The sequence below is a fragment of the Frieseomelitta varia genome, unplaced genomic scaffold, assembly GCF_011392965.1.
Source record: "Frieseomelitta varia isolate USP_RPSP 00005682 unplaced genomic scaffold, Fvar_1.2 scaffold_203, whole genome shotgun sequence".
Taxonomy (NCBI): domain Eukaryota; kingdom Metazoa; phylum Arthropoda; class Insecta; order Hymenoptera; family Apidae; genus Frieseomelitta; species Frieseomelitta varia.
In genome coordinates this window covers 637,169-781,347 of record NW_025109784.1, presented here as the reverse complement: position 1 = coordinate 781,347, position 144,179 = coordinate 637,169, and the positions used below count along the sequence as shown (strand labels likewise).

The 144,179-nt window shown below is 33.4% G+C and overlaps 10 protein-coding genes and 1 long non-coding RNA gene across 37 annotated transcripts in view; 3 read left to right on the top strand and 8 right to left on the bottom strand.

Annotated features, from left to right (window-relative positions):
- The window catches only part of LOC122526919 (metallo-beta-lactamase domain-containing protein 1), a 2,414-nt gene extending 2,257 nt beyond the window's left edge, over positions 1–157 (top strand). For all 3 annotated transcript variants that reach the window (XM_043650589.1, XM_043650588.1, XM_043650587.1), the window contains exon 6: positions 1–157. This exon is cut by the window's left edge and continues 434 nt beyond it. The gene's annotated coding sequence lies outside the window, so the exon portion shown is untranslated.
- Positions 158–1,534: 1,377 nt separating this feature from the next.
- Positions 1,535–11,561, bottom strand: LOC122526916 (sodium/hydrogen exchanger 7). Of its 11 annotated transcripts, none has more exons than XR_006306243.1 (15): positions 11,318–11,561; positions 10,033–10,259; positions 9,870–9,947; positions 9,729–9,805; positions 9,270–9,479; positions 8,947–9,197; positions 8,660–8,862; positions 8,313–8,578; positions 8,199–8,250; positions 6,881–6,937; positions 5,557–5,760; positions 5,376–5,462; positions 2,534–2,639; positions 2,156–2,414; positions 1,535–1,781 (listed from the first exon to the last, which is right to left on the bottom strand). XR_006306243.1 is itself a non-coding variant. In XM_043650573.1 (14 exons), the coding sequence occupies exons 1-14, from the start codon at positions 11,559–11,561 to the stop codon at positions 1,692–1,694; spliced, it is 2,052 nt and encodes a 683-aa protein (XP_043506508.1). In that variant the 3' UTR covers positions 1,535–1,691. The 11 variants fall into 11 exon arrangements, 8 of the variants coding, with proteins under 8 accessions (XP_043506508.1, XP_043506506.1, XP_043506507.1 ...); XR_006306244.1 differs by having other exon boundaries at positions 2,634–2,639; XR_006306242.1 differs by having other exon boundaries at positions 2,156–2,639.
- Positions 11,562–11,803: 242 nt separating this feature from the next.
- On the top strand, positions 11,804–15,399 carry LOC122526922 (protein Mpv17). The gene is made up of 6 exons (XM_043650607.1): positions 11,804–12,178; positions 12,281–12,396; positions 12,553–12,774; positions 12,857–12,988; positions 14,661–14,734; positions 14,863–15,399. Exons 1-4 carry the CDS (start codon positions 12,088–12,090, stop codon positions 12,980–12,982), a joined length of 555 nt encoding a protein of 184 aa, XP_043506542.1. The 5' UTR covers positions 11,804–12,087; the 3' UTR covers positions 12,983–12,988; positions 14,661–14,734; positions 14,863–15,399.
- Positions 13,247–17,546, bottom strand: LOC122526918 (glutamate--cysteine ligase catalytic subunit). 4 transcript variants are annotated; one of them, XM_043650584.1, is made up of 10 exons: positions 17,154–17,546; positions 16,751–17,049; positions 16,014–16,123; positions 15,652–15,837; positions 15,401–15,573; positions 15,093–15,307; positions 14,614–14,982; positions 14,172–14,522; positions 13,914–14,095; positions 13,247–13,836 (listed from the first exon to the last, which is right to left on the bottom strand). In XM_043650584.1, the coding sequence occupies exons 2-10, from the start codon at positions 16,898–16,900 to the stop codon at positions 13,668–13,670; spliced, it is 1,905 nt and encodes a 634-aa protein (XP_043506519.1). In that variant the 5' UTR covers positions 16,901–17,049; positions 17,154–17,546; the 3' UTR covers positions 13,247–13,667. The 4 variants fall into 4 exon arrangements, with proteins under 4 accessions (XP_043506519.1, XP_043506520.1, XP_043506517.1 ...); XM_043650585.1 differs by having other exon boundaries at positions 17,162–17,546; XM_043650582.1 differs by lacking the exon at positions 17,154–17,546 and having other exon boundaries at positions 16,751–17,134.
- Positions 17,547–18,145: 599 nt separating this feature from the next.
- LOC122526911 (60S acidic ribosomal protein P0) lies at positions 18,146–20,186 on the bottom strand. Its single transcript, XM_043650562.1, has 5 exons — positions 20,122–20,186; positions 19,550–19,633; positions 19,059–19,469; positions 18,632–18,976; positions 18,146–18,390 (listed from the first exon to the last, which is right to left on the bottom strand). The coding sequence occupies exons 2-5, from the start codon at positions 19,601–19,603 to the stop codon at positions 18,241–18,243; spliced, it is 960 nt and encodes a 319-aa protein (XP_043506497.1). The 5' UTR covers positions 19,604–19,633; positions 20,122–20,186; the 3' UTR covers positions 18,146–18,240.
- Positions 20,187–20,570: 384 nt separating this feature from the next.
- LOC122526931 (serine palmitoyltransferase 1) lies at positions 20,571–22,666 on the bottom strand. Its single transcript, XM_043650616.1, has 2 exons — positions 21,443–22,666; positions 20,571–21,368 (listed from the first exon to the last, which is right to left on the bottom strand). Exons 1-2 carry the CDS (start codon positions 22,338–22,340, stop codon positions 20,857–20,859), a joined length of 1,410 nt encoding a protein of 469 aa, XP_043506551.1. The 5' UTR covers positions 22,341–22,666; the 3' UTR covers positions 20,571–20,856.
- Positions 22,667–23,047: 381 nt separating this feature from the next.
- On the top strand, positions 23,048–42,293 carry LOC122526930 (adenylyl cyclase-associated protein 1). Of its 5 annotated transcripts, XM_043650610.1 has the most exons (9): positions 26,779–27,593; positions 28,919–29,131; positions 30,874–31,228; positions 31,308–31,592; positions 31,743–31,984; positions 32,053–32,231; positions 32,291–32,497; positions 39,639–39,782; positions 40,029–42,293. In XM_043650610.1, the coding sequence occupies exons 1-9, from the start codon at positions 26,909–26,911 to the stop codon at positions 40,110–40,112; spliced, it is 2,394 nt and encodes a 797-aa protein (XP_043506545.1). In that variant the 5' UTR covers positions 26,779–26,908; the 3' UTR covers positions 40,113–42,293. The 5 variants fall into 5 exon arrangements, with proteins under 5 accessions (XP_043506549.1, XP_043506548.1, XP_043506545.1 ...); XM_043650614.1 differs by lacking the exons at positions 26,779–27,593; positions 28,919–29,131 and adding an exon at positions 23,048–23,209; XM_043650613.1 differs by lacking the exons at positions 26,779–27,593; positions 28,919–29,131 and adding an exon at positions 23,808–24,139.
- On the bottom strand, positions 24,410–25,911 carry LOC122526932. The gene is made up of 2 exons (XR_006306250.1): positions 25,759–25,911; positions 24,410–25,171 (listed from the first exon to the last, which is right to left on the bottom strand). It is a non-coding gene; the product is annotated as an uncharacterized LOC122526932 (long non-coding RNA).
- On the bottom strand, positions 41,650–52,846 carry LOC122526927. Its single transcript, XM_043650609.1, has 13 exons — positions 52,829–52,846; positions 52,566–52,737; positions 52,456–52,479; positions 52,122–52,237; positions 51,745–51,982; positions 48,247–51,321; positions 47,321–47,518; positions 46,441–47,155; positions 45,916–46,116; positions 45,026–45,160; positions 44,385–44,662; positions 44,103–44,300; positions 41,650–43,594 (listed from the first exon to the last, which is right to left on the bottom strand). The coding sequence occupies exons 1-13, from the start codon at positions 52,844–52,846 to the stop codon at positions 43,353–43,355; spliced, it is 5,610 nt and encodes a 1,869-aa protein (XP_043506544.1). The 3' UTR covers positions 41,650–43,352.
- Positions 52,847–63,443: 10,597 nt separating this feature from the next.
- LOC122526901 (tropomodulin) lies at positions 63,444–143,044 on the bottom strand. Of its 6 annotated transcripts, none has more exons than XM_043650546.1 (10): positions 142,331–143,044; positions 67,741–67,893; positions 67,488–67,655; positions 67,282–67,408; positions 66,971–67,191; positions 66,721–66,875; positions 66,548–66,644; positions 66,295–66,442; positions 64,807–64,911; positions 64,664–64,737 (listed from the first exon to the last, which is right to left on the bottom strand). In XM_043650546.1, exons 1-9 carry the CDS (start codon positions 142,508–142,510, stop codon positions 64,826–64,828), a joined length of 1,335 nt encoding a protein of 444 aa, XP_043506481.1. In that variant the 5' UTR covers positions 142,511–143,044; the 3' UTR covers positions 64,664–64,737; positions 64,807–64,825. The 6 variants fall into 6 exon arrangements, with proteins under 6 accessions (XP_043506482.1, XP_043506481.1, XP_043506483.1 ...); XM_043650548.1 differs by lacking the exon at positions 142,331–143,044 and adding an exon at positions 111,243–112,007; XM_043650549.1 differs by lacking the exon at positions 142,331–143,044 and adding an exon at positions 81,986–82,189.
- Positions 143,045–143,702: 658 nt separating this feature from the next.
- The window catches only part of LOC122526900 (methylthioribose-1-phosphate isomerase), a 2,371-nt gene continuing 1,894 nt past the window's right edge, over positions 143,703–144,179 (bottom strand). For all 3 annotated transcript variants that reach the window (XM_043650543.1, XM_043650544.1, XM_043650545.1), the window contains one exon: positions 143,703–144,179. This exon is cut by the window's right edge and continues 150 nt beyond it. In XM_043650543.1, coding sequence (XP_043506478.1) covers positions 144,045–144,179 — 135 coding nt within the window. In that variant the 3' untranslated portion in view covers positions 143,703–144,044.

Sequence of the window (144,179 nt, the reverse complement as noted above, 5' to 3'; positions counted from 1 at the left end):
CAATGATTATTACATATTTTTCAATTCACAACTGTATAGAAAAAGAGCATTTTAAGAGCTATGGGCTAATCCTGCTTGTTATGCAATATCGTAGTAAGTTAATTAGTTTTATGTATGATTAAAATAATTTACTAATTTAAATACAGGTAATTGTAAAGTAACATATATGTAGATATAATTTCTGAATATTCATTTCTAATATGTAAACTACATATCCAAATGTTTTTGTTATGTTCACAGCCAACATCTAAAGTAAGACTTCATATATTTTTATCTATCACTTTTGTATTTCATGTTTTATGAATAATTCAAATTATTGGTAATAAACTATAATTGAATGCATTATGTACAATTTAATATTAATACATAAGAAATTATAAATAGATACTTAACAATATAATATACGTATCAAATATGCAATTATCAATAGTATATGATTCTAAAAAATGATTAAAGTACATTTTGCAAATAATATTTTATTTAATTCTTGTATTTCTATAATTTGTAATATGTACTTTTTATTTTTCTGAGAACAGTATTATATTATTTGTCATTTAAAATTTCAAAATATGTTAAAGTTTTTATTTATGATCATTTTCACAGAAGATTTTCCTAATTTATCTTGTAGTTTTGTGAACTTTGGCACAGGTTATAGTTTTTGTATGTAATAATCTTTTTTCAATAAATTGTTTTATCTTCATTAATTTAATTTTTGCCTTCGTCTCTTTAAAATTCACATATAATTACAAATTATAACATAAATGTAATGTATTTATATATTTTTATCACGTGTTAAGTGTCCTGCACCTTGAATGTAAATATAATTGTACATGACAGCAAAATCAATTTGCCGAACAAAATTGTTCTTCGTTCAAACAAAATTATCTTATTACAAGATACATCCAAATATAATAATTTAAATTTATGTAACAGATATTCCTATTTAAAAATTAATTTTTAACAAGAATATTAAAAATTAATTAGATATTTATTTATTACTATTATACTTTTAGTTATATATTATTTCTCTATTTAATTTCACTTTACAAATTTAAAATCTTCGATAAAATATATTAATTGTATTATATTGTATTATAAATTATTATATTTGAATGCATGATGCAAATATCAGTTGGTGTTACATTACTATATTTAATTCAATAACGTTGCAAGATAAATTTTTCTGTGATAATATTACAAACCAGGACTTGCACTAAACTGTAAATCATATGCCATATGAAAACTACAAGTTATGTTTATTAATTTTCATATAACCAATTGATTGGTATTGCATACAACAAAACTTTGTTAAATTTAGTACAACCAATAAATGTAATATACATGTTGCTATAATATCTATAATTCATGTATACATGCGTATAAATTATTGAAGAAGTTTTATCTATGACAATTAAAAGACAGTATTATAAAGTGGAAATAATATAAATTACGTTTATTACAAATACATACATTTGTATTTACTTGACAACTTATACAATTTAATTTTATAATATTTAAATAAAAACAAGTAATAGAAACATCTTCCAAATTCTATTTATAATGGATAGTATTAGATATAATACTAATAGTTTACATAGATTTTTTAAGCTTTTCGAATAAATACATTTATCAGTTGCACATTTAATATTACACATAAAAAGATAAATTTATTTACCAATATCAATTAGTCTCTATAAATGTTTGCCGACCAAACCTGGCAAGGCGACGCGTGTGTGCAATGGTAGTGGTCCCGGACTAACTTCTCCCATCACAGTTCCCAGCTGCCCCACAAAGTATTAAATACATCAAGAACCCATCTTTAGATTCTTACACTTAATTCTTATTTAACATACCAAATAAAATTGTTATTAATTTTGCGTCAAAATTATTATTCATATGTAAAAGTTGTTCATAAAAATTATAACAAAATTAGTAGTAATTAACAGGATTAAGTCAATATTTAAAATAGAGTCTATTTTTATGCAAGTACCATAATTAGAATAAATAGATTATTAAATAAGGAGAAGGTTTATTGTTTATTAATGATGTCTTTTTATAATTTAGTATTATAGCAAATAATTTTTGTAAAATTTAACATGTCTAACATGTAATTTTTTACCTTCTCCTTATTATTTATTCTTTGTATAATACTTACATTTAATTTTTTGTTGTCAATGTCTTTTGTTATCCGAAATATTGGATAATACTTTCCAAAGAAAATAAATATCAGGAAAATATAATCAACATTTATAGAAACTATAGTACAACAATAATAGGTAATACTTGACACCAACATTGCATACGCACATACCTATGTCATACTTTCCTCACTAAATACTATCTGAGATGTTGATTACAATGTATCAGAAAGCATATACATATGTTTTGTATCATTTGAAGAAATTAAAATTTATCTGGTAACAAAATTAGAGAATGTTAAAAATTAAACATACTGAATTAGAATCTGTATGAAATAACATATTAATGTTAAATATTATATTTCTGGCATATTTGACAAGAAAGAAAATATTACTTAAATCAATTGCAGCCAAATGCCCCCAAAAATGTACACAACTCAATAAATCATATTAGATTTATTCTTATAAATGTGTTCTGTTTGGAGAGCTCCTTACATGTGTCTGTGGAGAAACCAAATATAAATAAGCAATATATGCTGTAATAAACTGAAAAAAGTAAAAATAAATATAAAAGGAAAAAATAATTTACACAGAACTGAAAATCTTCCTAGGAAGATAAAAACATAATTGCAGGACACTTATCATTATCAGAATATGTTACTTGCCGATTGCACATTAATATAATCTTCTCAAAAAATTTTGAACAAAATATTAATAATACTCTATCATAATTTATTAAAATCTCTTGTTAAATATAAAATATGTAAAATTTCAAAACACTTATACAATTTATCTTTTCTTGGCCACATCAATAAAATTAAGTACATGTGCACTAAATTATATGCAGTGCTATTTAAAACTTACATCAATATTTGTAAAAAAAAATATAGTGTGATTATATAGTGATAGATATTGGTAAACAATATAGGAAGCAGATGTAAAAGATTATCTTTCCTGCAGAAATTATTTGTTACTAATAGCATAAGTAGTGTGCAAGCGGCAACTTTTAGATAGCATTTCTGATATAAAAATTGATGCCTGAAAAATAATTTGGTTTCTCAGGCTACATGCAATTAATAACATTCATTAAGTGATAGATGTAAACCAGATCCTTTTCCAACATAGCTATGAATAAATAAAATATAGCCAATATAAAAAAAATAAATTGAAAAATTGATAGAATATAATATTTACCTCATAAATCTTGTAACAATATTAATGATTTAGTGTTACTGAAGTATAATGAGATTTAGAAAGATTTAAGAATTTGAGAATAATTAATTGAACACTTGAAAATTATGTTTAATGTTCAATTACAATATATTTAAAAACTTTAGTAACTCTATATGATCTTTTAATATAGGTCAAAGTTCTATCGCACTTTTTACTATAATTATTTTACTTATGTTAATACTTTCAAAAAAATCACAATATGTACATTTTCAAAATTTGTTGTTTGTGTGGTGTGTCTTTTGATTTTTATAAATTGCATTTACATTAAGATGCATTACATTTTGATGTCAAGAAAATAAAAGATGTAGCATAGACATTTTGTTGTGTGATATTATTTCGATCTAAAATTTTAGTACTTAAAAAAAAGCACATGTTAAACATAACAATTTTAAATAACATTTCATAATTAATAACATAAATAGAAAATATAAATATATGTGATGACTGATCTTTAAATAATAAATAAACAGTATCAGATTTTTTAAACAGAAAAATAATTCTTTTTAGATTTGCAGAAATTCAGAAATGTTAATTAGTAATGTAAAACTTATTTAACATCATTGCAAAAAATTAAAAGTATCATTAAAAATATCATGTCAATATGTATAAACCCTACCCTCAAGTATAATACAAAGTATTTAAAAATAATCTTCTCAAAACATTATATTCAATGGCTTCTGTCTCGTTACAATGTTCTTAATGGAATAAATCCTTCCATTCCAATGATTCTTAGGTCCTCATCATCATCATCATCATCATCATTTCTTTTTCTCTAAAAAAATTGGTAAGAGCGCGATCAAATGTAAACTAAAGAAGTTGCTCTAAATTGATGAAAAAAAAAAAATATATATATATATATACACACACATATGTATATATGTATATATATATATGTTATATATATGCTAATATATGCTATATATATAGCACAGGTTCTTCACACTTAAGTTACAGTAACAAAAATATTTTGCATATTTAGAAATATTATTTTAATAATAGACATTAAACATAATTTTCGAAGAAAAAAAATTATTCATAAAAAGAAGAAATGAAATGATTCCTTTGATATTTAATTTGATATGTGGATAAGGAAGTGTCAAATTATAGCATTACATACATTTTGATTTTGAATAAATTTTTTCAAATGAATTCATTAATTCTTCACGTGTGTCTTACAATTAATGACTAAAATAGTTGCATACATTTACTGCATCTGTAAAATACCTTTAGTAAGAAGGCTATATATAGATTCATGCCTATACAGTAGCATTTCAACTTCAATATATTTTATGACTGATTTTTTGTTATCGTAAAAATATTGTTAGTATTGTTAATAACCCACAAACCTAAATATATAACAGTGATACACAATATTTTCTTCTTATATTAATAAGATTTTAACAATTAAGTAATTAATATGTACACTTGTACATTTCATAAATGAATACATATTTAATACATATGTTATTTAATGATTCAGATGTGTATCATTGTATATCTACAGTAAAGAAAAATAAGTTTTTCATGCATATTCTATACATTTTATATGAAAGATTTTGGTACAAGCCATTATTTACTAAGTTAAAGATATAATTAATAAGTGAAATTTATACAATTGTTAATATTCACAGAAAACTTTAAACATTAAATAGGAACATATATTACAGGTAATACTAAAATATTACTTTCATATAAAATGGAAAGGTTATATTGTACAAGTGTTTTTATGTAAATGATATAACGAAGAGATAATTTGGAACAATATTTAAAATATGATTATACGAAAATTAGGCATAAATGATATAATCATTCATACCAATGTAAGAAATATTTTCACACATAATTTTTTATACAAAATTTGAATATTTTAATTCAAATCCAGTATTTCTACCTTCTGTGTAAATTAAGAATTACATAAGGTTCATCTGGATTAGAGGCATCTGTGCTGTTAGGCTGATAGCACGGATTAATAGTGTAATTGAGATTAGGTTGATGAAAACTCACCGGTTGAATACTAGTCCTTCGTCGCTCCAGTTCGCGATCTTCAAGACAAAAGTCTGAATCTGAATCTGCTTTTCTAACAGCTTCATCCTAAAAAAGAAGGAATTTGGAGTAAAATATCTACTTGTAACTATTTTATTAACAGCTTTCATAAAATAAAAATTTTTACAATCATATATTGTACCTGTGTCATTTGTTGTGTTGTTGTAAGGATCCTGGCTAGAGGTGTGCAACAAACTGGTAATGTTTCCAGCAATGTAGGCCTGGAGTGAGTTAAGAATGGTTTCATGTAGCGAGTATCAAAATCACCCCAGATTCTAGCAAGTAATGCTTTTTCATTAGGTTTTATGCCACTGCCTGGTAATGATCCATCCTGCATAGAATTATACTGTGAAATGTGAAGGATATTTTGATTATCCATCCTGTATGATTTTATTTCAAACGTAAGTAAAAACTTATATTTATTAAAAATATTTAAAAGATGATAATTTATATAATTTATTAAATAAGTTTTAAATAAATAACTTTAAATTAACTTTATATAATTATATAAATAATTGAATGGAGCACATATATGTTTTATATCAAAGTTTAATATTATTATTAGGTATTAAAAAACATGCTTAATTGTTCATCTTTATATTGGTATACATTGTTAATTATGTTTGCATATGTTTTGTTAATATAAATGGATATATATATATCTATATTTATATATATATATATTTTATACACTACCAATCATCAACATACAGAATGGATAACAAAAATGATACAAAAAGAAATATTTAAGCACATGCAATTAACAATCAAATTGATGTTTAATGAAAATAAAATTATAATTTTATATATAAAGCCAAACATTATAGCAATATTAGAATTAATTTTTCTTTTTTATACATATAAATAAATAGAAAATTAGGTAACTAAACTATAAAAGCTAATTTACAGGATATAAATCATAAGCATCTATAAATTTGTTAGTAAAATCATTTTCAAAATTTTAAATCCTAAATAAATTATTATGTGTAAATCTTTAAAATAAAATTATAATTTTTATACCACTTGAAACTAAATCCTATCTTTAAAAATAGTATATGTTAATAGATATTAAGATATTTATATTTTTATTAACTCAATATTTAAAGTATTTAAATAACAATATTTTGATATATATTTAATTAATAAAACAATTAGTGGTCATTGCAAATATTTTAATAAGATAATTTTTATTCAATCCCTTACTAAGTATTATAATTTGATTATTTTGTACATCTGTACTAATGACAGAAAGCAACTCATATGATATTACTTATAATGTACAAAACTAATAATTCATATGTTGCATAATTGTGTAAGGAAAGATTAAATATAAACTACAAAAGATTATAGGACCAAATTAATCTCAATGTAATAAACATAGGAATTTGTATATAATTTAAATGCATGAATTATTTGTGACCACATAAACAACATAACTCAATTTTTGAATTAATGTGAAAACATACCGGCGGACTTCGCTCCCTACGTATGTCCAGATCTCCAAAGCCACCTTCGCCACCAGACTATTAACATTAGTACGTTAAATTCTAATCTTTTTATGATAATTATTAAGCGAAATTACTTAGAATTAACCAAGCATTTTTACCAAATTTGTTATAATGTAATAACATGCTGGATTTTTTAAAAAGTTAAGTTCTAGTGCAAGCTATTTATGATTTTAGTAATTTTTGTGCAATAGTCTTGTCCAAGGTTACTTAAGTGGAATTAGAAAACAAACATTTGCAAATACGATCTTTTCGTACATTTTTTAAAAATAGAAACAAAAGTTTTTAGACTTTTTAATAATAGTATGTAATATTGAAAATGTACATCACAATTTTGAATATAACAATTGGGGCAAAAGATAGAAAATGTAGCAGTATAAGAACAATCTTGCAGCATTCATGCGCAAATATATTTGTATTTTAACTTTTCTAAAGAAACACTATATTGCTGAGCAATTTAAATTTAATGGTTTTATATATATTATGAATGAATAGTCCAAAAAGTTAACAATTAAAAAAACTTTTGTTTCTATTTACTTATATTAGATATTCTTTAATTAAAATTCGAATAAGTTAAAAATGTGCAAATAAACATGTGTTAAAATAAGTAAATTTTAATGAATAAATATCATTTTGAGAATCTTATCGTCTTTTAACATTTAAAATGCTTCAAATTTTGATTTTAAAAATTGACTTGATGAACCGACATATTCTTTAATTTATAAATAATACAGATTATTAATAAAATTGACTATTCACTAAAAATCTTCATATTTTCATAGAGAGATGCTTTCTGAATATTAAAAGTACTTAATTAAGATCTTAAGATCAATATCTAATAAAATCTAATCTTATTAAAATTTTGCTTTTGACAACTTTTGATGTATTTAACAAAAATTTATACCTTTTATTTGAATATGTATTAAATAATTAGATATCACTGCTTCATTATTTGTAATATATATACATAAACTTATTACTTACAAAAATAAAAATAACAAATCCAAGTTAACAAGCAACACAATTAAAAAAATAATTAAAAAAGTCTGAAAAGATTGCAAAATAATAAAAAATTACATTCTTTTAAAACAAATATTGGATAAGTTAAACTACATATTATTAATACATATTACTATATTCTTTATATCAAAAATATACAAAAAAATCTACCATATACTATGTATGTTAGTGCAAATTCCGTTTCATATTACTTATATTAATTTCTGTAAAATAAAAACTAGTAACTTTAAGTAATTAAAAATGAAAATATAATACTTACACTACGCATTCCATTGTGTGATAGTCCTTCTATTTCTTCATCTACTCCAACTCTGAAAGAAAATAATTTATTTGAATAAGTGAATTATAGAAAAAAAAAATCTTTTACACTCACGGTATATTAAACCAGCTTAAAAACTGAGTTGTTGCACCACCCTGGAAAATGACCGTCAGAATTACAATTAAACTCGTCGTTGTTAACATAGCCTGCCGAGCATCAGATACAGTATTTCTGATGGCTAGAGCAAAACTCATAGCTCCGCGTAACCCAGCAAAAAATAACATGTGCTGATAATTTAACGATATCTTTGGTTTTCGCGCTAAATTCAATATAAAGGATAATGGATATACATTGGCTGCGCGACCTAATAACGCACAGAGCTATAATAAAGTAGTTAAGGATTTAACAGTTAACCGAAGTTATACGTTCTAAAGTTGAAAATTATTATATAATAAGGATACAAATCCTGCAAAAATAAATCCTGGATCAAAATGGTGCTTCGGAAAAGTAAACATTGAAACACCAATATAGCTGAATATGAAGTTTTCAGCTAAAAAATTTAAAAGTTCAAACAATTGTTTTGTTCGTTGACGCGAATCCGGACTTAAATTATTATATGTGTAATGTGCTTGACAAATACCACAGAATAAAACAGCGACTACACCTATATGTAAATAATTATTTAAAATATTAACTATTTATCAAAAAAAAAAAAAGATGATGAATGTAAGTTTTTCATGAATATTACCTGTAAGATCAGATGCTTCAGCAATTAAAAATGTACTATAAGACATTAAAACAAACAATGCTGATTCCAAAAGGGGAAAATCTCGAACTCTAGTAAATTTAGTTAACAAAGCAGTGATACATCCCATAGTAGCACCAATAAATAAAGATAAACTAAATATTCCAACAAAATCACCAAATGCTTGGAAAAATGCTACAGTTTCAAATCCACCTGAACCTGATTGATAACGTTCTCCATAATTTTGTATAGAACTGCAACAAAATGTATAATTTATATATATATTTGATTGAAACTCTCTATTTTCAATGTTTTTATATACATACCCACTAAGTACAATTGCAACTGCATCATTTAATACACTTTCTCCAAATACTAAAGCATATAAATTTACATCTACATGTAAATCATTAAAAATAGAAATTATTGTCAGTGGATCCGTAGGAGATATTAATGCACCAAAATACAAAGTATCCAAAAATGTAAATGAAGCAGAAAGATGTGGTATTAACTGTACAAAGGCATACATCAAAGCTCTGAAAAGAAAACAAATAATGTACATGTCAGAGAACTGTGTAATTAGAAAAAAATTATTTTACAAAGAATTTTTGTTTTTATCTATAGTCTATAGGGGAAACAACAGATATATTCAATCTAAATGACCTATGGACACAAAATTATCACAAGAAACATTCCATACAAATCTCTAAATAAATTTGTTATTGTAACATAAAAGTTACTGCCTACTTATTAATCTTTGATATTCCTCATTAATGTGGACATACCCAATAACGAAAGCTGATATAGATGTTCCAATTAAAGCATACATAAGAATTGCTCCTAAGTTTCTAAAAAAGTATTTCTGAAATATGAAAAAATATGAAATTAATAGTATAATATAAAAGAATTAATCTATTGTTACTTACACGTTTTAAACTATATCCAGCATGGAAAATGATCGGTGGTAAAATAATATTAAAAAATATTTCTGGATCAAAGGTTGCCTGTTAAAATTATATATTTTTATATTAATTAGATTTTACTTCATTTAATTTGGAACTAAAAAAGCTTTTATTGTTACTTTGTTACCTTCAAATCTATCTCATTATCTTGCTTATAAATTTCTCCTCTAAATGAATAGGCAAATGTCTTATTTTTAATAACACCACCTCCTTTGTCTTCTGGAAAACGCAACCATAATGTATCTGGAGGAACTGATTGATTATATTTACTGCTGGCATCTGGCACAACGGGCATATGAAGAATGGTACTACTTGTTGTAAAGCCATAACGAATTATTGCTCCTATAATTAATCCTGAAGAAATACATACATTAACAATAATTTCCAATTTTTCGGGTCATTAAAAAAACTGATTTAATACTTGACAATAAATTTATGTTTTTATGAAATTTTCTTTTATGTAACTAGGATGTTTATTATATTTTAAATTTTTATAAAATAATTACGTTTTATATATAATTTAAACTTAAAATCAAGGATAATTGTTTTTTACAATATATTTTTCATATTGATAAAAATAATATAAGATAATGAATAAAATAATGATAAAATAAATATTTTAACAATGAAACATATTACTCATATCTTTTATCAAAGAATTGTTATTGTAAACAAAATCATGTATATAAAGTATCTTATTTCTATAATCATAAGATTAGTCATGCACTTTTAATTCACAGATATAATTGAATCAGAATTTAAAAGCACAAGAAAAACATTACATTATACACATACAGGGTGAATAGAAAAAAGTATTCACTTCTAGGATAGATAATACTCACCGGAACATGAAAAAAAGTCCTAAGAAATGTGGGTCCAAAAAATTAATAGTTTTAAAGTTATAAACGATTTTTTGTTTCAACTTGTGAAAAAGTTAAAACACATCCAGGAATCTTTGAAAGAGTACGTAATTCTTTAATACAAAAGTATCAAGCATGCATAGAAATGGTAGGAGGACACGTAGAAAACCTTCTGTAATTAGGAAAAGAAGAAATTAAAATGGTAAACCATTATATACATTATGATAGCTCTCAAACCGAGGGATTTCGTTTTTCGAAACAAAAAATTGTTTATAACTTTGAAACTATTAATTTTTCAACCCATGTTTATTAGGATTTTTTTTCGTATTTCGGTGTATTGTCTATTATAATTCCTAGAAATTACGAATCTTTTTCTTATTGACCTTGTATATAAAAAAAATATATATATAGATTTCAAATAATAAAGTATTTAATACATATTGCATACGTGTAATAATGCAATAACGAGAATTCCTTTACTTAAACTTAGAAGACGTGCGCGTTACATTTACATTTTTAATACGTGAACGTTAACAACAGCAGACGACTTACCATAAATGACAGCTAGCCCAGTTTCATGGAGGAACCTAAGTCGACGATGCTTAAAAGTCCATATTGTTAAAACAGTTAATATCAATAAAAATGTGTATAGTAAAAGGTTCAAACTATCGAGCCTGTGCAATAGCTGTGCCTTCGCGTCTAATTCAATATCTGTCGCGGCCCCATTACACGATTTTAACAAGAAAATACATAAAATTACGAGAAGGAGAATTCGTGTATCACCTCTCACTGCCATCTTTACTTTGCAACCGTTTCCTAATAGTACTGTCAGTTTAGCAGTATGACCAACTGTGCGATATGTCAAACTTTCGTTAAAGGAATACCAAATAAATTTTGATGAAATCTATATATTTATCTACAGGTATATTAAAATGTTTACTTTGAGTATGGTTTTATAATACAAAAACTGTATGATTAACAATTAACATAGAAGATGCAACATATATATAATATGTATGCACATATGTATGTATGTATGTATGTATTGCGTCGTATGATTTAATAGATTAAAATCTATTGCAAGTTTAACTACCCACGTGCTGCGCATTGCTAAGCGTGTTATTAAGCGTATATAGCTATTAAACGTCATATAACGTAATTGAACCGTATTAATCAAACGTATTTTGAATAAAATAATTCCATAATATGACGATCATATCATACAGTTGTAGTATGTACATATGTATATAGATTGAAAGTACACGATGTGTTATATGAAGTTAAAAAATAACCAATAACATTGCGATAATTATTATACGATAATGACACATTCTATAAGTATGCTGAATATTATCAAAATATACCGAAGATTATTAACGAAATATCCATTACTTACACAAGCGACACAAGCGGGTAAAAAACATGCGCAACATTTTTGAAATATCTGAAATTTTTTTATCTATTACATGTATATTTCTTATATACATAAAATTATTTATATCGTTAAACGAACAGGCACGTTAATGGCACTCGGAGATCAAATTGCACAAAATTTAATCGAACGAAGAAAAATTAAGGATTTAGATTTTGTAAGAACAGCTCAGTTTGGGTGCATAGGATTTTTTCTTACTGTAAGTAAATTTAATACAAACATACTGAAGAATTTAACATTAATTTATAACACGTGTGAAATTGGTTTGTCAAAGCTTGTCTATGTAATATAATTAATTGAAATAATCTGTTACATAAGTTTTTGTATGATATATCCCATTAAATTTATGTGACAGGGACCTGTTACACGAACTTGGTATGGAATATTAGATAAACATATCGGCTCAAAGGGAGGAATTGTGGTATTAAAGAAAGTGTCTTGCGATCAATTGCTTTTTGCACCTGTATTTCTAATAGTTTTACTATCAGCAATTGGTATTTTACAAGGAAATGATTTAGAACAATTAAAAAAGAAATTGTACAATGAATATCCAGATATTTTAAAGAATAATTACAAGGTGAAACAATAACACTAATGACACGTTTGAAAATATTAGAATATAAATTTTCATAAGAAACTTCATTTGAAAATTTTTTCAGCTGTGGCCTATGGTGCAACTATTCAATTTTTATTTTGTACCTTTACAATATCAAGTTTTAGTAGTACAGTCAGTAGCAGTACTATGGAATACTTATATTTCTTATAGGACAAGTTTAGGAAAATAAAAATAGGCATATAAAATAAATAAAAATTTATAAACATATATTTTTTTAAATACAAATGTTAATACTATTCAATTTTATGCTTTAAGTTATTTTGTTCAATAATAAAATTTAATTTTTGGGAAGAGCTACATAGTATTTATCATTAAATAAACAATATAGTATTGTAACATAAAACAACAATAGTATCATAGATAATGTAGATCCCAAAAATTTTTTGTTATAAGTTATCAAACGTTTTTACAATATTATAAAGTACATTTGACCTCAAAGGAAACTTTCTTATTTGTATATTTCCTAAAATTGATGTACATAGCACGCGTTTTATTGTAATTTAGTAGTTGTTATTTATATTTAACGGTATGAACATCATAATTTACATTGTATATTTATATTAAAATTGTTCCTCTTATAATCAAACTGCTATTGCAAAAATTTTTACAAATGCGCATATTTTTAATATGCCGGAGAACAATATTATTTTATGGAATGTTATTATTTTTAGAAAACATGTAATCATTGGGCACATGAATACATAAGATTCTAAATTTTAAATATGTACAAGATCTGAAGTATTAAAATAAACAAAAATTAAATCTAAATTAATTGTGATCTACTTAAGTCATTGTGTATCTATATTATATCTATATCTATTTAAGCATATTAAGTCATTGCCATTAACAATAATTCACATGGGGACCTTTTCTGCTTTTGCAACCGCTGCAGGTATAGTTTCATTAGTTTTGGATGATATACACGTTCCAAGTAATTCTGGACATGATATTTCATTAGATACAATCTTTTGTACTTTTTTTAGTAAGTCATAGTTGATACGTTGTGTTATTACAGAATCGTTTCTATATTAATGTAATGTAGAATTAAAAATATAATAAACATTTTCATATATGTGTATATATATATAAACGATACATACTTGTACTCTGAGTGTGAAACAACTTCCTTCCTTAACCATGCAGCAGTAGTTAATAATTCTCCAGAAGCTCTTTTTTGTATTAGTTTCATATATGCTTGTACAGTACAATGTGTATCCGCATCTACATCCATGCTAGCTAAGTACGAATTTACTAAGGGTATTAAACCCGGAAAGACGCCATCCTAGTACAAAATAATATATTATAGAACATATCTGAAATTTGTTAATCAATTTCATTCAAAAATAAAATATCAATACCTTTCCATTGATAATTTCATTAACAGTAAATTCTGTACACTCTGGTTGTCCATCATCTTGTTTTTTTACGTCTGATGTAATATCTCGACGAAACCAAAATTTTTCTGCTATAACTGCATTTCTTCTTTGTGCTCGAGCCATATTTTTATCAACTTTGCTAATTGGTATCAGAAGATTTAGTTTATAGCTTAAAATAACTCTTGTAAGAAGAACAATAAAGCAAACTATTGCAGCATTTTCAAAATCTGTTATTTGAACTTCACATGGACGAAATTCAACGCGCCATCCTATAGATGAATTTGGTGGTGGTGGTTTAAATCGCATGGTTTGCCAGTTAGTTGATTGTATGTTCTGAAATTTTATAATCATATATATTTATATTTTTATCATATAGACTTATATTTTATAGTTAAATTCAATTAATAATAATAACGTTAATTACTTCAAAGTGATCAGTATCCTCCAAATCATTCTGATGTATTTTTTCAGAAAATAAAGAAACAGTATCTCTAATAAATAAATGAGCTATATGTTGTGCAAGTAATTTATCAATTCCATTATCTGTAAGTTGTTTATATACTTCGTCATCATATGTTAATGGGACATCGTTGTATTTTTCTCCTTGTTCACTAAGATATGAATCAATAGAATCATATCTAGATTTACTAATTCTGAATTTGTTTTCATTTAAAGGCTTTAAGCCACGTTCCTCTTGCGTTCTGCAGTCTACAGAACAAGAAATCACGTTCCATCGACAATCAACGTCACTTATATATCCTCGGTAAAATGGACTAGCAGCAGTTAGAGCCAACTGTCGAATGTTAAATAAATGTTCTGTAACGTATGCGCGAAAGAATATGCTAACAACTCCATGCCTTCAGAACTTATAAAAATACAATTACATTTTTACATATTACTGACCATTATTGGACATAAAGGTGTTAACTGGTCATATAATGTCCTTGCTTCTTCTATGTTACAAGCTTGAAAAGTAAGTTGTAAACAACAACAACCCATTCCAAAACCCATAGCATCCATGTAAATGTGATCTTCTTTTGCTGCACAACTAGATTCATTTTTAATTAAAGGACCAAAATCCTCCTTAAAAGGATTTGGCACATTTTTATCTTTATAAACTGCAAAGAAATACTTTATGTTAAGATCTAACTGAATCTTTTTATTTATAAAAAAATATACATATGTAATTAATAAATGCAGTAAATACATACTAGGAATGTTTATAGCAACTTTTTCTCCCCGTCGTTGTCTTATATTTCTTGTCAATGTTTTAAATCGTGGATGTCCTGGATATATAGCTTCATCTGGGAAAAATAAACTTTTCGAAGACCCAGAGTTTGGAGTGGGGTGTGTAGGAGGATCTGTGAAATCATGCGCTCCTGTTCTGTAAGAGAATATTTAAATTAATAATATTCGTCACACATATTGAATGTAAAAAATTATGATAAAAGTACTAACATACCTAGGAAAATTAGTTAAAGACATTAAAACTTCATTGGGTTCCAGTAATTTTGAAGCTTCTTGTCTCCTGTACTTCATATTAGCTTCAACAACATTAAAATGAACTAATAAGCCACCATATGGTTTTCCTGGTGTTCCTTCTAACATATAAGCACCATATTCAGGTCTCCATAATGATTTAATATTGCTGTGAAACAAAGTATTTGAATGTATCATACTGTTTCATTAAAAATATAATTAAATTATTGCTAAAATATTAGTCATTGTATTGTTTCAATATAGTGGACTTCAAATATATTTCTTTGGTATGTGTAATTTGTATAAACATAAATTTAAAAAAAAAACAAAAAATAAGATACTTACTCTGGATCATTATATTCTTTTTCATTTAAAGTTTTTAATATTTCTGCAGCTCTTAAACTAAGTTTTGCAGTTTTTGCTTCATCATCAAATTTAACAAGCATATATTCAACCTATTTAGAACATTAATATCATTTATATATAAAAATAGCCAGTGATAAGAATAAGCTTAAGAAATATGTTAGTTTTGTAATACATAGTTGAGTGGCATATCAATAAAATGTTAGAGCAAAAAGTGTTGACTCATAGATTTGAACTGGAATGCAATAGAGAAAACTCAAGGTCATACCTTGCAATTGCTACAACTTCAATAACTACAACTGTGACATTTATTCATTATTTTCCCAATAATTGATTTTATAAGAATGTTATAAAAATTCGAACAAACAAAAATAATACACAAGTAACAATTAGATAATAGATTAAGATTGCAATACAATTTTTTCATTTAACTACAGTTTTATAATTGCATATGAAATGATTATAATTATCCCACTTTATTAAAAACTGAAAGTAATAATTTATCAGTAAAACTGAAATTTTTCTTCTTTGGAAGTTAACGTGTGTTCATAATAGGAAATATTACACAATTTCTTGTTTCTATTATTGAAACGTGAAATATGTGAAAAGAAGACAATGTACTTTCTAATTTTTTAACATGTATATTATTCCATGGCATTGCGATGTATGTCTGTCGATGAATGTCACATAATTTAGAAAAGTTAAAAAATAAATATTACCTCATCACCCCATTTGAGTATATCACCCTGGCGATCCCTGAGCCTTTTGTATAGGTTAATAAATTGAATAATCCCATGCTTTCGTACATGATCAGCGAGATTTTTCGTTTCTTCCCAGCTTAAAGGGCTTCCTTCGGACAATAATCCCATAATTGTGCAGGTTAATTAATATAGGCTTTTTTTCTATTTAAATTTGACACTCGAAACAAAATTTTGCGCAAAATTGAGTGAATCCGATTTCTTCCGACTTGTATCGAGATATAATCTTTAACTTCCACGTTCAAGAAAACGCAGAGGTTCTGCAATAAAATAAGATATACCACGCTGACGCTTTGAGAATTAACTACAGTCTTTTACGACTATCCCGTCACTTTAATGATATATAACTACAAGGTGATCATACCCTCCTACCACAACGTTGTGACCAGAAACACTTGGAGATATCAGTTTAAAATATTGTCAATTCATCTTTGTGTTGATAAAACTTAGGTAATCGTAGTGTAATGATTGTTTTCTTCATGCAACAATATATCATACATTTGACAGATCTAATATAACATTTCCCTGGTTAGTCTAGATGATTCACTTACATAATTAAAACAGATTAACCCTTGGAATACAGAACATGGAATCCGGTAGCCGGGTCAATTGTAGTTCGTATGTACTTACAAAGAATTTACTAATATACGCTCTATGTGGTCATACTTATAGATAGATTATAGTTCTGTATGTATCTTATGCCTTATGTTATATCACGTAACTTTTCTCTACAAACGCGGACCACACTAATGCGAAATAAAATAATATAACTGTTGATAAACGATACTCTAAGTAAATAAACTTGAAATGTTATTTATTACATAAGATTGCTTTTTTTATGTACGGCATAAATAAAAATAAACTTGAATCCAAATATAATTTGTTTGCATTTTTTATGCATCTTTTTCTTACGTTTTCAATGTTATACTTTTTTCCTTAATGTGCCGGTAAAACTGATGTTTTTACTGTATATAGCTTTGTTATCGCATCAAAACTTGCGAGCCTTAGTGACCTACCCATAGGAATGTCAGGGTTAAATATTAATTGCTTCTACATATATATATATAGATAAAAAATCCGATAAACAGACATTGATTATTTCTTTGTATATAAATTTATACAATTTTAACCGTTTTATTAATTTTAATCAAGTGTAAACGATATATAAATAAATATTAAGTAATTATTTTAGTAAAATATATTTTTTAAATTATCACGTACATCATGCTACTTTAACTGATTAATTTTTTAAATTTCTAATTATTTAGAGATCTAAATGATGCAATATTCATTTTTATTGTCGACATAAATGTGAAGATAAGCAAATAAAAGGATTGATTAAATTAATATACTATGTTTGTTATGAATCTTTCTTGAAGTTTTAATTTATTAAAATACATGATTAGTTATGTATAATAATACATACATATATATGTATGTACACCTGTATTTTAGTCAAATAAACCGAATCCCATATCTTCATCTTCTGATTCAGATTCTTGTTTCTTTTCTTCTTTCTTCTCTGCAGCTGGTGCTTCTGCAGCAGCAGCAGTAGCAGTTGGTGCAGAAACAGTAACAGCAGCGGCAAATTTACTTGGATCCTATAAAAAATATTAAACAATATCAAATAAGCTTTAATAATTATGTATATATATATATTAAAAACTAGAGTATGTTGTCAAATTGCTTTTAACGCATTTTTTAACAAGAATCATCAAGTGTGAATGAGTTACACTATTTTTGGCTCTGACACCAATTATACAAAATTCTTGGAAAAATCCTTCAATATTTATATAAGTTTTGTATCAATGAGCAATAAGGAAACACATGAATATAACATACTTTGATATATTCCTTAATTGTAGCTGCTTCTGCGAATTCAACATCCGTCACAGCAGCAATTGCCAACAGATTTTTGAATCCATTAGCAATACTATGAGGTGCACTAGCTATTGTAGGATAGCCAATAGCTAAACATACTGCAGCCAAATTTGCCACTCCAGCCATAAATTTTTCACGTAGATCTTCTGGTTTGATATCTAAAATTTCAGGTGCAAAAATAGTACCTGAATCATAGACTTGTTCAACAAGTAAACCATATGAAAATGGAGAGATGTTCAACATATTTAAAAGAGTGGCTTCAGATGCACCTACTTTATCCCCTGGTTTTAAAATATGTACATCATTCTAAAATATAATAGAATAAATATTAATCTTTTCCTCAGATGAAAAGATATTCATTTAAATTGTATTGTAATTATATGCTTACAATAATTTCAATAGTACCCTTAGAAATCTTGGTAGGAATGCTCAAAGCTTGGAAGAATGATGTTTTTTCAGGACCAAGACCAGTGTTTTGTGCAGGGATAATTACACTTAATGGTGCAATAGCACCTGCTCTAGCTGGTGCTCTGACTTTGTTTTCCAATAGTTTATCTCTTACTTCAATTAAGTCTCCACGTGTAAAAACAAAACCAACGTTTCCACGAATATGTGGAAGAAGTTTTTCAAGGGCAGCATTACGTTCAATATGACCGCGAATAGCTTTCCTCATCATAGTGTTTTTTCCCATTAATACAACAGCATTTCCACGAAGAGACATACGGATTTGTTGCATTTGTTTAGAGCCAACATTGTCAGCACCCACAATAAAACATTTTGGATAATCATCCAATAGTTGCTATATAAAGATATATAGAGTATAGAAATGACCTAAATATTTTAATTAAAATACCTCAATAAAATATCTCGAATACTTACAACAAGTTTTGTAAAATAATTGGACTTCCACGTTGCCTTGTCCTCCCTACCCATCTTGAAGTGTGTATAGGGAACGTTTAAGGACTAAAAATAAAAGAAACTTACTTAAATATATACTTTACTATTATTGTTGCAAGACATTTTTATAAAGATTCAAATCAGACGACACATTCGTGTAATGTATAATCTTATAATCCGTACACAGATGGGTTCTGCTATTTCTAGCTTCTGTGTAGTTCTCAGATTATCAGACGTTTTGTTTTATCATCATATTATTTTTTTTATTTCTTCATTTGTTTTATATATTTTATTAATTTCATAAATATTTATAAAAGATAAATATTATTTGTGTAAAAATTCAACATAATTAATCATATATTGTTAAAAAAAATTATGGTTATGTGACCACATGGCACGTACACATTTTAACTTAAATAATCATAAATATTTTATATTTTTTGCATTTTATTAGTGTGATACGAGGTAATTAGTACTATACACTGATTTCTATAAATAAAAAATAAATAAGCAGTTATTTTCTTACAAAAATAGCAAGAAACAATTTCTCTTACCTCGGCAAAGTTTACAGCTGCTGCATAGAAGGAGGAGGAAGTTCTCTGACGCAAACTATATCTTAACGGATACGTCTTCTTATTAAGCGCGAAAATTTAAAAAATTTGAAAAAAATGCCCAAAGAAACAAAATTATACAAAAATAATAAATTTAATGTTGTTTTCGAGATTTATATAAAAATAGTTAAAACTAGATAAAAATACATTAAAATTTGTTATACATATTGCATTAAAATTTATTACGTAGAGATACGAATAAAATTGAAAACTATTATTATTTAAACTTGAAACATAAGTTATTAGTTTAATTAAAATTTTTAAGTTTTAATTAAATATTTTAAATCTTAAGTATAACTATTGTCTTAATATTTTTATAAATTATATATTTCAATATATTTGTTGAATTATTATAGTATGAAACGATTAATAAAAAGATCATATTGTATTTCATATTTATTTATTTATTTAAAATTACAAATATAATCTCTACTTAATCCAAAATTGATTTTAAGTTAATCTTTATAATATATTTAATTAATCTTATAAAATGTTTATCACAATATGAAGATGGCACAATATTAAGTAAAACATGAAGTTTGTAGGAAAGAAAAATACTTTGCAATATAATCAATAAGAAATCTTTTTTTAATTGCATACTATATAACTAAATAACTATAGAGTGGAAAATAAAAATATATATTAATTTTAAAACATTGATTTGGAATTTATTTCACTCTAATTTATACTCATAAGGACTTCTTCAGCACATTTTTTCAATACATTCATTGCAAAATCGATATCACTTTTGTTGAGAAGTGTAGAAATACAAAGCCTAAGACTAGGCCTAGGCAAATTTTTCTCCGCTTCTAAATAGACAGGAGTTATAATTGCTAAATTGTTTTCAATACATCTATTAGAAATCTTAGAAAGCAATTGTTCTTCTGCAGCACGATCTTTTTTATTCTTTAAATATACATGTTTTACTGGGGATTCTGGGAAACTTGAACATTCCAGGCAATGAATGTTTTGAAGTCCCTGATTTATAGCTATGCAATTATCCCTTAATGATTTAAATATTTGCGGATTATTTTTCATAATGTCTAAAGAAGTAATAGCTGCAGTTGTTAAAAGAGGTGGTAAAGATGCAGAAAAGCAATATCCAAGCCCAGATAAGCGTTGGTGTTCAATAATAAATGATGTACCTACGCAGAAACCTCCAATAGATCCTATTGCCCAATCCAGAGAACCTGAACGTAATGCAAATACAATATAAATACCAAAGATTAAGATTCATTAATCATAATTCAATAACATTATTTACCCATAATCATATCAATTTCCTGTCTAGGAACACCAAAGTGTTCAGTGATGCCTTTCCCATGTTCACCAAGAGTTCCAAATGATATTGACTCATCAATAAATATTCTTAATTTATATTGTCTACAAAGTGCAACCAATTCTGGTAATGGACAGATATTTCCAGTATTCATATAAATACCTTCAATTATTAGGAAGCGTTTGATTTTAGCTGCTTTTTTAGGATTCTGTTCATCAATTTTTGCTTGTTTCATTAATAAATTCTGAAGATCATTTGCGTCATTATGTTTAAAATAAATAATATTAGTTTTAGATGCATCTAATCCTTTTTGTATAGCAAAATTTACTTGTTCATCGACAAATACAAGATCCCTGCGCTTGCAATAAGCTGCAATTGCAGAGGAAATTGTACTAAATCCATATGAATATACAACTGCTTCTTCTGTATCTGTGTAATTTGCTAAACGTTCTTCCAATTCAAGATGAACATCAACAGTACCATAAAATCCACGTGGCCCACAAGAGCCTACTCCGTATTTTCTTATTGCTGCTATTGCATTTTTTTCTATTTCATTATTTTCAGTTAATCCTAGATAATTGTGCGTGCCTAAATTCAAACAATCTTTTCCATCTACCACTATTTTTTTACCAGCTCTGGACGTTATACGTCTTGGATTTAAAGATATATGATTCATTTGCGGATTATTTATTAAAGGTTCAGGATTCCACTCAGCAAGTTTTTTTTCTACTTCATCTTCAGCTAGCATTCTGTCTTGGCTGTAATATTTTTTACTAATAAACCAAGTGAGCCACATTATTAAGAATGCTTCGAGCAATATATGATACTGAGGTATTATACTTAAAATATTCATTGGTTCAATAAATAGAAATTTTGTGGTCATATTTTTGGTTGTATGATATTTTTGTATACCCTGTTTTTATTTTCTGTATAACTTTTAACGCAACTCAATCACTTTAATAAATGATACTTTATATCACTTTTCATTAAAATATTTATGCAAAATGATTATAATAAAATGTAGACCTTAAATCCTTATCACTTTCATTAAATAATTACAAGAAAGAATAACATCAATAATTGAATTTTGAAAGTAAATTGGTATTGCAAAGTATTACGAAATCTTTAATTATAAATCTTTAATTTAATTTTTTTAATAATAAATATTGTTAATAAAATATTAGATAAAACTAATTATGACTGAATAGCAATAACTGCAGTTACTTCTTTCGAAGAACTAAGTAAAAACCAGGTGGCAGCACTGATATATGCGCACATACATACATGCCAATGCGGAATGTTATTTTAAAATAATTATTTGATGCACAAGTTTTAAAATTTACATCATAGGAAGCTTCATTTGCATTTTGTTACAATTTTAATTTCGATGAGTTAGAATGTACAGAAATAAATTTAAAATTACTTTGACAATGTGCCAAATCTATCGAACGTGTAACGTATAACGAAATTTCTGTTTCTTTGTCTTGTTAGTATATAGTTTCAAATTAATAATGCGGCATTAGAATAAATTTCCTTTGCAGATAATATTTGAACGTGGGCGCATGTGTGATTCCAAAGCTCGCGCAATAGTAAGAGTAGCACTTCCGGTATCCGGCAAACGCCCCAGTGTATGTAGTAATGTTGTCAGATTGAATTCTCGCTACTTGTGTATCGTGTTTGTTGTGTTGTTATCAAGTCAATTGTCAAAAGTATAGTATGCGTATTGCTGGATTTCACTGAGACTCTGTATTGGTAAGTAAATTTGCATTATTTTATTTATATTTACTCTGGAACATTTCACTGCCACTAGATATGTATTAACTGCGCTGAAAACATTTTACTATTTACGAGAGGCTCTGCAGTTTACGTTATTTGTACTTAAATTTAATTTACATATAAATGTAAATATATATGTGTACTTGAAAAACGTGATATATCATACGTCTAATGAGTCGAATTGGAATTATTTCTTCGATGAAAGAAACGAAAGTACGTCTGGTTTGGTTATGAACATGGTTAGACTTGTGTGTATATTTCCCCTGCTGTGTTTCGATTGTGAGTCATACTATGCTGCTGCACCTGACACTTTACACCTGGTAACGTATTTTAAAGCTACACAATTGGGAAGCTATAATCTTATTAAATGGTACGCTTTAATTCAATTGTTTCGCTTCCGCTGCAGAAATTGAGACGTGCAATTTAAAAATTGCCAATAATATTTGAAACTTGATGCCCAAATAAGGATTTATTTGTTGTATTTAAGGTATGAAATTATTCAATTTAATGCTAGATAGAAGTATATAAATTTATATAAAAAAATGTTTTTTATTATATTTATTTAAAGGTATTTTTCGGGTTTTTTTGATAATTATTAAAATATTCATTATTAAGATTTTGTACTATTAGGTTGGTTACACGATACGGTCCTGTGATTCTAACGCAAGATTAAAATTCCATCGTGAAAGCTGACGAACTGAGTCCGTTATCGTCATTCATTATTTAGTCATCGAATGCATGAGGTTTTTACGTTTTGTCTATTAATATCTCTCTCTTTTAAACAATCATTTGCGTGCTTATTGAAAACGATTTATTTCGAAATGCCCAATCTTGACGAAGTAGTAGAAGATAATTCCCGAATGGTTCCAGGCGCTTATAAAAAAGTTTTAAATATGTGGCAAAATCGTGAGTATAAGTTAAAATTCTTCCATAAATTCTATTCATTATACTTCTGTATATAATATTCAATATCTGATTTTATGAAAATTTAACAAATTATCAACGTTATATTGTTTTACATTATAATAATCAACATTAACTAATTATAATTTTGTAGCTTGTTGCAAGTAAATTGTATGTAGATGCAAAAGATGATTATAAAGCTGTTGTTACAATTATAATACAATCGAATACTGCAGAAATTTTAAGTATGTATTCATTTATAGAGAATAATGATTAATATTTTATCATTTATTCTTACATTGATTGTCACATAATATTCTCGCAAACCTGTGATGATTCACAATATATGATAGTCGAATTCACATTGAATATGAATCACGTAGAACATAATTTATAAAATAATATTTCAGCTTTTATCTAGATAAGATTTATCGCTATCAGCGCGAGTTATTTATAATAAAACAAAGTACGATAAACTACGTTCGTAGATGTGCCGGAAATATAATGTATGTGATTGTGAGTCATTCTCAATTATTTGCTTGGTCTATTTGATCATCCTTTCCGACTTATTCGTGAGAAACATTCTACGGGTTATTATATCTGGCACACGTATGCTTTTAATACATTTTTATGTTATTAGTAAAATTTTATACATGAATATTATGTTGTATCATACTTTCAAATCGAATTAGTAATCCGTTGCCTTTTTAGTTGCTGCGAAGTACAGTTACGGCTAAAGTTTGACTCTGGTCCTGTTAGAAATGAAATTGACTCTCGAAAGTCCTGCACTGCACGTGGCTCTTTATCTAAGGAACTTGTAACAATTTCGGGTCTCGTCCACCCTGCGGCAGCACCGCAGAGTGCCGGTCGAAACCTAAAGCAGTGGAGCATTGCGCCGGCTGCTTCCAAAGTAGACTGTTTTTCGAGAGGGTAGACACTCCACCCTTACAGATTTTGTGAATTAATTCGACATTTTCACTCGTAATGTGCAACTCGGGCTCATCTTTTGTTCAAGTGTCAATAACTCTGGAATATCTGGAAGTGATTTAGAGCAGTCATCACTTTTTAAATACCTGGGCGGTGTTCCGAAGGCTGAAGCAATTTTGTTTTTATTATTAATAAACGCATCTAATGTTAACTCGATGGGTTAAAAGAGTTGGTAATCTGAAAGACGTACTGCACAAATTTTTAAGTGAAGATTCGCCCTGTATCGGTGTATTAATGCCATAATCTCGTGCATACATTAATTTACGTCTTTAATTACATTCTATATAGCTCAATTTGTAACCGTGATTCATTGCAGATAAATGTATGCAAATTTCTTCGGGCGACCGAGCGTGCATTGAAAAGACATGTGCTTGTGACGATATACGTGTCTGTTCAACCTTTTACCGCTGCTTATCGGATTTTTCGAGTCTTTTTCATCCTCTTTCATTACGAAAAACACAAATACAGGTCACACTTAGAAGAATAACTACTGCCAGATAAATTATATATGTCCTTGTTCTAAAGGGAAATTTCTTTCTTTCTCGTATTTCTCGCGACCGGAAATCGCATCTAAAGGTACCATTTAGTCTTCCAAAATATTTGAAAATTTTACAATCGTCTTTTTACATATTTACATTAGATGGACGTGCAACGTCCATTTTTACATCTGTTACACTGATCTCGAAAACGTAAACCTGGGCGTTGTTGGGATCGATCATCGCGCCATCAAGGGAAATTCGCGGGGAAAATATACGCTATAGATCTCGTTCACGTACGAATCCTCAAGTGTTGTAATTTCGTTGCAAGTGTCTTTATATACTTCTTGCAAAAGCGTTACGAAAGTGTTCCTAGAAGCTGTTGTTTGCAAACGATAAAATGGAGATTTTTGAGTCGTTGAAACGTTAGATTAGGTTTGATAAAACTTAAATAAATATATTATCTTTGTTACATTGACGATATACGTTGATTGTTAATCAGACTATCTATTGCCTAGTAATTTCTGTAAAGAGAGGAAATAATGTGTTAATTATTGATCTTATTACGCATCTTCGTACTTAAAGATTTCGGTACTTAATTGCGTACGATATTGACGGATCTACATTCCGTAAACGCATAAACCGGCTGTGAAGATATGTAATTTATACCGGGTTATACACGCCTAACAATTTGTAGTGTATGATTCCCGTGGGAAATCCGGTTGAAACGACATATTCGGTTGCTTGGTTTGAAAGAGCCAGCAGAACTAAAATATTCAAGCACCAGTTTTATACTGTACGGCTGTGAGGGGTCAGCGTTGAACTTGAGCGCCTAAATATTGAAATATTCTTCTATTCGTTGTTATTATCTTCTGATCTGACTATTCCAATCGTTACATTTTAAGAACCGTTTACGCTGTTTTCTATCTATAACTGTTACATATTCTAATTGACACTAAAACTAAAATTAAAAAAAAAAGAGAGAGAGAGAAACACGAAATTCCGAATTAACAGTCAATATTTTACATTGTTACGAAGTTGCCCGAGCTTCTTGTATATTCTCTTGTATATTCTCTCGTTGACACGTACGAAACACGTATCGATCAATTTTATCGAGCCTTTCGAATCAGTTGGTTCCGAACTACTATTGGATCAATAGTATCGATGCAAGACGATACCGGCTCGGCGATAAAGGCCGCGTGACACACCGGAGAGGCCTATCAGTTTTGAAAGCGTTTGAAAGTTTCGGTTGAAAGCCGCCGAAAGCGTTTATTGCTGACAAAACGGAAATCCATAATCGATATCGACGATGTTTAAATGCTGTGTGTGCAACAAAAGCTCAAAGAAGGAGAAGCCGAACGGCGAGGTGGCGAAGTTGACGCCAAAGCAGCAGAATCAGAAGGCTGCCGACTCGCAGTTAGTTGGCATCGATTGCACGAAGCTCGAGGAGAACGGGCCGATCGGACGGGAGGAGAAGTTGAACGGCGACGTGCAGAGATTTGAGAAAGTTTCTTCCCCGTCGATGGAGAAAGACGGTGGTACGGAAGTGGTCGACGACCTGACCGTTAAGAGTCCGTTGCCTGCTGGAAAGCGCGACGAGGTGAACGACAATTCTCGATCGCAGGCCGCCGAATTGACAGCGGGATCGAACGACGACAAGGGGGGTGACAATGAGAACGATATCGGAAGTGGGAGCGGTCGAGCGAAACTGGAGAAGAGTAGCGGCGAGGTGAACGGAAGTGAGGATGCTAATGGGAACAGGACGGCGGAGGAAAGTGACAATGTAAGCGGAAACGATAACGGGGGTGGCAAAGGTGGAGGAGGAGTGGTGGAGGCAATGCTGAATTCCGGGGTTCCCAGCGCCGTTAAAATTAATCTTTACGACTCTTCCGCGTATATCGAGAGAACGATCGATGACGGACCCGAGGAGGAAGGCGATGATTCCGTTTTCGAAGCCTGTCCGAACGATACCAACGCGACCGAAAAGCCGCCAGGTATATCTTTATTGCGGAGTTTTTTCTTTGGCAAAAGGAAAATGGTAAAAAAGAAAAAAGAAACGGACATTTTTAGTTTCGTTTAATAGATAATAGCGAATTTAATAATATTAACATTTCGTTTAATAATAATAATAACGAAATGTTATAAAGATTTGCTCGAGATATGAAAAACGTAGAAAGCAATTTGCAAAAAATGTGATGATGATCGAATTCACTTCAATAAGGCAAAAATTGCCAAACTTCTTTCTCATTGAAAAGAGAGATTGAAATAGTAATTGTATCTCATATTTCGTCATTGATTGAAAATTAGCTAATAGATGAATTGAAAGCGAAGCTAAAAATTTTTACCAATATCTTCAAACATGCGATTTGCTCATTTTATGATTCATTTCGTTGTCAAATTTTTGAAATATAATTTACATTGTTAATAACAGCATCAAATAGCAAATTCATAGAAGCAATTTTTCATTAATTAGGATAAAGTCGCTTAATATGGGATTTATTTTTTAAAAACAGCTTGATCAGAAGCATTTTTTTAAAAAATTTTTTTTCATGTTTTAAGACTACAATATCTCTTCTTTTACAATCTACCGGAAAACAGAGTAAAAAGAGTCAGTATCCATACTAAATTGAAAACAAAAATTATGCAAATTCGTAGATAAGGAGAACTTATGATATTTTTTCAATTCTTTTTTTTAGCACATTGGAGATACAAAATCTATCTCGTCTCAGCCCTGAAATCTTCGTGCATTGAATCTATTGTTCACCGTGTACATCAGAAGAATATAAATTTGTGCAAAACGAGTATTCCATGTCATAATTTTCTTCATATTAGGCGACTTTATAAACGACTTGGAGACAACGAATGTCATTATGAAAATGAAAAGTATTAAATTGTTCTGAATTATGAATGAGGAAATTGCATATATTGAATGATAGATATTTACAGTGACTCACGAAATTATTATAAGTATATTATCTGTGTTATATGAAGAACATTCAAAACTTGAAACCAAATCCGGGGATGTATATAGAAGTTACAAAACATTTAATACAAGCATATACTTTTTCAAAAATTAATATACACAGTATGAACAGCGACATACACTTAAACTTCTCTGGCTTTATACTTAATGCCAGAGATGATATTTTTAATTCACTTCAAATTTTATCGGAGTGTTCCATTATGCTGTTAATGAAATTTCAAGGTGTGTCATATAATACACATATTACATTCGTAAAAAGTTTCTTTGAGTGTTCAAATACTTTCGTGAGCCACTATAGATAGATGAGATGTCTATATTGGGATGTACGATGCGCAGTTCCGTCAATTCCTCGGTGGCTTTCGGAGGAAGAAGATGGCGAGCACGATTCAGAAGAATGTAGCGGAATGCAGGAACCACCGGCGACGCCGGTTGCTCGCGATGAACTAGCTTTAAGACGTCACAGATTCTTCTCCGATTTATTACACGCCGCGCAAAACGCGACAGAACACAGAGTGAGGTTCGACCCCCTAGGACCGATGGTGCATACCGGTTAGGGCTCATCCTAAATTCATTTCTTACCTTTCTAAAAACCTTCTGTTCGGTTTCATTTACTGATTTAAAAATACCACGTATGATTGAACCGATTTATTTTACTTGATCAATTAATTTCGTTGTATAAGTTAACTTTGTTGTATGAATGAGCGTATGAGTGGCAAATATTTTGCAAAATATATTTGAGATCATAGAAAAATATTTCATGTGATCTTTTTAACTTTAATTTGCCAAAGTTTAGTAATCTAAAATCCACGTTATTTTTTTTTTTTTTTTAATATTGTGATATTTCTTATGCTTTGAAATCTATTTATTGAAGTAATATATTTCATAGAATGAATTTTTCTGAATATTGAATTAACGAAATGTTTTTATATTTCTGTCAAAATTAGAATACCATAGGTAGTAATTTATCAAGTGTGTTATCTCGAAAAATATTTTTCAATAAAACCATTTGTTTTCGAGTTGTGGCAAAGAACGCGGCAACCTCAGAACTTTATTCTCTTTCTTACTGTATAGTGTAGTGTTTCGTCATTAGTCGCTCTATTTTTACATTCCGACCTGTTTACCTTTCAACTTTTGGTGTATTATTTGACGAATTGTTTTCATTATGAAGAGAAAAAGAATTATATGAAACAATTAGAACGACACTCGTGAAAAATTTATTTTCTTCTAATTGCAAACATAAAATACGAATAAAATGTATACTTCTTAATTTCACTAATTAATAAATAAGCTGTAAATTATAAAGTATTTTGTATTTAAGCGTGTTTACACGATGTGTACATAGATATGCAGAATATTTTTAATTGTTAAATAGTTGGAAACTCGTGAGATTCCATATAGAATGGTATCTACCCACGCGTGATTCAATTTTCGCAGATTTCCTAAGAATAGGTCGCGACGAACACACCCGCGTTGAATATCATTAAGACTGCGGTTTAGTTCTTCAAGCGTTTCTGAAAAGGCTAGAGGATCTCGTCCGTGAAAGTTTCTCTTTGTAAAAGAATAATTTTTAATCAAGCAAAGGAATAATTAAGCCAAGTACGTCTTTATAATCTTTATAATTTAGAATGGTATTTAGTTACGAAAACAATGATAACAAATTGATTCATCTCCTCATTATGTCACGTTTTACTATATGAATTTAAAAATTGTGTAATCCAAAGCAAGTTACTTAATCTCACATTTATACAGTTTATGAATTTTCATAGCAATTGGAATGATACGAATTTACTTCAAATTAAAATTTACAGTGTGATTACCGTTCCCTGTTTGATGTAATTTATTGTGATAGATTCTTCAAACATAATTATTAGGTGTAACATTATAGTTATCGTAAATTTGTTTTATATGAACATTTTTAAGTACCCATAGATTTATATCTGGCATTACATGTTGCTCGCAGCATAATAATCTAGTGGCTGTGGATGTTAATGCAACTATTTATATATTCATTCTATATTTAATTTAGTCAGTATAAATGCGAACGTTCTGGAGTATATATTCTACAATTACTGAAAATTTTGTTTCATTTCAATTTTATTTGCAAATATTCGACGATGTATAATTACAATGAAAAATATCTATTTTGTTATTAAATTTTGGCGAAATTTGAGTTTTTTGCATGTCTTTTAAAGTCACTTTATGCAGAACGAGAAAAATAAGTTTTATGATTTTCTTTTATCAACATCAAAGCATTTCTGTTTCACACACATAAAAATGTATTATAATTAAAGGTTGTGAAGCTAATGATAAGGAGGAACATTTGGAAGAGTTGGTAAATAGATTGGAAAAAGTTACAAGAAGATTGGAAAAAGTAAAAGGTCAGTCTGTAACTGAAACTCAAGATTCTGCTGTTCAAACAAACACACCATCGCCAAAGAGATCTCAAGCAGTGAAAGACAGTGACTCAGTACTCTCTGCCTCACCTTCTCATTCAACAGAGAAAAAAGTAGAAGATAAATTTATCAGCATGTCAGTCGCAGGATATGAAGATCTTTTGGCTGGTCCTGTGAAAGAATATTTACAACTGAGTGAAAAAATTGGCGGTGATGTAGTTACTCACAGCAAGCTTGTAGAAAAGGCATTCAGGTAAGTATTTTATTAATAATGTCTGTATTTTAAATTCTACACGTATGTTATTAAGTATTAAATTAAACTTTTTTAATAGGATCCAACTGGAATTTATTCGGACTGCAGCAAGTCGCCCAATCCCGGCGAACCAGTCAGAACAAATTTCTCTTCTTGCACCTACATCTACACAAATTCAACAGATTCAGGAGTTTCGTGAGAAAAATAGAGGATCTCAATTTTTCAATCATTTATCAGCAATTAGTGAAAGTATTCCAGCTTTAGGATGGGTTGCAGTGTCACCTACTCCAGCACCTTATGTAAAGGAAATGAATGATGCTGGGCAATTCTATACAAATCGTGTATTAAAGGAATGGAAAGAGAAGTAGGTTTTCATTATAGATTGTTAATCGATGTTTTATAGATGTTTTTCTATTGTTCCTTTATATATAATAATTTGTTTTCTAGAAATTAATTACTGCAGAATTCATGCAGAAATTAATGCAGAATTCATTTAGTTTTTTTATATCTACAGAGATAAAGTACATGCTGAGTGGTGCAAGGCTTGGGTACAGACACTAAGTGATTTGCAGCAATATGTGCGTCAGCATCATACAACAGGACTTGTATGGGCAAAAACTGGCTCTGCGCCAGCAGGCATACCACCACCTCCACCACCATGCATGCCTCCTATGGGAGACGTAGCACCGGCAAATATTAGCGATGACAGAAGTGCTCTTTTCGCCGAAATTAATCAAGGAGAAGCTATTACAAAGAGTAAATATAATGTAGTTACCAAATAGTGAGATTATTAAATAATAAAATTTTAAAAATTGATTTTACAGACCTAAAGAAAGTTACATCAGACATGCAAACACACAAAAATCCTTCGTTGAGAACTGGGCCAGCACCATTTAAAGCACCTGTTGTTGATAATGCTGTACCAACGAAAACAATTCCGCCTGCAAATGCGCCAATTGATAAACCTCCTGTATTCACTAGAGATGGGAAGAAATGGCTCGTGGTAAGTACATGATATTGTTAGAAATTCATTCTGTATTCACAAAACATCTTTTGTTGTAGGAATATCATAAAGGTAATAAAGATTTAGTTATTGATAACGTGGAGATGAACAACGTAATCTACATGTTCCGATGTCAAGACAGTACTCTAGTTATCAAAGGCAAAGTTAACTCCATCGTTATGGACTCGTGTCGCAAATCATCCGTTGTCTTCGATTCTGTTGTATCAAGTATCGAATTCGTTAATTGTCAGAGTGTACAAATGCAGGTACGTTATTTATTCTCATTATAAATTAAAATTGCAATAGCATAAAATTTAATGCTTTCTCACATCATGTAAAAAATACATTTATTTCCAAATGGGTATATATTTATATACACACACACACACACATACACACAATATAATTACATGATATTCATGTTCGATATTAAGATATAAAAGCGTAATGTTACAAAAATATAATTGTCATTATCAATGATGAATTTTATAAATATAGATAAACGATACTATTTGTGATTTAATTTTATTTAGATTTTTTTTAATGTTTCGATACAAGCTTCTTACAAACATTTTGCAATTCTCGTAGATGTATAAAATTCTGTTCTTGCTGAAGAATTTCTAATAACATTATGTATTCTTCGTTATTTAATTCTTTAGGCGTTCCACATATTTGAAATTTGTTTATTGCATTTTTTGTTTTTGAAACATTATCTAGATCTGATATAGACGTGCTTGTATCGATAACAGAAGGTTTAGCAGTTACATCGACCTCTTTTTGTTCGACGAATAAAAAACATAAATTTTTTAATTTACCATTTAATAAGATACTCGACAACGAGTCATTTTGTGTTTTTGATGCTGACAAATTAGTTGACGTAGTCTGATCTAGCTCATTACAATTTATAATGGAAGAAATGACTGTAACAATTTTATGCACCGTATCCTTCTCATTTTTTGAACAGAATCCTCGAAATTCATTATGTTTTTTGTTAGTTTGATTTTCTTCTAGCTGTTGCACACTTAATTTTCTATTTTTAATATATTCCAGAAATTTATTTGGATCCACTATTTTTGTCATATTGTTGTCTTGTTTTGTGAATATGTTAACATATATTACCATTTGTTCTTGAGAAGTAATGTTACTGTCGGGATTTTCACTTATACCTTGTGCAATGTGCGATACTTTTGTCGAATCTTGTTTATGATTACCAGCATCGTTTGCTTTTTCTATACAGGAATCTATTTCTTCTGCACATGGGTCTTTATTTCTTGATTTACCTTCTACCTGAATTTCGTCCATCTCATTTTGACTTTTGTCACACAGATTATCCCTCCAGAACATAGTCATCGTTAGCGGCCCTCTCATCGGACTCTTAGGTCGTGATTCATTTTCAGTCTTCCGAGCTGCTTCTAATCTACTTTTCAAGATCGGTATGCAAGATTTTGAAGACGTTTTTGGCGTTGGCGATGAAGATTTCAGGGGAGCTTTTGATTTTGACTTAGTTTCCAACGATTGAGTATAATTTATAGAATTTGTATTGCTTGGGCATTCATGTGATCGCGGTGTAATTTCTCTCGGCGACTCGTTCGTTCGAAAACTTATTTGCGATCGGGATCGTTTTCTATCTAACTTAATACTATCTCCTGTATTGCGTCTAGGTTCTGCAGATAAGTCTCTTAATTTTCGATATTTTATACTTGCATTATCTTTTGCTTTGATTTGAGCAGTGTTCAACAAATCGGACCTTAAATCTTTTAAGTTTTCTGAAGCTCTAGTACTTTTCAGTTTTTCGGATTTTGAAGTGTAGTTTTCGTGACTTCTCGATTTTGTTGTCGTGTTCGTTGTTTTCATCGTTTTAGCTTCTTTCGTTTCCCCTGGAAAAATTTGACGTGGAGATAAATTTGACGAGATAGTAGTTTCTTCTATTTGTAACGTTTGCATGTCGTTTGTAGTCAAATTAGACAATATTTCATCAATCAAATTCTTTTCTTCTTTTAAAGCCTTTGTTTCTTTAATTGTATCAATATTTTCTCCGTAGGTTTTAGAAGAAAATGAATGACTATTGTTGTATATTTTATTCTTGGGTTCTGACGAATTTTCATTTGAAATTGTGACAAAAGATTTATTAGTGGTCATGACTTTCAGTTTGTTAGTATCGTTCGAAGTATCTTTCAAATTTTCATGCTTGCTGTATAATTTATTTTCCTTGTTTTGTGTATGAAGATTAGAGTGTGCGTGGCCTTTAAGATTTTTTGAGTATGTATTATTTAATTTTGTAATAGAACTTGAAGCTTCATCTGTAAAATACATACTGCTATGTGGAGTAACGAGATTGGAATAAGATTTATAAAAGTCCATCTCGTTTATCAATTCCTTTTTATTCAGGTTTGTAAATGAATTTTGTGTAATCGAATCAATCTCCTTATCCTGAAATTGATCATGTTCACTGTAATTAACATCAATTTTATTATAGTTAATCGCATTTGCAGTATCATATTTTTGAAGAGTAATTGTGTTTGTTGAACAGGTTTTTACATCTTTTTCATTAAATTCTTCATTATCGCTGAAATCATTATTGACGTTCAGCCAGTCTAATTCTAATTTTTCTTCATCTAATGACTTATTGATTAATACTGTTATAGATGGTGGTTCCGGGATGTTTGAATCATTGGACTGATTTATGCTGGATGTTAATGAATCCTGTATTAAATTCGTTCCAATTGAAGTCTCTTTGCTCTCACTCGATGTTAATTCGTATATCGGATCCCCATTTTCAATAATACCATGCATTTCTAGTGTTTTATTTATGTTTTCGTGTAACAACGTTTGTTCGATTAGCGAACACGCACCAGGATTTCTTTTCAAAGTTAAATTTGAATTGCACGATAAAGTTTCTTGATTTTCATATCTTTCATCGTATTTTTCATCATTTAATATATTCAGTTTTACATTTGACATATCAGTTTCTGTACTTTTAGTAACGTTGGTACATTGTTCTAAAAATTCAATATCCTCGTTCGAATTTTCAACTTTCTTCGCTGAGGGACCTTCGTCCAAGTCCTGCGAAAACAATTCCACGCTATCTATAAATTTATTTATATTATTCTTATGTGTGAAATGCTTCTTGAAGCTCTCCTTTCCATGTATATAGTCATAACATGTTTCTTGCTTGTTCACATTTACTTCTGTTGTGTTTAAAATATTCACAAATTTTTCGTCAGACTTGTCTAATGTGTCATTTAAATATTTTATCTGCGAATTATTTGAAACTATTTTTCCCTCGTTTTCCTGAAAACGTTTTGGCAAAGATAGCCGGTTATTTTTAATTTCACTTTCTTCCTGAACTATATTGTTAAAGCTAAAATACTCAGAAGGTGCACCGAGATTGTCCTTCGAGTCTAAATATTTTTTGTGTGTATCCAAGTCTATAATTTCATTTCTTTGAGCGAGCTTTAATACATCATCGTTGAATTGTTTGTCTTGTTTCAGATTGAGAAACATATAAGTTCTACTATTTTTTTCAGTGGAACTACTAACAGATTGTTCCTCTGATATAATGTCCAAAAACTTTGATTGCAGATTATTGTTAACATAAGGATATTTATCCTGACATGACACAGATTCGTTATTTGTTTCTTCCTTTTTGTCATCTATATAGCATATCTTTTCTAGTTCAACGCGTGTTAACAACGCTCTTTTGAATTGCAATGCTTCCTGAAGCAATAATGCTGTCGATTTGTCATCCAGTTCACTGTCCTTTGATATTTCTGTACGACTGGAGTTTAGCGATATTATTGCATCCTCATCGGTTTCCATTGGAACTGGATATTGATCGGGGAGATTGAATGGCTTTGCTTGATTACTGTTGATGTATACATCTGGTGTGAGATTTTCTGCTACCACTGTTTCCTTTACAACTTTCTGTTTCTCGGATGAGTCAGATGATATAGCGTAATATACTCTCTCAGGTATTTTCTCATACTTAATACTAGAAAAATAATGCACCTGATTATTTGGAATTATCTGATCATTTGTAGGTGACATCTTTGACTGAGGGTTCTCTGCAAGCAAATGATAAGGATCATTTATATTATTTACATGATATGCGTTAAACATATTTGAATAATTTTGAATGGACACTATGGAATTTCTGGCTGTTTCATCACTCTCATGTTGTTCAGAACTGTTGGAGGTTGTTCGTTGAATTTCCTTGCCGTTGTTTCCAGTGTTGGATTCCATTTTGATATTTTTGTTATTGTTCCAATTATCAGTGGCTTTTGTAACTGGGACAAGCGTGCCCGTCACATTTTGGCAAACGCTGTCTATCTTGCTGCTATTTTCTCGTTGTTTTTCCGATGCTTTTATTTCAACGTTTTGCAACTCGTACATACGCAGAACATTATGCAAGCTTTCTAATTTTTTTTTCACTTGGTACAAGGCCTCCTGAGACATTTTCAAGTTTCTCTTTCGTTCACACGATCTTGGAACCAACATTTTTGCTGAGGTCAATTGTTGAGGAAACATATCAGTGCAAAACGATATATTCATTTTTGGCGGCAGTAAACTTTTGTCAATCAATTGTAGAACTGGATAAATCACATTCGATAATTTCAAACATTGTTCGCTGTTGCGTTGCTTTTCATCAATTTTTTCAAGCTTCTCCTCTTCTTTATTTTCCTCTTTTTCACATTCGTTCACTTTACTTTTTTCCAGACTTTTACTTAGATCAATTGAATCTTTTACTGGAACACATTTCTGTTGCTGTAATTTATAATATAAAGTAATCGAATCATTAAGTCTTAATTCTAAAATGATTTTAGATTATTTAAATATCATATTATCATATTTACAGATTATTCGTAATGTCATACAATTTTTTCAACTTCATTTCTTGTTCGCTTACTTGTGTATCTGACCAAAAATTTTTAGTCGAGGATTCATTGCTAATCTCAGACGTGCTGTAAACCAGTCCAAGAGTTTTATTGCTATCGTGCAATTGTTTCAAATACATTTTACAATCGTCCATAGTTTTCGTGAATTTCTTACAAGCTGCGGTCATTTTTACAGTTTCAGTGTTCTTCGTGTTTCTCCTTGATTTTTTCCTAGACTTGGTGTACCCTCTTTTCGAAAATAGTGGAACCGATATCGCGTTTCGATATTGCACTTGGAAATTTTTATTTCTGAATGCTTCGTGATGCTTTCGGTTGATCACATTTTTGAACATGGAATCTAGTCTAAAAATAAAATTTATTTGATTGAATATATTTTAGTTGTTCCTAGATTTTTAGATTAAAATTTTCACATTATTATTAATCTCCAATTAATCTAAATTGATAACAATAGATTTTTAATAAGTACAAATATTACTGAATCAACTTAATTAGATTTAAATGGAAAATTCATGCGAGCAGATTGGTTAAATTCTACATCAATAATATGTTTGGAATAATAATTTGGACATATGACTGTACTTTAGAGATATGTCGCTGCTACTTTTTGAGGATTTACTGCTGTATTCGACTGGCAAGCTTTCTTGACGGAGATAAGGGTACATGCTTTTTTTCTTTGCATCGAACAATTCGGTCAGATGATGTTCCGAAGGATAATACTTTGAATATGAAAAGTACGATTCCTTGTGCCTAGGACTGAAATAATAAATAATGGATTTTAATAAGAAAACTTCACAGATTAAAAAAATAAATATTCACTGAAATCGAAATTTCCGTCCAAAAGGAAATAATTAAAAGGAAAAAACTGAAGATGGGGAAAATTGTTTAATTTTTCCAAATATAAATAACTTATTCATATGATTTTCATTTTAAATGAACTAATTTAATTTAATACTGACTTAATGTTAATTTAATGTCGATTCATTATTAATGTAACATTAATTTGATTCAATTTTAATGGGAATTATTTCAATATTATAATCACTTTAATACCTTAGCAATACATGTTTTATCCAGTTATTGCGATCATTTGGATTCGAAAGAGTTAGCCTGAGGTTCCTCAGGTTCTTCCTAAAATTTGACTTTTGAACTTGATGGGGCAAAGGCCAAGCACCATACTGCAGTTTATACGTTAATATATTAACTTTCAGTTCAAGATCTTCCACTTTGTACCCGACTTTATTAAGGATCTCTTTATCAATATTTGTATCGTTGCTACGTTTCCCTTTCAAACATATTATACGTAGTAGTATGACGCATACAGATATTACGGCCAGTACCTTCAAATGTTAACACTATTAACAAACTGTATTTATTAGTTAAATTCTTTTTTTTAATTTCTTTTTGTTTTAAATTCCTTTTGAACATAGCGTTCAGGTATAAAAAGTTTTACCAGCAGACTGCGGATTTTTATGCGGATTTATATTTGTTAAGAGTATGGTAACTAAAAAAAAAGTAGAAGCTTAATAAAAAATTATTTCTCCACGAAATTCGTATACTTCGTATATTGCTTTTTTATTTTTTATAAATGTATAAAAGTCCGTAGTCTATTTGTCAGTTTCAAGAACTTACCTGACCGCTATGTTCATACACTTCTAACTCGTTATTCATTGCAAGTCAAAAATAATAACTCTCTGTACCCGCCAGACTATGCTTTCATTCTTCAAGCTGTCGAGCACGTCGGTCACGATCTCTCTCCAAATGTAATTTGCTATTGCTTTCGGACATTCCTTCCAGTCAACTTCGCAGATCATTTGCACAGGTTCGAGATTTCCGCCTGTGTACATTGATAAGGATTAGGTTCGACGATTTGCATTTCCTGCGTTTCACCAACGAAACAGCTTCGTTCGATTGGAATATTAAATTTTTAATTGCGACGATCGGTCAGATAGGAAAATCTAAGAGAAGAACATTACCGAATTGCCAATGCATTTTGACGAGAGGGGAGTAAGCTGTGTTTAAGTGTGAGGTGAAAATTCAACTACACGCTTCGAAATGTCATCGGTTTCGATTACCTATTATTATTTCTACCTACGCTACATGAAATGCGAAAGAAACCGCGATCGTCAATTGTTGCTTCTTGGTTTTGTAAATATCGATAGTTTATATTCAACGTGTGTACATAATTAAATCATTCATTGAATTTTCCTTTAATTGAATATATATTATTTTAATTCTTTGATTTACTTTGTGATTAAAAAGTAAATTGTTTCAATGTAAAATATTTAAAAGTAAAAATAGAATAGTAACAGATTGTCATAAGAATGTCAAATAAAAATATTAAATATTTTAATATTTTTTAGCAAAGAACACGTTTAAAATTATGACTATTATTATGTTATACAAATTACACAGGTATTGTGTAATTTATATAAAATATTGTATACATAAGTACTAAATTTTCCAGTTAATGAATTATAGTAATCAACTAACTTTCTTTCATTTCTGATTGCAGGTACTAGGAAAAGTTCCCACAATCTCAATTGACAAAACGGATGGTTGTCAGATGTATTTGAACCTAGAATCACTAAATGTGGAATTCATTAGCAGCAAGTCTAGCGAGATGAACGTTATGATACCTCGAGCAAATGGAGATTATGTAAGATTATTTCAATCAAATTTTATCAGCCAGAATATCGAGCCGTTCTATAAGCAATCTTAAGCAATAATATTGTTATTATGAGAATTCTATAAAATTGGAATAGAAAACTCAACACAGAAGAATAATAAAATATATGCATCTTCTGCAAATTTAATATCTATATACATATGTGGATAATATTGAATATCATATTGTGTTTTGCTAGTTTTGTCATTAAATAAACTTTATTTATAATTTTTACAGGTGGAGTATCCCATACCGGAGCAATTCAAAACGATCATCTGTCCCAAAGGTCTCAATACCATTGCGGTGGATTCGCTGGGCTAAAGTCTCGACGGCTCGATTACCCATAGCCTAACTAAATGTTTGTTAAGAGTACAGCTCGTTAGAGATATCATCTTCAGAGGATTCGTCGATTTATAATTTATTGCTTCTTTATAACTAATTTAAGAATTTAGAAGAAGAAGAGCGAGGAAGAAAAAACGGGAGCATATGTACTTGCTCGAAAGTATAGAATTGAATTAGATAAATCGATTGAACTGTTTGAAATATTTGCAACCCTATCTCCTTGTTTCGAACATATTTACACATTTCGTGGAGATCATCGATCCCGTGTTTCAGACAAAATTATGGAATCACGTTGAAACTCAATGCTCAATCGAACGAGTCTTATTATATTTATGTATAAAACACGCGAACGTTTTCTATCGATCGCGGCACGATATTTTGTAATATAGTCTTAATTAGATCCCTAGTAATTGTGATTCGTCTGATAGGTGATAACGGATGAAAATGGAGTCGACATTCTTCACGAGTGTGTTATTAACGCACGATGGTGCTGATGTAAGGAGACTGTAGGTTGGATTAAAACTGTACAGGTATGGGCAAAAGTTTTTCTAATCTTCGAATCTTCGACCTTTTATACATTTACACCATTTTTTATCGTGATCAAACTTTTGTCCACACCGATGAGAAACCGCTTCTCGAGATTTCTCAGTCCGACTCGCTATGGAATTGCCATTCGACGTTTCTCGGTGGGAAAAAGAGCGAGCGCCCCGGCACATGCGAACAATTTCCGAGGAAGTAGAATCAGAAAGTATTCACGAGTCATTTACAAAGCATTAGTGATGTCATATCAATATAGCTTAATTGTACAGAGTATCTGGTTGTGTGTACAAAGTACAGCAAGCGATAGATTCAGCACGCAAAAGTAAGAAAAAGATTTATTGTAAATGTAGGTCCAATATGATGTTGTTCTCGAGTTACTTTTTGTTGTATGTTATGTTTTACATTTTGTTTTACGTCGTCATTATTGAGCTATTCCAAACAAAGCAGACATTGCATAGATTGAATAATATTAGATCTGATTGAGGAAGTGTTTGCAGATTTTAAATATCTCCATGATAATACATGAGCAAATTTAAGTCTGGAGAGCGATTGAAAAATACAGTCTGTGTGAAGTATTTCTTTAACAACTGTTGCAACATAAAGTAAGTTGTAACTTGAAAACAAAGTCATATTGAATGATATTATTGTTTAAACCGTTTAAACGATATTATTGTTTTTTTTTTGTTTTAATATGCTGAATTCATCTCTACTGCACTTCTTACATTTAACGAGGTACCCAATATTAACTTGAGACTTTTGCAGCATTCTTACTTTACATATCGTATTATGTATTAATTCAATGATGTAGAACCGCGTTGATTGGAAAGAAATGATTTCATGCCAGTATAACATTATATATATATATATAATTTTCATTGAATTTTCAAGTTTGTGCTTTCAGTTTTGCGAGTCTTCCGTGTTCATAAATGTTCGTGATGTGTAAATAGAATGGGATGCTGAATTTATTTTATGAGAGAACAAATCGATCGTTTACGCGCGTGCGTTGAAGAACTTTCGCACTCGTAAGAGGATGATGGTATCCTTCGAGACGAAGCGAGACGAAAATGATCAAAAATAACGGTTGTGCAAAAGTCTTAATGGTCAAGCCGTAAGGAGGAACACTCCACGAAACGATAAATCAATTAATAAACTCGATACTGAATTTTAAAAGCGTGCTGTTTGAACGTGACGTAAATTACATTGTGATTTTTACCACTTGGTATATTGTGCTAATCGTAGGTATAATCTAATATTAGAACTACTTAAAGGCACGATCTAGAATGACATGATCATAATAGAATAACAATGAATCCAGCAGTTCGATCCTTTTTTATCAGAGAGACAGAAAGAGAGGGAGAGAAAAATTCAAAAGAGACACGACTTTTTCATTTATATCAAATATACGGTACTAAACCTGTTTGAATCTAGAACGCTGATCATTTGAACTGAGTGATTATTTATCATTAAGGATCGTACTGCCTGTAATGCCGTAATTTCTAACAGCCTTCGTTTTAATATCGATAGAGTATTACATTGAGAATAATTAATATTTATTTCTGAATATGATTTTCAGTGCTATTTCTAATTGTCCTAATAAAACAAATTAATATACCATTTAAACCTTGTGTTCGTAATTGTTTCCATTTTTCAAAAATAATTAGCGTTCAGTCATTATGTTTCAGATGACGCAAAGAATTACGTCTGAACGATGCTTCTCCTTCGTTTTCTAAAAATTCTCGTTTATTAGCATTAAAAAGGATCTTTTTACATAATTAGATACGATGTATATACATACACACGTTATGTCAAAAATCTTACAAAGAGACCGAAGTAATGAGCACGGCGTAACATGGCCTTGAGATTCGTTTTGTACTTGCAAGCAAATGAATCAAAATGCCAGGTTCGATTGTATATTTCTATGCTAGCAAGTATCCCTGAGTCGACCACGAATGACTCAAAGATACTATTCTTTCTTCTCGCTATTCGTGCCATGTTCGTGCCACGAATCGAGTCACGAAGAATCTTCAAATGCATAGTCATTAAGTAGATTTATTCATGTATAATTCAAACGTATTAATGCTAACTATCAAACGCAAAGATAACTGTGTAGAAGAGCACAGATCAGTGCTAACAGCGTCGTTAATTACCACTAATAATCGAAACTCGTTAAAAATATTTTACACCGATGTTCGGATACACTCTCTAACATTTATCTTCAACTTTTGATTTCTAGCTATGTATTGCACATCTATGTAAATCAATGAATATTTAATATTTCACAGCAACACTTCCAACGGTGGAAAACTTCACTCTTCACTAATCACGAGACGTTCTCTTAATACTCACATTTCTATTAATCATTTTTTAATTTACTTGAACATTCATTTTTTTTTTTCCTTTAATTTCTATGTTTTACTTTTTCGTTGTAATTGACGGTGTTCTTTTCATTGTTCGTTTACGACGAACGAATTACTTTTTGTTATTTACGTCTAGAATTAAATTTGTCATTTACAAATTTATAATGTTTTAATATAATATTATAATCGCATTATACTGTTGGAAATATAAATTTTAACATTATATTACAAATGTATAAATTTATAAATTCTTTCATTGATTAAATTCGTTCAATACCTCTGATTGAACAAATAAATATGAATAACATCAGTCTTCGTTTCATTATAAACTAACAGGGCAATTACGTTCGTCGCTACCGTCCGAACATTCTAAGAACCCGTTGCATATTCGAGATTTTGGCAGACATTCGCCTAGGGGACATCGATGACCTTTGCAAGAAGCTATCGACGATCGAATATCTTCTCTGGAAATCACGTACTCGATCCATGGAAGATAATGATGCACTTTCGTGTAGACTCCAGGTCTTCCAGGCCTGGCGCAACCATATCCATTCGAAGTGATACCTGAAAATCGTGTGATTTTATGTAATACAATTTATTGTTGCATTACATATAAGTAATTGTTAAATATTTAAATAACTTACAAGCATTTTGTTTTCAAATTTAAAACAATTTTAGATTCTCTGTTAAGTTCAAACGAATCAAAATTCAAAAATAAAAAATAAACTGAAGAATTAACAGATTAATAAAAGTTACAGTTTTATTTAATTTTTAATCTTGTTCATAAATTGTTTAATTTATGAATTAGTTTTATTAATTTTAAATAACTTGGATGTTTTGTTTCTTCCCTGTGATCCTTAATTAATTATAGAACTATACACTTATATTAAATATTCTGTCGTCTGAATTAAATAGTAAAATTCTGGTTTCCCTTCCAATTATAATTTTACAGCTTTATTTTTCATAAAAAAGTTAAAATAAAACATAGAAGTACAGTTAGATAATTTTAAACAGTATAGATACAGGTCAATGTTTAATGATGATAAATTACAGTAATCGTTAATGACGTTACCTTGAAGAGTGTACTTGTTATTTGATTCTGAACAAACCAATGGTCCACCACTGTCTCCCAAACAAGCGTCTCTTCCACCATCTTTTAATCCAGCGCAGAGCATTCCTGACGTTATCCTGTACAATGGAAGGAATAAAGTCTTCCTTCGACATTCCTCCGTGGAAATTACCGGAAGTTGGACCTCTTGCAGAGTGTCCGCTATTCAAAGGAAATACATTTTTATAGATCAGGGTTAGAAGTAGCGTTTTGTTCACAAAGAACAGATAAACAATTGTAATTTACGAAATATTCTCCCGATCTCGAATAACTGTCCCCATCCGGTAACAGTGCACATGGTGCCACTTTTTGGTTCTGAGTTTGGTAGACAAACTGGTCGAACGTAGTCGCTGAATGTTACTGGTTCTTCGAGTCTCAGCATGGCTATATCGTTTATGAAGCCGTTATCGATGTAATCAGGATGCAACGATATGTGATCTAAACGTAGTACTTGTTCGTACGGGCTTGGGAAGCTCCCTCTGCGGGTCGCTCCGATTCTTGCCACCCAATATTCATCTTGAGCACTGCAACATATTAGAATGTTAGAACTTTTCCGGGAACTTGTTACGATCTCTCGAGATAAAATTTCGAATCACTCTCAATCCATTTTGGTTTACAGTAATTTTTATTAGCAAAAAGTTTTCATAACGAGGCATTTCAAATACTTACATGAAAAATGACAAAGAGAAAGAAGAAATTATGAATAATTATATTTGTCGTAGCATAGCATGTACAATTAAATAATTAAATTTTTTGAGTATAATCTTCTAATGCAGCTTTACGAAGTATTTACATATGATTTTGGTGATAGAGTTTGAATTGCTTGCAGTATTTTTCATTTCAATATACTCCATATATTATTATTCCGTTTGTATTATTTAACTTACTGATAAAAACAATGTCCTGCTGATAAAATCCATCGTTCGTTAATAAGAGCTCCTCCGCATTGGTAATCGCCTTCTTTATAGAGAGCTACTTGCCATGGCCAACTTCCGGCTAATGAACTTCCACCTCCGACTATCCTGCAATGACGTGAAACATTCGATCTGTTTCAATGTATGTATGTACATCTTAAGTTACAATTTTCATCGACTGTGAAAATTGGATAATATTGGATAATATTAAATTATTTATTGATCATTATTAATTTTTGCTTTTGTATTCTCTGGTCTGAATGCAGTGAAATTCATATATTATAGTTTCTTATACTGTATATTAATTTTACATAAAAAAATTAGTATTTTTTATTGAAATAATTAATGGAATTTTCCTGTAAAATATTTCATTTCTAAAATAAAGATTGAAATATATTGATTCTTGGATTTAAATTAATAGCTCTTAAATTAAATAAAACACCACATTAACAATTTTTCCTTGAAAATTTCATAAAAAGAAATTATAATAATACGTAAACTATGCGAAATGATAACAAAGCCACTTAATTTCAATTATCATTAAAATCATTGTCAATTACGCGTGAATAATTTTTCCCAGTATGTAATCATTATCTTTTATAAAAGAAACGAATGATTCTTCGTTTCCTGCGAAGCTGACTATTCTTGCGAGTTTCGATCAAAATTTACGACTGTAATATATCGAGATATAATTGCTTATCTCTGGAACGAGACATAATCACAATAATTCTAATTTTATACAAACTTTTTAACTCCGTTTTAATATATTGTTACTAGATAGAGGTCGTTATCCTCGCGTGCAAATAGTTTTGCATATGATCCGGTCGGCGTATAATTATGTGAAACTGGTTCAGTGAGTGTACCTGGCCTGAGATGGGACCTGCGTTCTTATTCCACATTCAAGGTTCTTGCACTTGACCCTGAGGATCTCGCCACTCGGGCACTCCGAAGGCTTGAAAGTCAAGATCGTTTTATCCAGAGGTTTCTCGTTGTATGACAGAGTGTAGTACGATCTCACGGATGTTGGATTTTCGTCCAACACCTTCTCCACGGTTTCGTAATCTCTGAAAGATGTTGGCGTTGATTTAATACAAATTTTTATTGTATCTTATTGTACTCAGTAATGTGTAAAATTGTCTTTGAGAAGATTTATAACTTACGCGAAATTTAGACAGAATTACACGTTAACATTAATCTCGATGAAAATTAATCCAATGAAATATTATTTCACAACATTCATGAAATTTGTTCATTGAGTTGTAGGCTCGTGTTTTATTTTCAAATAAATTTTTATTTTCCCACGTATCGTGTGATAAAAATTTTTTTTTAATTATAAAGGACGAGATATTACATCCGATGGAATCTGGAATTTTTATAATTATACTTACTGATATGTGATAGCCTTGCAAACAGCTCTACCAAGATCCTCAATAGTCCAGGCAGCTTGTCTCTCTTCTAAAAGATCATCCATTCCACTCAAGCACAATTTCCCCCACCTCCCATTTTTCCTAATATTCAGAAAACCCTTTTCGTTGTAACTATTGATCTCTTTCTTCAAATGAGTCGCCGATGTATGCGTCTTATCATTAGTTTCCGTATTTAGATGAATCGAATTCCCACGCGTTAAAACGTCTTTCGCGCTCGACGATATCTCCCTTCCAGAAACGAGAGTCGTAGCGTTGCTGCGTTCGCGATTTTCAAAAAATCGAGTTTCCTCCTTAGTCGCGGATTCGTCCTTGGCGCTCATAATTTTCTCTAATCGAGCGTCGTCTTTAAACGCGTGTAGAGTGGTCGATTCGAAAATGGACGATTCCACCGCTTCTTGATCATAAAGAACGTCCTTGCTGGTGGCGGATTCTGTCTCTGAAAAGTGTCCTTGAGATGATGGATGTTCATCGTTGGTCACGCTGCTCTCTGAATTATTCTCGTCCTTAGCGAGAGTACTCGTTTCCTCGTGATTTAACGCTGAATCGTCTTCTATCAACGCTGCACATTTCTTCTCGTCTTCTCCACCTGGACAATCGCTGTAGCCATTGCAAACTCTGTCTTGGTTTATGCAGGTCCGACTGTTGCCGCAGACGAATTGACCTTCTTGGCACCAGTCTGGGAAATCAGAAAATTACAAATTAATTTAAGATCTGCCACAACATTTAAAAAACGAGTTTACAAATTGTTATATTTTTGAGTTAGGAATCTCTGTGTCTTCCTCGAATTTGTAAAATTTTTCAACGATAGGAAAAAGAATAGTAATTCGTAAAATGCGAATACCACAGTCTGTTTCGTCCGAGTAATCGAAACAGTCCGCCACTCCGTCGCAAATCTTTTCGTGTAAGAGTTGCGCCTTTAGGAAGTCGGCGCACGTACAGTTCGCCTCGTCCTCCGAATTTGGACATTCGCCTAACATATTGCACCTGCCGCTGGAAGGCAAGCACTTTCCGTCTCTACATAGGAAACCGAAACAATGATCTGTAAGAAATGATAAAAATGTTAATGTTATTAATTAGAAATCAACTGAATCAACAAGCTCATTGAGTAAAATATTTTCTTAACTCAACAAAGAATCGAAGTAACGGATGAAAATTGCGCAAATGCAACGTTACTGAAAAAGCGTAAATAGATTAACTTTTATATTGTTTTATCAAAGGGTAAAAAAATATAACACTCTTCAAAGTAATGTATTATCACGAATCATACGATCGTGCCCACAAAAATTCTATAATTTAAAAGATCAATGTTTTCAAGTTTTGTAAAATTACAGAACTAATTATACGACACAAATTTAAAACATTTTAAAATAAAAATTTTAAAAATAATATATAAAATAATTATATAATATTATAATATGATAATGTATAAAAATTTTAAAAATAATATATAAAAATATTTTTATAATTAAGAAAAGGAATAGTACACCGCATGGTGAATATTTTAATTTTTTTAAATTTCATGAAATCGTTTAAAAAAGAATGGCGACAGAGAAAATTCTTAAACTCCTCTTTCTTAAAATTTCTTTAAAAAATCTTAATTCCCCGAAATCTTCTTTCTCAAAATTTTTTACAATATTAAAAAATAAAACTCAAAGTAAATCAATAAACAAAAAGACAAATATACAAATAAAATATTACGCTGATGTTTAATGAATAAATTAAACGAATAACCCTACTGAAACTGATAACTGATAAAAAGATAATTACCAACTTCCAAATTCCCTTCGGTACTAGAAATCATCTTATCGGTACGATCCTCCATTTTATTCAATATCTTCGTCAATATCTCGACGCCGTCGCGAGTCATCGTGAACCCGGCGCTAGAATTCATCAAGGTCTCGTTCCCAGTCGCAATGTCGGCGATCTGCTTCAATTTCTCGAAGTCAGGCAGCGGTCTCTGGCTCTCCTGCCTCGTGTTCGACTTCACGTTCGAAACGTGCGACTGTAACGTTCCCACATTCGGCCTCGAGCTGTTCTTGCCCTTCACGGGCTCGTTCTCAGTTCCGATCTCCGCGAACTGTTTCAATTTCTCCAAAAGAGATTTGTTCTCCTCCATCGTGGAGATCTTTCTATCCGAGGTTTGCACGTCTTGGCTGGATGCCAATGACGGCGTATTATTCGAAGTTCGATCCCCAAACGATCTATTCTCCTCTTTGCCGGGAACAGAAAATTCTTCTGGAACCGATGGTGTTCCCAAAGTGGTGACTTCCTCTCCGACCCTATGAATCACTGGTAGCGAAGTCGAATTTGTAACGACGAATTTCAACACGACTGGGTTCCCTTTGAAATTCGTAGATACTTTGGTGCTAATCGACGTTACCACCTCCACGATTTGCTCGATTCGGGGACGTTCGTTGTCGAGATTCTCTTCAGCAGGGTCTCCATGACCGAGCGAGTTACGTTTCGTTGTGTTTCTGTCCCGGTTCTGCACGCCGAACAGTTGCTCCAAGAGCAGAGTGTCGTCCATAGAACTTCTGTTGCTGGATTTCTCGTCGATTCTCATCGTTTTCTCTCTGTCTATTTTAGGCCTTGGCCTCACCGGTCGTCCAATACCTGTGTTGCTCTTGGCAGGAGCCAGAGTAACCAAGTTCTCCACCACGTAAGCTTTCAGCGTGTCGTTGTAAATCTTCTTTCTCGTTTCCAACGAGTTGTACGGTCGATTCAGAGTGCCGTTGAACAACCAATTGTCCTCGCCTTTCGTCGCCGATTTGTTCCCCGACGAGTCTTCTTCCTCCGTCTCTCCAGGAGTGTGTTTCAACGTGTCGATCTCGATGAACGTCGAGTTCCTTGAGATACTAGGTGTTAACCTTCCTGGGATCTTCTTGTCTTCCTCGTTCTTCACGACTAATTTATCTATGTTGTTGTACGACGGATGTATCACCTCGGAATAAACTTCCGTCGTTCCCAATCTCAAAAGCTTATCGTTGTCTATCACGCTCTCGGTGTTCGATTCAGTCGATCCTGCATGTTCCTCGATCTTTACGTGAGAAATGGGGATATTTGTGAAAGTTTCCGGCTCGAAATTTTCCTTAACTGCTTCTTCTTCGACCAATGGTACTTCAATCACCTCTTCTTTGCTCTCTTCAGCCGGTAACACTTTAATTACCTCCTCTCTACTATCAAGATCCGTGCCCAGTTTACCAGTTTCGGTGAATCTCTCCCCTTGATTCGTTATACTATCCGTCACAGTGTTAATCTCCTGCTTCAACGAGCCTCTCAAAGAGTGATCCTTGCCATGGTCAACGACGGACGTGATCTTGTCGACGGGTATCGTGTGCCGAAACGGCTTCAAAGTCCCGGAACTCTCGATCAAACTCGGCCTCACGCCAGCTCCGTTCAAATCGGGAGTCTTGTAACTGGTGTACACTGGCTCTTGGACGTTCTTGTCGACCTTTCTGTCCTGCAAAGCGTTGTTCTTGTGCTTCACTATCGCTTGAACGTCCGAGTACCGATTTCTAGGCTCCAGTTCTACGTCCACGTCGGCAACCGGCTCAGCCACTCCAACCCCGGGCACTTTCGTCGTCGATTCCTCGTTGATATCCGACTCGATCGGCCTCTGTGCGTGCCACTTGGGCGTACTGGAAGCCATCGAAGGTAGAAAATTGTCGGAACTCTCCTTCGCAGTAGTTTCACCCAGTCTTTTTCTATTCATCTTCGTCGAATCGTCGGGATTCTTAACGTCGCCGACAGAGTCATCGAAGCCAGCGTTTGTCACTCTCCAGCCCGTCTCATTCTCGCTCGTCGATCGATAAGGTTTCGCGGAGGAGAGCTCCAAAGGCTGAGACGACGAGAGTCCGAGAGGTTGGGAAGAGGTTCGAAGCTTCACGTCGTAAGTCTCGGATGGCAATTGGCCAGAGACGTCTATGTCCGGCCTCTTGTCGTCTAAACGAGACGGAGAGGCTTCTGTGAATGTCTCGCCGTCCTCCGACAACCCCGGGATCTTGTTCTTGAACTTCCCGTTCACTCTGAAATTCACCATTTCCTGAGGGACGATTCGATCTCGCGGGAAGTCCGTGTCTCTGATGTCGAAACTGCTCATGCCCGGGACATCTACGTACGAGTTAAACATCACCGACGGCTCGGGAGGTTTCGCGCTGGTCGTCGAAGACTGTGGAACCTTTCCTTGAACGTTCTGCTGAGAGTTTCTCGTCGTTGTATTGGGAACAACCTCACCGAGATTACTGTTGCTGTAATTCACTTTGTAGCTCGTCTTTTGGACGTTGCCCGGCAGTAGTTTCAGTTCCGTGTTGATGTAACCGGGTATGATCGGTTTCCACGGTGAGGTTTCGAAATTTGGATTGCGGAAATCCTTGAAGAGATCGTCGTCTCTGGTGGAAGAGATGGGTGTCGTGGATGGGTTCTTGGAAGATGATTCGTCGTTCACCGTGTGATTCACCTTCTCGTTTATTTTGTTGGTCGTTTGAACGATGCTCTGATTTATTTCGCTGGTGTCTTCGACAGAGATCGGTTTGATCGTGGTTTGTTCCTGAGGTAAGGGTACTTTGGTATTATTTCTCGTGTTTGATTGACTTCTCGTTGGTTCTTGAGTGGAGTTCATCTTGTTTGAAGTGGTGACGTTCACTTTTGTGGCTCTATAGGTTCCTTGGATCGTTGGTATGTTGCTGAAGTCGATGTCCGGCTCCGTGGACTCGATTTTGCTCGGTTTCGATTTCGGTTTCGAACTGGTGATCAAAGAGCTGTTCCTGTTTGGCCGGAGGAGACCGTTCTTTGTGATCATTGCGTTCTTTTGCTTTTGACTCCCTGGTGTTTCTTGATTTATTCCTGGACAAGTGAGAGACGAATATTTGATGAATTTACTCGCATAAAGTTATTTACTTTTCGCTCTGATTTCGTGTAAATAAGAAAAGGATTTATTCTACGAAGAAATAATAAAAATTACTTAATTGAATTGCATTATGCATCATAATTTTTTTAATTATTTTTAAAAAAGAAACAGACTGATTCATTCTACGAAAAAAGAAGAAAATAAATAGAGATTGAATTTAATTAAATAATATCCAAATATTTTTATGCATAAAAATGCATAAATATAACATCAAATTCTTAAAATTAAATCAAATAATTCCGTGTGAGAGATGCAGTTTAAATTCAATGACGTATCTTTATATCTCACGAATATCACTCAAACCATTAAGTTAAAGTGTTTTATCATGATCGATCAGTGGATTTCTAGCGGATGCTGACTTTTTACTGATATAGCAGTGAGGTCCAGTTCCATATCCTTGAACAAGGAGGACGATGAGTACGTCTCCTTCGCGATAATGTCCTCGATCGTGTCCTCGACGTTCGTGATCGATCGTGGTATCTTTCTTCTATCAAGATATATCCTGAAGAACACCTTCAGAACGCCACTTTCGAATTTGTCTATGATTGTCTGTTTGTAAGCGGCGCCTAAAACGCTTCTTCTAAATAGAACCTCGAACTGAAAATTTACAAATTTGTCATATGTCGTGCAAGACGAATCACATTTTTACTCCATTTGTACGAATTCATTGGATTTACGTTAATTTATACAAAATGGAGCTCTGTAAATTAGAATTTAGAGTGATTGTCATTCTTACTATATTTTTGTATTTTCGTTCTTTTTCACGAAACACCATGCTAGTATTCAGCTTCAACATTGGATTATATTTCTCACCCTTGGACACCCTGAATGTGCAGGAGAATCCAACGATCGCTATAAATATCGTAATGAACATCATTAAAATTCGAATATTAATTTCTTCTATCAGAAATGTTATTGTAGAAAGGAAACTAGGATTGACTTTATATATTTTAATATAAATTTGGATATTTCAACAAACGTTCTGTAATACTTTACATTTTGTACGAATACGATATTAAAGTAAAGAATTTGTATCGATTTATTTTACTTTGCGCTAGATTAATACTTACCATTCTTTGAATCTGTTCGAAGAGCTAAAACAAAATTCGTTCTTTCAGTTTGTTTGATATTTAATGTAATTCTCTGTGAAATGTTCGATAAGAAAAGAACATGAACGAACCTCCCATCCACAATGCGAGCCCTGCAATCGCGAAGACAGCAATTAATACCAACATAGCGGAGACAATTAACATTGCACTGCCGATTTTCCACGTAGTGTTGCCTCTTTGTTTTTTCGTGTGTTCCGGCGAGACTCTGGACCATGTCGATCTTGGTGGCAAATAATAATCGTTCTGCAATCAAAGAAAAAGATATAATTAGAAATGAAAGAAAGTAAAGAAAACAGTTAAGAAACTTTTACTTTTCGACAAAAACATATTTTACGAATGGTAATTTCGTCATGGGAGACCAATTTTAAATAAGAAAAAATCTTATTAATATATAATTATTATATTTTAAATTATATTATGTTATATTTATTAATATAAATAATATAATAATAATAAATAATATATATATAATATAATAAAATTATATTATAAATTATATTAATATATTATATTTTAAATTATTTAACGATGGGAAAATGTTTTTATTTCTTAATAAAAATCTTTTTAACAAGGAGAATGATAATTTGTATTTTTTTCAATATTAATAATAATTACCTTATTATTAATTTAATAATAATATTTTTAATTTATTGAGTTAATAATAATTTAATATTAATAATAATAATTACCTAGTTAATTTAAGAATTCTAAAATCTTGCGAATATATTCCATTATATTTGTTTATTATTCTTATACTCCATTATTTTAAATATTATTTTACATTTATTGTTCTAAACATCTCATTAACTCGAGAATTCAAATAAAACTTGTAGACTTTGTTCTATTTTCCTAGAAAACTATTTCTAGGTATAAACAATTATCCTGAAAATTATCTTTTGTCGCATAAAAATCAATTTTTTCTCTACGAGCATTTCCATTTTTCGCATGATCTACGTAAAAAAATTATGGCCATGAACGTGATCTTTCGAAATATATATATTTGTATCGAATACAGCATATATTTGCTGACCAACTAACTGCCGCTATTCAACGATTCAATAATCGGAACGCGCAATAAATTTAGTCAGGTGTACAGTAATACCAGTAACGGTACTGGCGCTGAGGAGGAATGCTTAAAGAGAAAAAAAAAGGGGAAAAGAAAGAAGAAGTGTGTTTCCAAAAGTCAAGCACGTGAGCAGGTGAGAGCATGATTTATTGTAGTGATGAAGTTACATTCGTGGAACGTAATCGTTGGAATGTACATAATCGAAATGAACAAAATAGTCAAAGGGTTTTGGGATCCTTTATATATAATTACAGATATATGATTTTTTTCTCTTATACTATTATCAGTATAACATTTAATTAAATGAATATTTAATTTTTCGTATAATATTTCTTTCTTCAAGTAAATATTTTTATCAATGCGATTTAATAATTGTGATAATTATATAGGTTTACGATATACAGTGAAAAGGCACAATTAGAACTAGTAACGACGGAAAATAATTCGTCGATAATTTTATAACTGTTATAATTTTATATCGTGTATCATGATCAATATGTTTTAAACAAAAATCTATTTGGAACACCTCATTCGGTACAACACTTTACACGACTCATTACGTATGTACAAGAAATGTTAAAAATATGCTCAGATTACGAACGTGGATTCCAATCTCGAGGAAATCAAATTTATGCGCACGATGGCACACATAACCGGTGTCAAGGTAAAAAAACAGTTTGCTTCAAGGCTCGGTTAGTGGACCAGCTTGGCGTTATTCTACCAAAGCCTGAAAAATGGGAAAACCGCAGCCGATCGAATGGTACATGCTGTAATGGTTTGTCATGGTTCGTTGAGATCGCGGGATTTATCGCAGAAACTATACGTGGAAACATGGAATCGACGATCGATACATACTTGCAAGGAAAAATGTTTCGAAGGACACGTTGTTCTTCCAATATGAAAACTATAAAGAAGTTCATGATAATATACATACAATTATTCTTCGAGAAATTTTGAAATTTCGAAATTGCTGCTACTTTTAAGCAAATATGTTATGGATGATTAGTATTTTACTATACTGTTGGCAACTAAATTACTATATACTATCAATGATTATTGTTTTACTATTTTATCGAATAAGAAATGTTTAAAGATAAATATAAAATAAATAAAAAAAAATAAATAATTTATAAAGAAATAAAAAAAAATAAAGAAATGGATTATTTTCTAACGTAGTTTGCGATCGATAATAGGAAATTCTTGTGCGCATTGTTATTTCGTTCTGTAAATCCCTAAATCTCTAAACTTTCGTTTGTGAAAAGAACCATTTTACATTTTCAACCTCATAATTTCGAGAATTCAGTTCGAAAACGTTTCCGAAAAGAAATAAATGAACGACCGCAACTCCGATCTTCGAAAAATAATATTTGATCTGCAATAATCGTGATAAATTTTGCAAATACATCAAATAAATCGTTCCATGAAATTACAAGTCAAAATCGAGAATTACATTCCGCCGGCTAATTTGTATACGTCCTGTGCAACTGATATTACAAGAAAAACAAAGAATTATGTACCTCCGCGGGATAATGATATTCAGATTGCGTCAGAGCGCGCTCTTCGAGAATTCGATCCTCGGTTTTTAAAAGGCAACGACCTCAGACGTGCGTATACATATTGACTTCTCCATCTCGCGTGGCCGTGAGGTTTCTATCGTACATACATACATCACGAGCGTGAAATTATTTTTCACCCTCGATCAAGTCGTTAACTTCGCATCAACGTCAAGCTGCGTTGAATCAACGCGAGATCGTGACAGATGTTAAAGACCATTTCCATCGACACGACCTTCGACATCGCGAACTCATCGTTGATCAGATGAGAATCGTATGTACGTTAATTAATTAATTAATTAATTAATTATTAATAGTTTTACGAATGAGATTACGTATCTCAATCATTTCGATTGAATTACGTTACATTTTCGCTTAAAAGTTTATAGCTCTCTGAGAAATGAGAATGTTATGATTGTAATTAAAATTTACGCATTATGGAAGATAATAGTGAAGTAAAACCTTCGATTAAAGCGAACGTATTTTAAAAGTGAAGGCCTCAAGCTTGAAACTCTAGTGTTCGAATATTAATGGGAGTCACCGTATGTATATTTATTAAATAAATATTTATATTATTTGTATTAATATTTATATAATATTAACAATTATATAATATATAATATATATATACTTATTTATATAATTTATATAACGTATATTATTATAATTTATATTATTATTATCTATATAATATATAACATTATAATATTTATATAATATTAATAATATATATTATATATTTATCTAATTTATGTAACGTATATTTATATATAAATATAAATGAGTTGAATAAACATCGGCGGCCTAGCGATAAGTCTAGCGTTCTAACTTTTCTAACTTCGTCATTTCACGGGTGGTATATTTGAAATTACAACGAAGCTTCCATTATGTGTTAAACGACGCACGCTGCATTTACAAGACAAAGAGTTAGCGGTAAAGAAGCGGAGGATTGCGCTGTTGGGAGGGTGCGAGTTCATAAAGGTCCATTCTTTACGACGTTCCCCGTGATTCATTGCCGGCTATCTTTTCTCATTAGCATCACAGAACAGAGAGAAAGAGAGAGAGAGAGAGAGAGAGAGAGAGAGAGAGAGAGAGAGAGAGAGAGAGAGAGAGAGAAATGAGAAAAATTCTGGAGACAAAAAGACAAAGTTCGGAAGCGCGGCCAGTCTTTATTTATTTATATCTGACCGCGTGAAATTCAATTTACCATACAATGTCTACGATGGTCTCGTAAATTTTTCGCGGCGCGCTCGTTCGTGTCTAATAGGAACGATTTTTCACCGTGTGAAATTCAATTTACCATACAATGTCTACGATGGTCTCGTAAATTTTTCGCGGTGCGCTCGTTCGTGTCTAATGGGAACGATTTTCTTCGACAATTCTTACCTTATCTAGACGTTCACTCTTGATTAGGTTTAATTATTCATTTCATCTGGATGTTAAATTGAAATGAATAATATCGTTTTCTCGTAGCGTGATAATACACAACAACTTTGGCAAGACTAAACTAGAATCGAAAATCTCACGCTTTCAAAGAGGGATTTCGCGCTACGACTTACTGGAAATTAATGCCCTACAGCGTGGTACGTGCGTGGTATTGCGCGCATGATCATCTCGATGGCTCGTGTAACGTTAACGCGTTGGCGCAGTTAGCGCGGCCATTGTGCCGGAAAAAGAGCAGGGAGAAACGGTGCACGATACTTCCCACCGAACATCACACGACATCGATAAACCCTTAACGGTGCATCTCTGGCAATGCGGAATTCCAAGCCGCGGGATTTTCGATTCGACTCGCCTGACAAACTGGCAATCTAATCGCGCCGTTTCGCGCTCGATCCTCCGCTCGATACACACGATTTTAGCCAACGCAGCTCGCCTCCAGCGATCGGACAGATGATGGTGTTCGCGATTAGATTGTTCGCTCCCTCGTCGATGGACGATTGTTGCCTACACGCTCCTAACGTTTCGTGGAAACGACTTTGTCTATGGTAATACGACAGTGAACAGCAACTTGTTCGAACGGATTTCGTCGGTGGTGTTAGAAAGAGTGTTTGGTTTGGTCTTACTGGGTGGATGAAAATCGTTGGAGGTAGTTTGAAAATTAAAGAGTTGATTTTTTAGTTGATTCTTTTTAGTCTTTTAATGCAAAAGATTAAACTTGTTTGAAGATCTAGTTGCAGCTAGAAAGATATACAATGAAGAGCATAAATGAACGAACGAATGACGAAAAAATTGTCGATACTTCAAATTGTTACGATTTGGTAATAAGAAGAAATCATATGACAATCAATTTGATCTTGTTTTAAAGGAGCAGTGTGACGGGCCTAAAAATTACGTATACTTTGGAGAGCTAGTAAAAAAAAAAACTACATATTTGGTTGACACGAGCTTTTGTGCAATATTTGAATCACACTTTATAATACTTAAAGTTGTAAATAGCGATATAAATTTAATTATTCTGTATCCACGGATTTATTATTATACCCCAAAATAAGTCGTTTTAAAGACCTTTTCTATCTTATATCCAAGACTTCAAACTACTATTTAAAATAAAAAAGAAAATCGATTTTTTGAAAATTTCACACTGTTTTGACCCCTTAAAGCGCGAAGCTTCTTCTTTGAACAATTCTTCTCCTTTTTTAAACATATTTTTACATCACGTAGCGGGCGAGAACGCGAGGGATCTGCAAACGAGCGCAACAAAGCAAACGAGAACAACAAATAAAGCAAAATAAAGTGGAATAATTAAAGAAACAATTTACGTTGATTCCCCTTTCAACGAATATCAATCCTCTCGACGAGAGGATCGATATTTTAAATTAAGCATTCAGAGAATTTTCTCATGGGTCCGATTGGCCGGTGCGTGTAGGTCGTTACCTGTTGCAGCGACAAAAGAGCCGTCCGAGAGAGCTATGCAATTTCCCGTCGAAGGACGCGAGGAGGGTTTGTCGGCTTGACTCGCACAAGGCATAGAGTCCGCCGTTAGAATCGCCATTACCGTCCGCCAGTATCGACGTTCGTTTGGCACAGCCCTGAAAAGGCTTCTGCAAAGAGAAACCTGAATGTTTGCCTTGTTACAAAGAAATACGTCGTCGCCTTCAGGGACTTTTGCGCCTTCCTTAGGAGTCTTACTCGACGTTAAATGCTAACGAACGTCGATAGAATATCATTCGCTTGGATCCGATGGACGTCCGGCTAGTTCCAAGATCTTCATCCCTTCGTCGGAATATAAATATTATCGTTCGACTCTGCGAATTTTTATTTACCTTTTTGTTTCTTTCGCGAGGAAACAGAATTCTTTAAGCAAACAGTCGTACAAGTACCAACGCTGAACGTTACGGACAATTTATAAATCGATATTACGCGAGAGGCTGCGAAAGGGAATAGTAAGGATTTTATTATTTCCTTATTAGATTTTTGAACTTTATGGAATTTTACGAAGCAGGACCATTCGTGTCACGAATATTTTATTATTAATATTTCGATTCGGAGGAATGTATTTTTTATCAATTCTGAAGCGCAAAATTCCACATGTTATATGAACGTTTGCAAGTCTATTAAATATCTTTTTGTCACTGTTTTCATCAAGTAGACTCTAGAATGCGTAAAAGTACACGAAAGTTTGATGATAAAGTATTCTATAGTTTTCAATCGATTAATTAGAAGCTGGTAAATTTTCTAGAAACTTAGACCACGAATTTTTGTACATTTATAGGAAATTTAAAGACGAAAAGAAATGCACAAAAATAAAAATATTTGAACATATGAATCAATATTCAAATACAAGTGTAATACTCAATGGTATATTTATACATCTGTATAATATATATTTAGTAATATATTTAAATATAAAATACGAATACGCATAAAAATCCACAGTCTATCGACACGACAATTTTACGAAAATATTTACAAAAAAAAAAAAACGGAACGAAACTACAAGTTAATTGCCAGAAAAGCAGACGCGTTAATAATTCATTCTTTTATCGAGAAGGATCGACTGGCTGCAGTCGACTGAAATCACGTTTGCTTGTTTGTCGTTGCAGATCGCCGCTCCTCATAATGGAGAACGTCGAGAGGTATTTTTTTTTTTTTTTTTCTTTCATCGACTCGGCCATTCATTACACGCTCCCTCGTTACAATATTTCTCGATACGTGAACGCGCGAGCTGTAAGGTAAATTAGTGGCCTGTACTTAAGCCATGTTACCGAGCATATCCAACTATGTGGATCACAAACCGTGGTAACAGCTAGACGATTCTTGAAATGGTATATTAGGAGCCGAGCCACCGCGAAAGTGCGTTACCACCACTAAGATGTAATAATCCGTTGCCCGGAAGCTAGACGCGAGTCACCCGCGTTTCTGTCTATAAATTTTGCAAAAAAAAAAAAAAAGAATCCCGGCGAACATTGTGCAATTAAAGCGTCACTCCGCAGACCAGAACCTTTCACGCGCGATGCAACTCGCTGAATTTCCGGAGCTATTAGACTGTTGCATAACAAATTTCATTTTTCGATGAGATCTCGAACTACTTGAACTACTCTGTTTGCAAACACAGTTCAAACGAAATTAATCGAGTTACACGATGGTTATGTCTCCATCTAAATGAAAATTAATATTAATTTCGGTAAAAATATGCGAGACCTGTTTAACAATAATTGACAAAAAGAAATTTTAATCCATTCGTGCATTTTATGTAGATTAAACAAGTTATGATATTAATATTTATATTTTTATGCAAACTTGTATTTATTTTGCAATTGTTTTTAATTGCGAAAAAATTAAAATGATTGACTATTGCGCGCTAAAGAAAATTCTATAAAGGACGCGGAATTTTGTCGATAAATCATCGATCTTTAGTCACATGGTCAAAATAACCCTAAAATTTATTTTAACACTCTTGGTTTAATTCAATCTCGGTTCATTATACAGGCACCGTTTTTGTTTCAAAATAATAGTGAAGAAACTAAAAAAAAAAAAAGGACAAACAACATTCATCACAGTAAAATTTAACAATTTCCAAGGTTACATTCCTCAATTACTCTTCAACGTCTCTGTCTTCGTACGTCCTCACTCGAGAAGATTAATGACATCGGACACTGCCGGGTGAATCGAAGAATTTATTTAGTGAACCAAAACGTACAGACGATTTCTGGCTACAAAAAGTAAAGGAGCAAAACGACTCTCGTGGCATTGATCGTTATTGCTTCACTTACAACGGTCGTGCGCGAAATACAGAGGATCAGGAAGATGAACCAACCGAAAGACGATCTCATACATCATTCTGCTTATCATCGGATCAACGCCGGCACCTTTAACTCATCGTTTCACGAACATCATAAATCACGGAACCGATGAAAGCTGATAAATCGAATGGACTTCGTCCTCGTGGCTCTATAGAAGTAGCATTTAACAGTAACGGTATTATTAATACTACGAACTTTTCTTTTTGATTCGGTATTCAAAGTATGACGAGGAGAAGGTTTATGACGTGTAAGTGACGTTAAAATAGTGTCGAGCAAGTGTTGATTGCCGGCGTGTGATTTCTATTATTAAATTTTGTAAAGTTTCTGTGTAAAAAAATGAATTGTGTCGTATAATTATATTATAATGTACAGGTATATTGTATTACGTTCATATACTTGTTCAAGTTGGTAAGCTTAAAAAGCAAATGGCGCGAATAATATACATTTTGAGAAGAGCAACGAGCAAATACGATATACAACTGTTGATAAAGAAATATCTAGTATAAAAGCTAAATATTCTCACGTACGCTATCAATAATATAATAACATACAATATTGAACTTTATTTCACTGATCGTCGCTCGAAATGTACAATTAACACATTAATAAAATTAAAAATTAAGTTATGAGAATTGAAAGTAAATTAAAACTTAAGAGATTAATAAAAAGTTGATCGCCTTCGTTTCTCAGAAGCTCGTGCAGCGCAATTTAAAAATACGAATGCGAGTCCCGTTATTTTTCAGCCAGATATGCGTATATGTGCGATAAAAAAAAAAAAAAAAAAAAAAAAAAAAACGGCGAAAAAAAAAAAAAAAAAAAAAGAGAGAAAAGGGGGAAGGGAAAAAACGCGACTTTAAAAACTTCTCACTGGCTTTTAGACAAAAAAAAAAAAAAAAACTGTGTGTCCCGCTAAGGCCAAGTTGGAAAGTTATTCGCGTGACGAGAAGAAATTACTCCCATATTCCTACGCAAACAGCTAATCTGAACTGTAAAGCGGCGATCTGGCTACGAACTTTCCGCCAAACGACCGGTTAATTGAGTTGTACCTTCGCGCGAGGGAAAAACTTTATCGGGAGCAGTTCGCGGTTGATCCAACGGAACAGTTTCAACGCGATCCCAACCTACCACCATGTACCAGTGTGTAGGGTAGATACACTATCGCGGGGCATACGCTATCAGCCAAAAGTGTGAGCCTTAGACTTACGTGAGTATACTTTTTTTTGAATATTACGAAACACCACAATGTCATAAATTACAGTGTAAATCTGGGCATGAAAGAAATTGGGCAGATTAAAAAATTAAAAGACTCGTAAATATAAATGATAATTTATATTTTATGATAATATAATATTATATTATTAAAATATAATAGTATATTATTAAAATATAATTTTATGATAATAATTTTAATATTAGGATGGCTAAACATTGTTTATAATGCAAGTATTCTTAATTGAATGATTGTGTATATTTGTTTAGATTTTAATTGTAATTATTTTAATATATATAGATGTAAATTAGAAGTCGGTGGTTGTTAAATTACTCTACAATACTATTTGTGTCGGATCGTCTTAATCAACTATTAAATCATAGTTGTTAATTGCTCTTAATTAGAGGTACAATTTAATTACCATAGATTTGATCATAATTATATATCTCGTTCTTTTGGCTGACAGCATGTATTTAGTGATGGGATTGTTGAAATAGCTATCGAAAACTACGTGGTAATGTGAACTTTTTATAATTTTTATAAAATTATATACTCAATCAAATAGCTCATATACTAATCAACTGAAATAAACGTTTAGTAGTGAAAAAAAAATAATTTATACTACACAGAATTATTTCAACGTGTTATAAAGAGCATCATACGCTACACTAGATATGAAATATAATTCAGAAATATCCTATTCTACAACGCACAATAATCTGAACATTAACCAGAAAATACTTCACACCCTCTACAAAATGTAGCAACAAATGACACAATTTTCTTCCACGAATAGAATTAACTTCGTATCACACGTATCCGTCGACGGAGGCAAAATTCGAAGGCAATTAGTTAAATGCTTCATTAGACTTTAACACGTTGCTCGCGATACGCTTGATCCCATCACTAGGCACGTCGTCACACGTTAAACCGTTTGCCGCTCGACATTTAACGTCGAGAGGACGTCACGCAAGGCGAATCGAGCTTCTGGAAGCTTGCGTGGAAATTAACGCGTCACGACTTCATCGGGTTTGATAGGATGTGCACCTAAATCCTGGCAGCGAGGCCGTCGACTAGAGTTAAAGCTCGTCTACAAACACCATTTGCAGTTAACGACGTGTCAGATCAAGCGCAAAACTCGGTTTTCGACTTTCATTACGAACTAACGTGTCGTGATACATTACGAACGAGATGCTAACCGGTGAAACGATGGGGGTAAATCCCTTGTTCCGTAAGATCCCGTTTGACACGGTCGTTCGTTGTCAATTTCGATGATACGCAACTTCTTTTATACGTAACTCAATATGCGTTTACAAATCTCTATATTTACTGGAGAAATTCTTTCCTCTTTGTGTGAAAGTTACATCACCGTGAATTTGCGAAGGATACCAAAAATCAATTACAAATACTTCGAAATAAATAAATTTTAGAATTCTACTACTATCGTTAAAGTTATCTATGGATTTAAAATCAAACTATCCTCAATTATAGCACAGTTTATGAATATATACTATGATCGTAATATATGCGAAGAAACTGCCAAATTATATACACATTAGATACTATAGACACTAATTATATACACACTAATACTATAGACAATATTTTAAATTAAGACGATGTAATAAATTAATCTTCATCCGCGCCACGGGATCACATGAAACATGATCTTCCAAAAAATTAGAGGCCTCTCAGACAACCGTGAAAAATCGTTCGTAGCCAAAAATCGCTTTTACACTAATCCCGCCGTCCTCTCAAGCGTACAGAACCTTGCATTCTATCGGAAAGCAACGTTAGTGAAGCTGCAAAGTAACAAGAGCAGTTAAGACTTGCGGCAAGAGAAACGCGAACAGCATCAATCTGTTGATCGACCACCGCTTAAGGGTGTAGCTACCTTTCATTGAATCAAGGCAGGTTTCCTGTGGTTCATGTTAAAGAATCGGAACTGTAGCCGCAGCGTTAGGTCTTTCCGTACTGTTGGGAAAGAATAGAGGTGTCGTAAGTATACGTCGCAGCTCTGACTCGTGGAGTCTCATATCGGTGGGTGGTAAAATCGTTTGCATTACAAACTAATTCCATTCTTTGTGACAACTTGGAGAAATCGAAACGATCCAGATCGCCTTCCCCATTGTTATTAACTCTGCTACACTCTGTATGCGATTCTTTTGCTTATTTTAATATAATAAAATATAAAATATAAGACAATAAAATATAAGACATTGTTAACAGTCTCGTTAAAGTCTCTCCTTTAATATATATTAGAAATTTTTTTTATTCTTTGGAACAAGATTGGAATGTAAAAGTTTGAAAACTGTAGCAGATTTAATACAAATGGACAACTAATAACATTGGTTATTAACTGATCATTTCGAGGTCTCTGATCAATTAGGATAGGCGTGGTACGCCATCATAATCCTCTCGGCTCATCATCGTAATCACTGCAATCAATCTAAATGTTATGTGACGAACATCTACACGACTATGAAACCATAAATTGCGGAATAGACTGTGGACAATTGATGCACGTTAACTTAGGAACTCCGCCTGTAAATATGATCCGAGATATGTCCAAGATTCGTGTTCGAATAGCTTTGTTATGTTTCCTGTACTATAGTTCGGTCTTATCGCTTTAGCAGATGTGTGCAACAGGTTGAAATAAGGGATGAGACAATGCGAGCAACTTAAAATAAAATTCGTGCGAAGGATGTATGAATGTTAATAATAATGTACGTACGAAAGAGTAATTGCTATCTAATTAACAATGCACTGAATTTAACATTGAAATTTCTGTTTTTTTGTTTCATAGGTATGATCACTGTAACAATTTGTACAACTGATATTTATAATGATAATACCGTTACAATATTAAATATCAAATGAATAGAATTATCACTCTAATGTTCGTGATTACTTGATTTATTTTTCTTATTAATAGTACTGATAATATTCTTTTTTACTAACACAGAGGACATACAAATATTGATTTAAAAATTATTTTAAGAACAATCACACGTTGGACCAAGATCTACTCACGAAAAGAATTAATCAAACCGGTACAAAATACATTTAACAAGTGAACGATCACAGGCAAATAATTTTCGAGTATGGAATATCGTTTAATCTGGTCATTCATTTACATTCAACGTCATCACAAAAGTTGTACGTGGACCAAAGAAACAAAAAAATCAGGCATGAAAAACAAGTTTCCAATACTTTCGTTTGACAAATACTACTCACTGCGCTGTAGAAATCAGCGCTACGTTCCGTTTGGTACACCTACTGGGACAACGAAACTTTTCGGAAGTTCACCGGCCTCTAGCTTAGCGCGTTGCACTCGACAGACTAACAAAATAAACAGCTCGTTAAATTATGAATATTATTATAGCAATTTTGTAGACTGAGTTTCAAGCAAAATATAAACCAATGCAGGAGTTTCGTATGTCCGCGCGAAGTATTTTCAATGATTTACATGAAATGGACGTGAGAATGATAAAACGAAAAAGATAAAAAGCTTGCATTGGATGAAAAACGTGTGGAAGATAGGCATGCTGCGAGGTAAATGTAAAACAAGATTTGAACCTAGAATAATTTATTGTCGAGTGATTATATTCGTTTCTGATTTATTGATTTATATCTGGAACTGGTATTGCGTCATAGAGTATGATGTAACAGAACAAAAGTTATGCTAAACTATGCTTCTTAAATTAATGCTATTATCAATCGTTCCATTCAGTAAATTAAATGAAGGAAACTACACAAAAGGATGAATCATAGATTTCTTTTCTGCTTCGTTGCTTATCAATATTAAATAAGCTACATATAAACAATGGAAAATAAACGCGACTTAAACAGACTTATGTCAAATCGAATTCTCATGTACTTTTAATCTTTGGTTCTGTATTTGACTGAAAATTGAAAACAGTTCAAAAGTATCGTCGATGAACTTTCTAGGTACAACATCCTTTTAGTATGAGAAATAGAATGGAACTCTCCAAGAAGTTGTTAGAGTGCACAAATTGTTAAAGGTATAGAGAAATATCGATTTCAAATGGGTACACTCATAATTACCTCTATATCACTAGCTAGAAAAATAATAAATGAGTTTAGCGGGATGAATGGATGAATGATGATGTGCTAATAAAGCGCTATGAAAAACTACGAAGCAGATTCGGAAGAGTTAGAAGCATTTCGTCATATAATCTCCATGGTCCCCCATACAATTGCTCCCATCTAAACGAAAAATTAAGAGTATGAATATCGCTTGGACAAAGAGGAAAATCGCGTCTCTTTAGAATATAAGAATAATTGTTCGAATTAAAAAAGAAAATACAATTCCAATGTGGCACATATCTCTGGATAAATAAATCTGTAAAAAATTTTTTTCGTTATAAATGAATATTTGAGACACATGAAATGACATCTTAAATATAATATACCTGGGAAAGAATATTATTCAGATTATTTAACAGAGATATCTCTGATGCAATTGTAATGTTATATCAAAAGTGAAACGTTGCCACTTAAGATTATTATATTATCGCTTAAATGATTAATGATTGATATATCTTATCAATAGTTTTTATATATAGAAACATACAGAAAAATATAGAATTTTTTATTTAACAATATGAAATTTTTTATAGACCCTCCATAAAAAATTACTTTAGTATGCCCGAAATTAAGACTTACATAGATTTTTTTTTTAAATGTATTATTTCTACTTACTCCTATCAATGTTGCGTTGTAAATGTGCAGCCACGCGATGTCTAGCGTCATTAAATTCCAAATGAAGACCAAGTCGGAGCAATGTCGGATTCTGTTCGACCAATTGTGTAATTTCCATTTCAATTTTATTTCCCAATACCTGTGATCTCTAGACAATAGAAAAAAGTATAAAACACAATATATTAATAATTACAAAAGATTTGTTACATTTAAGTGCCGGATATAAGGATATAAAATTTTAATTATATTTTACCTGATTCGAACATCGAAATTCTTCTATTGACTTCGTTTTAAGGAGTGCCCTGATGAGCCTCACTATCACAGCTGGACTTATAAAGTTTGTTTCCACACTAAAAAATTAGGGTTTAGTATATCATATCTAATAAAGATTATTGATATAAATGGGACAGAAAGTATAGTACTAACTTGAGTACCCTGAGAGTAGAATTTTTCTCTAAGGCATCTGCCAACCTTTGTGCAGTCTTATCAGTGAGTCCCACATTTGTCAAACTCAAGGATTCGAGATGTGTATTTATTTCCAATCCTTCAAATAATTGAATAAACTTCTCGTCAGATATATTCTACAAAATAATAGATTAATATAAATATATAGCAATGTATATATCAAAATTTCTGTTTGTATAAAATTGTAAAATCATAATCTTCATATACTCACTTTAATGTTATTCCAATTTAGATCAATTAGCGAAGCATCGTCTTCTCGTACTTGTTTTATAGTAGCGTCAACATCTGTGTCATTAGGTGGCTCCATTGGATAAGGTTTTGGTTGACTAGCTTTTGTTACACCATCCCAACCCAATCCAACAGGTTGACCAGAATTTAATAGAGAAGCATGATACTGATCTTGGTTCATCATGGAATGAAATCCAAGAATAGCTGCATGTAAGAAGTTTGTATTAAATATAATATCAAAGTATATATTTTAACCAAAACTTATATCATTCTATCCTAAAAATTTATATTTACCAGCAAGATCAATAATTTCTTCCTGAGTAGCATTAGACAATGCTTGCTCATATTCTTCTCCAAGATCAATGGCAATTTGCTCATCTACTGCTTTTTCTTTTGCACTTTCTTGAGGAGGTGGAACCCACTAAAATATATACAAAAATATATATATATATATATATAATAGTTTTTAACCTATAAACCTATTGTAAATAAAATAATACCTTTTTGCCTCTTATTACACCAGGTACATAAGGCTTCAATTCTGGCCTATCTGGTGTTTCTAAAGCTTGTTTGTTAATGTGTTCAATAAGTTTCTTACGATTTAGCGGTCCTGTAGGACTCTTGTCACATTCATAGCTACAACGTTCCGATGGTGGCATAAAGCTATCCTATAATAAATAAGATAGAATGTATTTATATCAACCATTTTATCAACCATCTTAAAGATAGCAAAGATAATTCTGATTCTCTCACATCAGGATCCACTTCCTTTGCTAATATGTTGATTTCTTCTGGGGTCAGTTGTGCCAATAGGTCGTCCACATCCACATCATCATATTCACTCAAGTCCTTGCCATACAGCTTTGCTGCAGTTGTCATAGTGGTTGTTTTGGTTGATGAAGAAGTCTGGAAAGTTTCCCATGGTTCTTGGTCAACTACAGAGTACCTCCGTGACATTTTATTGACTGATTTATTAGTGTAACTATCTAATGCCATAGAACTGTCTCTACTACTACCAAACTATATTAGTATTCTAATACTACAATCCGCATCATAAAAGAACACAGAATATCGATTCCTATGGATACTGATTAAGAAATAGACAGAGAATTGATCGAATTCCTTGAATTGACCGAAGTCTTGTATTATTTATTAATGATTAGTTTCACTCTCCTTAGATTCGCATAACCAGACACGCGTGAAATTCACTGAACTGAATGGCTCGGACAAATGAATGACAAAAACAGTGGCGGTTGACGAACGATCGCAGAATCGATGCAAGCGGAGACGATGAGTTACAGTTTTTTCGCGTACAATATCAGAGGCGAGATACTTCGTCACGGAACACGCTCATCACTACGCGTACGCGTGCACGCAGATAATGTTCCTGATCGGACGATCAGCAAATCGACAAGTTGCATTTAAATTCGGCAACTGTCCAATGCGGCTGATGCCCTTTGCCCCAGATAATTCGGGATCGATTTTCATTGACAACTCATCTGCCAAATCGGCAACCCACGCTAAACGCTAAAAGTCGTCTTTGAAATATTAACATTCAAAATTGAGAACGAGACTTACTACTGGCGAATCGTACACAACAACGAGCCACGATGATGGGACCCTTCAACGCGAAATTAGGTGAACCGCTCGTAATCAAATACACCTCGCCCACTTCTCACGACAGACGTACACTTCACTGACCAGTTCGCCGATTACGGCTGATTGCGGCAGCGCCCTTTGACGCTTATACCATATTTGAACAAAGAGTGAGCGGAACGGGCTGTAGCTTCGCGGTGTATTTCGTAATTATTCGAATAAATTTCGAAACGATCGCTCGGTACGGGGCAACCTTCGAGATGCTGGAAGTAATTGTTCTACTCTATTAATCGCTTGCAACAATGAGATTCAATTAAAGTTTCAAAGCATTTGACATCGAACGAAGAATTAGTTTGAATGTAGTATACGAAATGCTAACCCACGGAGAAAGTTTCTGCGCGTCTAGCGTCGCGCAGGTATTGACGTGATGTAGCACTCGTGGCGGTTGTTTCAAAACACCTCCATATACGTGCAAAAGTCGCAAGCTGAAAATTGAACGATCGTTTACCGTTTTTGCTCCTTACATCGAGTCGTTCAGTACTCTTGAAAACGACTGACAATGATCTTTAACTCGAGACAGTCTATATTATAAAACGAAGTTAAATTATAAAATAGTAAAATACTATATAGATAATACCACGAAGAAATCATTCGTTCTAATATCATACCACGTCTACATTGTACCATAATTTAAGATCTTAAATCAATTTAAATCATCCAACTAAAATAAAGCATTGAATGATCGACAATAACGTTTGTTAATTGTGGCGCGATATTCGAGTGAAATGCCAAACGTAATCGAGAAGAATTTGACGAAAAAACACGTGGGCCCGCTGCGTAAGGATAATTAACGCGATAAATCAATTCTATCCAAGGTCGTGCAAAGACCGGTAATCGGTGTATACACATAAAGAGTGGGGAAATGGTGGATGCAAGGTGGGAGCATGTTGCGCAGGCCTGTGGTTCTGAAAAGACAGAGCGGCCATCTCTGTCGTTCTTCGGTCGTGCAGTTTTGATTAGAGAGCGTCTATCGCGCGCTGTAGCGCTCGTAGCGGCGACAGCCTCAAAAATAGCTGAAGCCTCCTCGCAGGCTGGCAAACTCCCAACGGTCTATACTTGGACATCACCGCGCCATGATTATTTATAGTGAGCGCGAGCGCGGCCACTGGCCTTCCTGCGAACTAACTAGCCGCCTCCAAAGACGATCCGTCGCCCGTGACCTAGGCCCGCATTAATAACGATTACACCCCTGCGCTCAGGAATACGGCAATCTAACCTCTGCTTCTACCGCTTCTATTACATTTCTCGCTTTTATCGCATGATTTTTAGCATTATCGTTATTGTTATTGTCGTCGTTCTTATTTCTTGTTATTTTTAACAGATGAGTTAAATGATTACACAAGAAGGTAGATACAAGACAATATAAAACGCGGGAAATGATTTGTAAGAAAGGAAACACGACGAACTTTTAACTTCTATTTATAATACTCTGTAAATGAGATTGATATTGTTAATAATTATTAATCGATGTGACCATTGATCAAACGATAAATATATAAATTATATTATTATCATTATAACAGACAATATTTTAAAAATTATGAATGAGAAATGAAAATGTAATTTGTATTGCTATATAATATGGTTGTAACGAATATAAAGTTTATTATGTTTGAATTTTAATATTGATCTATGTTGAATGAATGTAATTAAAATCTTTCATACACACAATCTAAAAAAACACATACTTATATAATTGTCATATCGTAATTTAATCATTACAAATGTATCATACATCGATAAACTTGTTATTAAGTGCATGGAAACATTATTCAAATAGTTTATACATTTGTAAAACTCCATTAACTATTGTATTAAATTATGTATTACAATTATTATGTGTCACAATTATTGCTCGTTTTTAAAAAAATCTATCTCTAAAAAACTGCCAGTTTCTAACATCCATATTCATCGTTACTTTCCTATTTTCTCATGCGCAATCTCCGAGTTACGCAATTTTCGAAGAGGATACAACCGATATCAAATTATTAGCAGGCTCTTTCCCTTATGATGCAACCCAGAAAACATCCCGCTGCACACTCTCCTCTTTCAATGCAAATATTATTCGTCATCGCATCGATGAATGCACGGAAGACAATATAGCGAAGAACATCAATCATAACACGCGTATCATCAGATTAGAATGAAAACTTTCAGTGCTCCAAATAACGCGTGTGTGCTCTCACTGGCTGCGAGAAATCTGTCCGCTAATTAATTTGTACGGCTTCCTGGCAGCTTTATTTCTGTACAGCCGAATGAAAACCGCTCCGGCTTACTTTCACGGCCACGAAAAAAGGCGAATCGTTTTCCATCCGGACGGACCTCGATAATTACCGATGATAATTTCGCGTCACGTAGCAACCACGTGTTGATAAGAAGCTTCTCGTGAAAGCTTCTTAAAAAAAAAAAAAAGAAAAATACATACTAGGGTCATCCTTTTCTTGAGAATGCTGTATGCGAGAAAAATTGATCAGAACGGCGCGAGATTTGGATGCCACTGTTTCTAATAATAACGAAAACAAAGTGAGCTGCTTGACGCTCGCCCAGAAAGCTCACAGTAACTCATGAAAGTATCTGAACAGTTGGAAAAATCTTTTTATGAATATATTTCGCGTAAGTTATTTAAAATATTTAAAATATTTATACACTGTTATGAGTTTTAATTATCATGATTATATTCGAAAAGTTTGAAGCAGATCTGAAAGGAATATACATAGAAATTACACGGAAGTATTTAAACGATTTATTAGCCATATTCGATATTTGTTATATGCTTAATTATGATTATATATCTTTCTCATATAATATTACGAAATTTCAAAATATTTTGTATAACATGTACAATATGGACGAAAAAGTTTTTTATAGTAAGTATCCAAATACTTTCGTGAGACAATATATGCCGTAGACAGTTTTGGCGAACGTTCTATTCGATAACATAAAAATTCTTTGCGTCTATCTCGTTTGGAAAACTTGTGTCATTTGAGTCAGAACTGTCGGAGATGAAAGTGAACTATGAAAACGAACCAGTTCCCAAGAAATATAATACGTTTACGAGTTATTCGGTCACGAAAATCCCATGAATCCCATGAGAAATCCTTAAAACTGTAAAGTAATGGCATGAAGTTTAAATTCTAAAATGATGGAATCATTTCTTAAATAAATAATATTAATATTTATAACGCAAGTTATTAAAAGTATACGAAAAGTTAGTCGATATGCTCTGTAAGTGGAAATATGAACGTAAGCTGTTTGAAACACTTTATTAAAACACTGTAACGAGGATATAAATTGTGAACGAGACGATAATGGCCTTAATATGATGTAAGACAGGAAGCTTGTGCAGTTATAAATTTAACGTTTCATTCATATTAACCTTAGATCAGCAGGAAGAGGTGATATTTTTAATTGTGTATTAATAGTAAGTAATTATGTCCACCATCGAGAGTTATTTTTATCCTGAATGGCAAATCGTTCGAAGCAACCTTTATGTCTTTGTCACGATTTCTTCATAAAGTTCTAAACAGATTATAAAATTTTCTCTTGCCAATTATAAGTAAACATTTCTTCCATGTATTGAATACTTAATATTTAATTAATCGAAGAGAATTCCTACGTAGATTTCATTTTCCAAATATGAAATTGCATAAATTTAATTCACAGTTTAATTATAACAAGTGCTCAACTTTCGATGTTTTGTATATTTTTGCGCACTCTGATCAAACACTTTTTGTACCTTTCCCTATAAATACATAAGAATTTGGCCATAAGCACACTGGAAGCCACGCCAACAATTTTGCGTCGCAACAAAAGACTTTCCTTTCATCCTAACTGGCTGTCGCCAGCTTCGAAACTTGCGCCTGTTCTCTGTAAGTTACTTTTCTCTCCCAAAGTTCCCTGATGTCTGGAAATTAAGCCGATTTTGGCATCGATAATGGCCGTGGAACGAAGTATTACAATCGAAACGATAGCTTGCGCTAATAGGCCGTGCATGCAATTAGGGGGCCATGTTTCCTCAAACGAGCTCTTAACAAGTGTACAAAGCTAGTATTTTAGTGGTAAAGTGTACAGAGAAGTTCGAAAAGAAGCAGGGGCTAGTTCCCGGCAAACGCGTTTGATACACTTTGGACTAGTTACCATCAATTAACGTGACTTCCCCGCCAGACATAAATGATCTACTGTGTTAATTAACATGGTTTTCAGAAAAAGTCTACCAACGCAATGGAGAATATATTTTTCTAAATTGAAACGAAACGTTTTTTAACTTTATTTCTTGGATTGGATCGAATTTGTATTACAAGTTCGCGGCATTCAATTTTATTCATGTTGTAGATAATATTGAGATATCTTCTAACGTGATTTTGTAACTTTTTGATAAAGTGAATTCGAAGGGCAATACTTGAGATCTCAGACTTTTCGGAGAATAAATCTAATATTTAATCTGACTTAATTTTTACGAATTTAATTTTTGCACTTCAGCGTAATATTTGAAACATAAAGAGTTTTTGGTATCAAAGGTATTATTCACAGAAAATGGTCGATCAGGAAGAACCAATTTCATTATTGATGAGTCGTGTGATGCTGGAAGCTTGTAAGAATTAATTTTCTAGCCATTGCAGAATAATACACGCCTTGACTCATGTAGTACAAAAAGTTGAATTTGATTGAAAATTAAATGAAATTTGATTTTTTCACTTACATCTTCAATCTCAATTTCTTTTGTTAAATTTATTAAATATTTGCGGAGATAGAAATTAAGCATCTTAATTTTCCTGAAATACACTTCTCTAAAATCTTTCATACAATAAAGGACGTTGAATTTAAAAAAAAATACGAGAATGTACAAAATCTTAGAAAAGATTAGTTGTTAAGTCCGCAGAATAGCTTCATTAGTTTCATTCTTCGTAGATGACAATCTCGTGAGAGGATCTTAAATGATATAACTATTCTTCCAACTTATTATATATACTTTGAATTATGAAACATTTGCTATGAAGTAAGAGTAATTCTTTACGAAACCAAATATCGCTTAATAGATCTTTATACTGTAGAAACTTACGAACGAAATGCATTTATGTTTGTTTCAATGTTCGATGATTTCAAACAGTCTCCAATAGTAAATATTGAATTACTTGTAATTAATCTAATTATTCAATTTCAGGCAACTTTCAATAATATCATTTACCATAAATAATTTGAAGAAATTGAAGAAAAAGCTAAAGGAAAAGACGGACAAATTGGAAGAGCGAAATATAAATATTTAAAAACGTTATAGAAAATAATTATTAATCCAATAATCAAATAATACCTATAATGATAAAAAAAATGTTTACTTTTAAATTGCTAAAGTTCTGGTTTTTACTTTGTATTTTATTCCGCATTCTTAGTAATAAAATTCAATCAAATGAAAAATTCTAAATATAATGATAAAAAAAAAGTTTACTTTTAAATTGCCAAAGTTCTGATTTTTACTTTGTATTTTATTCCGCATTCTTCGTAATAAAATTCAATCAAATGAAAAATTCTAAAAATCGATCTCGCATAACTTGTTCATTTTCTTAGCGAAATGTTAAAAAAATAAGCAGGTCACTAGTGATTAACAACGTACTTTGTGCAAGAGCTTTCAACGTATTCTGAACAGCAAAGGAAGTGTCACGAAGATAACATTTAATTACAAAATTTATCAACGAACTACGATAAACGGAGTAAAAGCGGAGGCGAAGGCCTTCGGCCAAGGAAACTTAGAACTCTCGATGAAGACCTCAAAGTCAATCAGAAAGGCGCGGTAATCTCTACACGTGGTTTAAAATATTCAGACATCTCTAGGTAATATTTCATGGAATATCTCGTGTATAATTTGCGTGCGTTATTGAGAATCAATGATATCCTTAGGAGCTACCCACGCAAATAATCTGCAAGTCGATCGATTCTGCTGAAATGGAACAACCCTGTTTGTTTAATCAAAGAATATTTATATTTCCTGGTATTGTAAATATAATTTAGTAATGAAAGTGAGGTAGCTTAGGTGGTGTTATCGATTATGTCAGTCGTGAAGAAACTGTCATGTTGTGTTTAAAAATATGCGTGATAATTTTTATCATTCGCAGTATATCGTATTAAATTAATTTCTATTGTAAAATAGAAATTCTTATTGTTTTATTTCATATTTTGTGACGAAAGATTGTCACAAAATATTTCTCTAAATTCGTAGAATTAAAATTAAAATCACATGATCAACTATCTTCCAACTAAACTGCAGATTCATTCACAGTTATAATAATCTCAAGAAACTTCGCAGTTCAACTTTGGACAATCATCGCAAAAATTATTAAATTAAATAATTTTACATACTTCTGCATAAGATATTGCGTTCAAAAATTTCTTCAACGTTTCCTCCGTAACGTACTCTAATTTTTGCGCTCTAGCAACACGCCGTCGAAAGAATGATAGCTCAACATCTCGCGTGTGCGTCTTCCTGAAATTATAGTCGGACTGATCTAACGGTGATGTTAATGCTTAGGTGACAATAATCCGTTATCCTCTGGAGCAGAGAACCGTCAGCGGGTTTCACGACGTGCATTTGTCATAGTTTCGGTGTTACGTAGCACCGAACCGACTCGAATTGCCATGCATAGAAATCGGGAACTCGAGTCCTTTCGTGTCTTTCTCCCATAACGGAGCAACTCGGAGTTGTTCGCGTTAGATATTTACGATTAGAAGCAATCGTGGACATTGGCAACATGCATGGAGGGAAAAGTTGAGACGAGATGTGACCAAATGTAGAGAGAAGTTTCGTCGAGTCTTCCTGTTGCTTGTGTAACATCGAGTTTTGAAATGTATTTGTTGTAGTTTCCATTGTAAAGTATAATAATCTCCATGCGACGAGTATAGCACGTGTATGAGGAATTGAATTTACTAGATTACTAGACCTAAATTCGATGTTCCTACTGATCAACGATGTTACATCGATGCTATCAAGTTGAAAAATATGTATCTCTTCCTGCAATTTACCTAATATCGTATTCAAAAATAAATATATGTATGTATATGCAGAGTGTCGCCACGATTTTTCAAGCACTTCTGATTGTGTGACAAAAAATGTTTTGAACAAAAATTAATCAGTTTCTAGTTGTCTACAAAGTACAATATAAAAAAATTCAAGAAACTTTCTTTTTCGATAAAAAAATCAAGGCCACATTGATTTTTTCAAATGGCACCGTGTATTTTTGACTTTTCAGGATTGTTGCTTCTTAAAAGAATGAATTCAACGACCTACTATACTATAACCTCCAGATATCTTTGCCTTCAGAAATTTAGGTTTAATCAAAGAGAAATTGTTCATTGTAAAGTTTTCGTGAAAATTATGTTCTCTGAACCAGTGAGGATCAACTCTGAGCCAGAAATGATAAAAAGGTCTTATATATATTCACCGATCCAACGTTTTATTGTCAACAAAATTCCAATCTCACTCTTGCGAAACGGAATGAAAGAAAAGGAGGGAAAAAGTCGTTTCATAGAAAACGAAAAAGCACGATCGAAAGACGTCGAACTTCGAGGCGTCATCGACAACTGGAGATATCTGCTCCGATCAACATTGTTCTACCTGTTGTTTCGCGAGATAGATGGCCGTCTGTGTTAAACAGCTGGCCCCCGCTAGGGAACAGCTCATCCTGCAACAGGAACCGTTGTTGCAGACGTCACGGGTGCATGGATTTTAACGACCGTTACGTCGCAAACGAAGCTTGAAGATCGTTGCACGCGAGGTTTCATCGAGCCGAGGGATTCAACGATACAGGATGCAACGTGACTCCTCCACTTTCTTCAACCCAGCGTCATTTAATTAGTTCAACATTGAAAAACTAATTGGTTCGTTACCAAATATAATCATCCTCCACGCGTCCAACTAATTACACAACCTGACGGTTCATTGAAGAGGACGTTTGTCTTCGATGATGAGGACGCGACAGTGAAACGCGAAACTACCGGAAAGTTCAAACGTCCCAAATAATTTGTCAATTAATTCTTAACTGGCGTCGACGGACCATTCATTCACGGAGATCGTAATAATTTAATGTTAAATTAATTAATTTCGGAATCTTTGATTTAATTTGATTTGGACGTTGGTCTCTGTCGCAGGGTATCGTGAAATAAAGTCGAATACTCTTAAATTTTAGTAATGGCGATATGTGAGGTGAATGACTCATAGACATCTTTCTTTTCAATTTCATAATTATTACGTTAGATGAACCGATACAATTGAATAAATACAACTGGAGAATCTGATGATCAAGCGACTTGTAATTTGTAAAATTTCATTTGTTTCGTTACTTTTTACGAGAATTCATTGACACTGATAACTTGTAAAATTTTACTAGTAACATTGGTTAAATTGAGCAAGAGGATCTTAGTTTTTTTCTATACGTGTAATCAATTATAACATGATGCATTTTTAAATATTCTTTGACCTTTAATAGTGACAAGAATAAAATGGGAAAGTACAGTTTAATCGAATGACATTATGTTCGATAAAACGTAGCAAATTTACATGCTTGTGAATAAGACACCGTTTCGTCACGAAATAAACTTTTGATTTTTTTCTTAAAGTTCTCGGCGATTTCTCTGGAACGTGTATATTGGTGAGAAAGTTTTATATAGAAGTTTCAGAGTATTCGCAGAAGTTGATTTGAAACGTCAAACATGACACTTTGGGGGAAAGTTACGACTATTTCTTTGCAACGTGAGATATTTTCTACGATTTCTCTGGCTGACATTAGAATAATTTTATATTGAAATAGTTGAAAGTTAATTTAAACGTCAAGCGTAAGATGCAAAACGAAAAGAAATTTGTCGTCAAATATTTCGACGTTCGATCACATTTTTACAGTACTACAGTGATTGATTTATCCTGTGAAAAAGAGCGACGGACGCAAACTATAAGTGTCGATTTCCGGTGAAGCAGATCCTGATTGGCGACAGGCCAACAGTGATCAAAACCAATATATTTGACCCATACCGCACGCAAAAGGTCCCGTAATCGTGAAAGTGTATTGATTCCAGCTTCGTGATCTGGGTCATTGTGTCGACTTTTCAATCCACAAGCCAAAAAAAAAGAAAAAAAAAAAAAGAACGAACGTTCTCTTTCAAATGGAAAAGGTGAAATCGCCGAACAACTTGACAGATTGAAAAATTACGGAATTTCAAAATTTATCTACGATTTTATTTGGATGCTATTTTCTTGCAACAAACCGAGAGTTTCAGGAATTCAAATAACATTCAAGTCCGATGATCTTCGTCGACATTAGTTTTGAAGAAGAATTTGCTGAAGAAGAGTTCTTATCCAACGAATTTCTTTTTTTATTCAATGAATTTCTTTTGATCGCTAATTCAACGACAATAATCAAGTGATGAATTCTAAAATTGAGTAGAGAAAAGTGATATTGTTATAGATACTATTTTTTTTAAATCTGCCTTGGAAATCAATTGAAATCATTTGAAAGTAATCAGAAAAACTGGGAATATCACGAGAAATGAAGTTGATCAATTTGGCTTGCGACGAATATTATGCTTTTACACAGTTGTGATAATTTTTTTTATGAGTAGTCGATATCAAATGTTATCGTTAATTCAAATGTTGACGCACATTGAAGGCTTTATATTCTCATTTTAAAACCTAGCGATTAAGAAACTAAGAGGTAACAATCCTCGATTTCCAATGACAGGATTGTTTTTGCTGTTAATTCTCATAAGTAGTTGCACACGTTCTCTTTAGTCACGTCCATTAACGTGTTTTATGGGCGGAAATATGTTGAGTTGGATAGTTGAATCGAAAGTCCAGACGATTAGAGCAGCAAGAAAAATGATTGAAAAACATTTTTATTCTTTAACGAAGTTGCTTTAAGAAAATACTAATCGTGAATTATCGTTAATTAAAGCTTTTCTTCGGCGATGTATTACGTTTAAATACACTGATATTAATAAAGAAAAAAAGAAAAGGAATATATTGAATAAATTTTGAAACAAATGACTAGAAAATAATTAAATATTATTCCGCTTTTAGAAAGTGATTTCCACGTAGATACAGACATTGAAGATAGAGACCTTAAAAATGGTCTTTACTTTAAAAATAAGTATTTTGAAAATAAGTTTTACGTCATTATCATTGTCATCTCAACATTCAACGAAATCTTTTCGTACGATACGAATTCATTTTCCTACACGCTGGAACTTACAATTTCATTTTGTTGCGCGAATATTACACGAAATGACATTTCTAATATTAATATTTTCTAAGATTGAAAATATATACTTTTGGTATATTAAGATCGACTTTAGCTAGCGTCACGCATCATTCATGTTATGACACAAGTCCACTATGCATATTTTATACCCGCGTAAGCAAAATTATGCGACGTATTGTGTAAGGTTATCCTAACAAAACAGACAACTCCTCTACTCGTTGAATTTCTCTTTCGTTGCCATAACTTTGAATACTTTCGATATCGAAGAAATACAATACGTGTACGTTATCGGTTATCAAATCTTTCAGTAAATTAATCTCCATAAAAATATAAATATAAATTTGTTTAAATGTCCACAGTTCACTTGTCGCTGTACCTACTATTTAACTTCCATGCAAATTTACATTTCTTTAAAAAAAAAAATGTAGAACTCTTTGGCAAGGAAATATTATTACCCTCCGAATATTTCATGCCGAATTTCCCATAAATACGCAAAATCCACTCATCGTCATCACTCGAGCAAGTGTGTATCCTTGGCATGAATCCTTCGCCAAGTCGTAGCCAGTTGTCGTAGGTCAACGATGCTCGACGTGATCTTCCGGCGCTCATATATACATACGTGACTCGCAAATATAGCGCGAGGATGTGATCGCCGGATCGTCACGATCGTGTCCATCCATAGAACGCGGAAAACGCCCGTTTTCGGTAATAATAACGCGCGATCGATCGCGACCCCTGGCCCGGCTCGCTATCCAAATTAAATCACCGCAACACTCGCCGAGAGAAAGCCGCGCGTTTCATCGATCCCGCGGCATTTGTACAATTAATCGGCGCGAAAATTTCCCGGCCGCCTATTATGTCCCATCGATCGACGTGCAGCAATATACTATACACGAAATCACAGAGAGTCGATCAAACATCGGCCCGGTCGTTAATTAACCGGCACTTTTCTTCAGCGAAACTGTTCAATGAAAGCCAATTATCGCCAAGGCATAATCTATTACCTGCCGTGATTTTATTTACGCGATCGTTTAGTGATAGAAAGTGATAGAAACGGACAATCGGCACGGAGATTTGTGGGGAAATTTCTAGCGTCTTGTTGCAGGAAAGATCTTGAGATTCGTGGAAAAACGATATCGACGTCGATAGTTCTCTAGTCTAGGGGAAAATTCTGAGATTTATGGATGGTGAATTGTCTCGAGATGTATTTTCCTTTTTTGAAGAAAATTCCTGCGTGAAATCGTTTCTAAAAATATTTTCGAATCTGTTTTGGCAACTGTTTTCAAAAACTTGTGGAAAGATACGATGTCGATGTCGTTCTCGGAGAGAATTCTGAGATTTGCGGGGAAGTGAATTGTCTTGAAAAGAGATCTTGAGACCTGCGAAACAAATTCGGCGTGGAATCGTTTTCTAGATATACGTTCGAGTCCGTTTGAGAATATCGTTTTCAAAGATATCTCGAGATTTGTTGAAAAATTTCTCGTGCAGTTCTTACAGTGATCTTGTCGTTTATGGAAATGAATTCGAACATGAATTTTCATTAGGGAGTACGCAAGATATTAGTTTCCAGAAGAATCTTGGCATTTATGGGAGGAAAACCACGCGATTGGTTGCCTTTTTAAGTTTGTAATTTGAATATTCATTGATTCAGAAAATTATTTATGAAACATTTAGAAACACGATAATGTTTAATAAAATCAAGGAATAAAAGAATCGCGTATGTTTTGCTTTTAATATGTGCATGTTTCTTATTCAAATGGAAATAATCATTAAAAATCTAGGAACGTAATAAATATTTCGGTATTTTACACTCATTTTGTTCTTTTTTTCTTTTTTCTTTCTGTATCTTTTCATTATGATGAACAAAATGATATCTATACTATCAATCATTTGAAAATGCATTGACAAAATATTTCTATACATATTCCATTAGAATTTCTAATCTACAATATTACAGTTTGTTTGCTTTAATTAACGTTTTCCTATTATTAACGCGAATAATGGATACTCTATGATGAATAAGCGACATTCACACTGGTATGTGATGAATTCTGCGAATTATGAATTGCTAATGTCGATATCTATAGAACAAACGAATATTCTGATAATGGAATAACGAATATTCCGAAATTAATCAATACGATACTGATTAGCGATAAAATGATCGATCTTCGATGGCACTTACTTGGATAGAATGGCATTTGAAACAATTAAACGTTCGCGTTTCAACATTTTGGACATTTCATGCTTGCTTTCATTCAATTTACTGTTTCTTTTTTCCTGTTAACACATTGATCGTTAAGAGATATAACTTGAAAAATATTAAAATAACATCGAGAGTAAAGTGGAGAGATTTCAACAAAAAATTAACACAAAGTCGTGTGTCAACATTATTCTATTAACACAGATCTGTTAAGCGAGACGTAACAGTATAAAATATCAAAATTAAAATCAACTCTCTATCCAATTCGCTAAATTAATAATCTATTAGACCAACCTTGAACGACTGGACTAGGGGGAAAAGATCACCGAATTATTTTTATATTTTGTGACCGTGATTTTTCAATAAAGAAGTGTCAAAGAGATTACTTCAAAAACTTTGTACATAAAATAAAGCGAAGCGTACAAATGAGACTCGAGAAATGTAATAGTAGTTCATGTTATAATATAAATTTACCATATTATTCAAATAAGAAGTTTTCGACTCATTCTAAAAAAAAAAAAAAATATTATTGTATCTATAATCAAATTTCCAAGTCAATTAAATTTAAACTTCTATTTATCCTTAGACACTGAAGTTTTCAAAAAAAAAAAAAAAAATTCCTAAAACTCCTTTCCTATATAATTATCGTTTAACCTTCGTAAAACTCAACTATTTCCTACGTATTCGCGTGACTTGTTAATTAAATTTCATATTACCATCAGTAACGAAATTTTTGCAATTTCCGGTTATATCGACGTCAATTCCCCACGACAAACACTGTTTGCAAAAATGCGAAGATCATTCTAACTTCAATCTCTCTCGGATGAACTTTAAAATCGCATCGTGAACGTTCTTCCTGTCGTGCATGTCGTATCACCGCGCGCTGAACCTAATTACTTACTCAGAGAGAAGGCCACACGTATCGTCGTCGATCCCCCGATCTCCCGAAAGTTTCCAACGTCGATCGATATCAGGAAGACCCCGGCCGAGCGAAGTTAGAGGCACGAGGAACGAAAGAGGACGCTAAAAGGAATGACACGAGCGAACGAAGACGAGGCTTCTGGAGCTGGAGCGCTACTAAACAACTGACTTTTATGCTGGAAGCTCGATGAGAGGACGGCCCGGCACCGGTAGTAGTGGTATTGTGCGACACGTTGGCTAGCAAAGTGTACGAACTGTCGGCGATTTCGTTCAAAAACAACTTTCACTGGACGTGGCCGACGCGACGCGTGTCCCCATACACGGTCAAGTGGAATTTTTCTTTTTTTTTTTTTTCCCCCTTCTTTTCGTTTCTATCGGCGTTTTCACTGAGAGAGAGAGAGAGAGAGAGAGAGAGAGAGAAAAACGCAACCGTAATCGTTACCGAGCCCGCCAGCAATTAAGAGCATCCGCAATTGAGACCAGCTTAACCCGTTTCGCGGCAATTTGCATTAATAGCGCCGTGGCAATTGTCACGTACGTGATGTACCTACGTGTGTGCTAATTTTCGACGACGCGAAACCATTAAACCGCTCGTGGATGATTTTTACACGGGACGGACGAGAGCCGGTGCTCTGCTTTGAACCATCGGCCGATTTTTATTTCGTTTCTGGTTGACGCGATCGTTTGGGCAAACTCGATTTCTTTTTCTCTTTGTCTTTTTTAATGTTAGGTTCAGGAAGGAAGAGTGTTTCAAGAGTAGAGTTTTAGATATAATACAGTCGACTGGATGCGCGTGTGTTAATTTTGGTATTCGTTTGGTATAGAGGTGTAAGGGAGAATCACACAGAAGTGATTTAAAAATAAAAATGTTTTATTTCTGCATCGGTCATGTATCATTCCATCTCACAGTGAAAGAGAAAACTTATTTTTGTAGAAATCTGTTGTAGATCTTCTATTGGAAATTGTGGTAACAGTAGTTAGGTATACTTTCACATTAAAATAACAAATTTCTTTCAATTCACTTTTCAACACGAAATATGGACAACGAGATAAATAACGAGTTAAATAACAGCTATTAGAGTTATCTAATGAGCTTCCACTCCAAACAAAAACGAACGCCGTTCGGACGACACGTTCAATAGCAAGTATATAGTACACAGAGTAATTAAAAAAAAAAAAAATTCTTTTACGAAATTCAATTCTCAATCTTTGTCTTCCAAATTTTCACCATCATGCATATGAATGAAATATTGAATCATAAAATTTCTGCAATTAAATCAGTATGTGAAACTGAGACATAACTTAAACCATTATCTTCATGAAGCAAAAAGTAAATAAAAAGTAAAATTACAATAAGTATAAATAACAGAAGGAAATTACATAATCTTAGGTGAAATAAGAAATAAGAATTCAGAATCAAGAATTTATCTTAGTAATCACAGCTCGGAAGATTTCACACAAACAATGGACAAAATACGAATCGAAAGATGAGTTACAAGCGTTCATTATCCATCGAAAATGACGCAACGAGGCAGCCAGATGCGTACGTTAATCGAGAGAATGTTGTGGCCGTGCAAACCGGAGAAAATCCGTGCCGTTCATCCGCAAGGAGAGATGCGTTTGCAAAATATCTTGAGATTTCCACGGTGTTTCTACCTAACTGTTAATATGTAAGCGCGATGACGTTACATCTCGAGCCTGCGAGATGATATCACACGTATGCCTCGATGGGCAATCGTTTGTTTGTCAATTTGAAATAATTTCTCGAAGCATCATTGTACAATGTTGCTACTCTTACGTTATTCAGCAACATCGTGAAGCTAAATAAAGATGAAAATCAAAGTTTCATATCTTTCTTGCTGCACTGGTCAATGGTCGAGTAAAAGTGAAATTTCAACGAGTGACTATGCAGATCCCTCTTTTTTCCTTAGAGTACGAATGTGACGTTTAGGTTTGAAAAACGTTGAACGAGCCTTTTTGCTTCGTTTCTCGCAGACTATCTTGAATTTTTATCGGGGATCATCCTAAATGATTTTGGAAGTCTAATAAATTTCTTTTCTGGATGAATTAATTTTGAAACTAAAATATGTATTTTGTTCTTTTGATATATTTAAGTTATGATATATTAAATATACTATACAAGATACATAGTACTATATTAGTACTAGATATTAAGTAATAAACTATAATATAAGTTTTGATATCTTAAGTTACTGAAAATATGTATTTTATTCTTTTGATATATTTAAGTTATGATAATTAAGTACTATAAGTACTATAAAGTTTTGATATTAAGTTAATGAAAATATGTATTTTATTCTTTTGATATATTTAAGTTATGATATATTAAGTACTATATTAGTACTATGTATTAAGTAATAAACTGTAATATAAGTTTTGATACATTAAGTTACTGAAAATATGTATTTTATTCTTTTGATATATTTAAGTTATGATAATTAAGTACTATAAGTACTATAAAGTTTTGATATTAAGTTAATGAAAATATGTATTTTATTCTTTTGATATATTTAAGTTATGATATATTAAGTATTATATTAGTACTATGTATTAAGTAATAAACTGTAATATAAGTTTTGATATATTAAGTTACTGAAAATATGTATTTTAGTCTTTTGATATATTTAAGTTATAGTCTAGTAAAAAAATGTTTAACTAAACAATCATTTTTATCTAGACAAGATTCAATTTCATATTTCATTTTCGTATATATGACAATTTTCTAATTTTCAACTTCTCGTTGTATTCTTTTTCGTATATATGACAATTTTCTAATTTTCAACTTCTCTGTTGATACTTCTTTATTAAAATTATTATTATAGAATTTTGGATTGAGTTTTCGAGTTTTGAATTCTGAAGGATTTTCATTGAAAATTTCTCGAGACGAATTTTTCAAAGACTCGGATTTTCCTGTTTCCGATAAATTATATCGTAATAGACTATTATTTATGATTGAAAATTTGGCAGTTGTTTCTTCATCGTGTGGAAGCCGTGCATCATCCCAACTAATATTTGAAGGCGACAACGATAGTCGTTTAGTGCGATCGTCGAAGAGTGCATTAACTCAATAAATCTATTATTAGGATCAAATTGCGCAACCTGGAACTAAATTAAACGTTTGAAAAATGGCCAAATCGAGGCACCGTGTGCCTCTAACAACAAACAGATGTTCTGACTAATCCATTAATAAATAACAGAATATAGATCGAGAAGTACGCGAGTAAATTCATCTTTCAAATAACTCGACTTTCCACTTTCATTTCTCGTTATTTAAAAAAAAGAAAAGAAGCAAACCAAAGAGCAAAAGAAAATACACGAGAGGAAGAAATATTCTCTGATTTGAAAGAAAAATATTTCGACGTGAGAAAGAGAAATTGCAATCAAAGCCTGTGCTTAGTCCCAGCAAAATTGTCCAACTTTCAGCAAGATTTATTAACGCTTCCATGGAGAAGAAGATTCATTCAAATTCATGACGCGCTTCCTGTTTTCTCGAAAGATCCTTTCGCTTACGATGGAAAGTTGTTGAACGATAAACAATCCGTGGTAATCGTGAGAATTGGGTTACCAAGTCTTATTCTAAATAGAAGGAAGAGGCGCGCCCAGGTTAAATGAAAGAGAGGCCCATTGTTGAGGGGCGTTTTCAGTGAATTTTCGACATTCGAAACGGTATGTTTCGCTTTCTCAGCTGGTGAAAAAGTGAATTTTATTTGCGAATGCCGATATTCAAACGTATTTTTATTTGTACTTCGCGTCTGTCCGTGGCAAGTTGCTCCGTGTAAATTACGCATCGACTGAAATGTCACTTTAAATGCCACCGTCGAGTTATCTAGCCGCACAGTTGCGCCATTACGTCAATAATGGTATTAGTTTCGTAAGTAAACGCGCGAGTATTTTATCGAAATTATGGATAAGATGAAGAATTCTCTACGTGCTGATGTTCTAATGATATTCTACATTTTAATATCTTACTCTCGCAATAATTACTTCGCTTAAGCTTACTTCTATCACGGATAGAATAAAAAAGTGTTAGAATATTAAATAAAAATAAGAAATTTTCATTAAAAAAAAAAAAAGAGTAAGAAGAAAAGAGTATTAGAATATGTTAATTGCAGCTGAAGAATATACTTCACTTTCGGGGACAGAGTTAATGCAATTAACACAGTAATAATTTTTATATTAGAAACTGCAGTTAACGTGATATTAAACTTCGATTAAAAAAAAAAAAAAAGAAAGAAAATAATTCTTTTTCTCGAAAGAAATTTATTTTAAGAAATTTATTTTAAGAAATTGTTCAAACCTGAGTTAAGCTTATTTATATTCATTGCTAACATTCATTGTGTTAGTTTGAATGACATCTTTTAATATCGACTACGTCATACGCAGGCATATATATAATATTCGAACATACATGAATTTATAATAGTTGAAAATTGATCATCGGTAAATTTAATTAGCATTATTGTTGAAACCGCAGGCGAAATTTAAAGGTAATTAACCGAGTAAATTTATGTATTTATTCATGAAATTTATCCTTCGAATGAATTTAATGTTTCATATGATAATTGCATTTAGTCGAAATTTAATTGCTGTTACTTAATTTTGAATTAAGAAAATACAGGTCCTTCGTTTTATAACTCATTACAGATTCATCGGGAGTTTGCTTAATTATTAATTACGATATCGATTAGATATCAAACAAGATTCAACATGGCAAGAATTAATATAGTATCACACCATAAAAAGAATTTTACATTATCAATAACACTATAATATTTCATTCTGAGAATCTAATGTAAATAATACAACACTTAATTTAATTTCATCATTGATACGCGTTATGCATTCATGCATTTTTATAAAACTTCGTAACTCTGAACTAACTACTAAAATGTATTTCATTTGTTAAACATTCTATGCAATGAACATTTTGTACATATAAAAATTAAATTAGAAATTAAATTGTACACATTATACGCATCTTTGAACCTCCCTTCCCATAAATGCATAAAAATCTATCGTCTCTTCTCATAACATTCCATCTCCACTAGAAACAATTAACATTCAACATCCACGATCACTTTCCAACAAGTTTACTAAACATTTATCGCCCCTGTTATTCCCACGCTGTGCATTGGGAAAACTATCCTTGTTTTTCTTCCCTTAAAAAAAAAGAAAAAAAAAATTTTTAAAATGCGTGTTTCCCAATTGAATGCGGTGTTTTTTTTTTTTTTTTTTTTTAACGACAAACCAGGCCAGCCGGTTAATTAATTGCACGTGGCTCGTTCTAACGCAAACAACAATAGGTCGTAACGATACCAGAGGGAAAAGTACACGCGAGTGACCTTTTCGCGAGTTAGTTTCCCACGCGTGGGTAGCAAACTGGCCCGGTTGATCGTGATCAGAATCCGAGCGGAACCGTGCACCATGAAATCTATCGGGGAAACAACGGGCTTTCGTTCCGAAGCATGCTAAATCTTTCGGTGTCGTTTGATCGATCTGGATCAATTTGGATTTTTACAAAAATTCTCGTATTCTGACGAGAAGCTGCATGTTCCACGTAAACGAAAAAATCGTTCGTGAAGATTGCAAGAACGAGTGCAATAAGATTGAGGTTCGAAGTTGGGACGACCGTTTCTCGCGCAGATTTATTTGCTTCTCTGCTCCCTGAAATTTGAAAAAGCTTTCCAACGGTCTCTAATTTGTTCTTTATTTGCTTTTTTTTTATCTCTTTCTTTCTAACTCGTTTTTGCACAAAGATGCAAAGCGGGGACAACACTTTGTATCATATTTGCATGAAAGATGGTTAAAAATGAACAAAATATTACAAATGTTATCAAGATTTGTTGCACTTAGGTTCGATAAAAATGAAGATTAATGAACGTGTTTGTTTCAGAAGAATAATGACGTCGGATTCGAAGTAAAATTTCCAATACCCATTGAGTTTTGAAATTGTTAAAATTATGCTGTGATCATTTTGGTCCTTTTCAAATCTTCGACAAGCTGTTTTATTTTGTTCGAGAAAATTATTCTGGAAAATTGTTTATTAATAATTGCTAATTGAGTGACCTGACAGACAATTTATGATAAAAAATATTTAAGAATTGAACATTCGACTTTTCATACCAAAATTATTATACCAAAATATTTTCATCCTTCAAATAAATTACAACAAATTTTATTTTCATAAAATATATAAGAATAAAAGCTTGTATTCTACTTGTAGACTGCAGTTTTTCATGCACTTACAGGAAACTTAAAGATACAAGAATACAATACACAATGCACGTAACATGTAAAAACACATAACGTGACATATTCAAAGTACGGTATCACTCGAAGAATGAAAGCAGCCTCTATATAGCTCCTATCTCTTCAATGACATAAATATCAATTCGCGAACAAATACTACTCGCGGTCTATTCCTTTTCTTCTGTGATCTCTAATGTCTAAAATTCCTTTAAACAAACATAAACAACGATGTCTCAAGCTCACCAGAGAATCTGATTCCTCTGACGACGAACGATTTAATTTCTCTATTGCAACCGAGCCGACGTTTCTCCAAGCACCTGACCAACACTCGTACGGCGAAATCAGTATCGAGTCGCGGCGAGTAATCGAATGATCGACATCTGCTCGTCGACGATATTGGACACGTCGGCTGATGCATTCTCAGGGTCTATTAATTTCGTCTGCAAGAGAGAGAGAGAGAGAGAGAGAATTGTCCACACCAGAAGCGTTCGTGCGAGCATTCTCTGTCGCGAGATAGATCCGACGACGAAATACGGAGCAAGGTTTCTCGCGTGCGATATGCGTGTGCGTTCAATGCTAAGCAGAATGGTATGCGAAGATACTGCGCCAGCGACGTGCCATTAACCTAAAAATTTGATCTTTGTCCGTGGACAGTGTTGCGGATGAACGTGTGGACCAGCACGTTGCGCTGAAGGTGCCAGTGACCACGACTGTTCGAAATTGGATTACGCGATTTGGCAGCGCTTAATTTTATTTGCACTTTAGCGAAGATGTATTTTGTTATAAAGATCGTTGCTTGATTTTAGAATGTCGGATATCTTGAATTTAGAATAGACGGATCCCAGATTTTCTTTTTTCTACAATCGCTTAAAAGATATTGGTGTCTTTGTCAAAATTAATATTGATTTCTGTTTAGACATTTGTATTTATAGATCTATTCATTTTAATTATTATCGTTTGAATTATTTTGGTACTGGAATTTATTAAAATATGCAAAGTATAAAATATAATGTTAGAAATGTAGAATATTATATTCTAACAGTTTTTAATTTAGAATTAATTTTAATGTAGAATATTATATTATAACAGTTTTTAATTTAAAATTAATTTTAATGTAGAATATTATATTATGACAGTTTTTAATTTAAAATTAATTCTAATGTAGAATATTATATTGTGACAGTTTTTAATTTAAAATTAATTTTAATGTAAAATATTATATTGTGACAATTTTTTATTTAAAATTAATTTTAATGTAGAATATTATATTGTGACAGTTTTTAATTTAAAATTAATTTTAATGTAGAATATTATATTGTGACAGTTTTTAATTTAAAATTAATTTTAATGTAGAATATTATATTGTGACAGTTTTTAATTTAGAATTAATTTTAATGTAGAATATTATATTGTGACAGTTTTTAATTTAGAATTAATTTTAATGTAGAATATTATATTATAACAGTTTTTATCGTGTATAATTATATAATTTATTCTATTACAATCTATTCTTATCTTATACTTTTGTATGACATTCTATTTCAAATAAAAATTTTATTCATTCGTCCTACATTAGAACAGCCCTAAAAAATGAACTTTGTTCTTGCATCCCATATTTCATTCCTCCTTTCATACGAATAATAAAATCACTATGAAATCACGAATCGTTATTATTCACCTCTACCATTGTTATAAAATTGATAATTGACACAAGAAGATACGTACGACAATAACGAACGTGATATAAAGAAATTCTTCTCCCTTTCAGAGAAACAACCATGATTAAAACTAAAACTGAGAGTAATCAGAGAATAATCTGCGAGCTATGACCAACGAACAACGAGTTAAATAATTCAATTAAGCCTTAATCGAGTTGTTTCGAAAGTTCGAATTTGAACGTCTGGTCTAATTAGTCTTTCAAATTAACAGACGAAACGGTGAAAATTCCGCTGGAATCGCGCTATAACGATCAAAGTTTTGTAAGATGAGCGCTTTGATATTAGCTGATAATACGGCGTTTAACAATTAATAGGGCGAAATATCGCGAAACACACCGACCACCGGTGAAATAATGAACGGAATTGAACTGGGAAACGGATCGCGAAATTCCATTTGTGCGGTATCAGCCGGATAGCGCGGATTCCACGGATTTTTGGCCTCGGCAACTTCAGTTAGATATTTACACGAACGATTCTTCGGTATTTCAATTCCTTCGCGCTAACTGCCTAACGAAAATTTGATCGGTCTTCCGTTTCATTAATCCTTCTCGATAGAAGTAAAAATTATAAACGAACGAGATAAATAAATTGTCTTCCTTCGTTAGAAGTTAATTTGGTTCATACTTGTTAAGCTCATTGCCCTTAGTGCTTTTATTTCAGCAAACGTTGCAATTCTTATTTCGATATTTAATTTTTCATATATTTTACATACTATACTATTACATAGTATTTTTCACATACTTTATATATGTTATAACTGTAACGTTGAACAGTTATAAACCACTGCAATTCAACCAATCATTTTTAATTTAATTATAACAAGTACATTTAATAGGATGGCCAATGTTAATATAAATTGAAGATTAATTTTACAGAGACTTTAAATATTGACATACTGAAGATGTCGAAATATCACACGTTCAAGAATTATTTTCCAGATTTTTATTTTATATTATATTTTATTTTACATTATTTTATATTATATTTATATTATATTTTATTTTACATTATTTTATATTATACTTATATTATATTTTATTTTACATTATTTTATATTATACTTATATTATATTATATTTTATTTTACATTATTTTGTATTATAATAGTTATATACCACTGCAATTCAACGAATCATTTTTAATTTAATTGTAACAAGTGCATTTAATAGAATGGCCAATGTAATTGTATAAATATTACGAAAAATTAATATGAAACTTGTACAATGGAAGTACACTCTTTGTTTTCAGATTGCATCTAATCTCAACGAATCTTGGAATTAGATATTCAATGATCTATAATAACGTTACGTGCATTCCTTCAGCTTCAAATTTCCCCTAAGCGTATAAAAGCACACAGATCATCGATTCATCGATTTCAATGCTACATTGTCAGTATTCTAAAATGTAGGAGTATAAAATGTGCATACATATCCACGATATGAGTCACATTTCATCGAGATTCTAGTCGTCTCTGTCGATTCGACGAGAATAAAGAGTCTCGATCGTTGCAGCAATAATGACAACCATTCTCTTTCTCCCCGATGGCTTATTCACAGCCGGAAGTTTGCCTCTATTATCGCCCGAGCCGCGACAAACTGCTTCCAGGTATCGTTCTACGCGTCGCCGTGAATTCGAGCGACGAACGCTAGGCAAAATAAAATTCAACGCGCCTCCTCTCGTTCTTGCACGCTTTGTAAGCAACCGCGAGCGAGAACGCACGAGAGGTTTCGTGTAACTCTTTGTCGAGTTTTGGCCCTGCGGCTAGCAAGGCCGAGTCGTTTTTCTTCGCCCTCGTGTCTCGTCTTCCCTTTCGTAAGACGCGGTAGATATAATTTCCGTTGCCGCGGTATCTCTCCTTACAGACAGACTAAAAATACAGGCTTGAAACGACGCGAGAAATTTGGTGTCGACGCGAATGGTGACTCAGAGGAAGATCATCGATTTTTATGCACTTGCGGGAAATTTGAACACGCTTAGTTAATATTCAGTGACACATAGAATATCTGCACTTATGATAAATGAAACAATTTTCAATCTTTTGAACAGATCCGTAAAATATAATATAAATATGATATAAAATAATGTAAAATAAAATATAATATAAAATAAAAATCTAGAAAATCTAGAAAATAATATAAAATAAAATATAATATAAAATAAAAATCTAGAAAAACTAGAAAATAATATAAAATATAATATAATATAAAATAAAAATCTAGAAAATCTAGAAAATAATATAAAATAAAATATAATATAATATAAAATAATATATAATATAATATAAAATAAAAATCTAGAAAATAATATAAAATAAAATATAATATAATATAAAATAAAAATCTAGAAAATCTAGAAAAATCGCTCTAGAGGTATGTGACAAATTTACAAGAGAACGATTTTAAAAATTAGTTGAAAATAGCAGCTGCAAAAATTACTTACATAATAATTAATTAGTTACAAATATGCTGTTAAATTCTTTGTGTATTACTACTATAAAAATTTGATAGTTCGATACTTGGATCGAGACTTGAATTTAAGATTGACTCTGATATAAAACAAGAAGAAATAACAATTATTACACAGCTGAATAGATTCCAATTACTTGAATTGATCAAAACATTTTCCAAATATTTTCACCGCGACTACATCTATGCATTCTTTGATGTTTCCTAAAATAATTCAAAATGAATTCCACTAATTCACCGTAGTTATTATTTATCGTTTATTCTTAGTATTGAATTAAGTTCTTTTTCTTTCCTTGAAACATAGTATTTGTATAGTCACGAGCTATTATTAACTGGCTATATAAACGTCGAAGAGATAAATGTAAACGTGATACACACTAGGAATGAGAAATTTATGCAAATGTTTAAGTAACTGAATGTTAATGATGCAGACCTAACCCAGTGCTCCACATAACGTTGTACTCGTTTGTTTTCAATATTTATGTTCATTACGTGAAACGCATACATGTTGCGATCCACGCCCATCGATTGAAATATATTGCATAAAATTCTCGCCATTGAAATCTAATCTAAAATTCAATTTCTGGTATAATCATCTATTTTATTTTCTGTTAACTAATTGACATTTATTTTTTTACAAAACTACTACTAATTGACTACTTACTACTACTACTTACTAATTGACATTTATTTTTTTTATAAAATTTATTATTCTTTCTTTACCACGTAAAGAAATATTTGAATGAATTTTGAGAGCAGTTATTTCAATTATTTTTGCCAAATTTTTATTAAATTTTGTAATTTATTTTCTAATAAATTTATATTTTATATTTTCTAATAAATTTATTAAACTTTTATTTATATTTTATATTTTATATAATAAATTTATTAAATTTTTATTTATATTTTATATTTAATTTATTAAATTTTTATTTATATTTTATATTTAATTTATTAAATTTTTATTTATATTTTATATTTAATTTATTAAATTTTTATTTATATTTTATATTTAATTTATTAAATTTTTATTTATATTTTATATTTAATTTATTAAATTTTTATTTATATTTTATATTTAATTTATTAAATTTTTATTTATTGACCAACTCTTATTCGTTCATATTAAATTAAGTAACTTTTTACCAAATTATATTAAAATTTTTATTCATTGCTGCATATCGTCCTCGAGTATTGATACACGTGTACAATTCTATTCTAAGAATATTTTAAATTAATAATGGAATAAAGAAACGTAAAGTGTACAGAGAACGTTCGAAAATCTAGAAATTTTTCGTCGTTTCATTCATCTTTCCAATAAATTATTCCATAAATATCGATCCACCATTTTGTTCGAAAACTCCTTCGGATCAAACTCATCGATAAAATCCACACTCAGCAAAGTTGCTCACCCTAATACAATTCGATGAATAACTCGATCCTTCAATCTCAAAGTGCATGAAACGCGCCGCGATAAACAAACATTTCAAAGAATCCAATTGCAAATCCTTCCTCGAACCCGTTCGAATAATCGCCCCACCGCACAATTTAATCGTAAACACATCGATTGGCGAAAACAGTACAAGATCTTCTTGTTTAGTCTCATTTACATCCTCTCATCGAAGCTGTTCGACCAACGATAAAAGAAAAAAAAAAGAAATATCAGCAGTGGAAAATATAGGCAGTCTCGTTTCGCGTTTTCGTCCGACGATTCTACGAAGTTCGAAGCCTCAAATAAAAAATAACTCGAAGCGAAATAACAATCGACCGACTTCGATAGCCGAGCCATTTCCGTGATCGACGGCTGCGGGTATCGGAAGCTTCGCCGCGTGATTTGCCGGCGCTAAATTTAAATCAGATCGACACCCAGGATTATTTATGGGTCAGCTCAACCTACATCGACGACAGAGCTCTCGCACCCATTGCATTCGACTCGCTTTCTCGTCGATTCCTTTCGACTCTCCCGGAGTTTGAAATACAGGAGTTTCAGAAAAGGACAGAGATACAGAAATTTTGTCGATGAAGATTTGGAGTTGTCGCCTTTCGATGAAAAATCGATTAAAGTCAGATTTATTGGAGTTGGAGTTATTAAGGTCTAAGGTGAATAAAATTAAAAGTCACCGAAGTGTTAATTAAAGTTACTATAGAGTGAGTCGATTAAAGTTACTAAAAATAATATTATTGAATTGGAGGTAAGATTACTTGAATTTACTAAAATTTTTGAAGGTTAAAATTAAATGATTTCAAGACAGTAAACGCATACCATCGCCACAAATTCAAATTGGTCGCTATGTTTAGAGACCAAAAACGACGGTCGACAATATGACTGAAATTAAAAGTCACTAGAGTGTGTCATTCAAAGTTACTAAAGTCAATATCATTGAAGCAAAGATAACATTGCCGAAGCGAAAATTTTAAGGATTAAAGTTAGCAAAATTAAAGTACAAAATTTCAGAATAATACAGAAATGCATATCACCACAAATTCGAGATCATTGTGTTTGAATAAAAATTCAAATTGCTATCTTTAGTGATAGTCATAGTAATATAGAGGTATATAAATTATCCTTTTTTTTTTTTTTTTTAGAAGAGATTTGGAATTTCGTTCTATAATATCTACAATATCTGCTAAAAGTACATCGTAAATTTAATTCTTATTGATCCGTGAAATGAAACGGAATATTTATGATGGGACGTGGTAAATATCAACGAAAGAAAAACGTTTAAAGGTCAGACAAGTGTATGAACAAATAAAAAAAAAAAAAAAAACATGGTCGAGGCTTCGACCATTTTTTACATGTAATCTTTGCGATAACCACACACGTTTCTTAAAATCTATATTTTAGTGACATCTGAGGAAAAGTGATCTCAGCGAGTAAATGCTATAAAAATCCAAAATAACTCGGAATTCTTGCAAAACTAGTTATAATGTCTTTGGAATATAAAAATGAATTTCTCGGAAGAATTTGAAGGTGTAAAGGACTCGTAAAAGTTATTTCAAGTAAATTAGTAAGTTTCGTGAGAAAAGAGATTTTGAAAATATTGGAACTTCGAGATGTTGTCATTTTTATACACGTGATTCTGTATGACGTAAGTATACACTTAGTAAGTTATAACGACTGTGAAAAAAATATGACAAATACATGTGACGAAGAAATTAATCAAATTATTAAACAACTATATAATTCATATAATTCTAGTTATGATTTATTTATATATATAATCGAGAATTGAACTCATTCGAGGGTTGAATCCATCATGCAATCTCAAATCACGCAACTCTACACGAAAATCTGCGTCTTACCACAATCGAAAATAGATAGTTCGCGTGAAATTTGAACGTTCGTCTGGATATTCGTCAAGATTCATCCGCCTCACGATTTCTTTGTTGAAAAAACGGCGAGCGGAGCACGTGCACGATTTTCCGCGACGTGTTGTCCGGGAACGCGTCAAAGTGCGCGACATCTGGCACGGGATTCACGGGCAGAAATAACACGCGAGAAAGAAACGATACTCGTTACGCAATCGAGTTTACATACGCAAACACGTTTCCGTGTTTTTTTTTTTTTCTTCTCTCTTCTTTTCTTCGAACGAGTATCGAGAAGGGGGCACGAAAGAAAAGGATTCTTTTACCGTGACAAATCGCCGCGAGGGGTTAACTCGACACCGGTACGAAGTTTAGTTTCTGTTGGCGTGTAGCTAACTACACCTGGCACGATTCCTTTGGCTCTTGTCATCCTGTCAGCGGACGATCAAACGTGTTTTTTTGTCGACTGCGAAATTTGCGAAGAATGATGAAGAATTTGTATATATAATCGACAGGAGGAATCAGGGAGCTCTTAAAAGTTAAGAGTTCAGCTGGGAAAAGATATTTATATTAATTGTATGAAATACAGCAATGTAAAAATTTTGTCAGAAGTTTACAAAAAGCTCTTCAGAGAAAACAGGGTCGTCGTACTCAGCGGGGAGTTTTTAACAACCAAGGAGCGCGTCGAAAGGCCGGGCGCACGGTCAAAGAACAAGAGCACGAGCCATCCGAGCAAATAAACCGTGAAAGAGTATTCTCCTGCAGCGAATATTCTCCTTCGTCGAGTCGAAACGCGAGGCGAGTCGATGGAGGGACTCGAGTAACGAGTCAGATAAAAGAATTATAACGGTGGAGATCGCGTGCACGGAGGCAGGCGCGCGCGTTTAATCCCCTCGGGCGGATTTTCATCGCGGAACGAGACGAGAATGAGTCGAGAGGCAAAGGAGGAATTCTCCAAGCGCGAGATCGACGAGAGAAGTTGCTTAGGTAAAAATCGCGAGTTGAACCGCTCGTATTTTTAACTTCGACAATCCATCCGGCAGCTGGCTCGCTTTATTTCTTTTCATCGGCTGCTGGCGTCAATATTTGGCTTCAGCGTGGAGCATGCTGATCCGCGGGACTTTCGAAATGTTAGCCTATCTATCGAAATTTACATACACATATTATATAATATATATATATATATTGTATAATATATATATATATATATACATATATACACAAACGATTTGTATTAACGATTTCATTGTGATTATTGTGCCGAAAACAAGTGTACTATATTATCTAGTGTGGGCGGTGAATCTTCAATGTAGTTCGCAGGCGCTTCTGAAATCGTTTACGACTCGACTCTTCGCTCCTTTATACTTAACATATTTAAAAATACGGACAATACACTTTTGAGACACCGTGAATTCATTTGTGATACTTTAATTACTGTTCAGCGTGGGGAATCGCTGAATGTTTATGTAGCTGTAACCAAGGATACTGTAACATTTAAATTCTAAAATGAACAGCTTTATATATTTTCTTGTTAGAAAAATAATTGATATATGAAATTTTTTAAAGCGAACATGCATTCTTTACTATCTAAAAGTGTAATATCGAAATGCGTAACAATGAAATATAAATACAGAAACAGGACAGTTAAAAATTAGAGATGAAGAAAGACAAGTTATAGCATAATTCAATTAAATGAAATTTTGGCCAATTATTTAACAGTAATTTATATTGATTATCTCGAAGTTGAGATTTTCAAATATTATTATACTACTATATTAGAATTATAATATAATTATAATATTATTATATAATTCCATTATTTAAATTTAAATCAATCAATTGGAGCAATGAGAGGTCATGTTCATGTGAAATGACTGAGAAGTAGGAGACAGTAGATTTGTCAATTACACTTGGAATTTTAATATTAATATTGGGACTGACACTGGGAATTTTAATGTTGGGACTAACCGACCGATGACTGACGAAAATGAATGAAAAATGACACCCTGACGTTGGAAATTCAAATTTTAAGATCGTTAGAGAATAAAAAGCGGAACGCGTTGAAGGAGTTTTGATTTTCAACGAAGTGTTTTGGTGCTTGAAAAAAAAAAAAATATTCATGTCAAGCAATTAGTGAATTAAGTTCGTATTCCATCATTTAAACTTTGAACATTGATTCTGATCGTGAGTTTTGAGATTTTGTTCTTTCAAAGCGATTAAAAACATGCCTTGGTGTCCTCTTGTGTTAGGGTCTTGAGAATGTCCCTGAGAAATGAGAGTTACTTTTTAACCATATTATTTATCAATTGATGTTTAATCTTCAATAATACGTAAATCCTTCTATAACTTTCGCGAGTCGTGTATACCGAGTTCAATTGAATTATTCAATAATTATTACTAGAACACTGTTCGATTACTCAATAATTGTTCAAAATTACAAGACTTTGGAAGAAAAAAGTCTTCCTATGTATCTGTGTATTTCCAACATTCGAAAGAAAGCAATCACGACGAACGATAGAGAAGGAGATACAGATTCTTCCAAAACCTGGTTGCTTCTTTTTCTCGGTGGCGAAGTCAAACAGTACACGAGCTAGCGTTCGTTAGAGAACACAGACAGGACAGCTGGTGTTTGCTTGCAAAGCAAAGGATGTACAGCCTGACAGAAAGAAATTTTCGTGAGAGAGATTCAGGTCTTTGATCTCTCCAGCCCACGTGAAGAGCCGCTCGGAGATCGTTCCCAACACCCGCGCCACCCTCGAGACGTATTTATAAAAATACGTACGACGAACAGTGCCCGCTATTTCGACTCGTCCAATCGATTCACCGGCGTATTTTCAGATTCTGCACGACCTTGAACGATGAGAATACCTCGTGCTTCCCTACTCGCGCGAATGTCACTCGATTCAGTGTGTAGAGAAGAAAAACTGATCCGCCTCGATCGCGAAATATCTTCCTCGCGATGTATCGAGGAATAAACAAGTTAACAATCATTGACACGATCGTTAAAAGTTTGCGAAAGAATTTTCAAATTTTCAGTTTGTTCCTGGTTCCGATTCAGCGACGATCGAAAGTTTCTCAAATGTAAATGGTCTGTTGATGCGACGACACACGCCGAAGGAAAATTAGAAATTGCAGGCGAAAACTGTCATCAAGTCAAACGTTTCCACGAACGTTTTAAAATATCGTCGCCGGCTGATGCAGCTTACACTCGCAACGCTGATCGCAATGAACGTTTAAGATGCAAGCACGTGCATTACGCTGAAAGGTTGTAGGTTACCGTGCCAGAACACAAATGACAAGCAACATCCGTCGCTGTCAATCCAGAAAATTTCCTAACAAGCTCGCGTCGACGTCGGGAAAATCGATACGCGTTTTATAGAAACTTCTATGGTCTTTCTATCGTCCCCGAGAACCTGTCGAGCAGAAACTTTCCACTTACTTTCTACTTTCGAAATGTAACAGTGATTATTTGTCACATGCAACAAATTTATTATTATTGTTGTTGTTGCGCTAATTATTATTAGTGCAATAAATTATATTTTGTAAACAGTTTGCAAGCACTTCGTTTATTTTTATTATAAGTTTCAGTGATGTCAGAAAGAAACGTGAAAATAGATCTTCTAATGCTAGAGTGTACGATAGTGTTTCAATTATGAAGAATGAAATTAAACTCTTTATACATATATATAGTTTTTTAATAGTATCGGACACTGTATCAGTTGCTTAGAATATTGAAAAAATAAATAAAATTTTTTCGTTTAAAATATCTAAGTAATAAATGGGATAGAAATGAATGAAGCACAAGAATAAATGAAATTATTCTTGCTTCTGTTTCTTAAGAGACTTAAATAGAAACATTTACGTACGTATATAATACAACTTTTTACTAGTCTGCTTCAGTTTGACATTGAATGAACAATAAAAATAAATAAAATTATTCATATTTTTATACACGTAGCTTCCGATTGATCTCATCGATCGAGTATTTCATAGTTCTGGATACTTAAACAATAAATAGACGAAGAACAAATAGACAAGATTCCTTGGATTTTAATTAAAAAATCTCGATTTAGTTTATAGTTAAATAGATATTTAAACAGCGGAACAGAGAATAAACGAGTTATCTGTATTTAAGTTCATTAAAGCATTGTATAACTATCTCTTTACTGGGAATATGTAATAACAGAAGAGCATTGAGCACTGCTTTATTTTGTAATTTCTGGAATTATTCATACTCCCCTTCACTACTGTTTCAATTCATCAAACATTGAAGTAACGTTTTCATTTATTAATTTCTCTTTTGTCGAGAGCTTTCGCTGAGTGTCTTCAACTATTATTCAAATGTATATACATGTATGGATGTCTGAAATCTTTTATGCTAATATATAAATATTTATAATATATAAATATTTTCCAATCATGTCGAATAATTTTAAATAATTTCTCTGCGACTTGAGCTGAAAATATTTACATAATGGTATTCAGATCCGCTTATATTAAATACTTCTTAATTCTTGGGATTTCTAAAAGAGATAGACGAACATTATTTTTACACCTACATGTATATATAAGCAATTTTATAAGAAATTGTGTCGTGTGATGCATAACATTTAAATTGCATTCTACTTCCTCCATTTGCGCGCGTTTCGAAACGCGCGTTATAAATCTTGAATTATACACGGTGTAAAAGAACATTGTGACTAATAATATGAATTACTGCTAAGGCTCGTATAAATATGCAAGACCGGAAAATTACGTACGTAGCCGCGGTATTAATCAACATACTCTATTTCTTATGTAAAATTTTACGAATATTCGACGAAAGCGACCAACGTTTGGCGGACTGCCCATCGACAGGCGCTCAAAACTTATGCTTGCGAAGTTTCAGCATTTTTTGCGTTCTGAAGGCGTTCGTTTCAATGAAAATACATCAACGTTGACCAGGTATTTACGAAGATGTAGACAAGTATGAATAGATTTTGAAAATAACCGGTTGAACTGAAAGTGTCGGTTAGTTAGATAAGAATAACTTGTTTTGACAAAATTATATCATATATGAATCAGCGAATGAATGACACAATATTATCAAAATTAAATAAATTTCTCGAAATCCAGTGGTTTACAACGGAAGCGCACAGTATCGAAGAAAGAAGTTGCGCGATGCAATAAATCTAGTTTAACGGTTGAAGTTTGGCGAATAGAAATAAATTTTGCTACGAAGCGTTCGGAAGCACAGTGAGAGGCGATCACATAAATCTTCAAGTAACGACAACATTATTTGAAGTTGAATCCGCAATAGCCCCAATGTTATAATTTGCCTAGTTGAAATGCTGAACTCTCTAGCCATCGAGTGATATTAAAACTAACCACACCTTCGTATCTGTTAAAACTCATAACTTTCGAAATCAATTATTCGAAAGCTTTTGCAACATTATTGCTGTATATCGTAATTCTGAAAGCAGTTGTAACTGCTAGAGACTCCAGCTGCAACCCCGCGAGACCAGTTTGAAGCTTTGTTCTTCGTTAACGATTCTACGAAATAGCCCGAACTATTCACTGGTAGCTGGTAATAGCAGCAGAACGTCTGCCACCGCAAATAATAGTAATGTGCGAGCACGGATTCGGGTAGGCCGCGAGATTCCATCGCGGAAGGTGAATGTTAGCGCGCGGCGAGTGCCATTTATCTCGTTCAGCCACGCATGCCTGCCATCTCTTCATCTCTCGTCGAGAATTCTATCGGAGGAACGGCTCGCGCCCTTTATTTTTTCACGTGGCGATTCGATTCCGTGGAAGAACTTCGAGATCGTTCCGACGATGGTAAATTCTTTTGGCCAAACGATAATAATTCTCTGCTGAGTCGTTGAAAAAGTTAGAGATCGTTCCGACGATGGTAAATTCTTTTGGCCAAACGATAATAATCCTCTGCTGGGTCGTTGAAAAAGTTAGTAACAAAAGTTGAAGGAAAGATCTAAAGAGAGAGGTGGATGATCATGAAAATTGAAGTATTTTACATAAAGACTGCTCTAATTTTCGTAATTAAATGGACATTACAATTCAATAGGTATTATTAAATTCGACAATCTTCTGTATCGTAGTTTCAATTAAATACGTTTTATTTAAATAACGTGAGGAAAGATGCCCAAACAATTTCTCAAATAATTTTTACAAGACTTCGAAATAATATGTTTCTGATCATCAAAAGAAGTTCTGGAAAGACCAGAATGAGACGAACAAAATTGAATATTTTCGATATTTTTCATTGATATTATCTTGTTTAATAACCATATTTTCTTTGTTTATTTACCTCGGATTTGTTACAATTAATAACACGAAACATTCATCCGAATCTAACACTTTATTTATTGTTAGTTTCGCCACAAGTTCCTGAAATGAACTGCGTCATCTTCTAACGAAAAATCGATAATTTCACCGAAATTTCAGATTTCTCCCGGAATGTATTTTATTCGTCCATCTGACGACTTGTCCACGTGTTCGTTTATCATCCGCGCGGATGATGCATCGTCGGGCGGGAACGATGCGTCATAACGTGCGCTTAATTATCGCCACGACTATGAATTTCACGGTACGCTGTTTCCCGGCCGAGGGTTAAATGGCACAGAACCGCTTTTATGGCCACGAAAGACTTGCCAGATGCACAAGTTTCGGGACATCCGGCCCTTGTCTACTGGGCTTTTCCCTGTCACCGTGATTGATCGCTCGACTTGCGTCTCGCGTTCACACAGAGGCGAGCGTTTCTTTGCAAGCACTTAATATTTGTGTAGCGTTCTGCAGATAATAATATCTCTAAATGCAAAGTCTTGAAGAACAATTCCACTGGAAAACTTCCACTGATTCTGTGTCTTTGAAATTCGAAATTTTATCTCATCAAAATTTCTATCTTTCCTCTCTCCTAAAATTCTTTAATTTCAGAGGGATTCTTAGGATTTTTTAATTCCGTGTCTTTGAAATTTATTTTTTAATGCCACACGTTCGAAACTTGAAATTTTACAACTTCAACATTTTTTATCTCTGCTGTCTCTTACAATTCTTTAACTCTGTGTCTTTCAAATTCCTTTAATTTCACACCTTTGAAATTCGAAATTTTACATCTTCAAAATTTCTATAATATCCTTGTTGTCTCCTAAATCATTTAATTTTGAGGAGAATTCTTCAACTCTGTATCTTTGACATTTCTTTAATTGCTTAATCCCTTCAAAATTCAAAATTTTATATCTTTGTTATCTCCAAAGATGCTCGTTATTATTCTCTCTATCCCAAAGTTTCGAAAATTTTATACAACTCGACATCTTTATATAATTTTTCATGATTATCTTTGTTCTCTTCAAAATTCCTTCAATTCTGTATCTTCAAAATTCCCGAATGAGTGAATTGTGTCGCAACAAAATTTTTTCGAATCGATGATTTCAATCACAGTTAATATTAGACACACTGTACGTAGTACGCGGAGAATTTTAAACCTGTTTTAATGTTCAGTTCCACGATATCGTTTTCTTTTCATGGTTCAGCGGTAGTGAGATTAAATATCGGTACAACGACCTGTGGTGCAAGGTTATTCGAGGCCATTCAAGGTATCCGTCATGCTCTAAAAGTTCCTGCGTCTGACCACAAGCGGCATCGTTCTACTGTCGCGATCTGAATTTATCATCGCCAAGAAACGATTCAGCAACCCTATTATTCTTCTCTAGCACACAATTACACCTTTTCTATCTCTTTGAGTCTTTCCATTCATTTTGAGAAATATTTTTGATATTTAAAAGAAAACGCGAACACTGCGAATGAAACATGAATTCTCTCGAATCCATTAGTATCACGTCCTGATTTGCATACAACGGAATACGTGGATTTATGTGCCTTTCACGATAATAGAGCAACCTTTTAGCAGAATTATTAAAGGTGTACTTTCACGATCAGCTTTTGTTACAGAATTTTATAATATTATACTTTAAATTTCGAGATGTGTATTTTTTTCAATAAATTTCCAAATGACAAATCACACAAAGTATGAACATCTCGTGTAAAATATTCTTCCTGAATATTAAATGGAAATCAGTTTCAATATTTCTGCTGTTTTTAGATAAGAAAAAATTCTTAATACTATTTATTAATTGCATTCGTAAAATTATCACGTAAAATTGCGTTAATATATTATATTATATATAAATTCTTAACGTACAATTATCCTGTTTCGTTATTATATTATCACGAATTGTTTTATAACACTACCACTGTTCAATAATTAACTACAATCGTAATGTTTGTCCATTTACTTTCTCACTTCTTCTAACAATCCTTCTGAACCCTCGTGGCAATAAATTCCAACGAATGAACCGAGAAGGTCTGCTGACTCCCTGGAATTTCCAAAGGTAATGGAAGCATGTTCGCGATCTGCGAAGCGAGAACACGTGTAAACATTGTAACGAATAATTCGTTATAGCGGTCTCCGCTATTTCCATCGGCGGGAGCGGGCAGATAGAGCGCGTCTACGTTGTTCCTATTTAAACTAAGCAGCTTTACACAGTGCATTCGCGGCTCGCAGGCCTTCACTCTTGTGTCACTCGTCTATTTCCAGAGGCCTCGGGCTGCCGCGTATTTCGCCGTCGCGGTGCGTCCACTTGAAATAGTCGTTTATGCCTGACAAACTTACCCTCCCCGCAAATAAACCAAACCACGTTGATAAATATAAGAAATCCCTTCCTCTTGTTTCCAGCTCGTCTCTTTGTTACAGACTGTTCGACAAAGAACACAAACGAGAAAGCTAGATTTCGTTCTATGAACATTCTGGTAACAATCTAGCCAAATTTTTCGATTCAAATCTCGTAGAATTTATCTAGGGAATTTTGCATCCCGGTAACTATTAGTAAATTATAAAACTTTGGAGAATGATTGAAACATGTGAAACTAGACCACTGTAAACACATTGAATTCCTACGAAAAACTTACGAAACTCGAGTTAATTACTGTTATCAATTGCATTGTCCGCAATTTTCTAGAAACCACGTCATTTCGTTACGTTCGGCCTTCCAATATTACGCTTGAATGGACGGAACAACATCGGAACACGTGTTTACCATTACTCGAGTATGCGGGGCAAAATTAAACTTCATCACGAGTGTATCTCGTCACGCACGTGAATCATAATCTACGCCAGGAAATGTAACTCTCTATCACGGAACAAAGCTAAGGAATAATTCACACACCTAACTCTGGCATCGTGTACGACATACATCATCTTGTACGATAAACAGCGGAGTGTTTATCCAAAAAAGAAAAAAAAAAAGAAAAAAAGAATACTCGCATGACATTTGCAAATGTACTTGATAATGATACATCATTGTCAATCGATTCTTATCCGAGAGATACGATAAAAGAGTTGTTAGAACAGAATGATAGGATCATTTGTGAAAGACGTGGAATTCAAAACGAAAAAATGTTTAACAACTTGGCAGGAAAGATATGAACGTGGTGCGAGCTTTAATACAGGAAATACGCCGCGCAATGATAAATAAATCCACGTCAAGATTTCTTGCGATCGTCTTATGATTGCGTCATATGATTAAGGATAAGGCTAGAATGGCACTTTGCCGTGGACACACCGCACAACTTTAATTTTAATTTAATTTCACAAGAAATTTGCGATGTAAACCGAATAATTCTGCACAACATCGGCAATCTGCGCTCGATCTTTGGCCGTGCCATTTGGAATTTTATGTTTTGCTGCGCATGAAAACGTGGCTGCAACAGCAATGAAAGGAAACTTTCGTAATATTGAAATTCGTTGAATCAGTTTTTAATATATTAATAATATTGAAATTAAACAGTAGGTACTGGAGACGAGGAACAAAATTATGGATTATTTTCCTGCAGGACGTATCCTTTAGGTTTTCGAGACAGTAGAAACTATAATTATTCTATCTGTTAAAGGTTGTGACAACTATTACTTTGAATGTTATAGCTATTATAATTATTAATATAACAGTAGGTCTGATAATAACAAAGTTGAAGAAATATTGGCCATGTGTTTAAATTGTTGTACATCATAATCACTAATTTTGTAAAGAAAATCAAGAGGAAAAGAAATGAAAGTCTTCGAAGATCTATATTTGTTGAAAGTCGAGATCAAAAAGTCGAGTAACAAAATTAATAAATATGTTAAAACGGTTACAAAATAATAATCTTTGTTCCTGTACAAATTAGGTACAAAGAAAAAAAAAAAAGAAAAGAAAAAACGAAAGTAGAAAATTTCAAAAGCAGCAGTATAACTAGCAATTTAGACTGACGGAGCAGATATTACAGTACGGAACAAACAGAGGAGGATTACTTATCTCATCGACACAGCCATAGCAAACGCCTCTAGCTCATGGAGAACCATCCAAGAAAAACAGCGTACGTACACAGAAGTGAAAACCCGAAATAGAAAGGACGTGGCTCACCGATGAAATTTCTATCTTATCGATCCCCCGATATTCTCCATTGCGCGTTGTAAAATTGACAGGTTTCGATTGGAAACATCTGTGCCGAGTCAAAGAAATGTCCATTACCAAGGCGAAATTGTCTTCGAACATTTTTCTGAAACGAGAACTCGCTTTGCGTGACACGTGTACTGCGAAATTTCAGAACAGAAAGAGAGAGAGAGAGAGAGAGACAAACGAAAATGAGAAATATAAAAAGCGTGTAATAGACCGTGATTCATCAAGATGCTCGACTAAGAACGTTGCTCTAGCTATTATTTTCCGAAAGTATTATTCATCCTGTCCTTCCGCTTCGAAAACTTAAATCCGCAAGAATTTAAGGAGAGATTTGTTCGTCCAGTAACTAAAAATGAAAAGTATCTCTTCGAACGCATCGTCGAACGTAGCGAGAAGATCCTAGATGTTTGTCATGTTCGTTGGAGTCTTGTACTCTGTGATGTAGTAAAATAGACGCGCGAGAGGGTGAAAAATTACACAGAATGCGCACGATATAAATAAAATATCCAAATTAAATATTCCATGTAATTTTCTATACTTTCTGTATTTTTTGTACTTATTATATTTTATCATCCATCATATTCCACTCCGATTGCGTGATTATTAAGAAATAACCATAGATTTCTTTCATTTAATTCGTTCCTTTGACCATAAATCAACTGACGATTTGACTTTAACTGTGATTAAATTTATTCCTTTGACTATAAAGAAATTGAAGAAGAAACATCGATAAACATACCAAAATTCTTCGCTTCAGTTTAGAAACTGATGCAAGAATAGTATCGTACAAGAAGCCAGAGTCCAATTTTGTAAAAGAATAACAATAACAAATTATTGTTCATAATATTGAGTGATAATAGTATGAAATATTTTAAATAACGTCGATAAAAATAAATTAAGTCTCTTCTCTCAGATATTATTAATATAACGACTACGGTATGCTAAAAATCGTATGCCCACGTGCCTGACCAACAATGGCATCGTTCCACTGCGCTCCGAATTCCGATCGTTCATTATGATTAAATTACTGTGCGCACCATCCAACACAACATTGCTAAAATATTTATTTATGGCGTTGTTTAAAATTGACCTCAAAATTGGCAAACATATTGCAAACAAAGAAACCGTTGATGACATGCATACGTATGTATATAGAAAGCATGCTGATTTACATTGTCGAAACAACGTTATAAACGCGTTTATAAATAGAAGCCCCTGCAAAATTCTCGCTAAATTTTCACAACTATTCATTTGATTATTATGTAATTGCGTTGCCGTGAGCAAAGGAATTTTTGTCCTATTCTACCAGTTGCTTTCTAACTCTGTTTGCGATTTTAATATTCCTATCATTCAGTTTCTGACCTTCAGATTTTTTATTTCAGGGAAGATAAATTGGTAAATTGGACTAAGTATTTTAATAACTGATATTATATATTCTAGCAATACCTATTCCAATAATTAACCATTCGCAAAAATTAATGAATAAATTCTGACAAGTATGTATACCTTTTGCTAGCAATAAAGCGAGAAAGTCAGAAACCTGAGCAGAAATTTCTTTGTAACATTCTTATCTTATACTCTGCTTCAATTACCAGCGTAACGTAATTACATAATAACGAACACATAAATAATTGATCACGGCACGCAGCTTTCACTCTATCTAAAAATTTACATTAAAAGTTAAAATATTCTCTTCAGTATTCAAATGAAAATCTCCATTAGTAACGAAACATTTAAATTTTGTATACATCAGCCGGAGAAATCTTCGCTTCGGAACGATTACAAGTCGAGATGTGTCTCGCGATTAAATATAAAATACAAAATGTGAAACACTAAAAATAAAAACACTAAAAACAAAACACGAAATGAAAAATCTGCCTGGCTGGAAACTTTTTGCACACCACTCTGTGACACGAGCGCAACTCTTGGAAATATTTTAAAATATCACAATAGAAGATGCTCATGCGAAACCCGCTGGAAACTTCGATATATACCGTTCATTGACACGGTCACTGTCATCTTTCCATCTTCATGGAAATGGACTATAAACGGCGAAGAATATATAGAACAGCAGACAGCCAGCGGAGATGAGATTACTCATCGTGTTCACGATTTTCACGGGTGTTTATCACGATTTCATTTCGAAGAGGCAGATCGGCCTTGGCAACGCTCCTATAAACGCAGGAGCCTAACCGAGGAGAGAACACCGAGCTTCGAAAAGCTCGGACAAGTTACGCAAATGATCGTGCGAATTGTTCGCTCGTGATTTAATAATTATAATTATAACAACTTTGTTCCTTGCACAGATATCTATGATACTGTTAATTGTTAATTGTTAATAATAATAATAATAATAATAATATTGTTAATGAACAGCCGTTGCGAGTGCTGGGAATATGAACTGAAATATAAAATTTGTATTAGGAAAATCAAAGAATAATTCTCTAGAAACTGCAGTAAATCTATCAAATTTCGAATTTCGGAAAATTGTGATTTCTAGTTGCTTCGATGTTAAATTTGCAGATTTGACATTGACATTAAATACGCATGTTTGGTATATTTTTCGGTTTTTTAATTATTAGATTATAATATTCTCTATGTGTCTCAAATCTACACTTTTATAAAACATGTTCACATAATTGGTCCGCATATAATTTATATCTATTTAAGGTTTAAAGGAAATCAGAAGTGTCACGATTAAAATAATTTACTTGAAAATTGTTCCTTCGTTCCTTCGTTCAAGAATTATAATTCACATTGATAAAAATCAATCTTGCAAATATTATTCTTCGACAGGTTAACTTTCAATACATTTTTACACTTCGAAGTTTGAAAAACAAAAAGGACGTCATAAAAAAAAAATATCTTAACTACCTCTTAAAAAAAAAAAAAAAAAAAAAAAAAAAAAAAAATTTCAAAAAAAAAAAAAAAAAATTCAAAAAACAAATTCAAAATTCAAAAAAAAGCTCAAAAAAGCTCGCGGGGGGCGGGGGGGGCCGCGCGCGCCACCGGGGGGGTGCCTGTCCCCTAAAAAAAAAAAAAAAAAATAAGAAACTTTCAAAATAAATCCACTTCTCATAAAACACCTTACACCTACATCCTCTTACAATTTCTCGCTTCTGATTCTTACGTGAGTATAATTTTATGCCTCGATTATTTGACGGATTTATCAACACAGCAAAAAGAATGGAATATAAATAGAAATTTATGTATAATAAATAATATAAATCAGAGGTGGCTTTATCCCTACTTTCCTGATCGCTATCCCCTCCACTACGTCGATCTCTTCATTTTCTTAGTAGGGAGAGGGTAACGATGCAGTGGAGGGGGTAGCGATCAGGAAAGTAGGGGCAAGGGCCGCCAGTTAGCCACCTCTGTAATAAATGATTCTACTGGTAATAGAGTAGATAGAGCTTTAAATATTTTATATATTTCGCATACGCGTTTTACGGATTTTTGCTTCTCCCAATTTTCCACGAATCCTTCTCAGAGAATCGCAACGTGTTAATTTGTTAATAATAGTCCGTCAACAAAGACAATCGCGTATTTCACCCAATGTTTCTCCTTCGCGGAAAATACTCGAGGTCGGATCCGAAACCGGAAGCAAATCTGTTGCTCGTGTAGCGACCAACGGACAGCGCGCTATTTTCATACTACGTTTTAGGCAATGCCTAAACTAGCGTTATGATTCGCGTTCAATTTATTAAATCGTATCAACGGGGCCGCGTTGCGTAATGTTAGACGTTGCCCGTTCATGCGACAACCTTCCGGCAAGAATGTCGGAACCGAGAAGATGATACGTCGTTGCACGAACATCGAGCACACAGTATTATTTGGAATTTTCCGAGAATTGGTTGCGCTTGATCGCGGATGCTTCTAATTTTAGGCGGGACTCTCACGAGGCGCATCATTTGAATTTTGTGGTTGTTCCATTCGAAGGTATCGTTAATGGCCAATCTATACGCGAGGAGGTCTATTTTTATATTTCGTGGCAGTGAAATTTAAAAACATTTTATTTCATCCAGGATATTATGTAATGATTGAACGTGTAAGATATTTAAGGCTTCTTTTCAATAAAAATAGATATCGAACTCTAGAAAAAAAAAAAAAGAAAATGGGAAAAATTCTAGGATACTTAACAAAGTTTTTATAATTAATTTTATCTCATGTTTGGTTAAATTGAATTAAGTCTGCAGTTTTTTTAATGGAAGAAAGTTTGTAATCTAAAGTCTCGAGATTATTTTAGTTCCAACGATCAAGAGCTTCGTCAAGTTAAAAATTACAAAATCGTTTCAAGATAGAAGTGAATGGGCTCTTTTTCGCGTTCACTTTGTACTTTAATTTAATCGTCTCAAACATCACTTCGGAATTTATATCATCGTATATAAATTGCAGAGGTCAATAATTGACATGAAAGTACACTGCACGAAACTTGGAATTTCTTTTTTCTTTTTTTTTTTTTTCATCTATGTTAAAATCAATTTTCGACTCCAACGATATTTAGAACGAGCGTACGCCAGTCTCCAAAACAATCCTTTCCAAAAACCATCTTCTGGGAGACCCAGTTTCAGCTGTTGCGAAACTGCAGAAAAGTCCGTTCGTAGTTTCATGCCTGCATAACAACCTCTATCCGTCTAGTTCACCAGAAGCACGCATAACGACGGTAAACAGCTGGCTTACCAGCTTCCAAACTTACTCCGCGTCTTAAATAAATTCACAGCTAACCACACTCTAATAATTCAAAAATTCTCATCCTCGCCATCCGATGGAAAATAGAACGAGCAAGTTTGATGGAAATCTCCAACAATATCCAGCCTCTTAGGTTTCAAAATAACAAGGTTTAGTGTTAGTTTTGCAGAATGTTTGCAATTGAAACGATGTGTTAGATCACATGTGAAACCGTATTACAACAAAATCGTCGAAAACAGACTCTTAATCGATGAATTTCTCGTTAAAAACTTAATTCTTATCGTTCTCCCTTTCTTCCTTACCTCACGCCTGCTCTTGGTGGTGGTGGTGGTGGTGGTAGTTTTACGAGTGGTACTCTTCCGGGACATTGAGCTGATGGTCTCATGGGGTGAGTCCCAGTCCTGGAAGACCTGCGTAGTCGCCATGACGATCGCTCGCGGTCCTCTCTCAACGTTTCACAACTTGAACTTCACTGATTGTGAGATCGGCGAAAAAGAAAAGTCGCAACCCCCTTTCACTGAATCACGATACGCACTCGGATGTTGTGTGTTGCTCCTCGATCGACAATCTCTCGGGGGCTGACTGTCTCTCTTCTTGGTCAGTGTGATCGAGGAACACTCCTGAAATACCTGAGACTTCTCCAGCTCTTGTTCCAAGTAATCTCTCTCTCTCTCTCTCTCTCTCTCTCTCTCTCTCTCTCCTCTATTTACTTCTAAATAATACACTTTCCAACGAGTATGCTCTCGGCTAACAGAATTTATCTAATTTCTTTTCTTTGTTTGACAGAATTCTAATCTTGCGACGCAAGGTACTCTCCTCCGCGGCAGTTTCTTCTTATTAACCGAAGAAGAGAACAACGAGGAAATATCAGAAAGGCAAAGCAGAAATTGAAACGAGAGGGTTTCCTCGATCAGCAGGATCGACGATCGATCGGTACTCGAGGCACGGATCGATACCTAGGTGGACGCCCCATCGGACGGAGCCCGGTTGCTGCGAAGGCGCGACCAAGTGGCTTCTTTTGTGCGGATGATGACTGCGCGATTCGAGGTGGATCACGCGCGACTGAGCTTCCGAAGCACGCCTCCGCTTTGCCGCTGTGAGAGAATCAACCGCGCCGCGCCCCATCCTCAGTCTAATTCCAGAAATACGGAGAAACACATATAATTAGGACGACGATGGCCACCACGACGCGACGCGACGCGACGCGACGCGACGGCACACGGCGGGCAACTACGCGGCTAACCCTCAGACGTTGCATACGTTCCCGATGGAACCGTGGAATGTGCAATGTCAAGGGATTATCGAGTGGAAACTTATAGTCGAGATTATCGAGATTTTCCGATCGGATGAGAAGCGTCGTGGGAATGTTTTGAAATTCAACTGTTTTGATTTGTTACGGGGTATTTAATATATAATATTATACTCAATTATATTACACTATATTTAATATATATATATATATATATTATTCAAGATTTAATATACAATATTATACTATATGATAATTAATATAATTTACAATATTATGGTATATATACAAGTTCAATATTATATTTGACATAATATAAGTTTAATGTGTTCAATATTATATAATATATTTCATTAAATATTTTAATACAATATAATAAATAATTTAATATGTTTAATACGTTCAATATTATAATTTATATATATTTATATATATTCTATCTAAATATGTAGACTCCTAAGTAAAAGTCTCAGGACATTTTTGATTTTTTACAAGTGAAATTTCATTCATAAATTCCTGTGAAGAAAATTTTTATCCTTCCCAAAGAACTAGACTAATTTTTTATTCTCCATAATTTTTATCCTTCTTAAAGAACTAGACTAAATTTTTATCCTTCATAAAGAACTCTCAAAGATTTGAAAATTAATTGTCTGTTTATAGTAAGGACTTCATTAATTGGCCAAAAATTTTTTTACACTGTGTGAAAATCCAAAGTAAAATTAAATAATATTAAGTGTGAAGTATTGTTGGATTACAGATAAACCATTACACGCTAAATTACTGAATAATTACTAACATTTAGTACATTCAATATTATAAACCTAACCTAACCTAATATAATTTACACATGTGTATTCAATATGTATCTAAATATGTAGAATGCTGATTAAAAGTTTCGGGACATTTTTTTATAAGTGGAAATAAATTCCTGTGAGGCAAATTTTTATTCTTTCTGAAAGAACTTTCAAAGATTTGACAGTGAAGATCTCGTTCAGTTGACAGAAAATTTTTGTACACTTTTTGAAAATCCAAAACAGTATTAAACAGCATCGAGTATGCTGTTGGATTACAGATAAACTATTACGATTTACTTTAAACTACTCAAATTCGTGACTCTAAAAACTGTGACTCACATTTTATGTTGAATGATATTAATTAAAAATTCATTACACAGTGTTTATTGTAGATAATGAAATTTTTACATATACGTATAACTTTCGTTGCATAAAAAATTATTTAATTACTTAGTTTCGAATCAAATATTGCTCTTATTTTAAAAACTTTTAAGTAATAATAAACTATTATTCCCTTGAAATAATTGTACGTACGTACCAAATAAATATGAATCAAACAAGTGACTCTCAAAAAAAAATGATCGTGAGTTGTTCTAAATTTCCCATTACTTTTAAAAACCACTCAGTTACCTAACTGAAACATCGAGAATGTAATTGTCGATTTAACTTCGATAACGAAATTATTATCACGTTCTGTTCGACCTTCTCTCCATCCATCCCTAAAAAGATTTGTTCACATATCCAGTTGCAAAATTACTGGGACAAACGCACCGGCAGCATGAAAATTGCACGGAAACGCGCAGTGCCGCGGAAAACACAGGAGAGGGAGGCGCATCACCCGCGCGCGTCTATGTCGCGCTGTTTCAAACGTGACCAATTACTGCGTTTTTCTTTTACTTACAATCGACACCCCGGGGCTGCGCAAATCAATTTCCACCCCTCGCATAGAATCCATATACAGGGGAGTCCACTGTTTCGCCATGAATTTCGATCGGAATTTATCAGTGAAAACGGCCTCGATGCTTCTCATCGAGCGCGACACGCTCGAGTTTTCAACGCAGGCCGAGCTTAAGAGAGACAAAGGGCGTTGATTGCGAGCTCTGCCGGCGAACAAAAACCATCCCCTGGCTGGCCGGTGAAAGAAAGAAAGAAAGAAAAAACGAAAAAAACGAAACAAACCGGGAGGGACAAGGAGAGACGCGCAGTGTCGGAACACACGCGCAAGAATAATGGAAAACGCGCGCGGATCTCTGTTTCGGCCACGCTTTCGCACGACTCTCCCGCGGACGGTGTCGAATAAATCAAATATCGACGTTACGCGTTCGCAAATCGGATTCCTGTGTGCGCAACTGGCTCGTTGACAGAGCGGGCGACAGCGTGAATGAACTCGTAAGACATTCACGTCGTTGTGAACGATTGGCAACGCACCGTCACCGAATTTATGGCGATTATACAGCGTCCGCTCTGTGAAACCGTAGTCTTTTATCGGTGAGATATCGGCGTCGAAATACACCGTTCGAGAGCGGAATTTTCGCTGACCTGTAAATTATTTCGAACGAAGCGAGGAAGTAGCTTTTTTGTTTTCTTTTTCTTTTTTGATTGGTTATTTATATGGGGCATGGGTGTATCGCTCTGTAACGTTTCTTTGTACTTTGAAAAAAAATTGGTTCGCTTTGAAAATCTCGAGAGTTTTGACAGTGGAGGACGATCATTCGTTAAGTTGGATTTTCTTTATAATTTAAAGAGGATCGGCTCGTTTTAAGAATTTACAAGCCCTCGAACGACGATGGTGATACCGTTTCTTAAAATCTCTACGTTCAATGATTATTGAAGATAAAATTCTCGGTTGAACTTTGTGCGAGTAATTCGTGGAAATTACTGGTGTTTTTATCGAAACGTCTTATCAGCTGTAACTTTCCATTTGAATTTTTCCAGTCATCTTCTGTAGAAGATCTTTTATAGTATTGCAAGTTTATGAGTATGGGAGCTTGCCTTTCTTTTTCAACATATCGTTTTACAATTTATTGCTCTTTGCTCCGAACCGTTGTTTACCAGAGCAATAAATTTTCATAACTCGACGTAATAGTAGATCAAGGAAGCAAATATAAAAATAAAGAAACAAGTATCATGTGAACGTCTTAAACAAATAGAAACAACATTCTCCTATACACAATGAAATATTGCGTTTTGTCATACGAAGATATTATTATCTAACCTCACATGTATTTTTGATCGTTCGAAAAGCTTATTGTAAGAAAAACTCCACTGGATCTATAGTTACGCAGAAAAGAATAAAAGAGAAGATTAATATAATACACGATAATATTTTACGTTTTAATAGCCAATTAATTGCTAGTTATTTTACGTTTGACAGCTAATTTTACGGTTTAATAACTGTAACTAAAATTTATTATTGCTACTAAATGTTAATAACGTTGAAATTGAAACCGTGTTCCGTGAATAGCGATGAAATAATGAATTATTAACATGTCATTTTGTCCATGTAATACTTACACATTCATGAAACAATTTTGTTCTAATTGAATCTTTTAGTAGTTTACTGTTATATCTTTCTTAATTTTTGTTATGCCAATCTGTTTTATTTCGTCAAATGTTAATTTCGTTAAATGTTAAGTCTCGTTCTTCTTATAAATCTGCTCAAAAATGAGAAATAACAGAAAGGGATGTGATATTTCTCATTCTCGCTTTGTTCATCGTTTAACAGAATTTACGACTAATATTTATTAGCAAATAATCTCTCTTCCTTCATAGAAATTCAGTTTGGCACAATCTTAGAAAATAATTGATCTCTTACTACGAGTTTGAAAGAACTAATTTAACTTCATAACAAATCGATCTTATTCCAACTCTGTCGTCGTCGGAACAGACGTAAACTGGTAACAAATTAATCTCACCTCTGTTTGAGAAATTGTTCAAGTCGAAACATTTTCAAAATATCGCGAGAATATAGAGATTTTAAAAATATAGGAAATTGTTCACATAGGAAACGTAGAAATTTTAAAAAATAGAACTCTGAACACAGAACTAAATATAGAAATTTTTGAAATCTTTAGAGAAAGTAAATTTCAAGACATCGACTTATGAAATTTCCTTCCTGTTTGTTGGATACAATTCTATTTCCTTCATAATACCAACAACGTATGTGCGCGTGTGTCAATTTTCTTTATATCTTTTCCGTCTAGACTTCGCCGCGAAGAAAATTCTGTTTCATCCATTTTCTGACTCGATACCTCTGACCTCTCTCACTTCGCTGAATCCTCTCTCCGGTTCCTTTCTTCTTTTCAAGCTTTCTCTTCGCGTTAGTCAAGTTATCCTTTCTCCCAGTTTAATGACTGAATTTACCACGTAAATAACGAGCCACCTTTGTCCATTCGCTACTTTGTGATCTTTTAAATTTCATTATAGCATACCTGTGTCTCTTGCACTTTATAATTTTATCTCCGCCTTCTCTCGAAGAGCAATGTACACTCGGATTAAACTCTTCTCGAGCCGAATGTCGTCGTTCTCAACGTCGATATAATTTCTTTCGAAGTTTCGATGAGAAGAACAAGATCAGGTAGTTGGAAATAAATTCTCGAGAGTTATTTTCAACTTTATAAACGTTACGTGCGAATAAATCTCGCAACATGCTATTTTTTCTTCTTTTTTTCTTTTTTTTTTTAAGATTTCTAATTTAAAAAAAATCGACACTGATGCGTGTAATTTAGTAAACCTGTGAGAGTTTAATTTACAAAAATCTGTGAAATGAGATAATTGCATAATTTTGCAAACACTATGGAAGAGATAAAATATCGACTGTACAAAAGATAAAATAACAGCAGGTGAAATATAAAAAATAATGTTGACTTCCAAGATCATTTTCGTTTTCCATAATTGTAGATTCAGAATGTACGTTATAGTATTTAGTAGATGAAACAATTTCATTGATCTAATAATCGTGGGTAAGCACGATTTACTGTAGTGTGCCTGATTGATTCACACTATTTGCATTACAAATTAATGTGATCCAGTCCATGAAATGGGTTGAAAGAACACGAAGTTTAGTCAAGCTCATTCGAAAAGTGACTGAAGCAGTCTCTTGAAGAATGAGAGAATTTCTGTAGAGTTATTTGACGAGGAGTGAGTCCAGAGGTATTCTTTGCCCTCTTTTTATAGCAAAGTCGAAAGCTACAGAAAAAAATCAGATTAGATTTTGTTACGATTTGTTTACCGCAATTTATGATGCTACCTAGACATTATTGCTACAGACGATTTATAGATAACACCAGGATATCGATTTCATCATAATTTATCACATTAATAAACAAAGCAGACAAATATAGATAGGCTTCCACATAGATTCCATTTTCAAGAAATTACACCCATAAAAATATGAATTTCCATAGTCTACTCACAACAAACTCACACAAACTCGTAGCATTTAATTTATGCAAGAACGATTCTACGAAACGATGTTTCTCACTTGTGTGATATATTTTGGAACGCGTCTATAGGACACACGTCTGCCATGGCCTCACGATGTTTCAGAAACAATGATCTCGAAGAAAATCAGAGAGGGAATTACAAGACGTGGCCAGCAAATCCCCTTCGTAAATCATGGAAAACAGTTTTGGTAAGCGCTACGGAATATATACATAATGCTACCTGCCTCTATATTTAATATTTAACAATTCGAAACGAGGACAGACAGCTGAATGAACAGACGAGAGAGGTGATACTCTTTGGGAACGGTGGAGCGTTTTCACCAGCGCATTAGTTAAAGTTTTTGTTGACCAAGCCGCTATTTATAATGGATTCACGATCGCGTACTCGATTGTGCAGACTGAGATATTCTCCTGTTTCGTTTATTTCCGCTGATTCTGAATACACCTCAAAATACGAGGCGCCTCCACGTTTCCGTGCGATGCGAAATTTATTTCGTCAGGTGTGCCCGAGAGTGAACTGCAAGAGATTGCAGTCGCTTCGTTGAAAACTGTATGACGGCGATATATTTTTATTTCGGTGTAAATTCTTTACTGACCAATTGCAATCGGATATTTTATATTAGAACTGTAACATAGCAACTGTCCAATTTTATTCTAATTAAAATCTTTCTTTCTTCAATGAATATTTGGTGGATACGTTGCTTCAAAGCGTTTCGTACGTAACTTAAATTTTCCAACATTCATTCTTGAACTTTTGCTACTTAAACTTTACGAATTCATAATGTAATGTAGAATGAATAATAATTAAAAACTATTCTACTTTGTGATGTAACATTTTATATTTGCACCAGCTTAATATAGAGTGTGAAACAATATTAAACGATATTTGTGTAAACTCCATACAAAGTATAAAACTAAGCAAATTCAATGTAACGTCTATTCTTTCGCAAGATTCGAAAAATTTTCTGCTAAAACTCCCTACGTTTTGATGTCTTCTATGAACATCAGAACAGAATTCAACTCCCTATAATTTTCACAGAAGAGAAGCAAACAATCAGTTTATTGAAACACACTGTGACTTTGCTTCGAAAATGTCAAGGTGTGCAGATCAAACATTCTACGAGAAACAAATTCCATGAGATGAAATTTTCTTTCAGGCTCGAAGCCGGTACAGAATGCAAAATGAATTATTTATAAACATAAGAACGGTTCGCCGAGATTCGTCCAGATGGCAACACCAGTTGAAAGCTTTCGCGGGAACTTGAAAGTTCGAGAGCTTTTCCGATGAAGCCGCCAGATGGAGACGAGCTTACATCGTGGCTACAAAGAGACTCAATTTTGAAACTTGACTTTTCAAATCAAGATCCACAACTATTGTGACTTTTTCTAATATTGCACTTGCAAATGAAGAAAAATTAGAACTTTCATTACTTCCTCTTTTCACTCTTTTGTACTTTTTTCTAATTTAAAATAGCAAATCTAGAAAGAAAGGAATTTTTAAATTTCAAATTTTAAAATAAATTTTTAAATGTGTATTTTATTAAAGCTGTTGGTATAACAACTGCAAATACTTTTTAAGTTTGAAATAAATATAGTACTTGCCCTGAGACTTTTAAACGACAGAGTATATTATATTTTGTGGCTAGCTATACTAGAGGATACAATATTTGAGTTTTTATCATTATACTGTTATTTCTATTCCCACTGTTACTGTTTTAACTGGAATTGAAACAGATCTATATGAAATTAAATAAACATTTTTAACGTAGATTAGATTTAGTTGAAACCTCAATGAAATCATAACGAAGCACAATCCTTCTGATTTAGTTAATCAGTTAAATCTAGTATCAACGAACCGAATTCTTCTTCTTTCTTGTTCTCTTATATCTTCTACGATATTTATTTAAACGAATTAAAATTACCAACGTGTTCGAGAGGAGACACATGGACGAACATTCTTCAACGTACGAACACGTAATCAAAGGATGATACCAGTGATAATACAGGACTTCGTTAAAGAAATCTCTGGCACACTAGCTGGTGGTAACCAAAATGATGATAATAATCATTCAGCTCTCGCGGAAAGGATATATCGTGAATATTTCAGCAAACGAGTATCGTCGTTGACTCGCGTAACCGCAATTAGTTAAACAAAGAAAATACATGCATGTTCTCGGCTGCAGTTTCGTCGACATCCATTCCGCGAGTAATTAATTCCACTCTCTAATTAGCTTCGCATTCTCCGGATTATTCCGGGTTCTCCGGTTCAAAACGGCCGTGGAAACTTCTCGGTTGTACAATTGTTGGTTTGAAACGTTTCTGCTGTACCTCGCGCCCGCAACCGATCTTATATACCCGTATTTTATCCGAGCCGGCCGAGTATCAAAAGCGGTCATTCTGCAGCAGTTATCTGCGTGGCCGGTTATCTTGCATTCAGTTAGAATTGTCGTGTTTGAAGTAATAGTAATTCTTTAAATAATAAAGTTACGGGTCGTTTGTTTCATTGCAAAATTACAGCGCACGACAACAGCAATTAAGACAGATATAATTAAAGCGAGATGAAAATATAATGCAACAGAGATCTTCGTTTATTGTATTAAAATGATATAAAAACAACAGAAATTAAGATAAATATGATTGAAGCGATATAAAAATAGTACGACAGAGATCCTCATTATTGCGTTCGTTTTAATTATTATGTTACAATCGATTTTTCTAACATTTAAATATTTGAGAGGTATTTTACAATTCGTATTCTCTCGAGGTTATTTTTATCTGTGCGTGGTTTTGTTTGATAAATACGACAGGAAACATCGCCTGTCTCCGCAGTAATGGAATAGAAAATTCACTCGTTTCGAGCGTACTCCTGCAAATATTGACTAAGCTTATCACTATTCGATATCGAATAAGATTCCCCATCGTTTCTTCCAAGGGAAGTACAAGGGAAAATTGAATTGATCCAGTTGAATATATACTGTTACAAATGCATGCAAATTACTTTGGAGGAATGAATATTCATAAATACGGATATTCCGCGAAATGTATTCCAGCACAATATAAACATTACTTTCTGAAATACACGTTATTTCATTCTCATTATAATATTAAATTATAAATTTATAAAATACCACCATCAGTGAAACTGTCTTTCTTTTTAACGAAATTCATTTAAATTATCGACGAGTCAATCAAACACGGTATAATCAAATTGAATTACTAATAATTTGAACAAGTTTGGCAATTGAAAAAAGATTGAAGGCATTCGATGAAACCTTTCACGGGTCTCTCCCTAACTTCGCCAAGTCAATGATGAATCGAAGAAACTTTCCATTCACGTAGCTGTCTCGAGTATTTCTAATCTTCGTTCCAAAATTTACGCCAATGTTGTTAAGCCTTAATTTCTTCACATTAAAATGGAAAAATAAGTTTTTCGAGGCAGAGACATTATCTGCTATCTGTGATTTCAATCCAGATCCCAAATTTTTATTAAAATATACATGGGAAGGAGTCATTATGTTTCAAAGAGTTCGATATTGCAAGAAATGGAATAATAATCATTTATAAAAATTATCAAACTTTTGAAAGATTGTAAATTATTCTTCACGTTTCTGATCGATAGACTCAGTAATTGCAACTTGTTATAATAATTTTATTCAGATCTCTCTTCATTTTCTACTTGATTTAAATTTAATTCTACTTGTTAACAAGAATTTGTTAAACAAATAAAATAACTGTAATATCAGAGGATAAAATTTGAATATAACGAATGGCAAAGATTGTTGAACGTCAGATTCATTTAAAAGTTTCGAAAAACAAAATCTGAGAGGCATCGTCAGAGCATGAAAATGTTCTAGTTGATGATGTAATGAATTCATACAGCGTGACACAGTTGATTTTTTTATACAAAAATTTGTAATCTATAAAGAAACAAATTATTCGAGATGAAAGCGTGAAAAGCATTTAAAATTTCAATTTACGAAAAGTAAATGAAACGAAGACTTCCATATCGTCTCCACGACGACTGAAATATCGAAACTGTCCGGCTGATTACACAGAAGTTCACATCGCAAGCTTTAGATCAAGAAATAAAAAAAAAAAAAGAAACTTTCAGATGAAACTCGTGCACATTTTGAGAAATAAACGTAACGAAGCCTTTCATCCACGTGACATTGAAAATTACTCGATTTAAAAAACGCGAAAGATCAGAGGGAAGCTTCGACATTTGTGTACACGACACAGGCTTGATCATGAAAGGAGGAGTAAATGAATAATACAATGAGAAAAGACCTAGACGGCTGAGACACGTGCGCGTCATTACATAACGCAACAACAAGCTTTTTATCGGGAACGCGTTATTTCTGTCACGAGGCTATTTTGCAAGAACACTTTCGATGGAATCGAGGAAAGCGAACAACTCGACTCGCGGCGCCGCCTTTGATTAAAAATACGGGCATTCAAGCGAAAGGTATCTTTATTTTTCGCATGTATCAGCACGCCCGCGGGAACCCACCTTATGGAGCACTGACACTCATGTTTACGGCACGTGCAATTTTCTTCTCGAGACGTGATTAAATATACTCCTAAAATTAAACATTGTGCATCGTCATATTTTTAAACATTTCGTCAATCTTCAAGTACATACAGACAGTTCGTGAGGACAGCTATTCATAGAGATATTCATTCAGTCGTTTCCTGTTTCACTGGTGTTTGTTAGAATTTGTTTGTTTCATAGCTTTCGGTTCACATTTACCGCTGTCAAAACTTTTTGTTACTGGCTTTAGAAATTACTAGCACTCTACTTTAGAAATGATCAAAATTATCGTTCGAAACATCTGCGCATTCCATGTGACAAAATCAATTTTTTTTTCCATCGTTGGTCTCTCGATCTCGTCGTCAGCTTCATCGATTTTAATATTCGTATTAAACTGCACTTATTACCCCGTACATTCAAATGGCAGAAAGAATCTGACTGATTAGAATCGATTTTTTCCACTTGAGAGATTGAAGTTGAAGTCCGTGAAAGGCAACGAGAAATCCAGTTAGGCACGAAACAATGGCGAATACTGGCACTGTCGAGTCTCATTAGCTGCTTCGCAAAGGGTCGAACGCACGCGTAAATTCAGCGAGCGTAAATCAAACGGCGGTACGTTCTCGTCGGGACAAGGGTAAGAAAATCATCAAAGAGAGACGTAAATCTTGTCCATGGGATCTAAGTGTTCACTGAGCACGCCCGCTCGTTTCACGAACAGACTCGGCTGACCACCTAAGCAAAGGAGACAAACCTTCTTTGTTTGAGAAAGGGGCAATGAAAACAACATTTGAGACTAACATTTGATAGTGGAGAAAAGTCGTGTAACATATGAAATAACTTGACACGAAAGCCTAGAAAAAGTGGCTATTGAGTCCTTAAATCTGTAAATAATTTACTATGTTTAGTAATATTACTAATGTAAATTGTAATATTACTAATGTTACTAATATTATTTACTATGTTCTATGTGGCCAAAAATCGCTTCCTATATTTTTTTAGTCACTATATAAATTAATATACTTTAATTATAATTTTAATATACTTTAATATATATTTAATATATACTTTAATCACTATACATTTTTTTCAATTTCTTTCCTTTTTTACAGATTAAAGTACACAAAAGAACAAAATCATGTTGGAACTTAAATTTACTTGAACTATAATTTAAAATTAATAAAATTAATTTTCTCTCATATGTTGATGTTTTATTAAACAAAAAAAAATAGATGGGAAGAAACTTCTTTAATGGGAATTTTGACCAACCCTATATAATTGCACGCTCAATGCAAGATTTTCTGTTGAAAGCGATCTTCGAAACAACGATACTGAGATCGGTTGGTCCTCGCCATCATTTTTAAACGGCATATTTATGAGCGAATGCGTATCTTCCCGGGGCACACAGTCTGTTTTTTTTTTTTTTTTTATCCGTGAAATATAAATTGAATTTTATTTCACGCTGAAACTACTGCATTTGTATCCGAGAGAAACATATTTGCGCATCTACGTGAATAATTTATGGTTTCGTTCGTTATAAATGTAGTCCTGGCAATTTTTTTATATTTCATATCACGGACTGCCTGTAATTTCCAATGCAAATATTACATTTCCAATTTATTCCTTTTTTTTTTTTTGCTCTCGTTTCCTTTTTTTTTTCCTCTCATCTTCGATGCGATTTATCAGAGAAGTTTCGGCGCAGTTATTCATCGGCTCAACAGCGACGCAATATTGAATTACATATTCGTTAACGTATTAAAATAAACGGCGGATCTCGATATCGCGAATTGGAAATCGTCAAATAAACGTTCGATAAGAATATCGTCACTTGTGCAATTGTTCGAATCGTTTTGTGACTCCACAACCAATAGAATCTTTTTTCCTTTACCAATCTATCCCTACTTAGCGCGTCACATGTCGCAGATTTTTCGTTTCTGAGAAAATAAACATCAATAATTTCATAAATTATTCAAACAGTTATATTAAATTGCGAACTTAAGATTAATAAACGCGCTGAAATAATTTCCAACAATTAGTTACGGTACAATAGTCATTTTCACATTTCAGATTCCGGCGCGTCTTCGTACGAGGCAAGGAAGCCTCGATCGATCTTTAATTAGCCATCGCAGAAATAAGGCTTGCGCGTCCATCCGAGAGTGGAACAGAGGACAATGATACTTATAACGACGGAGCATGATGGCAATGGTCCGATACGACCAGCTGACGACGATTCGTCACACGATATATTGGCGCCTGAACCCCATTAAAATTGACCAAGGATTTTCTGTCACGAGTACAGGGGATTGCTGGGTACCACTTACTATCGTATTTCCGTCCCGATTTGAACGCACGTATCGTGGAAGCTGCGATCTAAGTTTAGGAGTACACGATCAGTTTACCGCGTTCATCGACGGATCCAATAAAACGAACGTGTGAACAACGTACTGAGCACTCGCCTCCTTGAAATCTATTTCTCCGCTTGGTAATTGAACTCGGTCGGAAATAACGATGACTCTGTGTGTAACGTAAGGGAACAACTCCTAATTTTGCAATCAAGATGACGCTCAGATTCAATACCAATTCTTGTATTGATACTTGCTCAAACAACATGAATAACCTTCTTTGTTTGCGAACAACGAAGAGGAAATATTCTACTGGAAAATATTTCAGAGACTTTCGCAACAGCGAGGGAGCATGGTGCAATTACGAAAGCCGCGGAATATTTCATCGAACGTCTTGGAAACGAAACGGGCGAGAAGTAAGATAAACGAATCTACGTGTACAAAGTAGAGTCATATTTTTAAACGCGAGTGATGAAATGAACTCGATCGTACCCGACCGAGAATAAAACAGCGTGTTTCCCACACTTTTGACAAAACCTACCAATCTTCCTTTACCGTGAGCCCGCGTTCGCGATAATGTGAATATCCGTTGAGTAAAATTGTTGCCAATTAGGCAGCCGTGAAGTCATCTTGACCAACTTTATTCCTAATCTCCTGGGAACTTCTAATCGTTTATTTCGTCGCCGACACTTGAAACTGAAATTGCGAGGCGAGTGTATTCTGAATTAGCGAGTGATCGAATTATTCGCGAGGAAACGGATAATTGGACGGGGTTGGTAGATTAGGTGTGAGAAAGAGGGGGAAAAGAGGAGAGAAGGAGACAGTGAGAAAGTTACAAGTGAAACAAATAGCGTTGAGCGTCCGAGTTGTATAATCTATAGTTCCGCGAAACTGGCAGTAAACGAGCGGCCGTGCTCTCGAATTAGTTTCCATCCAATAAATACCTTTCAAAAATACGACCCTCGTGAATAATATTTTTCGAGATGGTGGCATTTGTATCCATCAAGAAGCGAGAGGAGCACGAAATAAATACACAACTCATGCAACAATATGTGTAATCGCGGAATGGATCACCTCTCGTTTTGCTCTAAAAATATCTAGTCGGAGACAATGAACAAATTAATCAACGTTAAGCGAGTGAACCGAATTAGTATTCCAAAACCAGCCAGCGGAAAATTAATTTACTAGCTTTTACGATGCCCGAATGGCGGTAGTGAAACAAAAAAAAAAAAAAAAGAATGTGAGTTTCGTAGCAAGTGATAATTGATCGTGGCTTTCGAAACGGCAGTTTCTCTCCTTTCAAGTCAAAAAATATACATGTTTGGTATGTAACAACTCATGTAATGAGTACGTAAATGACCAAAAAGAACCAAATTCAATTTAGTTCGCACCTATTATTTGAAATAAACATTTGAGATCTGTATTAATTCAATCTGTATTAATTTGAGATGTTCTGGAATTCTATACTATAGAAATAAAATTTTACGTTGTTATATTATTGCAATTCCACGTTATAATTTTCTTCGTCTAGAGTCTTATATTATAAAAATAAAATCTATCGTAGATTTGTAATATAGTTCACTGTACAATAATTTGAAGAGAATAACTGATCGTTTCTTGTTGAAACTTTCTGATTAAAGAGAACTATAGAAATTTCATTCACCTTTTCAAAATGTCTTCTGTTAACAAAGTTCTAATTTAAAGAACTAATTTTTTTAATCGCGAATGCTATTAATTTACAAAAACAAAATCGATCCAGAATTAAATCAACATTGCATGCGCCATAATGCATCGTAAAAGTTTGCAGAAGCGAAGAAGGTAAATAATTTCACAAGTATAACGAGCTTTAATTAAGTTAATATTCGAACGTAATCAAAAGAATAGTTCGAACGTGCACGAAATTATTCTTGAAAACACGTTTGATTAAATTTCGATTAAATTTCTTCAAAGTAAATTCTTTGTCCGTAGCTTTTCCATGAAATTTTCCCTGCATCTCATTGTCTCGATAACACGTTCTCTTTGAAATTCTCTCGTTAGACTCCTTTCCAAACTTTCCCCGACGACTCTCGCTCATTATGCATTGTTTATTTCGAGAAACAAGTCACACGATCCTCTAAATTCTCTCCTAAATTTGATCTTAACATTCTCGCGCTACTCCTGAAAACTTTTGCACTTTCGCCGAACTTGCGACTATCGTTGTGTCGTCGAACTTCAAAAGAGCCAATTATTCGTGATAAACCTTTACTTCAATTCGTTCGTTGATAAACGTGATAACATGGATACGTACATTTTTCAGACAAATCATACAAAATTTCTGAGAGAAATGTAATTGCAATTATAATTTCATTTGTCAATTTCTCAAAAATCATTGTGCACTTGTTTTTTTTTTTTTTTTTCTTTTAAATCATGGTGCATTGTCAAATTCATTTCTTCAATTCCAAAAATTCGCTCGATACCTTTTTTTGTTACTGCTTCTTTTACGTAAGTTCTATCATTTCATGAAGTTAAAAAAATAAAAATTGAAACATTAAAATAAACTACGTTTATGAACTAACCATAAAATTCTCCTTTCACCAACAATCCAAATTGTGATTAGGGTATTTCAAAGATTCGCCCATTCTTTTCATTGCTATTTTCTCTACAATTCTACGTGGATTCTACAATCGTATGAAACTAAGAAAAACTATCTCTCGATTCTTGAAACGACAATTGAAAAAAAAAAAACCATTCAACAACACTCTTTCGAACGAAGTAACCACCAAAGTGCCAAAGCTTCCATGATCCTATCACTCGCCGGCTAGCAATCGCAAAAATCATACGACGCTTCTTATTTTGATCACGCTCGGTGGCCGACCGATTTTCGGTTGAAAGCTAGGCGAAACAAAACTCTCGTGCAACGTGAGAGCGATCAATTCGCGGGGGCAACTGGTATTCGGTGGATTCATGGGCCGAAGGAAGGCGGGATCGAGGAAAGGATAAGCGGCAGCGAGGACGGACAACGAAGCGAATCTATTTCGAGAATCGGCCACGGATCGGCCTCGGTGCGTCGAGCATGACCGAGCATCCAACCACGCCGGGTGGAGAAAGAGAGAAAGGGACGCGAGACAGAGAATGTTCGCTAATTGAGACGCCAGAGGCATCGACCAGAAACCAAAACGGAAACCGCGTTGCCTCTCTACCCCCGGTCACCAGCTCGCACACTACCTGTGTACTCTCTCTCTCTCTCTCTTTCTGTCTCTTTCTCTCCTTCTTCCCTGTCGACATCGACTGCAAACTGCCCCTAGGTCCTAGACTCGCAACGATTCCACGCGATCTTGCTTGCTTGCTCGATCGACGAGCTCGGCGAACTCGTTCCACCAATGAATTCACGTCCGACCAATTCACGGCTGACCAACCGATCGCTTCCTGGTTGACTTTCTGTCGATTGATCAAAGTAACGATAATTAAATACCACAATACAATAAATATTCAAGAATGATTTCGTTGTTTCGAGGGAATCGATCGAAACGTACACGTGTTGTCTCTAAAATCCAATATTTGTCTCAATCAAAGATGATCGAATGTTCGAATGTTTCAAGTAAATTACTTTTCACGAGCAAGTCATTTCTCTTTTCGAAGAGTAAAGCTAGACCTGTACCTACGCAAGCAATTATATTCTAGTCGCAAATCGTCGCGTCTGACTGATTGCGAGTCGCAGAGGCACCTCATCTCGTCTCGTATAAATCGCGACAGTAGTCGCATTAAAAGTACCACCGTATAAATAGAGTTTCCTTTTTTTTTCCTATTCTATTTAACATTCAACCAATGACGGCAACCGTAAACTCGCGTGAAACCGTCTGCATTCGATTCAACTGCAAACGAGATACGTTTCGTTTACGACTCTTAATTGCCCATAGAATTGAAATCTGTAAGACAGATCTTTAGGTAGGATTTCAAAGTCAGTCGGTGAAATTGACGCGTTTCGGGTCTAGGTTTATCGCCTAATTTCCCCCTTTGAACGAAGAAATTTCACTCTATTTTTCCTCTCGTTCCACCAGATCTGAAGTCTGAACCGTGACTGAAGTGACGCGTTTCCACTCTATAGTTTCTCCGTGGAACAACCGTTCCGCGTAACAATGTAGCGTTTCCACGTTTGATCTAGCTTCTTCCTCAGACATGCATGGTACATCTTATGACATACTGGCGTTACTCGGCTTGCCAAGTGGTACATTTCATTCAAGATTGCCCGTCTTCTGAGTAAAGGTCATCCCATTTGCTCGACCCTATTTCCAACCTATTATTCACCGCAGTTTGACCGAATAATCGCGTATCTCGACTGCTGCGAGGTCGGCAAGTATCGAGGATTCGAGTCGCTTCTTACGCTCGAACTTCAAAACAAAAGCATCTTTTAAAATGAAATATAACACTATATTGAGAAAACTTGGTTTCTAATAGATTTGTAAATGATTAAAATTTTTCCTCACGTTGTGCTTATTTTCTTTTTCTAATATTTTTATAGGTAAGTAAATGAGCGTGAGTTGTAAAGTGGCAAAGAAAAATTTATTTTAACGTACATATCAATTCATCTGTGATTACTATATAGGTAGTGATCAATGTTAGAAGGTCACTAAGTATATTAAAATTTTCTAATATATTCTAATATATTCATAAGTAAGTAAATAGGCATGAGTTATAAAGTAGCAAAGGAAAAATTATTTTAACGTACATATTAATTCATCTGTGATTACTATATAGATAGTAACCAATGTTAGAAGGTGACCAATGTTACTAAGTATATTAAAATTTTTAGCAATTTATTTTCTAATATTTTCATACGTAAGTAAATAAGCGTGAGTTGTAAAATGGCAAAGGAAAAATTATTTTAACATACATATAAATTTATCTGTGATTACTATATAGATAGTGGCCAATGTTAGAAAGTTACTAAGTATATTAAAATTTTTAGCAATTTATTTTAAGACTCCGTTTTAAATTTGCACGAGGGAGGACAATTAACGGAGACCTATTTGAAAATACAATGGAGAGATTGAAGTGAGAAATTGTTGCTTTATCTAATACACTTTCATTACGCGTACTTAACCATTTTCTAATTTAAACGACAATTCATCACGTTGTTAACATTCCATTAAACAATCGAGGTAGGTTTTAAACGCGTCGAGTATTTCCGTCTAATTGATGATCAAGTGAAAGGATATGGACGGGGCCAGAAAATTCCAGGTACGCCGGCCAACGTCAAATGTTTGAATTCGCTGCAGCTCGCTAGTGTAAATTAACGTTGCAGGTGGGTTCAAGCTCAAAAGAAATATTAACGATAAATACTTTCAACGAACTCCGTATTTATACTCCTGGCAATTAACGAAAGAAGAAAGAACCCTCCAGCACCAGTTACAATATTTAAGCACATTCAATTGAAAACTCGACGGAATTTAATTCTTATTATTTTTCCTTAACGATCAACAACTCCAAACAAACAATTTCCAAATCTCTGTCTCAAACATCTACGATCCATTCCCAACGCTTAAAACTAATCAATCTGATATAATTAACCAACGTGAAAATGCAATCGTCTAATCTGTCGAGCACGTTCTTGAAAGCATTTGAAAATCTTTCCAGCCGTCAGAACCTCCCTTATTTCATCACGAACCGTGCATGAACGCTAAAAGCAGTCCTTGCTCTTGCTCTCGCTCTCACGCGAAACTGACCTAGCACTTTCATCGCTACAATCAATAACGCGACTTACCAGCGTCCCTCCAACAAATCAAGCAAAAACGACGTTCAGGTAGAGATATCTTATTCCATGTTCGCGCAAACATTAGTACGCGGAGATATATTAGCGTATGGATTCTCGAAATGTAGTTTGTAAAGAAGATTTACAACAGAGACACCGATCTGTATCCTGAAGTAGCATATTTCGTATTTGCTCTGTTGCTCTCGTCAAATATAGTTCCGTATGTTCAAACGTTTATTTCCTAAACTTTTCCTTTGCACGTGGTTAAAAGGATCGAGGGGAAATATTTCCTCGTATATTGACAATCAAAGTGAGAGAGAGAGAGAGAGAGAGAGAGAGGACTGACGTTTCGAATTGACGATCCTATCCACGCCACGTTGTAATTCACGTTAAGAACGACGTTGCCAAGGGTGGAGGCACAATGCGCTAGCATCAGCCACGAGAAATTCCAATTCCGACTGCAACAGGTCTAAATAGTGGCGGGAGCCAACACCGTGCTCTATCGTGAATATAAATAAGTCAGCCCGCAAGCAATGACGTGGAATGGCTGTTAAAACAGACGCAGCTACCGACGTCACAAATGATCGTGCCCATCGACAAACTCTGTAAACCACCACTCGAAATATCCGACGCGTACGTACTCGGCGAGTCCACGCCGCGCCCTGGCCACTTCGGCAAACTTCGATTGTTGCGTCTCGTGAAAATTTAGAATGTTAGAAGGACTTTTCGTTGGAATTAGAATTCAGAATTCTTGGCGTTTTGAAAATTATTACAGAATTAATTGGAATTAAATGAACGACGTACAGAATAAGTAATGGACAATTTCAGATTTCGATCTCAGTGATAAATTATAATTATAGTTTGTTCGGTATATCGTGGATTGTAGAGAAACAAGAGATTCAGAACGTTGGGGAGATTTTATTAATTGAAATTAAATAAGTGACACATAAAAATTTCAGACTCTCCTTTTTCTACGTAATTTTCGTATCAGATATTTCTACGTTTGTGTATAAATTCCCTTTTGTAACATGTAATTGAATGAAAAGCGTGTTTGCAAGCATTAAAAATTCACTTTCAATTCCGCTGACGTCCTCGCTGACGTTTCAAGCGAGGAAGCAAACAAAAATTATGAGACAGTATGGGAAGTCATAGCTAAAAGCATATAACTGACTAAACGCGGAGCGAAGATTCTGAAATTACTCGTGACAGCATTACCAACGTTGTCACGACCTTGTGTAGCCTCTATCTACGATGATGTCATCGTGCGCGATTAATGTTTCCGCCGAAATCGTCGACCCAGACTTCATCGGCCTCGCGAGCGGCCATCGATCTCGTAATTGCCGCGATTTACACTGAGCTTTCTCAGCCACCGCCACCGTGAATTACAAACTGAGAACTCGAACGATCGTTGCCGACATTCATTCAACAATGAATTACGATGCGTTTGAGTTTTCTTTTTTCTCTTTGCCTTTTTCTCATCTACCTCGACGCATGCAACATATTGTGTCGATATCTCTTCTTTAAGAATTAATAGTAATAACAACAATAAATTTTATGTTAGATTTAAATAAAGAACATCACGATTAATATTGAACTTCGATAAAAATATTGCGATTGTCATTAAATTTTAATAAAAAAAAAAAAAGGAACACGTGTATTTTAAAATTAATAATTCTATCAGGATCAATATCTTCTATTACGGAAACCTTGGTTCCGTCTTTTCTTTTCCATAATGTAGGATTCAAAGATACTTCGAACTTTTATTCTTAGCAAAAATTATCGACTGAATTTGCTACAAGAATTTTCCTTGTTTATACGCAGCCTGTCGCTGACGTAGATTGTAAAAATAATGTAAACTGCGAATTATCAATTATCCTTGCACTTTTTTTTATGTATATACGTATCGTCGACACACACTCAACACGCAACAAGTTCGAGATAGCAGCGCTCTTGTCGCTCGTTGCCAAAACGCATCGCGAATGTTTAGAATTTTATCGAAGGTGTGAATTGCAGAGGTCGCGACGTCGTCACCTTACGTTGCTCGAGGCTCAAGGTCGATCGACCTAAACGCGAGACGAGATTTTTGTCAAGACTCCACGCTCGTGCCAAGAATCTCACGATGCATGCGTCGTTCTTTCTACGTGTCACCGCAATTTTACGTATGCACACGAGAAAAATACACGTACTGATTTGTCAGTGTCGGAATATTTTTAAAAATTATGTCAATCTAAACCCTATCGATTAAACAGAACATTCTGCGTCAAGTTGGATTGTTGTACTTTTAGAAATAGAAATTTGTTACGAGACCCCTCTTCTTGTATAACAATTTAGACTCTTACCCTCTGTCAGGAAGAAACGGTTATCGTTTCATCGCCTTTAAGTTGAAATTTATTGAATCGCAGTGAGCTTCGTCTTTAGAGAAATAATGCGAGGAAATTTTTCTGCGTGCTTAGAACTTGTAAAAAATTATGGCTCCATTATAAAGGAATGTAAACTTCGATTCGAACTTAATTAACAATGATTGCACCTATTTCATTGTAAATTTGCCTCAATATTATAATGTGTGATAAGACAACGTTTAATAGGTTGCATGACACTTCAGTATGCATCTTCCCACGATGAAATTTCGTGAAATAACTCCTCTGTGAATTAATTAATACTCTTGTTCCTTCTTCTCCGTAAAATCTCATTTACCATCGTAATGATATTAAGTTGGTACAGGATAACGTGTAATATAATGCACAGGGTGCTCGAGAAAGAAAAAAAAAAAAAAAAAACTGGAAGAGACAAACCATGGAATTAAAATACAGGGGAACAGCGCGTGTAAGTAGATGTGGTTCGTCTATAGTCGGACACGTTGAAACTCGATTTCCCTTTCTCGTTATGCTTATTCTCCATTCATTTGCAAACTATTTGCGCAACTTGTCAACGCTTAATTTTACAAATTTTCTCAATTGTTTATCATTGTCGATGATCAGTCATTAATTATAAATCAATCAAGCTTAGATATTTATTTACGTTTAAATAATATTTATTCTATTCTTCCTTTTATCTTTTTTAAGAATGTTTATCTTTTTAATTTCAGACATATATCTGTTATTTCATTCTTATTGATGTAAAGTGGAAAATAAATCGTTTGTTTTCTTCAGAGTACTTTGAAACTTCCTTTTTCAACTGGTATAAGAAGAAATCACATCTGACCATCTGTAACTTGAACCTTAAGAATGTTTATCTTTTTAATTTCAGACATTTATTTGTTATTTCATTCTTATTGATGTAAAGTGGAAAATAAATCGTTTTTTTTTCTTCAGAGTACTTTGAAACTTCCTTTTTCAACTGGTATAAGAAGAAATCACATCTGACCATCTGTAACTTGAACCTTCAAGGCTTTCAGGTTCTTGCAGTTAAGACTCTTTACGGCTTCCGGGTGTAAGCCTCGTTTTTTAAGAGGTTTCCGACATCCTACTTACACTAACACCGTCAGCAGCTTGAAAACGTACGTACAAATACAGTTTGCAAGAACTTTCTGTTTGCGATTTATTTAACTCAGTTTTTCTTCATCTCGCAATTACAACTATTAGTTATTCAATTTTTATTTCAATTAAATAATTATTCTTATATCCTCACCTTTCCTTGTGAAATAAATATAACATATAAAATATCCAAAATATGTTGCTTATTATTATAATACACCATTTATGATAATTTTCATAAAATGAGGAAATATAATTTTAATGTTCCCGCAATTGCAAAGATAATTTTAGTAAATATATGCAGGAACATACGTCCTGCAATTTAATCAATTTATCTTTAATCTTCTTTAATCTCAATTTACCTTTGCTACTTGATCTACAGTAAACTATATTGTTTAACTCATCATTAATTTACTTTAATGCACGTTTATGCTCTCCTCAATGAAATCATCTTGCTAATTAATTCGTCAAATTAATCAATTAATTTTGGCACGGAGTATCAATTTATTTACAAAAGAAAAAGAAGGATCTATCAAAAAGATTCACTTTCAAGTTAAACGTTGGCTGCGTTCACCAAGCCAGAAACGCGTCTTGTCGTTAGCATTATCGAATCACTCTAAAGTTACATCGTTATGACAACCTACTAAACGTTTCAGAGTAACTGCCTACCACCATAAATCTCGCATCTCACTGTCACCCAAGCCACAAATTAAGACCGTGGAATAATTAGTCACGCGAAGATTGGATTCATTTCCATAAATCCTATAGCCAGCCAAACCGACTGCAAATTCTCCAACGACGTTCTCACCCAGACAAACTTCCCTCTTTCGGCATTATTCCTTTTCTTTTCTCTTCTTTAAATTTTGCCATTCTTTCGTCACGCGCACCTTCGTATTAATTTTTATTCACCTCGCTGGATTTTATTCACCTCGACGAGCGGCGAGCAGAAAAATCGAAAAAGGAAGAAAAGGAAAAAAAAAAGAAAAAGAAAAAATTCGAACGAAAAGTTCGAACTCGCGTTAAACGAATAAAGAGACACGCGGCGAAGAGTTTCGATGAGATTAAGCGAAGAACGAGAGGCAAACGGTAAGAAACAGGACGGGAGAACGTCCACGCGTAAACTGGATGGCTCTTTCGTAGTTTGCGAAATTCAGCGTGCAAATTACTCGCCGTGCTTCTGACGTCCAATTAATCATCGTAATTTTCAGTTACTTGTCCGTCTGGCAACCGTTGAATTATTCTCTGCTGCCAGACCGAGCGCCGATTTCTCTACCCCCGCGTTTACACTCGGGATTACACGATTCTACAGAATTTTTCCTCGCCGAGGCTTCAATTCAATTCCAGAATTCTATTTCGCGCGCTTTCGTTCACGCCACTTTGCGCGTATCGCCTCGTCAAAACTTGCTGTTGTTGAAAGGCGAAAATGAAATTGGTTGAGCTGATCGATATTTCGAACGGTTAGAAGCGAATTTGTTTTTCTCATACTTTTCCAACTACTCTTCAGACGAAATAATTATCGTAACATTGTTTTATCGCATTAGGCTGTCAAATAATAAATGTAAGGTACTAATCAGGAGTTGTAATATAATATAGAATTTAGTTTGTAAGTGGTAATTATGATATTAAGAGGATTTTAATACACTTTCAAATTCAATAGCATTTGTCCAAAATGTAAACGTTCAAACACTGAATTTGGAAATAATTTTTGTTTCATACAGACATTCTATTTTAAAGTGAATCTGGGATATCAAAACACAGGCACGTTGCAAAATCTTTGCCTGGACTTCAACATTTCCACCGTGATCTTTCAAACATGTTTAGCTTGTATTTTAAAGCGATAGCACTGTGGTTCAACGCCATTCTATCAAAGTATTTACAGAAATTCTCCATGTTGTAGTGACTCCAAATTTCTTTTTTAAATTTCGGTAGGAAAATATATTTACTACTGCTACTTTGTGAAAAGAAACTTTGAGAACATTTTCAAATATTTCTTAAACGTTCCTCCTCTTCCTAAAAATCTGTACAACCAATCGATCTAAACTACAGTTACAGTTCCAGCTAGATAATTCTCGAAATTATTTCTCTTCAATTTCACTCGCGATAGAGTGAACGAAAGAAGTCTAGCCTCGCAACGGATTTCTCATTCCACGATTCCCAGCTACAATATCCAGAGATTTGCGCATTGTAAAGCAAGCACGGCAGCGGATGTGCAGCGCAGTTTCGCATGATTACACTTCGACGAGAGCGCCAGCGCTGCCAGTAATCTAAATTTCCGTGTTCTCGTTTGCGCGCTCGTCTCGTTTCCTGCCGTGAAAATTCGCGAAAATTTCGGACGAGTATATATCGTAAATACGCGGCGTCGTACGTGAAACTCGCGAACTGTTGACTCGGAAGACGGATGAGAAGAATGACAGAGGAGCGAGGACAGTGATATGATTCTGCTCGCGACGCATTAATAACTAACCTGACGTCAGTTTTGCATTTAATCAAATTTGCAATTTTGATCTGAGTAGCATAGTTCGTTTTTCTTTTTTCACTCAATTTGCTCCTCGCCGATTCCTTTGCCGCATTCAAGGAAATCAATTTCCAGATTTATTCTGATGGTACAATAATTTTGACAACTATTTGGTTTCTTACAAATCTATATATCGTGTAAATTCTGATCGATGAGTTATAAATTAATTTTTTACTGATAAATCAATAACGATAGAATTTATCAACTTATTTGAGAACTTTCGAACTACTTAGTTAATTATTAAACCTAACTGCGGAGCCTTTATTGTGAAATTATCAAACATACACAAATCCACTAAAAAGGATTGTTTATTTTTATAAAAACGTGAACTAAAATTCTATCGAAAACTACAATCAATCGAATCTTCAAATATTTACAAATAATATCCACTTTCAATATGCAATTTTCAAGTGCATGTTATACCTACAAACGAGAAATAATTCACGAATTCGTGAAATTATGAATAATCTCCAAAGCTTCGACGAAAGCTACCCTGCTGAATATGAAAAAATCTGCAGCATCAGACTTTCAAAAGTTTTCAAAGATCCCAAATCTTCCCGCTCAGCCGCGAAACAGCGTATCATTCGAATGAAAAAAGAAAACCTAGGGACCTAGAGAGCAATCGTACCGGATGGAATATATTTTTTTAACGGATGTTGAGGATCCACGAAACGAAAGCTGATCGAAGCCTCGCCCAGACCTTGGTTCTATTTTAAAAGCACGCCGGGTACGAGTGTTCGATCTCTCGAATCCGTTCCCTGGTCGCAAGAACCGAAGAAGCGAAGAACGATTTATCGTCTCATCCACCCCTCCTGGGCGAGTCTACTTGCCACTTTTAAGTCGATTATCGATACCAATACGAGAACGAGGAAAGAAAACAATTTTCCTTTGGTTGCTCGAGGTTGCTCTTCCGCGAGAGAGCGATTGCCGATTTAGACGATGCTCCTCCTGTTTATTCAACTTGAGCAGTTTCATCTGCGCGACAAAAGGACGATTATCTGTCCTCATTTACTCTCAGACGACGATTCAGGTCGCAAATTGCAACATCCCTCTGGCTATAACGTCTCACGTTTGTTCTTTGTAATTGTCTCCGCGCTTTCAATCATTCTTGAATCATTCGATTGTAGGAATTAATGATTCGACGCTCGAGACAGATAAATTTGGTTTCGAGTATGGCACGAGGTATGCGTACAAACGTAGTTTCCGATCGTCGTACACTACTTGAATTATTGAAAGATCTGAGATTACGTGAAATTATGAAGAGAATTTTCGAACGCCGTATGTTATAATTTGCTATATTTCAAAATTTGAATCCTTTTAAAGGTTTAATTCGTGAAATAAATTTTAGAGTTCTTTAACGATCCGTTTCATTTATGTCAAAATGCATTTACGCACGCAATTTAACGCCATCCAGAAAATGGCATTCATTTTGAAGACGGTAGAATGCATTTGCGCTTAGATTAAATTACAATTTTCGATCATTCGAAGAGGATATAACTCAAAATCTGTATCGTATCACGTTTCAAACAAAATATTCTAAAACTCGATGTATCCTTCTTTCAAAGAAATAACAAAAAGGCACTGTCTATTTTAAAATTACAACTTGTAAAATACCATCTACAATTTTAGACAGATTTCACCATTGTTTTTTTTTTTTTTTTTTCTTAAACAACTTTCCCCGTTCGCCGTTAAATTTCCAAATTTCATGAGCTCCACGCATCCATTCACCATAACGCAGACACCTCCGAATATCTGTCTAGTTCAAATTTAGGATACGAGTCACGCTGAAATTTTTCAAAAACAACGCTATCATATGAAAACAAAGCCAGAACACGATGTGGAAGCCGGGAAGCACGTTACCCCTCCCGGTTGTGATCGGCATTTGGAACAACGGTTGACATTAATTCGTTCTCCAATTTCAGCGTTCTGTTTCGTTCGTTCTCCGATTTCAGCGTTTATAGAAAGCTTCGTCCCCCCTCCCCTTCACTACCGTTTCGCGTAACGACGGAATTTACGCCGATAATTCAACGTTTGCCCTCGCAGACACGACAACAGTAATAACGATGAGAATGATTTAGCTTGGATTATCCGCGGCTCCGAAGGCGGCGCACACATCGGCGCACGTGCGTTTCAGGAATTAATGCTTCAAGACGGCCAAAAACTATGTCTATCTTCGACACGTCTATATGGAACGTCCGGCAGAGAGAGAAAGAGAGAAAGAGAAAGAGAGAGAGACAGCTGGCTGAAATCATCCTCTTGCCAAGCGCGACCGATGCCGACGCGAGTTATTATTGAAATCTTCCGAGCGATTTCGCTTTCGTGCCCGTGACGACCAACTTTAATTAAATAAACATTTATCCACACGCGCAAAGACCCGCGAAAACGAACGTCAACCAATCGAGAACCAAACGTTTCGAACGTCTTTGAAAAAGCAACGATTCCAGCAGCAGATACAATGTTCGTCTATTGTCGAATATGTCGAAATTGTTATCCTATTATCGTTTATCTCCCTCGTTGTTTTCGCGATGAATACTTTCTTCTTGGCCGTGCGCACTCGATTCTTCGTGCAATATAAATTGAAAGCGTGGGAAGATGCAGAGTAAAATTTTTGTATTCCTTCCTTTAGAAGGTGGAAGTATAAGAAATTGAAAAGTTTTGTGCACTACACCTTAATAAAATAAAATATTTCAAAAATTACTCAATCCTTCACGTTATTTTAAATATTATTGAAGAGTTTAATAAAATAAATCCATCTCGATATTTTACTGCAAAGTGTATGTTAAAGTGTATATACTTGTTAATCCAAATTCAAAACGTCAAAAAGTAAGGACCTAACAATTTTTGACATTGATATTTATTTATTTTTAAATTGTTGCCATTTAAGTTGTATTTATGATTAAAACGAAAGAATCTGTTCATCTTTTGGATACGAAATTGACGGGTACTTCAGACATTTACACAGTCCGAAATTATATTACTTTCTCTATTGTTTCCATCTTAACCTTGTGAGAAATGTCAATATTATCGTTGTGTATTATGAGTTATGTACACTATTTAGTCTACAAATCTTTAGTCTAGAGCCTGCACCCTTTTTGAATAAATTTCTTTTCCATTCATTTACAACCATCGACCAAATTTCAACTCTACGAAATTCACTGACAAAAAAAAATACAAAAAAAAAAAAAAGAAAAAAACGAAAAAGGAAAGTAGCAAATACACATGTATACGTAGAAAACGCATCGACAGGCAATCGATCTCGCTGTAACAAATTCGCCGGGAAATGCGGGCAACGACTGAGAGAATCGAGCGCGAAACAGAAGACGATTATCGTTAATCGGAAGTCCCAATCGCGAGAAACGTTCGCCAAGGCATTCATCGGCCGGATTTACGTCGCGCCCTCTCCGCCATTCGTTCCCAGCAGTTCGAAGCGAGTCGGTTGCCAGATCTAAAACCGTCGTACCGACAATGACGTAGAATCTGAGTAAATCGTGCCCGTTGTCCGTTCATTTTGCATTAAACGCCGCCCGACTAATCTTTCTTATTCCGGCGTCGCGGCCTGTCGCTTCGTCGCGTCGATTTAATTTCGTGCTCGAACTACCCTTTTGTCTCTGACGAGCCTCGACAGCCTCGATCGGATCGGGTGGCAACTTCGCGGAAACCGGCGCGCTGCTGTTCCCTTTTTCTTCCCTCGTTGAGGAAAAAAAAAAAAAAAGAAAAAAATAGGAATCCAGCAACTTTGATGAATCGACCAAGACTTGCGCTTCATCCGCGCGGATGTTGGACTACTCGTTTCTATTTCTGAAAGTTTTTACTCGGATTTTTTTCTTTTTCTTTTTTTTTTTTTTCTCTCTTGGAGAATGTTTGTTGTTGGGAGAAAGGGATCTTTTGTCAGAGATCACCGCTGTAAATGTCGGCTGTAAAGGTTTCGTGAAGGTTTCTTGCTCTATCGTTAGTGTTCTGCGGGCTGTTTAGAGTTTAGAATACGAGGTCGTGTGAAATGTAGGTTTACGATTGTGCGTTGTAATTAACTACGATTTGAATATCTACGGGCACACATAATAACAAACTGTTGTGAATTTTGAGAGAAAGAACATTTTGAAGAAACGAAATTTTTTGAAATTTTGTAAAATCTGAGAATATATTGGAAAGATGATAGAAATTGCATATAAAATAAAAAAAATGAATGTTTTCAAAGAAGTTTTCAAACTAAAATTTTTGATTCTTACTAATAATTCTGACGTTCGATCAATTTGTACTAACTACGACTAATTCATTCAAATTTAAATCATTCCTGCCCAAATACGGGTGTGATTTCAATCAGGGATTACAAATAGATTGCGGATCCAGCTTACGATTGATTTAGAATCTAAGTTTATATTTCCACAGACTCGTTGATTTTATGTGTTAGCCTCGAATAAACTGAGTTCAGTTTGAATCGTACCATCACGTGCAATGAAATCACAAATCGTTTCGAATATTATTGATTGACGATCGAAATTTATAGAATTCCCAACAGCCTAATTGTGGCGTTAAATTCACCGATATCGAAATTCTTTAACTGACAGCGTTAACACATGAATAAAAACAATAGAATGGAACTATTCAGAATAATTTCAACAATAATTTCGCTTTCAATTATAAAACAATTCAAAGCCTGTGTATTTTAAATATTTAATATAACATTCAAAAATTATGCGTTATCGTATCGAACATCGCAAAGAAATTCCAATACTTCGATGCTTCAAAATATTTGCCAGGATCAAATAGGTGAAACAGAATTTCAAACATTTTCAGAACTAAAATCTTTTAAAAAAATTTATGCGATATTGAAATATTTTTTAGTTTGTTTTATATACAAGTATTAAACAAAATGAACCATCGTTCTCATTTATTTTTATGAAATATTGGAGATAGACTTGCAGAAGATAAATTCGACGGTTACCTACCGAAATTAGAAAACCGTTAGACTTAGTACAATTTGACCTATGCATTTCATAACTGCACAATTTATGGCATCTTTGATCCGCCCACGTTCGACAGTAACTAATCCGTGAATAGTACAAATTGTTAATTGCGCACGACTCGACCAATCCCAGTTCTCAAATAGAAATCATCACGTACCATAAATTTTACAACAAATAAAATTGTCAAGCGAAACTTCAAAAATTTAAAATCATAGGTAGATAGGCAAATTTATGTTTTCATTGATTTAAAAAATAGGATCTATACTATACTATATAAGTATATACTGGTTCAATTTAGAAATTGGAAAGGGAACCAAAATTTAAAAGATGAGAGACAAGGAGAGCTTGATAATACTTCAAAGATATTAGATTTAATTGCCCAAGTTAATGAGTCTTGGATTAAAGAGTATTTTTATATTCTCAGATGCATAAAAATTCGCAGTCTAATTGCAATGTAAAAATCATGTGAAATTTTCGAGAAATTTAGAAAATGAGATTAGAGAGAATGCAAGGTACCAATGAAATTAGTATTCTGCCCTGCGTACGATCTATTCATTGTTAATGAACCACGGGTGTCATACCCGATCCTCGACGAGGCCGAATAAAGCTACGCGTCAAATAATGTTGATAAATCCCACAAAAATCTGCGGATCGAAATAAGCCCGTTTATCCTTGACGAATATCAGAATGAACCGAGGTTCTCGAGCAGACGTTTCGTCGAACAGAAGTTTCTCCGTTTATTTTTGGCTTGCACGAATCGTACTCTCAAAAAAAAAAAAAAAAAGAAAAAACCCCCCGCCTTAAATCTTCGTGTATTTATTTCGGTTTGCCGCGACAATAGAGTCGATTGTTCGATTATCGACACACTGACATCCATTTATGTTACATCAGCGTTGTAGAAGCTAGTGAAACGAATTACAATCGTGATTCTTTACTTTACTTATCTTCAAAACTGATGCAAAATTTGTGAATCGATCGGATGTATAACTCATTTAGTGCCTATACAGAACCGACTGTCAATTCCGAGCATCGCAAAATAATGACAATGAAAAATTACTAAACAGAGTTGTTTATCATTATTACGTAGTCTCTATCAGAACAATAAACTCTAAAGTTCCAAATGTCGTCAAAATTTGCGTTTAAATGTACGAATCGTTCCTGATGTTTGGGGGATACTTTTGACAAAACAACTGACAATTTGACACCGCTTCTCTCGCTAGATAGAATAGACAGAATTCGAGATTTGAGGCACGTTGCAGCGCGTTTCAAAGAAACGCCCACGTTTAGGGGCGTCAGCAACGGGCCGTAAGATACCGTAATCGCACGTGTCATTTATACGTGTCGTCACTTACTTCTTGGATCTTGTAGCTGGTCCGGATGGTTTTGCGTTTGGTGGTGGTAACCTCGTAAGTCTCCTCGACGGTGGGCGCCTCGTCGTCCTCGTTGTTGTTGCCATTATTGTTACCGGCGTTTGAAACATCCTCACCGTTAGCTGACGGGGTGTCGGGATCGAGGACGTCCGTCGCATCCATCCCCGTGTTCTCCGTATCAGCTTCCAGGTTGAACGATCGTGTCAACGAACGAATCGAAGAGACTCGAGAGTAACTCGATACGTATTGTTATCGATGCTTCCTGTTTTGTCTTATTTCTCTTTCTCTCTCGCTCCCTTGCTCTCGCTCGAGACACAAGCAAAAGTCGAAACCGAGGTCACGTGACAGGTGGAATTGCAAGAATAATGGCGGAACTCGCGGCACGAACACGCTCCGTGTGAGAATCGGCTCGTGCAACGGGGCCGCGCGAAAAACTTCGACGAGCAACTACGACGAAACTATTCCGGGATCGACGAAGTTCTGCGCGAAGCGGAGAGACTGGCCGTACTAAAGCACCGCGGTTCGAGAAACCCGCAGCCGAACGCGTTCCCGCGCGCCTTTCAACCAAAATAGATCATCGCCAAGCTTTCCCGAAGGAACTGCACGCGTCGTAACACGCGTAACCCAGTGTTCGAATTCGTCGTTCACTCCAAACGATAAATACTCGCGGCGAGTCGATACTCGAGCTCGATCACTATCCAAGGGATGTTGCCGTTCAAATTCGCGTCTCACCGCTGGCCACCGCTCGAACGCGTCTACAGGGGATCACGGGAAGAAGCCGCACAACCGTCAACCGCGAGACATATCGATTATGAAAGAAATCGATCGCTTCGATACACAATGGCTTCCCTCGGTGTGTCTCTAATATGATTATTGTTAGTTCTATTTCGCGTTATCTTCACTCGACTGTTTTCTTCTCGTTGTGCGATCTCGTTGCCGGTTGTTCGTGAGGGATTATGTTCGCACGGAAGATGAATGAACTCGCGAGGAAGGAATGATTGTACATATATCGCAACTTTAAACTCGAGCTGGTACGACACGAGAATTCCCGAGGTTTTGTTTCGTTTGAAGGTAAATTTGAAATACACGTACTTAAATATATACTCGTTTATCCTATTTCGTGAAACTGTCTCGTAAAACTGTGCGTACGCAAAGCTCGTTTTGCGATAAAGTTAAATTGTTTGCTCGACGGAAAATCGAAAAGTGCCGATCGCGCGTACCGTGCTTGTTCAAGTGTGGACGTTCGCGCCATCTGGTAATACACGCGGGAACTAAAATTGAAAGAACACATGATTAAAAAATGTTTTCGACTATCTTATATTTCATATACATGATTCATACAATCGATATTCTTCATTCTTTCTTTCTTTCTTTCTTTCTTTCTTTCTTCGTATCAATACAACTATCTATACGACATATTAATCACTATAAATATATTTATAAAAATCACAGCGAATAAGGCATTTTTAAACGGAAACACGTACATGTATATCCACGCTACATTTTTACCGCGTCCATCAGGCTTAACGTGTATGTTCAAATAAGCGTAATATGCCAACAATTTTATTTTAACACGAAGTTTTCAAATAAACAAAGTGCCTGCCAACAATTTTTCGTAACGTCGAAATTACCGGTTAATTCGTTCGTATAAATGCATCCCGGAAGCTTTCTTCTTTGCTCGCAATCGATCGATAATTTACGAGTGCTCGCAATTCTTCTTCAATTGTATTAAATCTTCAGGTCTGTACACTCCAACTTCCGTAATGATACCCTTAATTAGACTAGCTGGGGTTACATCAAAGGCTGGATTCCAACACTGTATCCCAGGTGC

Coding starts and splice junctions, on each gene's coding strand:
- LOC122526922 (XM_043650607.1), top strand. CDS start 12,088: ATGACACATTCTATAAGTATGCTGAATATTATCAAAATATACCGAAGA. Junction 12,397..12,552: donor GCATAGGATTTTTTCTTACT/GTAAGTAAATTT, acceptor TTTATGTGACAG/GGACCTGTTACACGAACTTG. Junction 12,775..12,856: donor TTTTAAAGAATAATTACAAG/GTGAAACAATAA, acceptor AAATTTTTTCAG/CTGTGGCCTATGGTGCAACT.
- LOC122526931 (XM_043650616.1), bottom strand. CDS start 22,340: ATGACCACAAAATTTCTATTTATTGAACCAATGAATATTTTAAGTATA. Junction 21,369..21,442: donor GGAAATTGATATGATTATGG/GTAAATAATGTT, acceptor CATTACGTTCAG/GTTCTCTGGATTGGGCAATA.
- LOC122526927 (XM_043650609.1), bottom strand. Junction 51,322..51,744: donor CACTGCTATATCAGTAAAAA/GTCAGCATCCGC, acceptor TCACTTGTCCAG/GAATAAATCAAGAAACACCA. Junction 47,519..48,246: donor CGAAGGGAATTTGGAAGTTG/GTAATTATCTTT, acceptor CATTTCTTACAG/ATCATTGTTTCGGTTTCCTA.
- LOC122526918 (XM_043650584.1), bottom strand. CDS start 16,900: ATGGGATTATTGTCCGAAGGAAGCCCTTTAAGCTGGGAAGAAACGAAA. Junction 15,838..16,013: donor AAAGAATATAATGATCCAGA/GTAAGTATCTTA, acceptor TTTGTTTCACAG/CAATATTAAATCATTATGGA. Junction 15,574..15,651: donor TCTTTAACTAATTTTCCTAG/GTATGTTAGTAC, acceptor ATTCTCTTACAG/AACAGGAGCGCATGATTTCA.
- LOC122526901 (XM_043650546.1), bottom strand. CDS start 142,510: ATGGATGCGACGGACGTCCTCGATCCCGACACCCCGTCAGCTAACGGT. Junction 67,192..67,281: donor AGAAATTATTGATCTTGCTG/GTAAATATAAAT, acceptor TCTTACATGCAG/CTATTCTTGGATTTCATTCC. Junction 66,645..66,720: donor TCTACTCTCAGGGTACTCAA/GTTAGTACTATA, acceptor CTAATTTTTTAG/TGTGGAAACAAACTTTATAA.
- LOC122526916 (XM_043650571.1), bottom strand. CDS start 11,561: ATGGCAGTGAGAGGTGATACACGAATTCTCCTTCTCGTAATTTTATGT. Junction 10,260..11,317: donor TGGGCTAGCTGTCATTTATG/GTAAGTCGTCTG, acceptor GTATTTCTTCAG/GATTAATTATAGGAGCAATA. Junction 9,948..10,032: donor ATAATGAGATAGATTTGAAG/GTAACAAAGTAA, acceptor TAATTTTAACAG/GCAACCTTTGATCCAGAAAT.
- LOC122526911 (XM_043650562.1), bottom strand. CDS start 19,603: ATGGGTAGGGAGGACAAGGCAACGTGGAAGTCCAATTATTTTACAAAA. Junction 19,470..19,549: donor ATTATTTTACAAAACTTGTT/GTAAGTATTCGA, acceptor ATCTTTATATAG/CAACTATTGGATGATTATCC. Junction 18,391..18,631: donor CAATTAAGGAATATATCAAA/GTATGTTATATT, acceptor TATTTTTTATAG/GATCCAAGTAAATTTGCCGC.
- LOC122526930 (XM_043650610.1), top strand. CDS start 26,909: ATGTTTAAATGCTGTGTGTGCAACAAAAGCTCAAAGAAGGAGAAGCCG. Junction 32,232..32,290: donor ATGGGAAGAAATGGCTCGTG/GTAAGTACATGA, acceptor CTTTTGTTGTAG/GAATATCATAAAGGTAATAA. Junction 39,783..40,028: donor CTCGAGCAAATGGAGATTAT/GTAAGATTATTT, acceptor TAATTTTTACAG/GTGGAGTATCCCATACCGGA.